At 39.8% G+C, this 144,179-nt stretch overlaps 7 protein-coding genes and 1 pseudogene across 10 annotated transcripts in view; 6 read left to right on the top strand and 2 right to left on the bottom strand.

Annotated features, from left to right (window-relative positions):
* Positions 1-11,997: 11,997 nt before the first annotated feature.
* On the bottom strand, positions 11,998-16,196 carry LOC144295358 (olfactory receptor 52H1-like). The gene is made up of 2 exons (XM_077867745.1): positions 16,185-16,196; positions 11,998-12,951 (listed from the first exon to the last, which is right to left on the bottom strand). The coding sequence occupies exons 1-2, from the start codon at positions 16,194-16,196 to the stop codon at positions 11,998-12,000; spliced, it is 966 nt and encodes a 321-aa protein (XP_077723871.1).
* Positions 16,197-33,378: 17,182 nt separating this feature from the next.
* Positions 33,379-34,329, bottom strand: LOC144295357 (olfactory receptor 52H1-like). Its single transcript, XM_077867744.1, has one exon. It carries the CDS (start codon positions 34,327-34,329, stop codon positions 33,379-33,381), a length of 951 nt encoding a protein of 316 aa, XP_077723870.1.
* Positions 34,330-35,871: 1,542 nt separating this feature from the next.
* On the top strand, positions 35,872-44,106 carry LOC144295146 (olfactory receptor 52B6-like). Its single transcript, XM_077867610.1, has 2 exons — positions 35,872-35,893; positions 43,154-44,106. The coding sequence occupies exons 1-2, from the start codon at positions 35,872-35,874 to the stop codon at positions 44,104-44,106; spliced, it is 975 nt and encodes a 324-aa protein (XP_077723736.1).
* An 11,465-nt stretch (positions 44,107-55,571) lies between these two features.
* Positions 55,572-71,329, top strand: TRIM6 (tripartite motif containing 6). 3 transcript variants are annotated; one of them, XM_077866744.1, is made up of 9 exons: positions 55,604-55,680; positions 56,423-56,578; positions 63,475-63,964; positions 64,682-64,777; positions 65,435-65,665; positions 68,161-68,183; positions 69,561-69,661; positions 69,949-69,975; positions 70,198-71,329. In XM_077866744.1, exons 3-9 carry the CDS (start codon positions 63,542-63,544, stop codon positions 70,758-70,760), a joined length of 1,464 nt encoding a protein of 487 aa, XP_077722870.1. In that variant the 5' UTR covers positions 55,604-55,680; positions 56,423-56,578; positions 63,475-63,541; the 3' UTR covers positions 70,761-71,329. The 3 variants fall into 3 exon arrangements, with proteins under 3 accessions (XP_077722871.1, XP_077722869.1, XP_077722870.1); XM_077866745.1 differs by lacking the exon at positions 56,423-56,578 and having other exon boundaries at positions 55,572-55,680; positions 69,564-69,661; XM_077866743.1 differs by lacking the exon at positions 56,423-56,578 and having other exon boundaries at positions 55,572-55,680.
* Positions 71,330-81,683: 10,354 nt separating this feature from the next.
* Positions 81,684-82,646, top strand: LOC144295145 (olfactory receptor 52B4-like). The gene has a single exon (XM_077867609.1). The coding sequence runs from the start codon at positions 81,684-81,686 to the stop codon at positions 82,644-82,646; it is 963 nt and encodes a 320-aa protein (XP_077723735.1).
* Positions 82,647-94,733: 12,087 nt separating this feature from the next.
* TRIM34 (tripartite motif containing 34) lies at positions 94,734-115,011 on the top strand. Of its 2 annotated transcripts, XM_077866741.1 has the most exons (8): positions 94,735-95,026; positions 100,582-101,069; positions 101,932-102,027; positions 102,796-103,026; positions 109,574-109,596; positions 110,848-110,948; positions 111,254-111,280; positions 111,649-115,011. In XM_077866741.1, exons 2-8 carry the CDS (start codon positions 100,650-100,652, stop codon positions 112,212-112,214), a joined length of 1,464 nt encoding a protein of 487 aa, XP_077722867.1. In that variant the 5' UTR covers positions 94,735-95,026; positions 100,582-100,649; the 3' UTR covers positions 112,215-115,011. The 2 variants fall into 2 exon arrangements, with proteins under 2 accessions (XP_077722868.1, XP_077722867.1); XM_077866742.1 differs by lacking the exon at positions 111,254-111,280 and having other exon boundaries at positions 94,734-95,026.
* A 5,335-nt stretch (positions 115,012-120,346) lies between these two features.
* LOC144295144 (tripartite motif-containing protein 5-like) lies at positions 120,347-126,381 on the top strand (annotated as a pseudogene).
* Positions 126,382-140,578: 14,197 nt separating this feature from the next.
* The window catches only part of TRIM22 (tripartite motif containing 22), a 13,502-nt gene continuing 9,901 nt past the window's right edge, over positions 140,579-144,179 (top strand). Inside the window, exon 1 of the mRNA XM_077866737.1 lies at positions 140,579-140,781. The gene's annotated coding sequence lies outside the window, so the exon portion shown is untranslated. The remainder of the gene's footprint in view (positions 140,782-144,179) is intronic.

Genomic DNA, 144,179 nt, shown 5'->3' with positions numbered 1-144,179 from the left:
TGCCAACCAGGTGATTGCTCAGGTGACACACTCTTAGATGCCAGGCGCTGAGAAGAGGCCTGAGATGTAGGGAAGTCAGTGGTGGGAAACCTAACACTTAAACTGCAGTGTGTCCAGCACACTAAACCTACAACGATTGAAATTACTCTACTAGGAGAGTACACTCTACCACCTGGGATTTGCAGACCAGAATGTTCTCTGAGACTGATATTTGGTGCCTCACCATGGAGAATGATATGGAAATGGATATACAGTTCAGCCTCCAGCCCCCTCTCAGCACTGAAAGGGGAATCTTTTAAAATGTGCTCTTGATAGCAGCCCGGTGGCTAAGTGGTTTAGCAGTTTCTTCAGCCCAGGGTGTGGTCCTGGAGACCTGGGATCAAGTTCCAGTGTCAGGCTCCCTGCACGGAGTCCTGTGTCCTCCTTGTATGGGGCCTGCTTCTCCCTCTGCCTGTGTCTCTGCCTCTCTCTCTCTCTCTCTCTCTCTCTCTCTCTCTCTCTCATGAATAAATAAAATAAATCTTAAAAAAAAAAAAAAGTGCCCTTGGTAAATATAGAGGGCACCTCTAGTGGAAGAAATGTACAATTGATACATTTAAATCCCAGGTCAAGATAAAAGCAAACAAGGAAATTCCATAACATAAAAAATAATATTTTGCGAAACGTTCACAGTACTATACTAGTTAAAACTCTTTACATAAAATCACTTCTATAATCCTCTTAAAAACTCTATGAGATAGGTAATAATGTTGCCTACATTTTGAGGATGCAGAAACAGAGCACAGAGAAGGTAAGTAATTGCCAAAGACCACAAGATAAGCAAATGTTAGAGCTACGGATAAAACCCAGGACGTCTTTTCATAGACTCTTATGTAATAAAGGAAATTCTCTACAGAGTGTATAGCAAATGGCATACACATGACAGCTGTATAGCAGAAGATAAAAAAATTAAGTCACATAAAGAATACACAAATACTTCATGAATCTACAGACAAGTGCTGTATATGCAATCTAATACAACAACATGAAAGCTTGTAGCTCATGGAAGCAGAGAACAGACTAGTGATTGACAGAGGTGGAGGTGGGGGTTATGAAATGAGTAAGGTAGTCAAATGTACAACCTTCCAGTTATAAAATAAATGAATCCTCCGGGTGGAATGTATAGCACAGTGACTCCAGTCTATAGTCTGAAATTCTATATTTAAAACTCGCTAAGAGCATAGATCTTCATGGTCCCTATCACAGGAAAATAATTCACCACGTGGTGATGGATGTTAACTTGACATATTGTGGTGATCATTTTGCAGCAAGTTTAACATCCTTGTCACTCACCTACTCCAAACTTTTCCCTCAAAGCATGATAATCTCATCTTGAATATCTTCATTTGTTCCTAAAAGGTCAGGCACCCAATTCTAGGACTCTTTCTTGAAGAATTGTAGCTTTGAATTGTCCAGCCTCATTAATCACACACATGCTAACTTTGTATCTGCTCAGCTATGCGGTTCAGTGATTACCAATTTGTTCTTCAACAACCTTGAGCTCCCCCCCCTCCCCGATCATTGTCCTTTTCACTACTTTTCATTCACTATCCTGGTGTCTTTGCATTCGTCTTTTCTGGTTTGAATTCTGATTCATCATGTCAACCACTCTCTTACACATATAAGGTCCACTGACCTCCTATCACGTATGTATGCAAAACTCAAATCCTAAAACTCACCAACCTTATGAGTCCTTTAGATCAAGATGGAAAGGCACTTAATCAGGTTTAATTGTTTTCCCATAATTTCATGATCATCAACCTTAAGCTTCACCACAGCACTGCCAGATGACCTAAAAACATAATCTTGTTCAGCTCAATCTCCTTGGATGACTTTTTTCCTACTTTTCTCCAAGCACATACAACAACTCCAACTCCCTCTTTCTCAGCAGATAATCTTTCATTTTACTTCACATAGAAATTAGAAAACATTGGATATGAAATCAAGTAAGACAGCACATCTACATATATATGCATATACACATACACACACGCATATACTTTTTTTCTTGTCATAATTGAAAAAATATCCCTTTTTTTCTCTACTTTTTTCTGTCATAATTGAAAAAATATCTATTTTTTTCTCTACTTTTTTTGTCATAATTGGAAAAAATATCCCTTTTTTTCTCTACTATTTTTTCTGTCATAATTGGAAAAAATATCCCTTTCATATCTTGGCCCAAAAACAAACCGAAACTCCCTCTCTCAAATCTTTCCAATTTTCATTATTATTCATTTCCTTTCTTGTCTTTGCCTTCAGCCTAGGCTTTTAAAATTTCTACTCTTTTAACATTTAAACAATTAAAATGTGCTCAAGTATTTTCTAGTCTAAATTACACAGAAACAATTATATTCTCTCATCATAGACATGTAGTTATCTACACCACATACATGTTTCTCATGTCCTATTCACCCTTTAATTCATCCTAATCTCATTTCTGTCCTCCGTTTTCTACCAAAGCAACTTTTGCTAACACCACCGGTGAAGTCCATGTCCCACCCTGAGTCCTTGCTGAACTTCACAGCAGCATCTAACACTATTCAATATCCTCTCCATCTTGAAACATCCTCTGAATACTTTATCACAACACTGAGTTTTTCTTCAATTTCGCTGGCATCCCATCTCATCCTTTGCCTGTTCTTCCTATTCCTTGTATCTTAAGTCCTAGAGTTCCTGAAGGCTCTGCTTGAAGCCCTCTTTTCTTTTCTTCATACTTTTCCTGATCTAGATCATCAACTCTTAAGATCTCAATTAATAGCTGTGTATGACATCTCCCAATTTTTTACATGACACATATATTCAACTCCTTTCTGGATCTCCTCTTATGGATATCTCATAGGCACTCAAATATAGCTTTTCAACAAGTAAAATCAAATTCCCTCATATATCATCACAAATCTGATGACCCATACTGTATCCAATAAGTCATAGGATATCAATATTATAGACTCAATAGAGGTGCACAGCTAGAGCTTCTCATCTTCCCCTGCCTGCTCTGCTCTCTGCCGGGTCTCTCACCTCATCTCCAGGCCTCCACACCTCAGTGTCCTCTCAGAGTCAGGGGTTCACAAGGGACATGCTGATGGAAGTGGCAGTGGGATTGACATTCCCCCTGACTCCTGGGCAAGAGACTGTCTCTGAGCCACAGCCTGGAGCCCTGGAGCTGCTCCTACCTGCCGATGCACGCAGCCATCACTGTCCATGCTCCTTTCTGTGATCAGGAAACCAATGCACAGTGAGGCCCGGGTCACACACAGCTGGGACGAGGAATAAGGTCTCCTGGATCCTAGTCCAGGACCCTTTCCTGCCTGGGAAGTCTTTGCCTTGTTCCCAGCAGACAGCACTTTTCCTCATGGCAGGAGAAGCTACTCTGCCACTCACACAGATTCAGCAGCTCATCTGACCTGGGATCCCCCCACTCTGAGGGGGTCCTTGTTCTGACTCCATTCACACAGGCATGCTTTCTTGCCAGCATGAGTCACTGGGGGCACTGGGACACACACACCTGCATGAACCAGCCAGAGACTCAGACTCACCTCGATCCATCCATGGTCTCGCCCCCATGGGTTCCAAGCCAGAGCCTGTGTCCTACCTCTTCCTGCGCTGATGATCCTTCTCACGCTGCCTGCTTCTCCTCAGAGTGGCTCACAGACTGTGTCCTGCCTAAGGGGCTGGGGGCACAAGTGTTCCGTCCAGGGAGGAGCAGAACAAGGAATGTATTAAATGCAGCTGGAAGCAGTCACACAGAAAGAAGGCAGAGGGGAAGAGTTCAGGAACTGAACTCTGGCAGCAGGTGTTCAGTCCCAGCTTTGTCATATGATTTGGAGTGAACAGATTAAGCACTTTGGCCGTTGGTTTAATCAGAATTCCTGATCCTCATGCTCTCTGTGGAGGTAGGAGTGAGAGGGAAGCCAGTCACAATGATCCACTTGTTGCCATGTACTCCCCCTTTAGCATAGTGGTTAAGATTTGGAGTGAGCTCCATGGCCACAGTATATGGTTCAGACCCTAGTCTGCCACCTACCAGCTGTGGGACTTTGCACAAGATATTCAACTTCTCTACGCCTTTATTTATTTTACTTAAACTGGGGATAAGACAACTTTTAAGGATAAATAAAATTCAAAAAATCATGTAAGAATCAAAAAACAATATATGTAAAGTGATTCTGGGACCTCTGGACAAGATAGTGGAGTATGATTCTGAGCTCACATTGTACTCCATAGCCCTAGATAATATCCATATCACTTAACCAACCCAGAAAATGACCCAAAGCCAGGTGGAACATGCTCTCCACAGTAATCATAAAGAAGAGGCCTCATCAAAAGTAGTTTTTGATTTAAGCATAATGGCTTAAATTATGAAATGGCTTTTTCATAAAAAAACAATAAAAAGTGAATAACGAATAAATCAGTTTTGCCTGACACACAGCCAATACCAAAAACATGTTAAATAGAATAATTGTAATTATTGTACTTTCAGCATTTGTATTATTCCTGAATCTAATCCTGTTGAGAATTTTTCCACTTCATTCCTAGTCTTCATTTCATAATCTGATCAACCATCCATCCTTTAACATATCTTAGAACACAAAAAAAGGAAAGATAGAGACTAAACTAATGATATTTGAAAGAAGAATGGTCCTGAGTTTGGAAAAATCAAATTGCTAAAAGTCAGGCTGAAAGATTCAAAATAGACCTAGTTAGACCAAACTAGCAACCTTTTTTTTTGCCATCGGAGCCCAAGAAAAGCAGGTTGAATATAAGACTGTTTCCAATAAAATAGAGAATGTGGTGGTATTGTCTTTTAATCCCTGTTCCTAGTCCCCAATCTGTACCTTCCATATTTTTTTGATCCAGGAACTATGACAAGGGAGTCTCACTGGAGTGATACTCACTCCAGTTCTCAAACTTAACAGTCTCACTGGACCTCCAACACAGGGTCTCCTTGGCAAATCAAAGTTGTTCTCTGAAAAAGAATCTGAGGTAGTCTGTTTCTATCAGGACAAACAGGCTCTCTGAAACAACTACAGGAAGATTGGCACTTCACCAGGATCTTCAGTGCTTGGATCACCATGGGATAAATCCAGGTAGAGCATAGGGAGAGGAAGAGGTTTTCAGGAACCCTCAGATCCTGTGACTGAGCCTGGCTGAGGAAGTCCTGTTGCCCATCAGTCAGGAGCTCTCACCTCTCTGCTGGGGAGGTGGGATTAAAGATGAGGAAGGGACATCCATCCTCCATCTATCCAGTGCTGCTCCAGTCCCTGCTGCCCCACCCTGTCCATTCAGTAGTCAGGGCATCAGTGATCTGGGGATTCTGAAGGTACTCTAGGACAAGCCTGGGGGAGAGCAGGTGTGGGCAGGAAGAATTTATGGGTCTCTTTTCAGGGCATCAGGGGGGCATGGACCCTGCATTCCTGGTGGGATTGAGAACCTGTGAGTCTCAGCTGTGCACTGTTAATGAGGGATCGGCAACAGTCTGCAGTCATCTCTGCTGACTCTCCTAGTCCCCCCAGGTTTCTATGCCTCATGCACTCAGAGCCCTGGAAAGGAAGAGACCAACCAGGGAGGTCTCTGCAGAGCCCCTGGGTGGGGCACAGCAGACTCAGATGGAGACATGCTTCCTGCTGCACAAATAACAACCCCAGCTGCCACCTAGACGTGGACAGTCCTCATTACTTAGTATTTGTTTCTGCCCCCTAGCCCGATATACAGACAAAGCAGTGTGGGGGAAGAGCCTGGGCTGTTGAATCAGGCGGACATGGGATTGAATAGATTCCACTATTAAACAGACTGGAGCAAGTGTCTTCTTCTTTGAGCTATTTTTTTTTTCTTTTATACAATGACGATTCATGGACCTTCCCCAAGAGGTGGTGTGAAGAATAGAGCAGCAAACCGGAGCACCAGCAGGGTATTTGAGCTTGGGAGAGCTGACACGTTACTCAGGGTTGTGTGGCTTACAGTGTCAGCTTAAGGACAAACTCTGGCTATCTGAGATGCCTGTGGGACCCACATGGGGTAGCTACTGGACCCTCATAGTAGACAGTAGCTTCACAACTCTTCTCTCTCTTACCAATGCCTTTCCTTCCATGTAGAGGCACATAAGAGGATGTGGTAATGACGTATTTCACAATATGTCCTCCACAGTTTGTCTTTGTAGACCTCGTTTGCATGAATTGTTTTGCAATTACACCGTCACAAAACAAACTTACAGTATGCCAAAAAAACAACAACAAAATCTTTATGGTATTTTCATGCTGTATTTTAATAGACTAGAACACTCTAATAACCTCTTCTGCCCAACCTTTCCCTTGTGGAGTATGTGTGGATACATTGGACTAGAGCATATGAGAGCAATTGTTGATATATGGCCCACTCTGAAAACATGACAATTTATTTCTAAGAATTCTAAGTGAGGAATCCATCTTGCACTGCTCTCTGTGGGAGTATGTACCTCAGCAGGCTGATCATTTTACACGACCACATAATATCACATGTTTAAGGAGTGGTTAGTGATACATAGAACCCATAGAACAAACAAAGCTGGCAAAGTATTATTTCACGAGATAATATAAATTCTCTATAGTACATACCACTATGCACACTTTCAAGAACCAATATGTATATTTATGCTAGTCTTCATTGGTTTCCTCTGGTTAATCCAGTAGTACTTATTATAGTATATTTTATGCCTTTGAACACAATAGATATGAGACTGTGTTCCATGGTTATTTAAAATTGTATTTTTCTAGTAATTTATTTTACTCTACAAAAGCCTTAATATATGGTTTTTGGAAATTAAAAATATCATCTTTCCTCATTGATAGTTTGATATATCCCTATGCAAGTACATCCACCTTGGCGATTCATTGGTTTTCTTCAGCAGAAGAATGAACTACAGCGATGATTAGGTGGGTCTTGTCTCACTCTTGGATGTATCCTCCCAAGTTTACACTTGGAAATAAAATAGTAGAAGGCAACGTGAAGACACACTTATATCATATTCTTGATTTTGGCACTATGGAAATAATGCTCATATTTTCATATATCAGCTTGTCTGACTCATATGCCTATCCTCAATTCCTTTCCAAGAGGAAGTAAGAAATGTGTGATGAAATTATTAACTTTCGAGTGTCAACAATAGCATCAAGGTATGAGATAGTTTACAAACCTCATCTACTGATATTCCCACCAGCTTCCTACCTCTACCGAAGACTAGTTTATGAGTCTCCCTTTTCTCACTGTCCAGCTCCCCTGCACAATGCCATTATCATTATGGACGATTCCTATACCAACTTATAGATCAGAGTTAACAGATTTTGAAACACATGGTTTCTTGCCTAGGCTCAGTATTCCCTCTGGCTGGCAGATCCTGTTCCCCTTATTCATGAGGCTCAACTGCTTTGTGTTCTTCTAGACAATCACGGAAATGTACTTTGCCATAAATCTTTCCTGGCCTCTGAGGAATGGTTGAGTATGCTTCCTTTGTGTTTCCCTAACATCCTATGCCACTCATTGCAACATATAAGATTAGCTAAGCAAAGTCTTTGTAAATGTGATGTACTCCTTTTGCTAACATAGAAGCTTTCTGATTGTAAGCAGCGTGGGTAGTACTTACTATATATCAGTATTGCCAATTTCTATGCATTTTGCTTCCTATAACATGCACTTTGTGAATGTTACTCAACTGAAATTATGACACATAAATCATTGTCCATTTATTTTAAAACATAGGTTCAAAATGACAGGTGCAAGGCATAAAACCAACTGCCTTCTCTCTTCAAAGAGAGACATTGTAAATCTATTCCATTACTCATTTTTATAAGGCCTACATTATTCTTCTGAACACAAGAAATATATCCAGTTGCCATTGGCTTTTAAAATAAAACACGTACACAATCAGGTCTAGGTATACAATGCAAATGTCTGGCTAAATGGGAGTAAACAGGATGATGGAATGAGTAGCACTGAAATCTAAGAGACAGCAAATGTAATCACAAACACCTAAAGAATGGTGACATGGAGAATTTCTGGAAGAGAGGTTTTAGAGACACATTCTTGTATCTCTACTATTTGTAGGATACAGCTCTAAATTCTGAGGATGGAAAGGTAAAACCCTTCATTCCCCTAATGGTTTGGTTTTAATATCTCATATCTAATATAAGGGATGAGGAATTTGCAAAAAGAAAAATATATAGGATAAGACAATTTATGTTTGACACTATTCTCTTTTAAATCCAACCAGAACATGTAATGTCATTCATGGTCTGACACTGGAACAGAATATTTGCAGCCAGTCTCGCCACAAAGAGCCGTTAGCAACTGAGGCAGTAGATTTGACCTTGAGGAAGAGAAACACCAGGCTTAACCTGTTTTCTCCTTCCATAAACATCAAAGTGGAGTGGGAATTTATTTTATTTTAATTTACCTATTAATTATTTATTTAAAATCAATTTTGTTAACATATACTGTATTATTAGTTTAGGGAGAGAATTTAGTGATTCATTATTTGAATATAACACCCATGCTCATTACATCAAGTGCCCTCCTTAATGCCCATCACCCAGTTATACCATCTCCCCATCCACCTCCCCTCCAGCAACCCTCAGTCTATTTCCTATAGTTCCTCCTTTTTTAGGGTTTACTTCCCTCTCTATTGTCATCTTATTTTATTTTTTCTTGCCTTCCTCTATGTTTAACTTTTTGTTTCTTAAATTCCACATGAGTAAAATCATATGTATTTGTCTTTCTCTGACATTTCATTTAGCATAATACCTTCCAGTGGAGGAGGGATTTTATTTTTATTTTTTTTATTTTTATTTTTTTATTTTTATTTATTTATGACAGTCACAGAGAGAGAGAGAGAGGCAGAGACACAGGCAGAGGGAGAAGCAGGCTCCATGCACCGAGAGCCCGATGTGGGATTCGATCCCGGGTCTCCAGGATCGCGCCCTGGGCCAAAGGCAGGCGCCAAACCGGTGCGCCACCCAGGGATCCCGAGGAGGGATTTTAAATGACAATGATAAGCTCAGAGTTAAACATGCTGAGATTCTCCTTCCAGAAAAGAATGACAGTGGTAAGAAGTGGAATACTAACCTAACAGCTAACATAGATTAATATTTTACAATCTGCAAAGCACATGATCCACATTACTTGTTTCATCCTAACACTGGCCCCCTTAGGTAAAAAAGCAGACACTAAGATTTATTAGGAAGATCATATATGGACACTAGGGTATAGAGTTACCAGCACAGGGACTATAAGTCACAGAAATAAATGAACCCCTTTATAGAGTGATGGTAGAAATATAATAACAGGGCAGCCCCAGTGGCTCAGTGGTTTAGCGCTGCCTTCAGCCCGGGGCGTGACCCTGGAGACCCCGGATCAAGTCCCATGTCAGGCTCCCTGCAGGGAGGCTGCTTCTCCCTCTGCCTGTGTCTCTGCCTCTCTCTCTCTCTCTCTCTCTCTCTCTCTCATTAATAAATGAATGAAATCTTAAAAAAAAAGAAATATAATAACAGATAACTGGGCCAAAGATAGAGAGTGGGAGAAGGTAAGGACACAATGCAGAACAAAATCTCTTGCTGTATTGCTTTTTCTAGGGCATTAAGCTTTCATGGGAGCCATTCCTGTGTGTTGGTGAACAACCATGGCTTTGAGTTCCTAACAGGATGAAACGAGAATGTACTCTTTGTGTGTGTGTGTGTGAGAACGTACTTTTTTTTTTTAACTTTTTTTTTTTTTTAACGAGAACGTACTTTTAAATTAGCTCAGAATCTATTTATTTAGGTTTCCACAGTAAGCTTTTAAAAATATCAGCTCTTATCTAACTCATGTTCTCAGAAGGGCGGAAATAATTAGAAGAAAATAAGAGGTCATTTCTTCTGATATTTGTGAGCAGATTTACCAAGCTGGTACATAGAGCAGAATCCTCAATTAGTAGGATGGGGCTTAATTTAAGACAATTAGACTTCACCAAAATTAGAAAAACGGGCTCTGATATCTCTACTTATGTTTTCTTCCCTCTGACGTTATCTCAGGAGTGAGGTTATGTGGAGTGGGAAAATCTCTGAACGAGGGGTTTGGCAGATGCTATTCAAGCTCTGCATTTATAAGTGCCTTGCCATGCACCTTAGAGAAGTCATGTTCACTCTCCAGGCTTCAGTTTCCTCGTCCTAGAATGAAGTTTGGATGATTCCAGTTCCACAGGACCTGACCAGGCTCCTCCTCCTCCTTCCTCTGGTCCCCCCACCTCAGTGTGCTCAAGCCACATGTGCCTCTGCTTTGTCCACAGTCATGTCACACTGTTTCCAGCCCCAGGACCTTTGTGTGTGCTGTCCTCTCTGCTACTGATCCTCTTTGCCCACTTGTAGTGCATCACTGCATTCATTTCATTTCTCTCTCAGTTACATTACTCTTTGAAGGTAGAGAATTTATTTGTTTTCATGTTTCTTATGAATCTCTGTCCTGAGAATATGAGCTCCACAGAGCAGGGCAGAGTCTCTTTGTATTATTAACCCGAATACTTAGAAGCATTATATCCCGAATGCTTAGAAGCTCATTGCAATACAGTGAGTACTCAATAGATAGCCCTAAATCAGTGGATAATTTTCAAAAAATGAAAGGTTTATCATAGGAACTCTAGATCATTCTTCGAATATGACACATGGTGTTGTGTGCCATGTGATCCTTGTGCAATTAGATGCACCTTCTCATGCATGTGCTACTTCCCTGTAGACTTCCTCCTGTACCGCACTTATGCGTCTGATAGTTGATTCTTTACCACTGTCCAGGAAACACACTCCGTAGGTAAGGGCCTCACAGGCTCCAGGCCAGTGGGGTTAAATGTCTACTTTAGTGTCCCAGTGAACTGGCATGAGATCTCCTGACCCAATCTCTGCAGCTCCCTTCCTCAATGTGTCTTGGAGCCTGGAAGTTACTGTCTTCCACTGGGGTGAACAACTTTAGTGTTAAAAAGTATATGTTATCTCTTCCTCATTACAGCCCTGCTAGTAGACCACCCAGTTCATAGCACTTGTATTGAAAGACTTCATGTGTTGGGGCACCACTGAAAGGGAACTGTGAATGTACATCATGAATAATAATGAGCATTGAATATTATTGTAAATATTCTCAATCCACTTACAGATCCCCTCAATAATGGATTATTCATTGGTATTTTTACTTTTAGTCTCTCTGCTTAAGTGTTTCTCCCTTACATTTTTCACTACATAGTTGCAAAGTTGCAATTTTCAAATTTGTATTGTTTTGTCCATTTAAAGTAAGTCAGCTCTCTGTTTCCACCTCCTTTTCTTATTATATTCTATATAACTTCATATTCCACAAACAAATAGGCCATCAGGAATTTTTCATACATAGAACCATCTCCTACATTAGATTATGTCATTTTCCTGGTATGCAAAAGTACCTGCAGGCAGATCTTACTTTATATTTAAAAAGAAATTAGGGGATCCCTGGGTGGTTCAGCAGTTTAGCGCCTGCCTTTGGCCGAGTGTGTGATCCTGGAGTCCCGGGATCGAGTCCCAGGATTGAGTCCCACATTGGGCTGCTTCTTGCATGGAGCCTGCATCTCCCTCTACCTGTGTCTCTGCTTCTCTCTCTCTCTCTCTCTCTATCTGTGTGTGTGTGTGTCTCATGAATAAATAAATAAAATCTTAAAAAAAGAAATTAGCTTTTTTTAGGGGTGCCTGGGTGGCTCAGTTGGTTAAGTGCCTGACTCTTGATTTTGGCTCAAGCCATGATCTCAGGGTAATAAAATTGAGCTCTGTGTTTGGCTCTGTGCTAAACATGGAGCCTGCTTAATGTTCTCTCTCTCCCTCTGCCTCCTCCTCTCACTCCCTGCTCATGCTGTCTTTAAATAAATAAATTAGATTTTTTTCTCATATTGCTACATTAATACCCCTATACAGTGATGTTAGTTTTCCCATAGCATATTAAACATCATTCTGAACCCTTGGTAGAAAACAAAAGGATGACCTTATCTCTGATCTGCTTGGTCTTCACTCCATAGACAATGGGGTTGAGTGCAGGTGGAATAACAATGTAGAGGTTGGCAAACATGATGTGGAAAGTGCGGGAGACATTGTGTCCAAAACGATGAGCAAGGATGGAGAAAAAGGCAGGTGTATAAAACATGAGGATGACACAGACATGGGAACCACATGTGCCAAGGGCCTTCTGGCGGGCATCTCGGGAGGGCAAGCGGAAGACCGCACAGAGAATGAGGGTGTAAGAAACGGCAATGAGAATCACATCTGAGATGACTGTCATGATGGGAACACAAAAGCCATACCAGATGTTGATGGAGATGTCAGCACAGGCGAGCCGGGCCACACCTATGTGCTCACAGTATGTGTGTGGTATGATGCGTGTCCTGCAGAAAGGCAAGCGTGTAAGCAAGAATATAACTGGCAGGATGATGCAGAAGCTTCGACAGGAGATGCCCACTGCAATCTTGGTGATGGTCCTGGGGGTCAGAATAGTGGTGTATCTCAGAGGGGAGCAGATGGCCACATAGCGATCAAATGCCATGGCCAGGAGTATAGCTGAGTCCAGGACAAAGCTACTGTGCAGAAAGAATAACTGGGTGAGGCAACCAGGAAAACTGATTTTCTGGGGACCAAGCCAGAAGACGGTAAGGGTTTTGGGGACACATGTGGTAGACAAGATCACATCTGTAATGGCTAGCATGGAAAGGAAAAAGAACATGGGTGTGTGAAGACTCCGCTCCATGGCAATGAGGTAGAGAAGGATACTGTTGCCCACAATGGCCATGAGATAGATAAAGCAGAAGGGGATGCTGATCCAGACGTGGTACTGCTCAAGGCCAGGGATGCCCAAGAGGGTGAAGTCACCTGTGTTGTAGCTACTCAGGTTGTACATGGCCAGGGTGGTCTCATGAATAGATTTTGAGTCTGAAAAACAAAATGTGTATAATTAACCTGAGAATATTGTATGGTAATTCTTCCTCCACTCTCTCCTTTAGGTTAGTTCTCTTTCCTATCTGCCAAGAAAGACCCTTCTAGTGCTAGTAAGAACAACAATATTCATGTCTTGAAGAAAGATTCCCATAAAAAAAAAAAGAAGAGAAAGAAAAGAAAAATTTCTCAGATGTGACACTCCTAGTACTAATTACTCAGTTACTCTGGAATCTTCAATCTCCCTAATTTTTTTTCCATGTAATGATTGAGTGTTCACTGAATCAATGTAATTAGTTTCTATGTAGACTTGAGTCCAGAAAAAAAAAAAAAACAATCTAACCACATGCAGAGAAAGAAACTAAGAAATGGAGCACAATTGGAAAAATAAGTAGATAATTAATAATTACAACTCCTATTATTCCCAGCTTTACAAAGTATTGTCCAATTTAGAACAGTCTTCTGAAATATATATTTTCTTTCCAATAAAAGCAGCTCAACTTTATTAAAGGGAAGCTAGGGAGGAGCAGGCAAATGAAGGTCTCTGCAGACACTACCATCACTGATAGGACTGCCAGGCCCATGTCTGTTGGAAAACAGGAAAGGGTCAGTGTCCTGCCCCCTTTGGTCCATTTTGGGACCAGGGGTCCAGGCCCTCATTACTTGGGGCCCAAGTACAAATCAGCCTTCTATTTTCCTCAGGGTCTCCAGCAGAACATTGGTGCTTTGCTCAGAGTTGATGCAAACCTTCTTGTTGGGCAGGCCAATATCAAACTCAACTCTTCCCAGGTTGTTGAGAACCCTTACTGATGGCTTTAGAGCAGGCTTCTCAGGTCATGTCCACAGAGAACTCCTACTTTAGCATGACTGTGGATATGGTCTGAGACATATGTTTTTATCCCTCCATTTTTTAAATAGAATCTAATACTCTGAGAGAAAATTTTACCTAAGATCTCATCTTGGGGAACTGGCAGAGCCAAGATCTATACAATCCACACATTTATGCTATGGTGCCAACCACATAATTGCTCAGGCGATACATACTAGATGTCAGGCACTGAGAAGAGGCCTAGGATGTAGGGAAGTCAGTGTGGAAAACCTAACACTCAAACTGCAGTGTGTCCAGCACACTAACCCTATGCCAATTGCAATTACTCTCTTGATTTCCCTTACATTCTAGCACCTGGGATTTGCAGACCAGAATGTTCTCTGAGACTGATGTTTGGTGCCTCACCATGGAGAATGATGTGGAAATGGACATACAGTTCAGTGTCCAGCTCCCTCTTAGCACTGAATGAAGAAACTGCATCAAGTGTCTTTTAAAAAAAATAAGTATTGGTGTGGGCGACCACAAACTAACTGGAGTAACTGAACCAAACCAGGGCCGGACTTGGGTCCCTCATTCACTCAAAAGGCTTGGGAGCCTAAAGGGTGAATAGTTGGTTGATGCTTGAGAAAGGGCTTGAGCAATGGTTCTCAGGGCTCGCTTGTACGTGATCGCCCACATAACATAATAGATAGAACTTATTCTGGCGTGGTCATAAATGTAAGTAAGGGTCTGTCTGTCCTTGCTGGTCTGTTTACCATACGTAATATTCCTTTGAAGTATGCACATCTGGAGCAATAAGCTTATCTATTTACCAAGGTCTTCTGACACCCGTGAGTCTGTCTTACATGCTGAGAAAGGGGAACTTTGGAGGGTTTCACAAGCATGCTAAAAATAGACATCTTCTTAGCTTTGTTTTGCTCATGCTATAAAATGTTGTAAAACCTTGAATAAAGCTGACACTGCTTGGACATCATCCACTGTGTCCCTCCTGTCCCCATCTCTTTACTTTTCTTTTATTTTCCTCATCCCCTTATCCTCGGGACCCTAATCGTGTTGCCACAGCACGTGCAACATATTGAGATGCCTGGGTGGCTCAGCTATTGAGCATCTGCCTTCAGCCCAGGGTGTGATCCTGGAGACCTGGGATCAAGTCCCACATTGGGCTCCCTGCATGGAGCCTGCTTCTCCCTCTGCCTGTGTCTCTGCCTCTCTCTCTGTGTGTGTCTCTCATGAATAAATAAATATTTTTTTAAAAAGTATTGATATTATTACATTTTAAAATAGTATCTTAAAATTTTTTTAAATAAAATAGTATCTTAAGAGGGTTAACTTGCAAGCATACAAGTGACATACAGTGACATTTCTTGTCACTGTAGCCCATTTATCATCATTGTTTCCTAGCATAAGAAAAAGAATCTTTATAATATTTTGAATGAAAACAAACTATCCCCAATAGCACTAGGGTATAAATAGTATTATTATACCTCTCTCAAAGAGACTAACATAGATGGAAAGTTGAGTAAGACCCAAATCCAGGCACTTCTGACTCCAAATGGTGTGTCTTAAACTTCTATGATACCCCCTCCCCAAACCATAAACATGTGGTTAAAAACAGAAAAAGAAAAAGGAAAAAAAAAACTATTAAAGACATGTATTCAAAGAGAGTAACTGAGGGACCTCTAATGGAAGAAATACAGAATTAATACATTTTAAATCTCAAGTCAAGATAAAAGCAAAAAAGCAACTTCTGTAAACAAAAGTAATATTTTGGGAAACCTTCACATACTACACAAGTCTAAAGCTCTTTACATGAAATCACTTCTATAATCCTCTTAACTCTATGAGATAGGTAATGATGTGACCTACATTTCAAAGATACAGAAACGGAGCACAGAGAAGTTAAGTAAGCTGCTAAAGCCTACACATAAGCAAATGCTTAGAGCTGCAAATAACACATAAGAAGTCTTTATATAAACTATCATGTAATAAACACAATTCTCTATAGAGCATAGGGCAAGTGGCACATACATGATATCTGTATAACAGAAGATATAAAATTAAGTCACAAAAAGAAAACAAACAAGAGGTGCCTGGGTGGCTCAGGAAGTTAGGCATCTACCTTCAGCTCAGATCATGATCCCAGGGTCCTGGAATCAAACCCTGCATCAGGCTCCCTGCTTAGTAGGGAGCCTACTCCTTCCCGCTTGTGCTCTCTCTTGCTATCTCTCTCTCTCAAATAAATAAAACGTTAAAAAAAAGAATACAGAGACAAATATCATATGACATCACAGACAAATGTTGTGTGTGCAATCTCTAACCATAAACACAACAACAACATGAAAGCGTGGAATTCAGACACTGAGAACAGATTGGCGATTGACAGAGGTGGGCATGGGGCATTAGTGAAATGGATAAAGGGAATCAAATATACAAATTTCAAGTTATAAAATAAATGAGTCCTGGGATGGAATGTACAGCCTGGTGACTCAGGTTAATAATAACATATCGTATACTTGAAACTTTCTAAGAGAGTAGATCTTCAAAATTTTCATCACACAAAGAAATTTGCAACTCTGCGTGGCGATATGTATAACTAGACAGATTGTGGTGATCATTTTACAGCATGTTAACATCCTTGTCACTCACTTACTCCAAACTTTTCCCTCAAGGTGGCACAACATCACCTCAGACAGCTTCATTTTATTACCAAAAAGAAAGGTACCTAATTTCATTATTGTATCTTCAAGTACAGTAACTTAGAATTGACTGGCCTCATTAATCACACATTTGCACATGCTAACTTTCTATCTATGTGGTTTAGTGATTACCAATTTGTTCTTCAACAACCCTGAGCCCTCCAGAGCACTGATTTTTCACTATTTTTCATTCACTACCCTGGTGTCTTTGCATTCCTCTTTTCTAGGTTAAATTATGATTCATCATGTCACGTACTCTCATACATATTTCGCCCACCCTTGCGTGACCTCCCATCTCTCATGCATGCAAAACTGAACTCCTAGATTCACCAGCCTAGTAAGTCTTAGGCACAGTAAGGCACTTAACTAGACATGTTAATGTTCCCATAATTTCATTATCATCAGCCCTAAAGTTCATCTTCAACCTCGCCGATGACCCAACATGATCTTCTTTCAGCTTAATCTACTTGGATGACTTTTTTCCCCTGTTTTTCTCCAAGCACATCCACCAATTCCAACTCTCTCTTTCTCAGCAGATAATTTTTCATTTTACTTCACAGAGAAATTCAAAGGCACTGTATGTGAAATCATGTGAGAAAGCTATCACATCTGTGTGTATGTGTGTGTATGTATATATTTATATTAGATTTTAAGTGTCTTTTTTATATGCATTGGAAAAAATATTCCTTTTGTATCTGGGTCCAAAAACAAACCCATCCCTCTCTCTCACATCTTTACATCGTGTCAGGTATCTTTTATTATCATTTATTCTCTTTCTTACCTTTGTCTTCAACCTAGGCTTTTTAAAAGTTTACTCCTTCAACATTTAAACAATTAAAACGTGCTCAAGTATTTTCTAGTGTAAATTACACAGAAACAATTATATTCTCTCATCATAGTTAGACATGTAGTTGTCTACATCACATACGTGCTTCTTATGTCCTATTCACCCTTTAATTCGTGCTAGTCTCATTTCTGGCCTCACCTTTCCACCAAAGCAACTTTTGCTAACACCACCGGCGAAGTCCATGTCCCACCCTGAGTCCTTGCTGGACTTCAAGCAGCATCTGACACTATTCACTATCCCATCCATCTTGACACATCCTCTGGATGCTTTATCACAACACTTTGAGTGTTTCTTTAATCTCGCTAGCATCTCATCTCATCCTTTGCCTGTTCTTCCTGTTCCTTGTATCTTAAGTTCTGGGGTTCCTCAAGTCTCCGCTCAAAGCCCGCTTTTCTTCTCTTTATACTTTTCCTAACTAGATCATCAACTCTTAAGATCCCAGTTAATAGCTGTACATGACATCTCCCAATTCCTTACCTCTTCCTTACATCTTACAAGACACATATATTCAACTCCTTTCTAGATATCTTCTTTTGGATATCTCACAGGACTCAGATTTAATTTTCAAAAATTAAAATTAAGACCCATCGTATTTCTTCAGAAACCCAAAGCCCCCTACTGTGTCTATTATTTCACAGAATACAATATAATCCACTAAATAAGCCAAAGCAAAAACCTGACTTGCACTATTTATACCTTTCTCTCTTTAAACCCCCATGTACAATTGATTATGCTGATCCAATCCTTTTGGATCAAAATGAAAAATCTTTAACATAGCTAACAAGATATCCATAATCTGGTCTTGTTACCTCTTTTGTTTTCCTGTTACATCTTTGGAATGTTTACCAGAAAAAGAAGTCCTGCTTTTTCTAAAGATGTGTATATTAAAAGCAACTTCCATATAAGATGTGTGGTAAATTCCTCTACCACTTTATTTCAGGGGTTCCAACTACAGTGTTTAATTATTTCCTCAATTTTGACTTAAGTATCTGCTGAGACTCACACTTCTCTGCAGTTGAACAGAAATGAGGCCAGAGATATGGGAAAGCTATGTGATAAAGAGAAACAAGACCACCATGACTCCCTACAGGTGAGCTATCACACTGCAAGGTGCAGTATATTCAAAGCGATATCTGTTCAGTGAGTGGCCCACCCTGATGATGAACTTCTCTGAACAACCATCATTGTAGATAAATAAAAGTCTAAACAGACAATGTGTGTTATTCTAAATACAGATAGGCTACCACATGTTCCCTCAGTGCCAAAGTCTCCTGACTATGAGACTATGTACATATTTCCCCCTGGACTTTAGAACAAGCATCGCCATCCCTTTTCTTATCTCCAAGCAATGCTAGGTTCTACTTATCATTCAAATTTCAACTAAGCTCCACTTCATTCAACTGAAATATCGCTTCCCTGGGAGCAGTCTTCCTGATCTCTGTTAGAGTATTCTATTTCCAAATTATATTTCTTCTTTTCTTAAATTCATCATACTTGCGAACACCTGTTTACTATTTATTTTCTCTGCTAAGCTGCGTTCTCTACAAAGGCAAAGATCATGTAAATTTTGTTCTTTCTGCTTTTGTTGTTGTCGCTATTGTTGTTTCAAAAGTGCTTTCAATATCTGCCCAATAGTGGAGCTTAAAAAGTGCTCAGTGACTATTTCTGGAACTGAATGTTGCTATTGAGTCAAGACACAAAGAATATTCCCATCTTCTCATGAGCATTTAAATTTTGTTGAATAGATGAATAATGATTAAATTCCTGTTATGAATAATGTTAAATTTCCACACAAGTCCTTTTTGATAGTGATCTTTGCTCTTTTTCTGCCACATATCTCTACCCCACCTCCATTTTCTCTTCTATTTACTCTATATTCCCTTAGAGTTTAATAAGTGGCTAAAATAATAAATGAATGAGTGAAATAAAACACACACATGGAATTCCTAGGCAAAGTTTATACGAAGTCATATTATTGCTACTTCTTAAGAACTTGCATTTTAGAATCCAGTATTAGATTTGCATTTGATCAGTGCCTGTTTTTTCATTATACCAAACAAGTTATATGGTCTCTCTAAAATGCCTGTTTCCTTATGCCTGGGTGGTTCAGTGGTTGAGCATCTGCCTTCAGCTCAGGTCATGATCCCGGGGTCCTGGGATCAAGTCCTACATTGGCTCCCCGCAGGGATACTGCTTCTCCTTCTGCCTGTGTCTCTACCTCTCTCTGTGCGTTTTTCATGAATAAATAAATAATTTTTTAAAAAAGATGCCTGTTTCCTCATAGAATTTTTGTGGCCATTACATGAGGAAAGTCCCCAGCTCAATGTTAAGCTCTCAATAAAGAGTGACTATTATGTAATGTCATTATTATCACAAACACTTGCAAATAGACATGGATGCCAGAAACCCACACAGTAACAGAAAATTTCAAATCACATACAGAAAACACAAAGTTTGACCTGCTCCTTCCAATCCAGGCTCTCAGACCATATGGTTTCCGCTGTTGAACTGTGTCCTGAAGAAAAGGACCAGTCCTATTTGTTCCCTTTGCCCCATTTGTCCATCCTTTTGCCAACCCCTAGGAACTATTTAAAATCTGGCCCCCAGTCTTGTGGGCTCTATTTCACGGGGAAAGCTGGATTGAGCCCACTGATCTTTTCTCAGCATCTCTTTGCCCTCCTCTTGGTTCTTCTGTAAATCCTTCAATTAGCTGTCCTAGGATCCAAACCTGAGCTCTGCCCCTGGCTTCCCCAACACTCACCAAACCCAGGCCTTTGGTGAACACCGAGAATACATAGAAATGGCACCCTCAATCAATTAATCCTCTTATTTCTCTTTCTGGTCTTCAGAGAGGGCACTCAAAACTTGTGGGCTCCTGAGAGACCATAGCCACAAACCTAATTATCAAGCTGTGGCCTGCAGAGGAAACATTTCCCAGGGGTCTAGTTCCTGAAGTTCTGAGGTCCCAAGAGAGACCCTGCAGCCTCTTTTCTTCAGCCAGTATCCTGAGTGGGCACAGTCCACTGGGGCTTGCAAAATGGCAAGTGGACTCTCTACCACATTAAAGCCATCAACAGTGCGACCTGTGTGTGTGTGTGTGTGTGTGTGTGTGTTAGAGAGAGAGAGAGAGAGAAAAAAAAGAATTATCTTGTTTCTGCGGGTTATTGTATTTATGTCATAAATATCCAATCATTTGTGTAAGTACACATAATGGTAATTTTAGTATGAAAGTGCAAATAGACCTATGGAAGGAGGGGTACAGATTATTCTTTCTGATTCAAGCCTCAAAAAGGAATACCTTCGCTATCATGAATCAGTCCTATTGATCAAAGACTTGAACTATCATGTAAAACTCCTTACACACATGCTTGCCAACCCAGCCATTGAGACTTTAAGATACTGTTAGAACACATTTCTCCTTTGTCACCATTCTTCAGTCCCTTGTCACCTCTGCTATTGGATACTCATTGATCTGAAGATCTCAGTTCCACCCCATGAATCCCTCCCCTTCTCTCAAACCATAATAATCCTTATAAAATAGAAATATAATCATCATTTCTACAGAATTTATAAAGCCTTTAATATAAAATAGATCCCTATTAGCATCACATACAATATCTAGCAATTTCAGTCCCTTGACATCCTTTGGAGTGTCACCTCTTCCCATTTGTCCCCCAAACACCCTAAATTTCAGACTAATCTATTTGGAGTTCCAAATACACATTATAATTTTGCAGTCATCATCCCTGTGCATATATGTTTTTTTTTTCTAGAATATCCTTCCTATCTTTTTCTGTCTGACTCAGCTTAAAATCTTAGCATTACCCATTTGGAAAGTCACCCCTTAGTCTCCCTTGACTTTATCCTTGCCCTGGCACTAATCACATCATGTTGTAATTATCTGTTTAGCTGTTTCTGCTTCTAGAAGGCAAGTTTCTGAATGGAAAGGATCCTACTCCTGATGTTCACTATTAGATTTGGTGCTAGAATGGGGAAGATGCACTTAGAATGAAGCTTTAGCAACAGTGAAATTAATTTGAGAACTTTCACTGTAGTCCAGCCAGAGATGATGAGGAGCTAGGCAGGCTGGGAGGACATAATAATGAACTAAATAATGCTCCTTCCAGAGCTGGGACTAGGATGTGGCTAGGAAAATCCCCAGGATGCAAAATTTAAGAAGACACTTTCCTTCATGGTCTTGGGCGCTCCCAAAATTGGAGGTGCCTCCTTAAATTTTTGCATGTCCCTATAGGGTTTAGTACAGGGACAAAGAGTTATTGCTATTTCAGCAGGAAAGGAGGTCAGTATGTTCTTGAGTCATTTGTCCCTGCCTGCAGTTTAGGGGAAGCAGGAAAGGCACAAAGTCCCAGAGGTTACTCCCTTGGGATATTCTAGGAGCAATACACAATCCTGGGCTCATTCTGCCTTCTGTGTAGTGGGAATCTCCCTTCTGGGAATAGATGGAGGTGACTGAGCTAGGTTGTGCAGATATGAGGTTGACCATTTCCAACACGTAGCAGTTACTGTAATTACCCACACTTCAAGAAGCCATTTCTGTCTGTGAATTGGCCATGTGAGCAGGAGTTTAAAAAGTAACTTTTTTTTAGACTGTACTTTTTTTTGACCACCCTTCCGCATATTAATTCTCTGGATCGGCATTTCCCCTCTGCTCTCCCTGCAGTAATTTCTCTTTACCTCTAGGCTCAGTTTTCTTGTGCTTTTCCAAAAGTAATTAACACTCCTGTACCCTGCTCTCTGAGCCTCCCATAGTAATATTTTAAAGCTGCAATGACCTCATTCTAGTTTGCTACTCATAGGAGAGCTCATGATGAGAACACCAGCAGTCCTCCACTGAATGAGACAGGCTTTTTTAAAAATTTAAATTCAATTAATTAACATATAGTGTATTATTAGTTTCAGAGGTAGAGTTCAGTGATTCATCAATTGCATATAACACCCAGTGCTCATCACATCACATGCCCTTCTTAATGCCCATCACCCATTTATCTCATCCCCCCTCCCCCCCAGCAACCCTTAGTTTGTTTCCTATGATTAAGTGTCTCTTATGGTTTGTCTCCCTCTATGATTTTGTCTTATTTTTTCTTCCCTTCCCCTATGATCCTGTTTTGTTTCTTAAATTCCACTTATGAGTGAGATCATATGATAATTGTCTTTCTCTGACTGACTTACTTGGCTTAGCATAATACCTTCTAGTTTCATTCACATCATTGCAAATGGCAAGGTTACATTTTTTATGACTGAGTAGTATTCCATTGTATATCTATACCGCATCTTCTTTATCCATTCATCTGCAAATGGACATCTGGGCTCTTTCCATAGTTTGGCTATTGTGGACATTGCTGCTATAAACACTGGGGGACAGGTACCCCTTCAAATCATTATTTTTGTATCCTTCAGATAAATACCTAGTCGTACAATTGTTAGGTCATAGGGTAACTCTAGTTATAGCTTTTTGAGGAAACTTCATGTTGTTTTCCAGAGTGGCTACAGCAGCTTACATTCCCACCAACAGTGTAAAAGGGTTCCCCTTTCTCCTTATCATTGCCAACATTTGTCATTTCTTGACTTGTTAGTTTTAGCCATTCTGACCTGTGTGAGGTGGTATCTCATCATGGTTTTGGTATGTATTTTCCTGATGCTGAGTGATGTTGAACATTTTTTCATGTGTCTGTTGGCCATCTGTATGTCTTCTTTGGAGAAATGTCTGTTCTGAGATAGGCTCTTAGTACAGTCTATTTCGAGAGAGTATTCTGATCTTTTAACCCAAGGTGGGACTCCAGATCTGAGCTGTGCCTGAAGGGTGATCTGGGGAAAGGAAGCTCTTGATGGATCAGGGTAATCATAGAATCTATGAGTCCTTCTCAAATTTTATCCTCTGTGGATGATGAAACCCTGACTTTGACTTCTTGGTTGCCTGTCTATGAAGTCTGGGCTTATGCACACAGTTTCTTACACTTTAAAAGCATGAGATACCACATCAAATATGTTATTTTGTCCAGCAAGTTAATTTTTGTACGGAGAATGCTCTGGTTTTAAACACTAAATATTAGGAAGATATATTTTTTAAGATTTATTTATTTATTCCTGAGAGATACAAAAAGAGAGGGAGAGACATAGGCAGGAGAAGCAGGCTTCTTGCAGGGATCCCGATGCAGGACTCGGTCCCAGATCCCGAGATCATGACCTGAGCCAGAGGCACGCGCCCAACCGCTGAGCCACCCAGGTGTCCCAGGAAGATATCATAATATGAAGTAAAGAACAAATGTATTGTGTATTGTTTTACACACACCTTTTTTTCTTGTAAATGTAATTCCCTATTCTTTGCCATGCAAATTTATGGCATCAATGAATATTTTAGTTGATGCTAATCAATACTAGACTTCCCAGTTTATCTTAAACAGCTAAAGGGCAACTATAGATGGGTCATTGGCCTGAAACTGGTCCAACAGAGTTAGATTACTATAGACTAGAAGGGATATTGCGTCAATTCCTCCAAAGGTAGGAGATATAAATCAAATAACTTCTAATAAAAGCTTGCATTTTCAGCTCTCCCTTTAATTACAACAAAACAACTTCATCTAATTATTGTCATATATATTTGACAATAGTAAAATAATGTTATATTTTTCCATATAATAGAAAAATAGAAACTATCAAGACAAAACAAAAATAAAGTAAAATCTATTGGTTTACTATGCAGATATAACTAATTATTTCCACATTTTTACCCATCAGAAAGCCTATCTATACAAATATATATTTATGTACCATTGATATTGTTCAACAATGACACCAAGCACAAGTATTTTGTAACCTTCTAAAAAGTTTAATAAAAACTGAAATCTATTAAATGTCATTTATTTTTAAAATAAAATGTATTAAGCTTTGTATATAAGTTAATCTTTTATGATACAGAATAGCAAGATTTTTCTTTGTTAATAAGGAAATTAACTTTCTTTTTAATGAAAGTTTAATTTTCTTTTTAATGAAGATTTTAGTCTATTTAAAATGATGGCAGGATAGGGCCCCTGGGTGACTGTCAGTTGCTTAAGCCTCTGACTCTTGATTTTGGCTCAGATCATGATATCAGGGTCCTGAGATTGAGCCCCGTGTTGGCTCCACAGTGGGCATGGAGTCTGCTTGAGATTCTCTCTCTCCCTCTGCCTCTGCCCCTACCCCAGCCCCTCTCAAACAAACAAAAATCTTAAAATGATGTAAGGGTAGGAGACTTTATTTTTATTTTCTTTAAGGGGTATAGTGTCCATTATATGTCATTTTTTCTGTGATGAAACTCATTTAGCACCAGGTGGAGGGTTTCACAGAAATCTCTGGGAGGGAGAATTTGAGGAAAGTCAACTGTATTATGTTTCCTGAAGGATATAATTTTCTTGCTTACTAATTTTATTCAAACTCAGTGCTTGCACAAACACAAAATAAAACTTGAAGGAATTAGAAACCAACAAAGAAAGAAATTATCAAATCTATTTTTAAAGAAGTTTAAATATGAAGTGGTTGGTAGCAGTATCCAATTACATCTATGATTTATATTTTTGGCTTCTTCATTACTTATTTCTGATGATGCTTTTTTAAGGTAACAAAGTTGAAAAAAAAGTAATGAAGTTGGAATGTATTAATAATGAAACTTTGACATAGAGAAACAATATTTTTTGAATAATCTAGGTAAACTTTAGTATAGTGTCTCATCCTCAGTGAGTTGTGCTATAACGATCTCCACCCATTCTCAAGAGCAGTATCCCCACCTGCGATGATGGCTATTCATAATTTAATAAAATTTTTCACCATTGAAACTTCAAAACAAAGGGTATCTATAATCAGTGGATAACAATTAATTAAATAGAAAACATCTCTGTTGGGACAATGGTTCTATAAACTATACCCTGACATGTGAGATTTCTATTCTATAGGCTTTGAACTCCTTTTCCCTTTTATGCACATGAGGATATCTCTGTACACATTGTAGGTGATTAATAGATGTTTAGTTGATCAATAGATTAATAGTTACTTAGGTAATATGTGCACTGGATTACAGAATTGTTGTTTAATTAGTTCAACCAAAAAAAAAAAAGCTTTTTGTTTTTATTTGGTTTTGAATATGTTTTACAAAAATTTGTAATTTTCTTCCCTGTCTTAAAATATTTAGTCAGAGAATACAATTTATTATTATAGATTTTAAAATTTCCTATGACTATCATTTTAAGTTTATGACAGTTGTGTGAAAAAACATTATCAGCCTCAGGAATTTCCTCAGAAGCATCTTTATGAAATTCTTTTATCCCACACATTTAGGTACATACTTAATACCTTTGAGTAGGAGGGGACTTACTAACTGAAATTTTACATAGCAGATCATGCTAGTCGATTGTGACAGGCAAGCTCTCAAACTTTCTTTATTCTTATAGGTAAGTGATGAAAATTCCCAAGCATAATTCAGGCATGGTTCATCCTAACAATTTCACTGTCATTTATGATATGTTTATGTTCAATGGCATTCTTGGCCTAAAGAGCTGCACATGTGGATCTCCATCCCTTTCTGTCTGATGTACCCAGTGGCTGTGTCAGGAAATGTTATCCTAATCAGCATCGTGGCAGTGGAACACAGTCTTCATGAACCCATGTACCTCTTCCTCTCCATGTTGGCTTTTTGGGATCTGATGCTATCCACATTCATAGTACCCAAAGCCCTGAGCATCTTCTGGTTTGATGATATGGACATCTCTTTTGGGGTTGTGTAACCCAACTCTTTTTTTTTTTTTAATGAATTTTGCCTTTTTAGTGAAGTCAGGCATTCTCTTAGCCTCTGCTTTTGATTGCTATGAACCCTTCTGCTCTGCATAGCAGTGGTCATCTGCTACCCACTGAGATATACCACCATTCTCTGCCATGGTGTCATTGGTAAAATGGGGGTGCTGTAGTGCTGAGGAATTTTGCAACTGTTTTCCCCATTATCTTCCTAGTGGGGAAAGATAATAGAGGTGTCTGCCCCTCTTTTTACAAACATCATTGCCCACACATTCTGTGAACACATGAGGCTGGTAAAGTTGGCTTGTGCTGTTATCATCATCAACATCTGGCATGGAATCTCTGTGTCATTACTCACTATTATGCTAGATATGGTGACAATAGTCATCTCCTATGAGCTCATTCTTGAGGCAGTCTTCAGACTGCCATTCCATGATGGACAAATTAAAGCCCTCAGCATGTGTGGTTCTCACGTCTGTGTCATCCTCATGTTCTGCCTTCCAGGGGTTTTCACTGTTATTGCTCAGCGCTTCAGCTGAAAAATCCCCAACCATGGCCACATCCTGTTGGTCAATCTCTATGATGTCCCCATAACAATCCCAATTATCTATGGAGTAAAGACCAAACATATTCATGACTGAGTGGCCTTGCTATTTCCCTCAAAAAGAAGTTGCTGAGGATAACTGGCTCTCATGGTTTTTTAGAATGAGGAAGAAGGATCCTATTAAAACAGAAGACAGATAAGTTGTCATTTAGGATAGACTTTACTTGCTATGAAATTAGTCTTTTTTCATTCAATAGAGATGACCCAAATTGTAGGCATCCGTATTTCAAAGATAAATATGTATTATAGGCATAAACCTATTTTATTTATTTTTTTAAGATTTTATTTATTTATTAATGAGAGACAGAGAGAGAGAGAGAGGCAGAGGTATAGGCAGAGGGAGAAGCAGGCTCAATGCAGGGAGCCTGACGTGGGATTTGATCCCAGGCCTCCAGGACCACATTAGGCTGAAGGCAGGCTCTAAAACTCTGAGCCATCCAGGGATCCCCTAAAGCTACTATTTTAAGTGCCTAAAGAGGGCAGTTTGGGTGGCTCAGCAGTTTTAGCGCCGCCTTCAGCCCAGGGCGTGATCCTGAAGACTGGGGATCAAGTCCCACACCGGGCTCCCTGCATAGAGCCTGCTTCTTCCTCTGCTTATGTCTCTGCCTCTTTCTCTCTTTGTGTGTGTCTCTCATGAATAAATAAAATCTTTAAAAAAAATAAAAATAAATAAATGTCTATAAGCTTCTTCAGTGTTCAATAACAATATATTTCTATTTCTACCAAACAAAAACAAGATATATATAACACTTCTCCATCTACTATTTAAATTTTTAGATCTCTATGCATACTCCCCAACAACTATATTGAATACAAATTAGAGTTCAAATCAAAACTGTATAAGTAAGGGAAATGTAAAGGTTCTCCCTTCTATCTCAGTTTATTTATGGAAGAACTGCTTCACAATCTTGTAACACAAATCGGAAAATTTGATGATAGTAGATAGTACGATCTGCATAAATGAAATATTTATGGCTATAAGTATGTAATTTGGAAGAAAAAAACAGGACAAGACAATTAGATGTTTGGAAACACAAACGCCCTTGAATGCTGGGTGTCCCTGTTACCCTCCTTTTTTAATTTTTTTTTTCCTGTTACCCTCCTAATTTGCACTTGAGCAAGCCTCTTTTAGACTCCTTTAACATCTATCTCACAGAGTTGTGACATGAAGATCCAAAGAAAATTGGATGCTAGAGCACTTTGGAAATTATAAAATGTTATACAATGCTATACACATATGTTGTGTCATTGTTGTTAATGTCATTATGTTTCCTGGTATAAGCTTTCACCCTCCTTATGGTCAAAGGATAAGAACAAAACAAAGCAAAAACCCCATCCTTTGTCCACAGCAAAGTCCTTCTATCTCCTGTCTTCTTTCTTTTCCCATCAGGGTTTATTTAACTGCAGGGAAGTGTCCTCCTACAGTTTTTTCCTATCAGGCATACGCCTCCCACTTTGGATGGGGGATGATATAGATACTCTTCAGGTGCTCAGTCTGCAACGCCCCTATTCTAGGCAGTGTGGGCCGGTTTTGCATTTCCTTCAGAATCCCCTACAGGACTTCGCAAGGAAATTATACCTTGCTCCTTAACCATGGAGCTTACTTTTCAGCTGTCTGCTCAGACTTCTGGCATATTTGGTTTATAAAGAAAATATTTCTGTGTTTTCCCTGAGTGAGGTGAATAACTTTTGCCAAATCTTGGCAACCTGGCCTAAGAGCAAATCTTGGGAAGTTAATTTATAATGATAGTGAGATATATAAAGATATTAAGAAAACCCGAGAGAGATTCACCTATTTCCAGAAGCACAAGGACGTGGCTGGGTTTAGAGCTGAAGACAAGTGTTTCATCTTTTCCCTGGAGAGTCTTCTACTTCCATAACGTTCAACCCTGTAAGTCTTGGGTGGCTGCATTCTGGTCTCTCCTTTCCACTCTATTCCTTGTAGCCACATAAATCCATATACCTAAAAGAGCCTACCTCAATCACAACAAAATAATGTGTTACACCCCCATCCCCAACTCCCAACAATACTAAATACTAACAAGCTTAGGAATGTGAAGTATGGCCAAAGGAACATAAACAGCCCAAAAATGTCTGAAAGTCAAGTGTAGCCCTATAAGGTCTGAAGTCATGGCCTCAGCCACATTCAGGACTCTGAACCAGGCTTTAAGAGGATTACAGCCAATGATGTGCTAGTGAATGTTTAGCAACTATCTTTTGAAAATTTGGTCTGTACATTTACTGATTCCCAAGGTGTAGATATTCCCACTATTGCTGATTTCAAGCAGCCAATATGATGTTGACCTGTTTGCAAAATTCCTGAAAATTTAACACTTAGCTCTCATAAGCCAGTATGAGCAGTCTTCATTCACCACACCACCAATTGCAGGCCTGACACACTGAGATTAGAATGAGCTTGAAAATTGCAGCTTTGCTTTAACTCAGAAAGGATACAAAAAGTGAGGTCTCCGTGCTAGAGAAATCCTGCCTCACTGGGAGCTATGACATTGAGTAAGTAAGAGCAAATACTTTGAAATCAGAGGACTTATTACCTTTATGCTCATCATATATTGTTTATATTATGCTGAGCATATTTAACTTTTTATTAAGGTAAGATTCACATTACATGACATTCACCATCTTAACCATTTATAGTGTGCAATTTAATGGCTTTTAGTACATTTGCAATGTTGTGTAATCATCCCCACTATCTAATTGCGGCACATTTCATCACCCCACAAGGAACCCACATCCTCAATTAACAGCCACTCTTTATTTCCCCTCCCCTTCAGTCATCTAGTCACTACTAATTGACTTTCTGTCTCTATGGATTTGGCTATTCTGGACTTTTGACATAAATGGAATAGTACAATATGTCAGGCTTCTGTGTCTGGCTTCCTTCACTTAGCATAGTGTTTTTAAAGTTCATTCATGTGATATTATATATAAGAACTTCATTCCTTCTTATGGCTGAAAAAGACTCCATTGTTTAGATTGGACATATTTGTTTTACCCATTCATTGGTTGATATGCATTTGATATGAGTTGTTTCTATTTTGGGGGCTATTATAAACAATGCTACTTTAACATTTATTTACAAACTTTGGTGTAAACAACTGTTTTCAATTCTTTTTGTTATATATCTACAAAGAGGACTGGATCATTTGATAATTCTATGTTTAACCATTTGAGGAACTGCCAATCCATATTCTACAGAGGCTGCACTATTTTACATTCCCTCTAGCAGTACATCAGGGTTCAGTTTCTTCATATCCTCACCAACACTCATTATTTCCCATTTAAAAAAATTACAGTTATCCTAGTGGGTGTGAAATAGAACAATAAAAAGGGATTAAACAATTATTTCCTTTCACTCCTTTTCTTACCCAAGTGTAAGCTAAGCTTCTGACTCTAAAGGAAATAGTATGCATGAAACTCCAGAAGGAAAGAGAACATAGTTTGAAAAAAGCATAAGATGTATGGGGTGATTAGAGCATAATGCGCATGTGAATGAAAGGGAGAGCTGGTTAGTGGACACCAAGCAACAGTTGGTTAGCACCAACCCTGCTGTGAAGGCTTTGAAGATATGTTGGGGAAAAGTGGGTAACTAGAATGATTTTTAGGTAGAGGATTGACATGATTAATTAGGATTTAGTAAGACCACTCTAGTTTGTGATTTAAAAAAAATGGATGCAGATGGTCCGCACTGCACTCGGGCTCTCAGCCGCCGCCCCGCCCCGCAATCTCTGGCTTCTCTTCCTCCTTTTCTTTTTTTTTTTTCTTTTTTTTTTAATAAATTAATTTTTTATTGGTGTTCAGTTTACCAACATACAGAATAACACCCAGTGCCCGCGGGGCAGCCCAACCTGAGGAAGCGAGCCCGTTCCCTGGCCCGCTGCCGCCCCGGCGCCCGGCCAACCCTCGTTCAGAAGAGAGGTTTTAAGATCAAAGATGGGAAAATCGGGAGAAGATATTTGCAAATGACATATCAGATAAAGGGCTAGTTTCCAAGATCTATAAAGAACTTATTAAACTCAACACCAAAGAAACAAACAATCCAATCATGAAATGGGCAAAAGACATGAACAGAAATCTCACAGAAGAAGACATAGACATGGCCAACATGCACATGAGAAAATGCTCTGCATCACTTGCCATCAGGGAAATACAAATCAAAACCACAATGAGATACCACCTCACACCAGTGAGAATGGGAAAAATTAACAAGGCAGGAAACAACAAATGTTGGAGAGGATGTGGAGAAAAGGGAACCCTCTTACACTGTTGGTGGGAATGTGAACTGGTGCAGCCACTGTGGAAAACTGTGTGGAGGTTCCTCAAACAGTTAAAAATATACCTGCCCTACGACCCAGCAATTGCACTGTTGGGGATTTACCCCAAAGATACAAATGCAATGAAACGCTGGGACACCTGCACCCCGATGTTTCTAGCAGCAATGGCCACGATAGCCAAACTGTGGAAGGAGCCTCGGTGTCCAACGAAAGATGAATGGATAAAGAAGATGTGGTTTATGTATACAATGGAATATTACTCAGCTATTAGAAATGACAAATACCCACCATTTGCTTCAACGTGGATGGAACTGGAGGGTATTATGCTGAGTGAAGTAAGTCAGTCGGAGAAGGACAAACATTATATGTTCTCATGCATTTGGGGAATATAAATAATAGTGAAAGGGAAAATAAGGGAAGGGAGAGAAATGTGTGGGAAATATCAGAAAGGGAGACAGAACATAAAGACTGCTAACTCTGGGAAACGAACTAGGGGTGGTGGAAGGGGAGGAGGGCGGGGGGTGGGAGTGAATGGGTGACGGGCACTGGGTGTTATTCTGTATGTTGGTAAATTGAACACCAATAAAAAAAAAATATTGGAAAAAAAAAAAAAAAAAGAAAAGAAAAAAAAAAAAAAAAAAAAACAAAGATGGGAAAATCGGAGAAAATTGCCATTCGCCACGGCCAGCTTGTTCATGGTATACACTTGTGTGAACAACCAAAGATAGACAGAAAAGCAAATATAACTTACCACTAACCGAGATCACCTCTGCAAAAAGAAATGGAAATAACTTTTGGCAGGATTCTGTTTCATCTGCTTTAATTCAGAAGCAGGAAAAAAAAAAAGCCTTTTAAAAACACTGAGAATATTAAAAATATGCATTTGAAGAAATCAGCATTTCTAACTGAAGTGAGCCAAAAGGAAAAGTGTGCTGGGGCAAAGTTTAGTGATCCACCTTCTCCCAGTGTTCTTCCAAAGCCTCCTAGTCACTGGATGGGAAGCACTATTGAAAATTCCAACCAAAATAGGGAGTTGATGGCGGTATACTTAAAAACTCTCCTAAAAGTTCAAACTTAGATCTCAGATTGCAATGTCTGTCAGTTTCCAAAATCTCTGGACTCTTGAAAAGAGAATTGGTACAGAAATGAAAATTTGCCTTGTAACTTACAAGTGCAAAAGATGAGTTGAAAAAATTACAACCAACAACTTGTATTATATATTTTGTAAATACTGTATACCATGTATTATGTGTATATTGTTCATACTTGAGACGTACATTATAGTTTTGTTATGAAAGTATGTATTCGCTCTGCCAAACGGTAGGTGTTTTGTATATATACGATGGAGAAATTTTAAGTGTCCTAAGGCACATGGAAGACCGATTTATTTGCACAAGGTACTGAGATTTTTTTTAAAGGAACAGCTATCTAATCTCAAGGTGAAGATCTAAATGTGAACAGTTTACTAATGCTCTACTGGAGTGTAAATCTGTGGCACAGTCATTGTAAACATGGGGTTTGTCATGTTTCTCTAAATTGATTTCTGCCTTCTAATCTGTAATTACTGGAAAACTATTCCCATTTTTACCAAACTTAATTTCTGGTTTTTGGTTTATCCATTCAAATTTAAGATACCTCTAATTTTAATGACAACAAAATTGGTTGTACTCAAATTTTTAAATAATAATATAATTTGGCCCCCCCTTTTAAAAAAAATGGATGCAAATTCCAAATGAGGCTGCTGAATAGATCCAGGACACAGAAAGAGTGGTGATCATATTTTAGTGTGAAACATATGATGAATTTAAAGGAAATTCAGAAGATGTAATTGATAATACGACTTTTAGTTCATGTTGATTGTGAAGTTTCAGTAGGAGAGCCAGGAGGCATTACTAAATACAAAGTTGTCTATGTGGGACTGAAAGAATTGTGAGTAGAGCTTTTGATGTGGAAATTTTCAGCATGCAGATGGTTATTGAATTTATGAGCTTACCGGATACTAAACAAGCCTATAAATAAGGTACTATTTTTTTCTTTTCTTTACTTCTTAAAATTTATTTGAGGAAGACATTGAAACAAGATAAAAGAAACAAAGAGTAAACAGTTTTTGCATTTAAGTTTTTGATTGTAGAAAATTAGGATTCTTCCATCTGATGTCTGTCATTTTCTAGGGACTTGAAAAATCCTTACCTCTCTTCCTCTAGTTCTACCAATGATTTTCTCTTACATAATTAAGGCCTTGAAATTCATAGGAATTGAGTCCATTGTTGAAGGTCTTCCTGCTACTGATTTACTTAAAAAATTCTATTAAATCAGACTTCCCACAATTTTTCTCTCCATGTGCTCAGCCCAGGGTCACTGCATCCCTTTAGGAAAGAATAGAAGGATGATCTTGTCCCTGATCTGCTTGGTTTTTACACCGTAAATGATAGGATTGAGTGCAGGAGGTATTGCCACATAGAGGTTGGCAAACATGATGTGAAAAGTGAGAGAGATATTGTGGCCAAAGCGATGAGTAAGGACAGAGAACATGGCTGGTGTGTAGAATATGAGAATGACACTGACATGAGAACCACAGGTGCTGAGGGCTTTCTGCCGGGCATCTCTGGATGGAAGGTGGAAAACAGCATGAAGGATGAGAGAATAGGAAATACCAATGAGGATCAGGTCTGAGATAATAGTCATTACAGGCACAGCAAAGCCATACCAGATGTTGATGGAGATGTCCGCGCAGGCGAGCCGAGCCACACCTATATGTTCACAGTATGTGTGAGGAATGATTCGCGTCCTGCAGAAGGGCAAACGCTTCACCAGGAAAACAACAGGCAGAATGACACTAAAGCTCCGACCCACAATGCCCACCATGATCTTGACTATTGTCCTAGGTGTCAAAACACTTCTGTATCTCAAAGGAGAGCAAATGGCCATGTAACGATCAAACGCCATGCCCAACAAAATGGCTGAATCCAGAAAAAAGCTGAAGTGAAGAAAGAACAACTGGGTAAGGCAGCCAGGAAAAGTGATTTTCTGAGATTTCAACCAGAATATGCCAAGTGTTTTGGGCATACACGTGGTGCATAATATGAGGTCTGCAGAGGCCAACATGGAGAGAAAGAAGAACATGGGTTCATGGAGGTTGTGGTCCATAGTGATGAGGTAAAGAAGGATGCCATTACCTACAAGGGCCACCAGGTAGATAATGAAGAAAGGAATTCCAATCCAGATGTGGAATTGCTCCAGTCCTGGGATCCCCACCAACATGAAGACACTTGGATTGACACTTGTTAAATTCAATGTGGACATCATGGTAATTGTAATTCCTTGAGGATAAAATATACTACTTTATTCCTGGAACTGGCTGGCAGTGAATTCCCTTTAAGTCTTTTCCAGAACTAAGATCCATTTATTCCCATCACATAACAAACACTAGGGCAAACACAACCTACCTTTTGTCACAATTTCCACAGCATTTGATACCTTGATACCAAAGGCTGCCAAGAGGTATCAATTAAACGAATAACTCCCTGTCTACAGATATTACCATAACAGTATTGTTACCATATTGGGACCGTGTACCATCAGATCCATGATCTAGGATCATTACTGGCCCTGTGTTGTCAACTAAATTTCCAAGATTATCTTGCCTCCACCAAGTAATTCACTCTGAGATTTCTCAAAGATGTAAGTATTGAATATCCTACCTGGCATGAGTCTCAGTAATATCTTCACTGAGGTATCCATTCAAAGAAATAATAGGGACCAGGTCAAATTAGCAAATCTGCATTCTTCATTGCCAGCTCATCATTAGGACTCTGGCAAGCCAATCTACTGCTGTCTATTTGCTCCACTTCCTTGATATCTGGAAGAAAATTTCCACCCAAATATTCTTCTGTCAACCCATCAACAACTCATAATTCCTTCCATCTGCCAACTTCCTGACCAGCTACCTCACTTTGTCATCACAAATCTCTCCCATCACTGGAGCATGGTGATCTGAGGGGTGACTAAGGCTCTTTTTCCTCCTTCAGTCCCCATATCTCATCTTTGAGTTCTTCTGATCCTTTTTGAAACTCCTGCTTGATCTGACTACTCCATTTTTCCACTTCCTCACCTACCCAAGTCATTAATCACTAATTAGAGCCATACAATAAGAATCCCAGTTATTCCAATATCTTTGTTTTTATCTCATGTTGCCAGATTGCTCTCTTAAAAATATGAAATTACCTTGCTTACAACCTTGTTTAAAAGCTTGTAGTTCCCCCTCCATTACACCTACAGAAAATATTTTATCCCCTGCCTGGCAGTCAATAGTTTTATTTTTTTTAATAAATTTATTTTTTATTGGTGTTCAATTTGCCAACATACAGAATAACACCCAGTGCTCATCCCGTCAAGTGCCCCCCTCAGTGCCCGTCACCCATTCACCCCAACCCCCGCCCTCCTCCCCTTCCACCACCCCTAGTTCATTTCCCAGAGTTAGGAGTCTTTATGTTCTGTCTCCCTTTCTGATATTTCCTACCCATTTCTTCTCCCTTTCCTTCTATTCCCTTTCACTATTATTTATATTCCCCAAATGAATGAGAACATATAATGTTTGTCCTTCTCCAATTGACTTACTTCACTCAGCATAATACCCTCCAGTTCCATCCACGTTGAAGCAAATGGTGGGTATTTGTCATTTCTAATGGCTGAGTAATATTCCATTGTATACATAAACCATATAATTTAGTTCTACCTATGTGAATGTGTCTCACATTCCTCTCTACGAGGTGTCCATATAGACCTTCATAGATTTCTCCCCCTTTCCTACATCTCATTGCTTGGATTGTTGCCTTTTCCATCAGTGGAATGTTGTCTTCTCTCAACATGTGTAAATTCGGGATCCCTGGGTGGCGCAGCGGTTTGGTGCCTGCCTTTGGCCCGGGGCGCGATCCTGGAGACCCGGGATCGACTGCATGGAGCCTGCTTCTCCCTCTGCCTGTGTCTCTGCCTCTTTGTCTGTCTCTGTGTGACTATCATGAATAAATAAATAAAATCTTTAAAAAAAAAATCTGTAAATTCTATTTATTGCTCTTCATTCTACCAACACTGATGTCTCCAGGACATGTTCTTCAGTAATCCTGAAACATGCAGTCCATTCCCCTGCTTATAAAATCACAGCTCTAAATCATTTTACCAAACAAAGAATCAGATGACTATATTGAGTTTTACATTATTTTCCTGCTTATTCTTTTGGATTATCTTTTATAGATATGTGAGCATCTTCTGTTAATGATTGGGAACTCTCCTGGAGGACAAACTTTCTGTCCTTCTATGCCTCGTCCAGAGTAAAAGGAAGCAAGATTTCACATAGAATAACCATTCATACAGTCTCAGGAGTAAAACTGAAATTTCAAGTTGTCATTCTTCACTTATTTTTTTTTTCATTGTGTCCTATTTGGGCCAGAAAATATTGAATATATACTTTGAATACACACATAAGTGTGTGCGCGCACACACACACACACACACACATTTCCTTGGCTTATTGTCTCTTCCTCTATCTTCAAAGACAATAGAAGGGATTGAATCTTTCTCAAGTCTCATTATTCTAACCTCTATAGTCACATATCTCTCTCTGATTCTGAACTTTTCTATCTCCCTCTTCCTTTAAAGACTACTGCAATTACTTCAGAATCACCCAGATAACCCATTATATTTTAGTCAAGTGATTAGCAGCCATAAATCTCCTTTGACATATAATTTATGCATAGATTCCAGAGATTAAGATATGCATATCTTGGACGGCCTGGGTGGCTCTGCTTAGCACCGCCTTCAGGCTAGGGCCTGATCCTGGAGACCTGGAGTCAAGTCCCAAGTCAGGCTCCCTGCACGGAGCCTGCTTCTCCCTCTGCCTGTGTCTCTGCCCTCTGCCTTTCTCTCTCTCAATCTCTCTCTCTCTCTCTCTCTCTCTCTCTGTGTGTTTCTCATTAATAATAAATAAAATCTTAAAAAAAAAAAAAAGAAAGGTAGCTGGATGACTTAAAAAAAAAAAGAGAGAGATATGCATATCTTTGAGGGGTCATTCAGTATTCCAGCAACCCTAATCATTCCCTGGATCCTTCCCAGGATCTTCCCCAGTCTGCCTCCCCAAGACTCCTATCATTATTACTACATGCAGATTACACTCACAGGTACCTTACTCTGATGCTAGGAAACCAATAAAGGGCTTGAAGAGGATAGTTCCAAGCTGAGAACAGAAAAAAACAGGAGGTAACACAACACAATTGGGGAGCACATGTAAAAAGAAAGAGAAGGGTACTCAGACAAGAGATGAAGCACAGGAACAAAGAAATTTAATTCAAACAGAAGAGACAAACACACCTGGACAGCATAGCCTTTTATTTCTCATTGTTTTTCTCAGGGGATGGAAAGACTGAAAATTGAGGGCTCTAAAATCCAGAGGGACTCCAGGGAAGCTCCAGTCACCAGTCAATACTATTAGTATTAGTATACAAATGTTTACATTAATGTTTTTCTAGTCTAGAAATGGCATCATACACAAACATGGTATGATTCAGGATTTGGGACAGAGGAGAAATTAGGGAGTGCTGGGATTCTCCAGGGTATGGCCTGTGTAGGCTAGTCATTTATAGACACTCAAAAACTAATTTTTGAAAGAAAAACAAATTAAAGTTAACTAGGTTCCAGGTACTGACTTTGAAGAATGGTATGATAATAACCCTTTAAACTCTAGATCCCAACGGCCCCTGGGTGTCTCAGTTAGTTAAGCATCTGGTTCTTGATTTCAGCTCAGATCTTGATCTCATGGTCATGAGTTCAAGCCCCATGATGGGCTCCACATTGGGGATGGAGCCTACTAAAAAACCCCTCTAGATCCCAGATATTTATGTGAGTGTTTGGAGAAAGACAGTTGATTAATTATGGATGTGGGTGAGTTCCAAATGATATGGTTGTAGGACAGATATTAATATTACCTATTTCACTGAATGAGGCTAGATATAAGTCTCTACTTATCTATACTGAGGTACATCTTTGAAGAATCTTTGACTTCTAAGCAAGATGAGTTAATCTTTTATATAAACCAATAATCCTTATGTATCCTTTCCTTCAGGACATATAATGCAATAGATTTTTAGGGGCAATGAAGGGGTGAAGAGAGAGCATTAAGGTAAAAAAAGAAGCAGAAGTTTGAAGACAGACACTAGGCAGATGATGAAGCCCTAGAGGAAAAACTTTAGACAAGAAAAAGGATGAGAGGAAAAGAGAAGAGAGAGTGGGATTGAAGGCATGGAAGAGAGCTTATATTAGGGCAGGAGATGCAAAAACTAGTTCAATGGAAACTCTCAGGCTAAGGAGGAGCCTCTGAGTTGGTCCTCACCACCACTGTCCCACCACCCCCCGTTAGTGTCTATCAATAGATTTCTTCTCTCTGGCTCTATGCCAGAGCATTTCCTTATGTGCCTTAAATCCTTGTGTTGAATGGAAGTATATGGGCCCAAATGGCAGGGCAGAGATTTGAAACTAAGGGAGGAAAGAACATACAAGGGAGGAGAATCCATAGTCCCAAAGGAGAAGAGGAAACAAAGACCTATGAAGCAAGGCTCAAGACTCAATACTATATATTGAGGAAGGCTGAGCTGTGTACGAAATGCAGAATTGAAAACTGTGGATCTGAGAAGGTGGCCTCAGGGAAGTAAGTCTGAGATCAAATATTTTCAGGATGGAGAGGAGGTTATTAATATTGGGGAATGGGTACAAGGTGAATGGACACCTCTGTAGCAACATTCAAGGAGAGATGAAGGATGAAGGGGAAGAAAGGACTAGGTCGCCAGGGTGAATCGTGTTCTTCTTGTGGAGTGAGATGGGGGAAGAGCAGTTGGAAGGGTCACCTTACAGATGAGGATGAGATATTGATGAGCAACTGATCCTTGGCTTGTAAGGAAGATGCCACAATCATAAATGGCACATGGGTTTTATCCTCAGACATAATAAACAAAGAGGGAAAATGTTATTCTACTGCAGTTGGGGGTCATTTATAAAGGATAAAGTTCTTGGATGGAACAATCAGGTAAAGGACTCAAAAACAGGTGAAAAGAGGAATTCATTGGGATAGAAGGAACAGTTTTTCAGGTAATTTCCCCAAAGCTGAGAGAAGCAAGAACTAGAGGACAAGACAATTGGGCATACAAGGAGTGGGAGTTCTGATAACAGGGGCTGCGGGAGAGAAAACTGCAAGTGGAGCTCTTAGGGATGCTCCCTAGTTTGGGGGCATAGCAACATCAAGGGTGCCTGAACTGGAGTGAAACCACAAGTCCCAGGGATTAGCAATAGGGAAGTACTGTGAACAAAGGCTGCCTTGGAGGTTGATTATGTAGAACTGAAGTCAGAGAAGAATAGTTTACTCAGGGCCCCCCCCCCCCCCCCCCCCCGATGCAATCCAGGAAGTTGGGAGCATGTGTGGTGAATGCACATGATGAGTGATGCTGGAGGAAGGATGGGTGCAACAAGTGGCACAGGCCTCAGACTAGAAGAGGGTGTGAGAACAGAGGGTCTGTGACTGTGAACCCATGATTTTAATGACACAAGTGTGTGTCCCTGATGGTGGGAATTTATGTGGCTGTGTGAGTGGAAACTTACCTATTCTTTCATTTTTGTTAACATCCACTACATGTCAACTCTATCCCAGACACCAGTAAATAAGACACAGCGACGACCCTTAAGGAGCTCACAATATATTGGGCCTGAAAAGATTTCAGTGTGATAAGTGCTAGAGAGATACTGGTATTTGCAGGGGAACATAGGTGCATGAAAGGAGCACACGACTCAGCCTCAGGAAAGTCTTCCTGAATGAGAACTATAAATGGGGTAGATAAAAGTGAGGATGGAGTTAGAAGAAGCAGAACATATAAAAGACCACAGAGAAAGAAGAACAGGCACAGAGACAAGCATTTGATCCAGTATTAGCAGAGAAAGCAGGGCACATACTTGTGTGAATCTTTCAGGCAGTGGGAAATTATTATCTGCAATCAAGTAAATACTGTGCTCAAAAGTGTCTTTAGGAAACATGACTTCTATATGGAGGCTGCTTTCTAGACTGGGAGGACTGCAGACTAGTTACAGGGAGTGGGGCAAGTGTTTGGATAAGTGGATCTGAAGTCAGCCTGGAAACAATGTAGATGACAAATATAGATTTGGGAGGGACTAGCACATGCCCACTAAGTGAAGCCCAGGCAGTGTACCAGATTAGTTAGGCTGAGTGGGTGGTGAGGAGGCCCATAGGAAACACCAACAGTAAGCCATCCTGCTGGGACAGAGTAACGCTTGATGAGACTGGAAAGGAAGGCCAGAAAACAAGAGAAGAACCAGTGGAAGGTAGAGAAATGAAACCTAAAGAAGTATTTATGGAAGGACTGACTTTGAAGGAAAGAAGAAAGAACAGTAAGTGGTGGGACAGGTTAGTAGAATAAGATATTTTTATGAGAGCTGAGGAGGTAGGAGAGAAAGGGGATTCAGAAAATAGATGGGGAAATTATTCTTTTAGACATATGTACATACATACATACTTAAACACATATGCATATATATACATATGCACATATGCAAAGATATGTGTCTCTGTGTGTTTATCCAGCTGGTTTTAAAAATAATTTAAGATCACACACACACAAAAGTAACTATGTGAGATGATGGATGTTAATTAACTTGATTGTGGCAATAATTTCACAGATGTATGCATATTCTAAATCACCACATTGTATATTTTAAATATATACAATTTTGTATTTGCCAATTATTCAAAAAATTGCATTTAAAAAACAAACTGGAGATTTATTTTGAGAAAATTGATGTTTTAACAATCATTTGGTCCTCTGACTTGTGTACATGGTGTACATCTTCATCTATTTATGTTCTAAAAAATCTCTGCCACATTTTGTAGTCCTCAGTGTAGAGGCTTTGCAAATTTCAATTACATTTATTTTTTAAGTATGTGATTTTAACATATATTTTGTATGCTTTTATGTTTGTATTAAAATGGAACTTCTAAAATGTAATTTTCCAGTTTGCTGCCAGTATAGAAAATTATAACTGATTTATATTATCTCTAAATAAATAAATAAAATAACTTGAAGGAGCTTTTTTATGGCTAGGTAATGTAAAATATATTCTGGTTCTGATAAATGAACCACTGAAACACAGGAGAAACATTCATACCACTTTGTCTAAAACTGGAGGAAATGAGAGAAGAATGGGTGCAGAGATAAGATAAAGGTATGAGAGTGGAATAATAATATGAGGAGTTGGCTTCTGACAAAATTGAAGTCTGGGTAATATAGGAGGAAAGTTCTGTTGAGAGAGGAATAGGAATTTGGGCAGTGGTAAAAGTTATATGTTTATTGTGAGGATAATTGGATGGGACTAAGGTGTCAAGTGGCCTAATTTGTAGTAAAGACTATTTGTATGGTCGGTATTTTCTCCACATCCTGACCATGTGAGCTGAGGATAACAGTGGTTAGATTTAGTGGAAGTCTGAGCATTTCCGGAGAGAATGCTGCAGAAACCAGTTGGAACTGAGAAGCTATTGATCCTAGCAGAAGGGATGGGCATTTAGACTACATAGGAAAGAAAGGTAAAAAGTTCTTGTCTCAGTGGCTCACAAACCTTAGCATGACTCAGAGTCAGCTGGTAGCCTTGCTAAAAAGTATATTGCTGCCTCCAAATCCAGTTAGTGATTCATTGGATTTGTGGTAGGGTTCAAGAATCTGCAGGTTCCCTGATGATGCTGATGACACTGGTCTGAGGACCTCACCTTCTGAAGCATTATTCCATACCTTTCTTCTTCTTCCCGATGATAGCACCATGTTTCAGAGACAGATGGGTGACTCAGGGAGCACCACACAACTTAATAAGGCTCCCAAAGACAAAATTTAATGTAATATACCAGTGGGACAACAATTACGCTCATTTTAAAGATAAGAAAAATGTTACTTAGAAAACTGACAGTGGAGTTGTCCAAAATCACTCAGTCTAGTTGATACAGCAGACCCAGGTTGGTGTTTTGTTTTGTTTTGTTTCACATAATATCTAGTGTTCTTTCTATTTTTTTAAAAGATTTTATTTATTTATTCAGGAGAGTCAGAGAGAAAGAGAGAGAGAGAGAGGGAGGGAGGGAGGGAGAGACACAGGAAGAGGGAGAGGCAGGCTCCATGCAGGGAGCCTGATGTGGGACTCGATTCCGGGACTCCAGGATCATGCCCTGGGCTGAAGGCAGGCGCTAAACCACCGAGCCACCCAGGGATCCCCTCCAGTATTCTTTCTAAATGTCGTGGCTGCCTTGACTGCCTCCATCTTTGTCAGAGCATCTGTGATAGGGGGGAAAGAGATGTAATATCTGCAGTGGATTGCATTGTCCCCAATCCTACGCTTCCACGAGATGTGCTATGCAGAGGCAGTTGCTCTGTGGTGTGGCCCTTCTGTGCAGAGCCTGGGCCTCTTGCAGAGCTCATCACTGTTCACATACCTATAGAGGGCAGCCCGGGTGGCTCAGCGGTTTAGCACCGCCTTCAGCCCAGGGCATGAACCTGGAGTTGCAGGATCAAGTCCCACGTCAGGCTCCCTGCATGGAGCCTGCTTCTCCCTCTGCCTGTGTCTCTGCCTCTTTCTCTCCTCTCTGTGTATTCTCATAAATAAATAAATAAAATCTTTAAAAAATAAATAAATAAACTTAAAAAAAAAACACCCATACCTATAGAGATTATAGAGATTGTTTTTGGTGTTATAGCTATTCCTGTTCTTTTCAGAACCTGTGGTACTCTACTGAGTCTGGCAATGTCTTTAAACCCTATGAAAGTCCTAGAACCATATTAAAAGCCTCTGAATAAGAGCACAGAGTCTTTCTGTGGGCAGGGTCTATAACTGTGCACATTGTGCAGAGCCTCTGTATAAGTATCCAAAGAGAATATACCTGTGCAAAGCCCATAGGGGTTGTAGGATCTGTGAGTGTGTGCAGACCATGTGGCTGCTTGCAAGCCTTTATGTGCACTCTGCTGGTATATACAAAGTCTGAAGCTAGGTTGCCTCTCTGCACAGGTGAAGAAAATCATGGCCCTTTCATCTGCCACCAGCCCAGCTGCTGTGAATGACTCTGACACTCGAGTGGCCGGTTGCCTCCTCATTGGCATCCCTGGGCTGGAGCATCTGCACATCTGGCTCTCTATCCCCTTCTGTACTATGTATGCAGCTGCCCTGGCAGGCAATGGCATTTTAATTTGTGTCATCCTCTCCCAGCCAAGCCTGCATGAGCCCATGTACATATTCCTGTCCATGTTGGCCAGTGCGGATATCTTGCTCTCCACTTCCACCATGCCCAAAGCACTGGCCAACTTCTGGCTGGGTTCAAGCCATATTTCCTTCGATGGCTGCCTCACCCAGATGTTCTTCATCCATTTCCTCTTCGTGGCTGACTCTGCGGTCCTGCTGGCCATGGCCTTTGACCGCTTTGTGGCTATCTGCTACCCTCTGCGATATTCCACAATCCTGACGAAGATGGTCATTGGGAAGATCGTTGCTGCCACCCTGACCCGCAGCTTCATCATCATGTTTCCATCAGTCTTTCTTCTCAAGCGCCTGCACTATTGCCGGATAAACATCATTGCACACACTTTTTGTGAGCACATGGGCATCGCCCGTCTGTCCTGTTCTGATATCTCCATCAATATCTGGTATGGGTTGGCAGCTGCTCTACTCTCCACAGGCCTGGACATCATCCTTATCACTGTTTCCTACATTCACATCCTCCAAGCTGTCTTCCACCTCCCTTCTCAAAATGCCCGGTCCAAGGCCCTGAGCACGTGTGGCTCCCATGTCTGTGTCATCCTACTCTTCTATATCCCTGCCCTCTTCTCTGTCTTTGCCTACAGATTTGGTAGGAAACGCATCCCACGCTATGTCCATATCCTCTTGGCTAACCTCTATGTGGTCATCCCACCTATGCTCAATCCCATTATTTATGGAGTGAGGACCAAGCAGATTTGGGAAGGGGTTAAACAGATGTTTTCACATCTTGTCCAGGAATCTAAATAAATGTTCCTAACTTGACCTCAACTTAATCCCTTTTTTTATCTATCAGTCGTTCCTATATTCACACTATCCTCATATCCACATCTTCCAAGTATTGCCGTGTTATTATCATCTATGTCCTAATTTATTTAAGTACACGCTCTACTCAAATCTCCCTTTGCTTTCTTTTTTTAGAAATCTACAGTAATACCCACCCCACTTACTTCCACCTATGACTCAATACCTTCTGATAACCCACCGTCTCAAAAAAAAAAAAAAAAAAAAAAACTGATTAGGGGAATTGTGATAATTTGTTTAAATCTACCATTCAAATAAGACCTTTGTAAGCATCCACTTGCATTTTCTCCTTAACGTGTGTATAAGAATATGTACTATAGAATATATACAACACATACAATATATATACAAATATATATCACATAGCATATATATACAGTGCTTACTATATAATAAATGCTTTGCAAATATAGTTTTACTTGTATTGTTTTAAGTATTATTAATTATTAATTAATAGCTTATTACCTCATAAATAATAAAAGTTGTACTGAGACAAACCATAAGAGACTCAATCATAGGAAACAAACTGAAAGTTGCTGGAGGGGAGGTCGTTGAGGGGTTGGGGTTACTGAGTGATGGGCTATAACGAAGGCATGTGATGTAATGAGCACTGGGTGTTATATAAGACTGATGAATCACTAAACTCTACCTCTGCACCTAATAATACACTATATATTAACTAATTGAATTTTAAAAAGTTGTCCTGAGACCCAAGAGGATTACATAACCATACATGAATTTTATTTCTACATAGAGGAATAGGAAAGAGAACAAGTTTTAAAAAAGAATTAATTTAATATTTATAATAACTGAATTCATCCAAATACAATTTTAAAATATAAAAATTAAATGCACTTAGAAATTATTGTAGACATTGATTTAAGTACACCTACTAAAAAAACACATAGACTTCATTGATGTTTTGCAGATGTACCAAGTTCATCTCCTCCTCAGGTCTTGGTAACTGTCAGTCTGTTGCCTGAAACACCCTCTTCCTATATCTTTACATGACTCACTCCCTCCTTTCATTCAGTTTTCTGTTTATATGTCTCTTCCACAGAGATACCCCTATGATCTTCCCATAATAAATGCCTCCCTTTTTTTTTCTTGGCAAAAAAAAAATCCCCCAAATCAAAACCAAAACCAAGAAAAAGAAAACACAACATAAGCAAAATCAAAATTCAGTGTAAAACTGTGAAGAAATATTTTCAAATTTTATTACAGATGAATGATTAATTTTTCCTAGTATATAAGGAGCCCTAAAATGTAGGGAAGAAATGATCAAGAGTCTGATGAAAGAAGACAAAGTCAATTGGAATATGCCTAACCATTAACAAGAGAAAATGAAATAGGACTACACCAAAATTCAATTTCTCACCTGTCAGATTGACTTAAATTAAAAAGATTAACACTGTGTTGGCAAAGAATTAAGAAAACAAGCTCTCTCATACACTGCTCATGAATATAAAATATGACAGAATTTTTGTGTAATTTGGAAATCTCTTGAAAATTCTTATGTATTTGTCCTTTGATCTAGCAACCACAAGGGAAATTGCCTTTTAAACCTATCTTCACAGGTACAAAACAACATATGCACAAAGTCAGTAATTATGGTAAAATTTTTAAAATACTAAAGTATTTGAAAACTTAAATGGAGCCTGAATCCCTGGGCCCCAGTGCTTACTAGGAGTGCTATCTTCCCCAAGTTCCACAAAGGCTTTAAAGCCACACAGAGTTGACTTAGAGGAAGTCACTCTATTCAGTACATACTAGCTATTTGTCTCTAGGCAATATATTGAACCTCTTTAAACTTCTTTCCTTTCCTATAAAATGTAGTAACACCCACTTCAGAGATGCTTTGATTATTAAAGAGATTAGCCTGACATAACAAAATAAATGGTGTTTCAATGGATATTTTGTTGCTATCAAACTTGACACCGTTCAGGTGCATGGGTGGCTCAGTCAAGTGTCCAACTCCTGATTTTGGCTCAGGTCATGATCTCAGTGTCCTGGGATAAAGCACCCAGCTCTATATCAGACCCTGTGCTCATCAGGGTGTCTGCTTGAGATTATCTCTCCCTCTCCTTCTGCTCCTTCCCCTCACCCTGCTCTCTCTCAAATAAATAAGTAAATATTTTTAAAAATCTATCACTGTTATAAAATAGCTGGAGTTTGTGTATATTTATGTGCATCTTGGGAGTCCTGTATTTCTGTAAGTTAAATACCTAAAAGTGGAATAGCTACATGATACATTATGCATTTTTAAAATTTTAATAAATTATGCTTTTATTGAGAAGGTTTTTAAAAAATCTTTATTATCAAAAAGCTTTTTATAAAAGCTTTATTATTATTTTGCATATTATTGTTCATATCAATTATGATTTGAAATAAATAACACTAGGATATCTGTTCCATGTTTAGCAAATTTTTGGTAACTGCTTTGGTAACTTTTGGTAATGTATTCTTTTTTTTACTCCTTCACCCCTCAGTCTGAATAACCTTGAAGAAATTGAGAGCTTTGAAGGCTCTGAAGGAAACAGAATCTCACCAATCTGAATTAGGAAACAGTTGCTAATTAAGAACAAGGAAGGAGGTCTGTGTCATCATCCTGGACCTCCTACAGTACGCTTGAGCACCAACTATGCCCCCAGCATTCAGAGAGGCTGCATCCTTGGAATCTGGGAGCGGTAAGAGTCAACCAAGGAAAAAACAAACCTATATTACTGTATACCATGTACTGGATCAATACCTAGAACACTCTATCCCTTTTTCCATCTGGCCATCTGGGCTGAACTTCAGGTTACTGAAGCTAAGTCCTAGACAGGAACTTCACAATAGTCAGGAAATATTGTCAACGATTTGGAAATGGGAGAAAAAGATGACTGGTATTCTTGGAGTGGAATTTTGGACGTTGTCAAACAGACTCTCTGGGAATTACCTGATTCTATAAGGATGTACTACCGTGATCATCTTTGATTAACTGGGGTCTAGGCTATTTTGCAACCCTACAAATTGTAGAAAATGTTAACAAAGCAAATGTTTTCTTCCTGGAATTACAAATGATTCTTGTTCATGGCATATAAAATTAATTGTGTATGCTAGAGTATACAAATTTCTTGTCAACTGCTGGCTCTCTCCAGAGTAATCCATAAATAACCTGTTGATAAAATAAGGCAAAGTTTTATCTTAATACAATGAGGAAGAGTCTTCAGAGGGAGAATGGTAAAGTTAAGATGTTTATGAAAATTTGGAGTTCTTTTCAAGATGAGTCTTGCAGTTCAGAGACTTAATTAAGATTGGGTATGGATGGGCAGCTTGGGTGGCTCAGTGGTTTAGTGTTGCCTTCAACCCAGGGTGTGATCCTGGAGACCTGGGATCGAGTCCACATCGGGCTCCCTGCATGGAGCCTGCTCTTTCCTCTGCCTGTGTCTCTGCCCTTCTCTCTCTGTATGTCCCTGATGAATAAATAAATAAAATCTTAAAAAAAAAAAAAAAAGATTGGGTATGGATAACAGCTTAAGATTGATGGAAACAGTAAGGTAAGAAGAATTTTGAGGTAAGGAGGCTTGAAAAGTCTTGAGGAGTAAATTCTTCTATTGAAGTATTGAGCAAATGGATCACATATAAATGTATTTCCAGGTTGAATAATAAACTTATTTGAAATTTTTACTTTGCTAGGCAAGAGCCTCCTAAAATAGTAAAATCATGTTGGAATAGTAAGGTTTTGCTAATGTAGAGAGTAAACTATATAAGATATAGAATGTTGCAGTTCTCATTCCTGAAGTCATATTTTATTTGAACTGATTTTACTACTTTACTGGTTCCTTCCTTAATTAATGAAGTAAGTAAATCTCTGACATGTATTTTTTTCAGAATTGTATAAATGTGGATTTTCTGTTTTAAATCCTTTAATGAGAAAGGAGATGAGAGCCTGGGAGAATGGGGGAGAGAATAGATTACAGAGCATTAAAGACTCACATAAAAAAAAAAAAAACTCACATAAATTTAAAGTGAAGTGTGTGGGGTGGGGGAGGGAAGGGGTTGTTTCTCCAATCATGGTCAGCTAACTGGATAAAGAGGAGCAGCAAAGAGTCAAGTAAAAATAGGGTTGGCATTTTGCTAAGAACCTACAAAGAAGGCGGGGAATAATAACAAAGTCTTTGAATGAACACATCAAAGAGTGATTAGAATAGAGGAATTTAAACTGAGAAAATTGGAGAGTAGTGCAGACATGGAGGGGGTGCTGTGCACAGAGAATCAATGGTAGGAACCAGTTTGATTATGGTGGGATCAAAGGAAATTATAGTGATGGCACCTAGAGGAAGAGTGAAATAATTGAAACTAAGGTCACAGAAAGGTTTTGTATTTATTGGTGACAATGGGATGTGTAGGATGACCACGGAGGGAGAGGCTGAGGAAAGATGAAAGACAAGCTTATTTTAGGAAAGGTAGTGAAGAGGACTGAAGGTCAGCATAAGCAAGGATCCTCTATGAATTGAAATATCAAGAATCATGACAAAAGAATTAAGGAGAGCGAAAGAGAGACAGAGACAGAGATAAAGAACCAGGAGTGAGACCAAGAAAGTAAAGAGAATATTCCAAGAAATTGACAATACAGGGAATTTTACTGAATGACGACTGAATCCCAGATTGTCTAATGAAGGATTTCAAAAACTGGAGAGGGGTGGAATATCGAATCAAAACTAGGGATATAGGGCAGCCCAGGTGGCTCAGCGGTTTGGTGCCGCCTTTAGTCCAGGGCATGATCCAGGGCAGGATCGAACCCCACGTCAGACTCCCTGCATAGAGCCTGCTTCTCCCTCTGCCTGTGTCTCCGCCTCTCTCTCTGTGTCTCTCATAAATAAATAAAATCTTAAAAAAAAAAAAAAGAACTAGGGATATATAGGACTTTATGGAGATGAGAGTCTGAGCAATAACTTTGAATCATGAGTTTCTTGCATGAGACATAACAGGGAAAAAAATGCTTACTGACATTATTCCTAATGGTCTCAAAGCAGTAAGTGGTGGTGAGTATCCTGAGTGGGGAGATGTGATGGGTCAGTCCAGGGGAACTCATTGTTGTCTGCTCCAGCCTCTGGAGTTGTGGAGGCTGGGGAAGGGCTGGTCTTCTCTGAAGCAAGGGATCACTCTCTTGATTCTTGGGGCATCACTCCAACATTTCATTCCCTTTTATTTTTTTTAAATATATAGATTTTATTGATTTACTTGACAGAATGAGAGCACAAGCATGGGGAACAGCAGAGGGAGATGGAGAGGCAGACTACCCCCGACTGAGCAGGGAGACCTATGTGGGGTTCCACCCCAGGACCCTGAGATCATGACCTGAGCCAAAGGCAGACACTTAACATATTGAGCTACCCAGGCACACCCATTTAATTCCCTCTGCCTTAAATGCACAACGTTAGACTCCAGGACCTCTTAGGTGCTTACAAAATATTTGAATCCGGGATCCCTGGGTGGCGCAGCGGTTTAGCGCCTGCCTTTGGCCCAGGGCGTGATCCTAGAGACCCGGGATCGAATTCCACGTCGGGCTCCTGGTGCATGGAGCCCGCTTCTCCCTCTGCCTGTGTCTCTGCCTCTCTCTCTCTCTCTCTCTGTGACTATCATAAATAAATAAAAATTAAAAAAAAATATTTGAATCCTAAAAACAATATTCCCCATAATATAGGGGAAAGATAAGTTATAAAACCCAAGTTAATCAATACTTAACTGCTTCAATTCAACTCTCCTAGTTAATTATTTTGAACATATGGGATGTGGGCATGTTTTTCTTTGTTTTAAATCATAGAGGAAAAATAAACATCCCTGAGGCCAAGACCTCGGTATCACCCTCTACTGGCCTCTGATAATTTCTAAGCCCTTGGTATTTGCTGTTCTTCAAGATCCTGTCACAGTTCTTCTTTGCTTGAGAAAGGCATTTCTTCCTCTCAATTTTCTGATTTGGTGTTGCAGCATTCCTGACAAAACCAGAGATTGAGAATGACTGGATGTACTTTGAATACCTCCCTATAGCAGGCTTTTCTGTCTCCTCCTGTCCCTTTGAGACTCTGCCCCATTCCATTCTTTCCTCTTTTACCCTTCCTCCACTCCTAGAAGTTTTCCTTGCTCTCTATTCCAATTGACATAAGCAGGTATAGATGAGTGAAGCCAGGTGTCCTTCACCCTCCCTTCTGAGAGTTTCACCTCCCCTATTAGACTTCTGCAGTGTACTCTTGTTGAGTGGAAAAATGTAGGGGAGTTTATAAGTTTAAAGTGTGACCCAAGCTTGGGGGAGAGAGCACAGGAAAGCTGATCTTGGGGCCATAAAGTAACTGTATAAAGGCTATTGTTCAGCAGACTGATACAGAAAGCTAAATGGCCAGCAGCCCACATTTCTCTTTCTGACCCAGGAGATAGACTTAGTTTCTTTCCTCCTCCCGTCCCTTCTATCTTTCCTTCCTTCCTTCCTTCCTTCCTTCCTTCCTTCCTTCCTTCCTTCCTTCCTTCCTTCCTTCCTCCCTTCCCTTCCCTTCCCTTCCCTTCCCTTCCTCTTTTCTTTCTTTCAATTTCAATAAGAGCTTTATTGAGATAAAATTCACATGGCACACAATTCATTTATTTTGGGTGCATGAGTATTTCTTATTATGTTCATAAAGCTGTTGTCACTATCACCACAACCAATTTTAGAACATCTGCATTACTCACCTCCCTCAACAAAACCAGTATCCCTTTTTCTTCCATCCCACCTCCCAGCCCCAGGCAACCACTAAACTACTTTCTTTTTATGGATTTTTCAATTCTGGAAATTTCATATTAATGAAATCATACAATGTGATCTTTTCTGACTGGTTTCTTTCTCTTAGTATGCTATTTTCAAGATTCATCCATGTTGTTGTATGTATCAGTCTTCATTCCTTTAGATGGCTGCATAATGTGCTGCTGTATGAATATACCCCCCCCTTTTTTTTTATCAATTTATACATTAATGGATGTTAATGCAAGGACACAGGAATTACTAATCCTGAGACTCCTTTTACTATATATCCCCCACTGACTTGGAGACCTTGCCAAGTTCTCCATGTCCATTCCTGTTGATCATGACTCCTTAAAACCCAGATCAGTGTTATCTGCTAACTGCTCAATATCCCATCTTCTTTGTCCTATGATTCTCACAAGGGCTCATATCACACTTCACAAAATGAAGTGATTAACAGTCTCCACTCCAACCCCATCCACTTTCTCCCTCCTATGAGAGGAAAAAGAAAGACAGATCAAGTTCAGAAATCACAGACACATCCCCTCTTAGAAAGGCTTTACTGAGGTCAGAAAAGCAGGACACAGACTGAACTAGAAAAACAAGAGGGGACATAAAAGATACAAAAATCATTCTCACCATCCTCCAAATAGCTTAATGCAAAATCTGTCTTAGATTCACCTTCTTCCTCCCTTCAATTCGCTGCTGTCACAGAGTCTGATCTTGCCACCTCAGCGACTTGCTTCATGGTTACTTCATATTCTCACTCTGTTGCCTTTATCTAGTTTCATCTGGACTGTTTTAATCATCTATGAGTTGGTTTCCCTGGTTTCAGCATTGTGTACTTTCTAGCTACCACCTACCCGGACACCCAAAAGGTCTACCCAAAATACAAATAATTGCAGTTTCTACTGCCTATAAGATAATAAAATCAAACCCCATAGAAGATATCTATTGAATGGAAAGTAAATTAGCAGACACATTACAGGGCAAGACTTATTTAGTACCTGGCATGCCAGTTAATTTTAGGCAAACAATTGTAAGTTGAATTTCTCAGGGTTTCTTTGTAAAGCGGATTTCCTTCTTTCATTATCTTTTCTGTGATAAGCTGAATTTCAGGGGTAAAAACTGAATCTTTAAAGGCCTATGAAGTGTAAGGGTGGGTGGATTGGCTTGCATGAAGCAGGGGTTCTACACTGAGGGGGAAATAAGAGAAAGTAAGAGAAAAACTTAAGAGAACTCAGACTCATTTGAAAGATAAAAAGGCATTTTAAAAAAAGCAAAGAAGTGTGGCCTTTGACCTGCAATTTCGGAGTAGCTAGTCTCTTGAGAGAAAAACAAGTGGGAAAAGAAATGCAAGTTGTATTGAATGGAATCAATTATTCACTGTTTGATTTATTCATCCTCATGTTGAAAAAAGCTTTTGATGAAATGATTTTTGAGCTTATTCTTGTGCTACATACCATCTTTCCTTTACATCTTTTCTGGTCCCAGACCTCAGACTTCTCCTTTAAAAAAAATATTATTCAAGTATAGCTGATATACCATGTCCTGTTAGTTTGAGATGTACAACACAGTGATTCAACAATTCTATATATTACTCAGTGCTCACTATGATAAGCATAGTCACCATCTGCCACCAAAGTTAATATATGTTATTGACTATATTCCCTATACTGCACTTTTTCAACTCTGTGACATTTATTTTGTAATTGGAAGTATGTAATTCTTAATTCCCTTTACCCATTTTGTACCCCTCAATACAAGCCCCAGAACTTCTTTAATATCAGCGCTCCCTTGAGCTTTCTTTCTTTTTTTTTTTTTTTTTTTTAAGATTTTATTTATTTACTCATGAGAGACAGAGAGAGGCAGAGACATAGGCAGACCCCTGGATCACGACCTGAGCCAATGGTAGACACTCAACCACTGAGCCACCCAGGCATCCCTCTCTTGAGCGTTCTCCTTGATCCTTGGCTCTGTGTCTTCAAGGTGTTTTCCCTGGAAAGATGCTCCTTCAGTGTGCTCCTTTGAGCATCACTTCATATTTCTCTTCTTCCTACTTGTATTCTTGATCTCTCAAGTCATCTCTCCTTCATGTCCTTCATTAAGATATGAGAGCAAGAAATCTGGATGTACATCTAGAGTTATTTATCCTTAATCCCCACCTACACATTATCACCAATTTGCATGGAGAGAAAACCAGTGATTTCACAGATCCATTCTTTTAATTTAATTTAATTTTTTATTTAAATTCAATTTGCCAACATATAGTATAACACCTCTTTTAACTAAACTCAAGAGCATCTAGTTAAGCATGTTTTCCTCTGTACTAAAGCAATAGCTAGACATTTATTCTCCCTGGATTTAGGCATTTAGTGATTTCCAGACCTCTTTACCTGCTTACTGCTGCCACGTGATCTTTTCTTACATGACATTTACAAATTTAGAACATATTACTTCCCACCTACCCCGTACCATCACACACACCCCTTATTAAAGGTTTTTAGTGGACTGCCAACAACATTAAGATAATTCAGAGGGGAAAGAATATGGTCCTGGGACAACTGGATATCCACATGCAAAAGAATAAAATTGGACCTCTGTCTCGCACAATAAAAATTAACTCAAAATAGATCATAAACCTGGGGATCCCTGGGTGGCTCAGCAGTTTGGCGTCTGCCTTTGGCCCAGGGCGTGATCCTGGAGTCCCGGGATTGAGTCCTGCGTCGGGCTCCCGGCATGGAGCCTGCTTCTCCCTCCTCCTGTGTCTCTGCCTCTCTCTCTCTCTATGTCTATCATAAATAAATAAATAAATCTTAAAAAAATGCAAAAAAAAAAGATCATAAACTTAAATATAAGAGTTAAATCATACTACTTTAAAATATATATAGGAGCAAAAGAACGACTTTCATCAAAATTCAAAACTTGTTCTTCTAAAGGATGCAATCAAGAAAATGAAGAGACAATCCCTAGTGTGGAAAAAAAATATTTACAAATCATAGAATTCATAAAGGATTGCATCTAGAATATGTATAGAACTCTTAATACCAGGGACACCTGGGTGGCTCAGCAGTTGAGTGTCTGCCTTTGGCCCAGGGTATGATCTCAGGATCCAGGATCGAGTCCCACATTGGGTTCCTTGCAGGGAGCCCGCTTCTCCTGCCTCTCTCTCTCTCTCTCTCTCTCTCACTGTGTCTCTCATGAATAAATAAAAATCTTAAAAAAAAAAAAAAGAACTCAATACTAAAATGACAATCTATTAAAAAAAAAAAAACAGGCAAAGGCTCTGAATAGACATTTCTCCAAAGAAGATATGCAAATGGCAGTAACGTGTATGAAAAGATGCTGAACACCATTAGTTCTCTGGGAAATGCAAATTAAAATACCACTGAAATACCACTTCACACCCACTAAGATGATTATAAAAGACACGGAATAACAAATACTGGCAAGGAAATGGAGAAATTAGAGCCCTCCTACACTGCTGGTGGGAATGTAGAATGGTGCAGTCAGTTCGGAAAAGAGTCTGGAAGACTCTCCAAAGAGTAAATACATGATCCGGCAATTCTATCCTTAGGTATATTCCCAAGAAAAACAAAAAGCCTATGTTTAATAATAATAAAAAAATGTACAAGAAAACTCAGTCATATTATTCATAAAAGCCAAAAAAGTAGAAACAATTCAGAATATCTAAAAACTGATGAATGGATGAACAAATCGTGGAAAATCCATACCATGGAATATGATTCAGCCATCAAAGGAATAAAGTACTCGTAGGTGATACAACAATAATAAACCTTAGAAATAGTATGCTAAATGAAAAAAATCTATGTTGCCTAACCCTCTGTCCTGACTTTTATCTGACACCTTCCTCCCTGTGAGCCCTCCTCCCCCAACCCAACTTCCGGGACCAGGTTAGGTTCATCTCCTCCGTTCCCTTAGGGCAAAAAGTTTGACCTTCCTTTTTCTTTTCAAGAGTTGCTGTGCCATTGAAACCCGCTCTCACACTTCATAAGCTTTGCGTGTATTCACAAGGACCTGAAAACTCATATACACGGTCTCTCACAGAGTACATAGGTCACATAGGTTAAAATCACAGATACAATTAAAAAAAAAAGACTTTTATTTTATTTGACACAGAGAGAGTGTGTGTGCGAGCACAAGCAGGAGGAGCTGCAGAGGGGGAGGGAGGAGCAGGCTTCCCAGTGCGCAGGGAGCCTGATGCGAGGCCTCCATCCCAAGACACTGGGATCATGACCTGAGCCAAAGGCTCTTTACCGCCTGAGCCACCCAGGCTCCACTCTTAAAAAAAAAAAAAAAAATCACAGATGGAATTTTTAACTCAATAAATTTTAATGATGTTCTTGCAAAACATACCATTATGGTGCGAAGTGGTTTTCTTTACCTACTCCTCTAAGTTTGGATATTTTTATTCAGACATTTTAATTAACAGGCGTATTATCAGCGTCCCTCAACACTGACCGGAGGTCGGAAAACTCAAGTGGAGGCAGTTTGCAAGCGCCGTGCCTGGCGCTCAGGTGCTCTCCAAGGCCGCAGAGCTGCGGCGCACAGGTAAGCGCAACAGCGCCCCCGCGGGCAGGTGGGGCCCCGGCGACCACACCCCCGGGGCGCGGGGCCCGCGCGGCCAGGTCGGCCCTATCAGCAGCCCTGGCTGTCGGCGCCCCGCCCCTGGGCGCGGAGTCTCGGCTTGGGTGCGGGCGGCCGCGGCTGCGGGACCTCGGCTCGGCTCCAGGCCCCAGGTGCAGGTGAGTGAGCCTGTCCGCCTCCTGGCCCGCCGCGCCGTCCCCGCCGGCGCCGAGTTCGAGCCGCCCTGCAGGCTGGGTCGCGGGGATCGCGGGCGGGCAAGGGTGACGGAGACCTCTGGTTTTGAGCGGCCTCGAGTTTGGCCGGGGAGCTCGGAAGGCCCGGCCACGCGCCGGTCGGCAGCCCTGGGCGGTCTGTGCGCAGCGCGGGGACCCGGGGCCGCGGGAGGTGAGGGAGGCCGGGCTGCAAGTTTTGAGGTCGCCAAGGAGCGCAAACCGTGGGACCGGCCGGGGCGCCCAGGTCAGCACCCCTCCCCCGTCGCTGCGCTCGGCCCCAGGAAGTGACACCGCTTACCCTCCACCCGGGAGGGCCTGAGCTCTCCAGGGAGCTGGGGGTGGTGAGCCTTCCGGCTCGCCGGGGCCGCGGGCCTGTGCAAGGCCTGGCCCTGCAGCGCGGCCCTCCTGGGAAGGGAGCAGGCCCGCGCGCCCCTGGGCCTCCCCATCTACTCAAAACTGCTGGGGGCGGGGGGGGGGGTCTTGACCGCCCGGGGCCGCTCACCTCTGGGCCCCCTGGGGCATCTCATGCTGGCGCTGTGCGGGTCACGCCTGCCCGTCCGTGACGGGCCACTTACTGTCACTCCTGGCGGAGGGGAGACGGCAGTAGACCAAGATAGGAGGCCCCTTCCCTTCCTGAGCTCACGATATAGATAATTTTTATTTCTTTTTCATCCTCATTGCGAATGAGCTCCGCGAGATTAGGGACAAAATCAGTCAATGGAGGCAGAAACGGTGGCTGAAGAACCGCCTGTGGCCAAATTCTGCCTCGGACACGGACGTCTTTGAGCTTCCGTTTCTCCCATCTGCAAAATGGACCGAGTGATACTTACACCCTGGAGTTTTGGTGAGCATTAAGCGAGGGAGAGGTTGAAACACACAGGCGACTTCCTGACAAATAGTAAATTAGCAAATCAGGTCATTATTCTTGACCAAGTCAACGCCGACCTTTTAGAAAATTGCAGTCAGAACAATTTTTGCAAGAAGAGAGTGGGCAATAAAATATGTTAAAATGCGCTATGATGAAGAAGAATATGACTAACCTCTAAGCAAGTGAAAATATAACGAGTTTTAAAAATTGGAAATTACAAGTGGAATATCACAAATGCAGGGAGAAATAAGAACTTTGGGAACAATTCTTTTAAAAAAAACCCTCAGTTAATGGATTATCTAAGACTCAGGGAGAAGATGACAACTTGTGCGGGACAGTAGTTTAAGAATTTGCAAAGTAATTATAAATTTCCGAAATGCTTGGGATAGAGATTCTTTTGAGGTACTTTTAAAAAAGAATTTGAAGCTGGTTGTGTTCCAATTCCAATATTTATCAAGTGCCACCTTTCAGATTATCCATTCCAGATAATAGGTTAAAGTAGAATTGAACCCTACACAAAGGTAAATAAATAAATAAATAAATATATATATATATATATATATATATATATATATATAATTATTCCCTAAGTACGAGAAACCAAACTTACTTATGAATGCAGTTTCCACCTGTTCAGGTTTTTACTGCATTTTCAGTAGAGTTCCGAGCTGGGGGGTTAGTCTTGCCCATCTTATTTCTAACTCATTCTGAGCCCACAGCCTGGGCTAGTCTCTAGTGTTCCCTCCCGAGTCGCTGACTTTAATTCTGAAGTCCTTTTGATACTGACTTGTGAGCTTCTATTGGATGCTTCAGATCTAACCATTGGCCCGTCCTCTGACTCTTCCTCTCCCCCTGCCCCTTTCCAGCTATTTTGCCCCTAAATCGCATCTGCCTGGAAAGGAAGCGCCGTTCTGTAAAACCAGGCTTCTGAAACCTTGATGTGCATAGGCGTCACCTGGAGATCTTTATTGACTTGCAGAAACTGAATTGGCCCAGATGAGGCTGAGATTCTGCATAAAGAGCTCCACTGGACGCCAATGCTGGTAGTTCCGCCATCACCTGACATTGTTTTTCAGGCATCTGCTTCTGATTTAATAGTTCCACTCGGTCTTGAATTTGGGCTCTTTCATTTGCAAATGTGATCCACAGGGCTCTGGCATTTTGGGCTCTGGGAACTGCTCCTCTCACAGCCAGGCTGTCATCTCCTGGTCGAACCACACTGCTCTTGAGACAGGCCTCCGTGGAAGGCTGAGCTGACCTGCCTTTTCTCCTCTGGGCTCGCTCTGTTGATACAGGCAGTCAAAGGCCTTCTGGGATGTGGGCAAGGGTTAGTCAAACATGCTAACTGTATGTTCCCCTCCTTCAAATTTCTTTCTCCAGCCTCAACTTTAAACCCTTTGACAAGAGACGTTAACTCTTACAGCATCTTTTCTGCTCAAAATTCTTTCTCTGTCTTGAATATCTATAGTACTGCATTAGATGGAAAGAAATAATAGAAATATCATGGGGCCACATTTATAATTTTAAATTCCTGGTGGCCTAAAAAAAGAAGAAACAGGTGAAATTGATTTGAATATATTTTATTTAACTCAATACATCAATAATATAAAATATTAGGATGTATAATCAATACAAAAGCTGTTAATGATATGTTTTAGGTGATTTGTTTTTCTAACAAGTTCTTTGAAATCTGGTGTATAGTTGATGCATAATATATCTCATTTTTGACTAGCCACATTTTGGATGCTCATTTCAAGTGGCTACCATATTTGACAGCTCAGTTCTAATTTATGCGTAGAAGATCAGAAAACCAAGCCTTCAACTTTTCTAAATATGTTTCTTCTTTGTTCTGTTTTCTTCAGCCCTAATGAGTTATAATTTACATCTATTAAATCAACTTTAAGCATACAATTCTGTGAGTTTTATTATGTATACAGTTGTGCATTCACAAACACAGTCATATATATAGGACATTTCCATCACCCCCAAAAGTTCCTTGTGTTGGAGTTAATCCCCTTCCCACAGCCTTGGGCTTGGCATCCACTAGTCTGTTTTTGAAATAGGATAGTTTTGTTTTTTCTAGAGTTTCGTATAAATGGAATCCTATAATAATTTACCTTTGGAATCTAGTTTCTTTCCCTTTGTATCATGCTTTTGAGATTTACTTGTTTTTAAGTATCAGTTCGATTTTATGTTTGGTAAAATGCCATTGTATGGATATACCACAGTCTGTTCATTTACCAGTTATTGGTTTTATGAATTATTTTTATTTATTTATTTATGAGATTTTATTTTATTCATTCATGAGAGACACAGGCAGAGTGAGATGCAGGCTCCCTGTAGGGAGCATGATGTGGGACTTGGTACCAGGACCCTGAGGTATACCCCACCACCTGAGCCAACGGCAGGCGCTCAACCACTGAGCCACCCAGGTGCCCCTATGAATTATTTCCAGCTTTTGGTATTATTGCATTGCACTTATGATGCAGAAATGCCCCATGGCCTATTCTGTACATAAAGGTCTCAACTGGGATCCTAGGGGTAGCTAGCATGCCTTCAACTAGGCAGTGTATTTGTGAGTTTGTTCTTTATTATTTTTTTTTTCAAAAGGGCCAGATACTCCTTTTCTTTCTTTTCTTTTCTTTTCTTTTCTTTTCTTTTCTTTTCTTTTCTTTTCTTTTCTTTTCTTTTCTTTTCTTTTCTTTCTTTTCTCTTTTCTTTCTTTCTTTTTTCTTTTCTTTCTTTTCTTTTTCTTTTCTTTTTTCTTTTCATTTTATTTATTCATGAGAGACAGAGAGAGGCAGAGACACAGGCAGAGGGAGAAGCAGGCTCCATGCAGGGAGCCCAATGCGGGACTTGAGCCCAGAACTGGGATGTGGGATCACGCCCAGGGCCCAAGGCAGGCGTTCAACCGCTGAGCCACCCAGGCGTCCCTGTGAGTTGGTTCTTTAATGTCCCAGACAAGACTCCAGCTAGGCAAGCAGAACAAATGGCTTTCAAGGAAAGTGATCAAATGGGGGAAACGCACACTCACTCACTCTATACATATATACATAGGAAGATGTCTTTAAAAAATTCTCATTGTGATTTAAGACAATGGTAATATAACTTAACAACTGAAAGCTTCTAATAATGAGAAATAGTGTTTTTCTTTCTTTTTTTTTTTTTTTTTTAAGATTTTATTTATTTATTCATGAGAGAGACACAGAGAGAGAGGGGCACAGACACAGGCAGAGGGAGAAGCAGGCTCCATGCCCGGAGCCTGATGTGGGACGTGGGACTGGATCCTGGGTCTCCAGGATCACATCCTGGGCTGAAGGTGGAGCTAAACTGCTGAGCCACCTGGGCTGCCTGAAATGGTGTTTTCCAATGAGAACATCTATTTTAATTCACAAACAATAAAGTTAGAGAAAGTTATAGCATCTCTAGTTGTGTAGTTAGAGAAGATTCTAGCTTTCTTAACTGACCTTGTCCCAAGCACACACAGACTAACTGGCACAGGTCAGGCTTTCTCACATTATCCTTAAATGCCATCGAGTTAAATCTTGTTATGAATTGAAATAGTGGATTTTTCTCCTAAGTCCAAAAGAAGTAAGAAGAAATGAAAAGGGATAAGAAAGTGAATGATGAATTCTTGTAACAGATACTTATATAGAGCTATCTGTCTACCAGACTTGGCTCTGTCCCCAGTAAAAATATTAAGAAGCCCTTTTCCTCATGGTGACAGGTTAAGAGCATTGAAGGATCAGAGAGCAGTGCCAGCATAAGTGTAGCCATAATTAGTTTTTATTGAGACTATTCTATGCATTGGCTCAGATAATTTTCACAATTATACTCCTAAGGGAGGAATTGATTTCGGCAATGCACAAAGGATGAAGCCACAGCTCAGATCAGGAAACATTTCAGTGTTCTAAAGCTAGATACCGATTAATTCAGGATTTAGACCTAGGTCTATGTTACTCTAGCACCAGTGCCTTCTTTTCTGCCCTAAACTGCCAGGGAAAAGGAAGCAGCCTAGGTCTATGGGATGTGCTGCCAAGAATAAAGCCAAGTTGGGCTGGGGAGGGAGCTTGCAGATAACTTAAGAAGAGGTATCGGATGCTTTTAAGTGTTAAGAGAAATGGAACATGGTATCATGAATCAGCACAGCCTAAAAATGAGAAAAGCATCAGTCACATCATGATCTGAGCGCCCGTGCATGTGGCATGGGTAGCATGAAGAAAGCATTCTCTCCCTTTAAGGACCAGACAGGTCACTAGTTAATAACCTGAGATTTGGAGCTGCATAAAACTGGATTGTAGTTTTTACTTTGTCACTTACTCATTCTGAGACATTTGGCAGTTAAATACTTCCTTAAGAATTTCACTTTTCACTTTCATAAAATAGGTGTTATTAAACCTCACTGATAGAATTACTGTGGGATTTGCTCGTTCAAGGTCTGTAAAGCGTTCAGCCATTGCCTAGCACAGAAGAACTGATCAGAAAATGGTATTGATGATGATTTTCTACCTTCCTATTACTATTCTTGAAATGAATACCTTCATACATCATTATCTCTCCACACCAACTGCAGAACCATGCTTGACTTCAGTCCTCTCCCATGGCATGCTTTGTGTACAAGCTCAGGGCTTAGGAGAGCACTGAACCGGAGGTCATGGTAGTCTTCCCCTATTCTTTTTCCCTCTCATACAATTTGTTAATTGAGATACCATTCTTGTGCCATAAAATTCACCCTTTTTTAAAATTTTTATTTATTTATGATAGTAACACAGAGAGAGAAGCAGAGACACAGGCAGAGGGAGAAGGAGGCTCCATGCACCGGGAGCCCGACTTGGGACCCGATCCCGGGTCTCCTGGATCGCACCCTGGGCCAAAGGCAGGCGCCAAACCGCTGCGCCACCCAGGGATCCCATAAAATTCACCCTTTAAAGGTATACAGTATTTGGGGGATATAATTACAAATACATCTAACGAGCACCACTATCTAATTCCACATTATTTTCACCACCCCCCAAAAGAAACCTCAAACCTATGAGCAGTCATCCTCATTCTTTCTCCCATCAGCCCTCCACAAATAACATCTAAGGTTTGCTATTCTGGACATTTTATGTAAATGGAATTCTATAACATGTGATCTTTTGTGTCTGGCTTCATTTACTTGGCCTAGTGTTGTCAAGTTTCATTCATGTGTATCATGAGCCAATATTTCATTTCTCCCTTCCTTCCATGTTTACACTTCTATCCCATTAGTGATTCCAAACTACTTCCCTGAAATGCTGTAAAACCTCTTTGTGCCAGCCATCCCACCTGCACACATCTCCCTCAGGTCTTTCTCTGGACTGCCCTACACTGGAATGCATGTGGCCCCCATCACCTCATCTTTCCCCTCTCCCCCCAAAACATGGGTCCTCTGAGACTCCTGTCAAAGATTATGACAGGCCCTGGTGAAATTTCTTCATCAAACAGGCCCTTTCTCATTTCCACACACCTTATGCATAAGGGTCCGTGTTCGACTTTTACCACCTTTCCCACCAAATGTCTGGTTAAAGCTCTGAGGTTGCAGACAGAGCCTTGAACTAAGACTGTAGACACATTAGGTCTGCCAGCTGCCAACTCTGACTTACAGACTGTTTGGTTTTATAATGTCACTCAATGTCTCCATTGCTTTATCAAAAGGCCAAAAATACTCTCATTTTCAGAGCTTTTCTATGAGGGATAAGGAAGGCAGGGGAATGTGATTTTCAAATCACAAATAGTTATGAAAATCAAAATATTACCTCACAGTTATTGTGGTCATTGTTTTGACCTGTTAGAAGGTGTTAGAGCTGTTAGAAGGTGCAAGTGTCTTCATGCTAAATGATTCTCATGGGAAGGCTCATCACAAAGGAAGTTCTGGATTTTCATTCATCAAAAGTTGAGGACCTTATACACCTGAAACTAATATAGCACTGTATGTTGAGTCTACTTGAATTAAAATAAAAAAAAAAAAATTTTGAGGACCTGTGTGTAGACACTGATATTTCTTTTCTTTTTTTTTTAATTTTTATTTATTTATGATAGTCACACACACACAGAGAGAGAGAAAAGCAGAGACACAGGCAGAGGGAGAAGCAGGCTTCATGCACCAGGAGCCCGACGTGGGATTCGACCCCGGGTCTCCGGGGATCGCGCCCTGGGCCAAAGGCAGGCGCCAAACCGCTGCACCACCCAGGGATCCCTGACACTGATATTTCTGAGGATATAGTAATGAACAGGGGAAAAAAAAACAAAAACAAAAACAGTCTCTGATTTCTAGAACTTATATTCTAGCAGGAGGATTCAGGCAATTAAAAATATGCATTAGGTGGTGGTGAAAAGAAAAAGCAAGCAGGTTAGTATATGGAGAGTGATTGTATGGATGGCCATGCTTTAGTTAGGCTAGACAGAGTCAGCTCTTCTGATAAGGGAGCGTGTAAGGAGAGTGTGGAATGAAGTCACCCAGTCAGGCGGATATTAGGGTGCAGGGCCTTCAAGCAGTAACAGCAAGTGCAAACATGCTGAGGCAGCCGTGTGTTTTGATGCTTTTAACACTAAGGGTGTGTTTTGGTGGATGGGAAAAGATCAAACAGATGGTGGCTCACGCAGGGCTACTCCTCTCACGGGCTTCAGTTGGTCCCTCCATCCAGTAGGAGTCAAGGAAAATCTTTAATTTAACAAGGAGTAATTCTTGTTCTAACGAGAGTACAAATTGATGTCTAATATGAGCTGGAGTGAATAACAGGTTTGAATACCGTGTTACCCGGGTATCTGGCCAAGTTGTCCAGGATACTCAGCATCCCTTTATTTGCACTCTTTTCTTACCTTGACCCTTTTTTGTTTGCCCATCTACCCAGGATTCTGGAAGCAAGAAGTGCCTTAGAAATCCCAGCTGGGCAGGCAAGAGCCAGGGGAGAAGCTACAATGACTTCAGCGGTCCTGGTGGACATACGAGATGAAGTGACCTGCCCCATCTGCCTGGAGCTCCTGACAGAACCCGTGAGCATAGACTGTGGCCACAGCTTCTGCCAAGCTTGCATCATGGGAAATAGCACGGAGTTGGTGATGGGCCAAGACGGGGAAAGCAGCTGTCCTGTATGTCAGACCAGCTACCAGCCCGGGGACCTGCGGCCTAATCGGCACCTGGCCAACATAGCGGAGAGGCTCAGAGAGGTGGTACTAGGCCCTGGGATGCAGCTGAAAGTGACTCTCTGTGCACACCATGGGGAAAAGCTCCAGCTCTTCTGTAAGGAGGATGGGAAGCTTATATGCTGGCTTTGTGAGCGGTCTCAGGAGCACCGTGGTCACCACACGGTCCTTATGGAGGAGGTTGCCCACGAGTATCAGGTAGGATTCCAAACAGAGAAGGCAGGGAAGAGCAGGGCCCTTGGCAGGAGATGACTTTTCTTTATCCTGTAATATTTTTTTTTTAAGATTTTATTTATTCATGAGAATAAATAAATAAATGAGAGAATTCATTCTCTCATTCTCAGAGAGAGCGGGCGAGAGAGAGAAAGGCAGAGACACAGGCAGAGGGAGAAGCAGGCTCCATGCAGGAAGCCTGACGCGGGACTCAATCCTGGGTCTCCAGGATCACACCCTGAGCTGAAGGTGGCATTAAACCACTGAGCCACCCAGGCTGCCCATTTATCCTGTAATCTAATTTCTTTGTAGTTTTTCCATTTACCTAGAGGATGAACCTAGAAAATGCCCCCTGCCCAAGGGTAGAGACTTTATCTCTTCATTGCTGCTCAAGACCTGCTCCGCAAGAGTAGAGGATGCTGCAGGGTATAACTTGGTATGATCAAGTGTGGGGGATGTGGTGGTGGTAAGAGAAAAGTCCTTCATAAACAGGTTCTATCCCTGGGAGGAAAGAGAAATGAGTCTATGCCCTTTGGCTCTTTATGCACACTCCCTGTGCATAAAAGATCCTTAGGCCTTCTCGGTTCTTCAGCTGTGGTAGGAGAGACTTCTGAGGTCAGCATAATCTCTTCCCTATTCACTCCATTCTGGACACAGAGACAAGTTAGTGCTTGACCGTGCTTGCCCTGATGTTTCTTTAAGGAGAAGTTCCAGGAGTCTCTGGGGAAGCTGAGGCAAGAGCAACAGGAAGCTGAGAGACTAACAGCTGTTATCATAGGGAAGAGGACATCATGGAAGGTGAGAGAGATTCTTCTTGAAGGTGTCCTGGGACAAGAATCAGGGCAGGGCATGGGAGCCCAGGGTCTGTCTGTTCCCTGATTTGACTGGAAGAGCTTCCCTTTGCCTAATTCTTTTCTGAAGCCCTTCCAAACAAGGGCATTGTTCTCGGTGAGGATGGGGAAGGGGGTGTTAGAGAATGAACATATCAAACAGGAATTCAGGTTCTTAAAGATGGTTACATAGGAGAGGAACCATGACCATTGGCAGCCCCCAATTCCTGATTCCAGACCTTGTTCTACAGTTTCAAGCTCTGGAAGCTCCTGGAAAGACAGGTCACACAATCATTCCCACCTGGGTATTCAAAATTGGAAGGGGAGGCCAATGCAGAGACCTGGGAGGCCAGGGAGGTGCCTTGGAATCTAGACCTCCCCCAGGATCCACAGTCTATGTCCTGGAGGCCTAGATAAGGTAGCCTGGGGCTGATGGTCTGGGAAGAGCTGAAGACAAAGCAGAAGGAAAGAACAGGTTCTGTGGGACTCCCTTCCCATTTTTACTCTTTTCCTGGTGAGACCTAGCCAGAAGAGTGGTGCTGAGCCTGAATCTCCACCCCCACCCAAGAGTAGGGACTCTAAGCTCAACAGATGAGCAGCCTTTATCTCTTACATGTTCCTGAAGAATCAGATGGAACCTGAGAGACACAGGATCCAGACAGAATTTAATAAGTTGAGAAGCATCCTGGACAAAGAGGAGCAGCGACAATTGAAAAAGCTGGAGGAGGAAGAGAGGAAGGGCCTGAGTATTTTAGAAGAGGCTGAGAATGAGCTGGTCCAGCAGAGCGAAACACTGAGGGAGCTCATTTCTGATCTGGAGCTTCGGTGTCAGGGGTCAGCAATGGAGCTGCTGCAGGTAAGACTCGGGGAAGAGCCCTTAGTCTGAGAGTCAAGGCAAAGGGAGACTGACTTTCACTCCCTTCTTATGCAGGACTAATGACCTGGTAGGAGAAAGAAAAAGATTTGCTTGGCCCTGTTGTGCCTCTTGCCTATTAAACTATGCAGAGGTCACGGGTAAAACATAGGATAATTAAGGTATAAATGCTAGGGGATTCTCATTTTCATTTATTATATATAAAGGGTAGTCCAGAAGTTTATTTGATACTATGGAGAAGATCTGTTATATCCACTGATGTTTTAGAGCAACATTTCTCAATCTCGGCACTGTTTATATTTTGAACTGGAAATTCCTTGCCATGAGGGACTGCCCTGTACCTTGTAGGATGTTTAGTAACATCCCTGGCCTCTACCCACTGGATGTCGGTAGCATCTCTCTTCAGCTGTAACAATCAAAATCCTCTAGATATTGCCAAATGTCCCTGGGGGAATCATAATCCCTCTTCCTCCTGTTGAGATTCACTGGCCATTTGGCATCTGTCAACTCTGAGGCTGTGTTGGGATTTGTCAGGTACTTTTCAGCCAGCTTAGTTACAGGCAAACACCCAAGCTCAAGTACTTAGAGATTCTGTGTCATCACCAGTCCTTCTTTGCTTTCACTATCTTTAGGGCAAAATCATTTAACATGTAAAAGAAGTTTGAATGGGTCTTTTTAAGACACAAAGAAGACTGAGCTCTGGGACGTGTGTACTGGGGTGTGTGTATGCATGTGTGTGTGCCTGGAGAGTACAAGGTGTCAGTTTGGAGATATTTGATACAGAAGCTTGAACCAAAGTTGAAATCTGAGCGGGTGATTTCTGCATAGAATGACTAGTATGACTGGAGACTGGATGTAGTTTCAACATTCTGGAACATTCAGGCTATTCCTTATTTTCTGTTTGCTTTCTTGCTTTCCTCTTGCTCTCCATTTATTGGTAGAATAATTAGTCCTAGTTACTTATCCTTGGGTCCTAGTATTAGGGTCATGGAGTAGCTACATTCTACCTATTGGACCTTTTCCCACGCACTGCTTCATTTTATTTTTCTTGTCCTTTTTCTTCAGCCTGGATATTGGGTTGCCCTGATGCTTCTCCCTGCCCCCACTTGAGCCCCTCCACAGACTCTTCAAGCTGTAAAAATTGCTCCATAAGTGCAAAGGGCTCATCCATTTATATCATTCGACAGGACCTGTCTAGACTCTCACATCTGTTTGTATGACTGCCTTATGGGTGTTTTAACCTGAGTGCTGTTTCACAGTCAGGTTTTCTAGAGCTCGCTCAGCACAAATACTTTCTTCCTCCCCTTTTTTGTATCGATGTGACATTGTTGCATGTTAGATTTGATAGCCCATGCCAGCCTGTGGCTTTCAAGTATCAGAATGTTACCCTTGAGAATAAAGCTAACGGAAGAGAAGGAGACATGAAGTGGCACCTAGATTTGGCCATTGAGTTCCTCAGTAAGCCATGCCTTAAGGCTGATCCAATCCTAGGTATTTGGTGTAAATTGACACATCCACCCCCTCTATTGCTTTCCATATTCAAACCAGTTTGAGTTGTGTTTCTGTCAAATGCCACCCAAAATAGGCCCAACACAGAAAATAGTTATTGCCACGTTACATAGATCAAGCCATTGTCCGTCCTTTCAGTCAATGTGGTGCATAGAGCAGAAGCTATGAGGACCAAGCGGGAGGCTCTGCTCCAGAAAGGCCATGGTGGCAGTGATGACAGTGAAGAGCAGGTGGCTAAAAGAAGTTATGAGTGTGAAACGGACTGGCTTGATCTGAGATGGGACATCAAAGTGAATATGACGTAGTTTTTAGAATCATACTTTGTCTAAATTGGGTGATTAAATGGATCCTGGCAACACTGAGGAAGATTGAAGATAAGAGACTTCACCATTGCAGGAAAAGTAAGGTTTTTTTTTTTTTTTTTAAGCGTTTTGAGTTTGTGGTGCCGATAGCTCTCTTGCTGGCATATATGAGAGACATCTGAGTGGAAGTACAGATTTAGAAACCATGAATATGAGTGTGTGTCAAAATCAAGAAAACTAGATGAGGTCAGAAAGGATAGCATTGAGGGTGAGAGGAGGTAAAGTTTGAGAAATAACCACATTTAAGGCTCTTGTATCCTTAGCAATCAGAATGTAAGCATCTCAAGGACAGAAATGATGACTTAATCATGTGGGATTCTCTAGTTCTAATAGATAGTGTGCATATTTAACATTACGCACACACCCTATCATCAAAATAAAGGTACTAATGAATGAGTTGAATCATTTCCTGACATCCCTACATTAAAGTCTCAGGGACAGTCTGCTCTGAGTTCTTAATCTACTTTGTGACCTCCAGTTTGGGTCCTTTTTTATTCCCATCATATCATGGGGTGTTGGGAATGGGATAAGGAATATGGATGAGGCTATTAACGGGTGAGGCCTATTCTATTACTCTTTAACTTAACATTTCTCTTTCCTTCCTAGGATGTGAGTGATGTCATGAAAAGGTATGTGTAGGAGAGAACACAGAATGGTCCCCTTGGATTGACAAGGATTTCTGCACCCATAGAGTTATCTTGTGGGCAGTGGAAAAGGAAAAAAGAAAAATCACAAGGCAGGGAAGATATAGGACTGTGATGCCTTGAGTTGCTCATCATAAGAATTTTTGGGTTCCCCAAAATAAAGGGAATGACTTGGTTTCTATGGTAAGAGAATTTGGATGAAGGGGGGGTTGGTCACAAATTGGGGACAGTAGTGTTCTTAAGAATAAAAATTGCAGTATCATTAACTCCCCTAGTATCCCATGACCAGACTCCATTGCCACAAAACTTTGGATGTTTCCAACCCAGATTCTAGTAGCTTATAGTTACCTCAAACTACACAGCTTTTCTTTGTCCATCTATATTATCAGAAGGAAATTTCCCATCTGTGTTTTCCAAGGTCCAAAATACAACACCTGGGGCATTTCGCTTCAATTTCCCTTTCTCTTTTGGCTTTTGAAAAGTCCATGCCTTACTACCTTTTTCTCCTCAGACTTCCTTTTTTTTTTTTTCAATTCCAGGAAAAACATAGACAAGGTCTTGAGAAGATTGGTTTTGGCCTTGAAACAAAACATGTTCTCTTCTTTCTCCCATACTCTAGAATCTCATCCATCAAGATGACATCTAAGGTTGCCCACACACCTGTACCTTTCAGCTCCTCATAGACACATGAAACACAGAGTCCATTGTCCCTTCTGAAATATTCACTCTTGGCTTGGAGATAAAGATGTCTTCTTTCTCCAACTGGCATGATATTCCCAGAGACAGAGATATTCCCTCCTAAAACACTGTTCTGCAGGCCTTTCTCCCTAAGCCTTTAGGAGAGCCTAAGGCCTAACTCACTCTTCACAATGAAGCCCTTTACTCGATACTCTCAGAGCCCCAGCAGCAGTTTCCTGGTGTTCTCCCTGTCAACACACACATCTCCAGTCCGTTATACTAGACCTTTAAGATGACATTGACATTGTAAACATTTTGTATCTTTTTTAGAGGTAGAAAAATATTTCCCAGCCCATTATTTTATATAGTCCTAGGATGTAGAGAGAGAAGGGAAAATTATTGTGTTTTATAAAAAACAAAAAACAAAAACAAAAAAAACAAAACAAGCAAACCAAAATGAGTCTTTGAAAGGTTAGATCTTATCCAAGTTTGCACAGATGGTGAGAAGCTAGTTTCTAGTCCAGGTCTTCCAGTTCTAGTGCCAGAGCTCTTTGCAGAACGTTGCTCATTTTCTTTAGGAGAGAATGCTGAAGTTCTCCCAGGGGCCTGGTTGATGGGGAAGATGGGTGTTGGAGGAACCCAAGGCCAGCAGTGTAGGAGATTCATAAGGTCTATTCTCTCTAGAAGTGAGTTCTGGACCCTAAAGAAGCCAGAAGCTCTCCCTACCAAGCTGAAGAGTATGTTTCGAGTTCCAGATCTCAAAAAGATGCTGCGAGTGTTTAGAGGTGAGGAGATTCAGGGGACAGCTTTTGGATGTGAAATTATTGTAGCCTCAGCAATACATAGAATGGAGTGTAGAGTTGGTATTTGGTAATAGTGGTACAGAGAGAGATCAGAGAGAGAGGGACATAACCATGCTGAAGAAGATGCAGTTCATATATAAGGCAGAATGAGATGGCCAGCTTGCATCATTATAGAATTTCCTGCCTCACCCCTCAGTCAATAAGGGGGAGACAGCCGACCTGAAACTGTCAATTCTGTATAACATAATTGACTCTGTTTATCATTACAGAACTGACGGATGTCCAGAGCTACTGGGGTAAGTAACAACCATGGCCTCTCTGAGCTGAAATGTCCTTGGCCTTTCTCACCTGCTCCTCCCACTCAGACATACCCACACACACTCTCAACTACAAGGTGTTAGTACCATCTCTCCAACCCCCCACATAGTTCCATTCCTCCACTTCTGTGTTCCCTCTTCCCTGTGTCTTATGACCCATGTACCCATCCTTATCTGCTGATGTTGTACCTTTTCCCACAGTGGACGTGACTCTGAATCCACACACGGCTAACTTAAATCTTGTCATGTCTAAAAACCGAAGACAGGTGAGATTTGTGGGTGCCAAGCTATCTGCGTCTTACCTTGAAGAGCATTATGACTGTGGTATCCTGGGCTCTCAGCACTTCTCCTCTGGGAAACATTACTGGGAGGTAGATGTGGCCAAGAAGACTGACTGGATCCTGGGGGTGTGCAGTAATTCAGTGGGACCAACGTACTGTTTCAGCCAGTTTACGAACAATCGAAATGTCTACTCCAGATATCAACCTCAGAGTGGATACTGGGTGATTGGGCTCCATCATAAACATGAATATAGAGCCTATGAGGAATCTTCTACTTCCCTGCTCCTCTCCATGATGGTACCCCCTCGCCGTGTTGGGGTTTTCTTAGACTACGAGGCCGGCACTGTTTCCTTTTATAATGTCACAAACCATGGCTTTCCCATCTATACTTTCTCTAAATATTACTTTCCTACCACCCTTTCTCCATATTTCAATCCTTGCAACTGTGTAGTCCCAATGACCCTGCGTCGCCCAAGCTCTTGAACATTCTGCTATCTCCACCCATATCTGAGCAGGACCCTCTAATAAGATTCATCTGTATCTCAGTCTTTCTGCACTTCTGTTTTCCTGCGTTCTCACACCCTTCCCTTCAAACATTTATCCAGTGCCAAAATATACCCAGAGGTGATTGTGAACATCCCTGAATGATTAATTACCAATATTGAGATGGGTGAGGGTAGCTTTCAACATTTTACCATTACCGTTGATTCATGGGATCAAATTTAGGAAGTTCTTTTCTATTAATTTGCTATCATCTTCTGCACTGAATGGAAAATTGAATTTCAATAGATACTGTCCATAATTATTGATATAATCCTGTGCCCTGTTTATTCTGTCATTGGAATACATTGATTTGTTTCCATTTTTAAATGCAACACAAAGTCCTGAAATAAATCATTATTCCTCATATGCAATAATGGATTTGTTTTTGCTAGTATATTTTGTGGGTTTCATTACCATCCCCATTGATGAAAAAAAGCGACCTATAATGTTACAGTGTTGTAACACCGATGTCAGGTTTTGTAAAATGCAATAAATGAGCAAAAAAAGTACTATACTTTTGTGTAAGTATAGGTTTTTTTTTCATTTTTTATTTATTTATGATAGTCACACACACACAGAGAGAGAGAGAGAGAGGCAGAGACATAGGCAGAGGGAGAAGCAGGCTCCATGCACTGGGAGCCTGATGGGGGATTCGATCCTGGATCTCCAGGATCACGCCCTGGGCCAAAGGCAGACGCTAAACCGCTGTGCTACCCAGGGATCCCTTGTGTAAGTATATATAGGATTGAGTGCTAAAAACCATTATAATGTTAATTTTGGTGGCTTTAAATCAAATTTTAACTTCAGTTTTCACTGCAGCCTTTATGGATTTAAAAATTTAAGATTAGTAATTGAAAATTTAAAGCAAATTTCCCAAATTCATTGAAGTAGAAAAAAGGGAAAAGAAAATGATGATCGAATATAGATTTTTCTCTCAGAATGGGAGGAAAACATACAAAGAAAATAATATAAAGCACTTTTAGGAAGAGAATGACTTTTTCCAGTGTCACCCCCTTTCTTTATGCTCAAATGTGAGCAGCCTGTGAATGAGCTGCAATGGCTTTGCTAGAGGTGCTATATGCTTTTGAGCCAACTGTAAAAGAAATTAGGAGGTGGCTGTGAGAGTGGAAACAAATACCAAGGAGCTGACTAGAGCTACTGTCCAATATGGTAGCCAAGAGCTACCTGTGGCTATTGAGTTCTTTTTTTTTTTTTAATATTTTATTTATTTATTCATGAGAGACACAGGGAAAGAGAGAGGCAAAGACACAGGCAGAGGGAGAAGCAGGCTCCATGCAGGGAGCCCAACGTGGGACTCAATCCCGGGTCTCCAGGATCAGGCTCTGGGCTGAAGGTGGCGCCAAACCACTGAGCCACCCAGGCTGCCCTGTTGAGTTCTTTATATGTGACTAGTCTGAACTGAAGTGTGCTCTATATATAATATGCACACCTGATTTTGAAGACTTAGTTTAAAAAAATAATGTAAAGTATAACTTTTCTGTTGTAGATAGCAATGATAATATTTTGCATACACTGGATTAAATAAATATATATTAACTTCACCAGTTTTATTTTACTTTTTAGACGTAGATACTAGAAAATTTAAAATTACGTGTGTGGCTTATATTGCCTTTCTATTGGACAGCTCTTTCTGAAATGCAATTTCTATCTCTCCAGGGGCCCTTGTGTAGGGAAGGTATGTTCATCTCTGCACAGACCTCCTCCCTTTGGGGCATTTTTGTAGAAGGTAATGGCAGAAGGAGATCTCAACATATTTAGAAATTTACAATGTGGAAGATCATAGAAAGGGATCATGGCCAGAAAAAAAATCATTCTACCTGGTCTGGTCCCTGTCTTTAGCCCCCAGTCTTTTGAGCACTTAGTCTGAAGAAATACAAAGTAGCTCATCCTCAGGCTCAGCTCTGGTATCTGTGGGGGAGATGAAGTACAGTTTATAGTAAAAACCCAATATTGGTTTGCTCTAAGGCAGAATTTTATTTGGGAGATGAAATTTGTGGGAGACCAGAGGCCAAATGCATACGCTTCATCCTGATTTGCATTTCAATCAGGAAATATAAAAGGAGATAAAGCTGGCAAATGGTTGCTCGTAGAGGTGGTGGGGGTTTGAGAATGAGAGATGATAAAGAGAAAATCTGCCTGAGTAATTAATCCCTTCTACTTATTTTCCCATGTAATAATTTCCAGGTTAAAAGGAGTTAGCCCAGCTGTCCTCTACCAGTGGAGGTGTTCAGTGAATGACCTTACACAATAAGGAAAGACAAAGTACTTCCTGGGATTTTGTTGGTGAAATCTGGAGAAGGTTGTCCAGTTTGAGATTTGGAGGAATGAATTTGCAGCCCTGACTCTCCTGGGGGTTCTGGGGAGAAGTGGCCTTGATGTTTTGGGCATAATGTGGTATAGACTAACCTGCTATGATTAAATATGATCAAATACTAAAGAATTTCATTTCTTATAAAAATCAAACAGGAGTGTAGTTAGTGCCATGTAGCACTGTTCCATATGGGTTTCATGCTCCAAGCTTTCTTCATCTGAATCTCTGCATCCCCAAAGATAGTATTGTCCTAAGCATCAAGCCAGTAGAATAGTTTAAAAAAAAGACCCAGGGAGGCAATTTGCTTCTTAAATTCTTCACTTATATATGAGATTCCTAATTTCTGCTCACTTTCTATTGCTGAGAATAGCTATGGGGCCACATCTAACTATAAAGAAAAGTTGTAAACTTGTCTAACCATTTGCAATTTTTTTTAAAGATTTTATTTATTTTATTTATTCATAGAGACACAGAGAGAGAGGCAGAGACACAGGCAGAGGGAGAAGCAGGCTCCATGCAGAGAGCCCGATGTCGATCCAGGGTCTCCAGGATCACACCCTGGGCTGCAGGCGGCACTAAACCGCTGTGCCACTGGGGCTGCCCACCATTTGCAATTATGTACAATCAAATTTCAAGGGAAGGAAAATGCAGATTTTTGTGGAGACCTAGTAGTCTGTTACATGGGACACAATGAGTGCCTGGAATCTTAGGCAATTCCTCTTTCTCATTACAGAAGATCCAGGACCTGCTAAGGAACTATGTTTATTCCATCCTGTAGCCTACAATTCATAGAGAAAAGGGGAAGAGATGAGATGTTTTCCTGTCATACACATGGACATGGGCTAAGTAACAACCATCTTTTTAAAATTAAAAGGCCAAGCTAAGATCAAATGGTAATAAGTTAAAGAAACAGAACAAGAGGAATGGAACTGGTGGATAGTATATAAAGATTTTCAGGAGGTTGAGGGACAGCCAAATCTGGAATGTATGCTCTGATGTGAATGGACTCCTGAACAGATAGTAAATGGGTTCTGTCTCTTACCTTGTCACTTCCAGGAAAGACCTCTGTGGAGACTGAAGTACTGAGGGGTGAGCAGAGGGGATTGGGCCTCTGGACATATAAAAAGATATGAAATATTCAAAAGAAACTAGAGGAAGAAGCATGGATGGACAAAATTCTTAAACAAGAAATAGATATTCATTTAATTACTGAATAATGGAGTTAAAGGGGAAAGAAATAGAGTTAAATAGACAAGGATTTGAATATCAATAAACAAAGTGTTTACTGAAAGAAAATAAAGAGGTCAAACTTCCTCTAAAGTTATTGGTGCGATAATTCCATATCATAAAAAGTAAAGCCTTTACTCACCAATAATGATAAAATAGTTGATAAGAGGAGGACAAACTTAACATTAGTTATACTACTGTTATAGAAGATAATACCAAGAGATGTTCTTGAGATGAAAATGTAATAGCCTGAAGATCTCAGGGCCAGCTATTACTGCAAGAAACCCAGAAGTAGAGCTGCCTTTTTAACATCTCTCCCTCCAACCCACATACAGAGGCCACATATTTATGACTTTTCAAACCTGCACATGCCCTACTCCACAATACCGTCCCTAAATGTGTTATTTCCAATAAATGAATTGTTAGCATTAGTGCACCAAATAATCTTGTTTGCATTTGAATAGGAATTAGCAAATATTAATCCCATTTTAAATCGGGACTAATTTGAACATCCACATATGTTTATAAAGACCATGTATGAAAGACTCACAGCTAATATTATCCTCAATGAGGAAAAACTGCTTTTCCACTAAGGTCAGGAACACAACAGGGGTATCCCTCTCACCACTATTATTCAAAGTAAAAGTATGAGTTCCAGGTGGGAAATATATATATATTTTTAAGGCAAATATGTATTGGATAGAATATGTATAACATAGAAAATATTTAGCAATATTTTCTGATGTGATAAGAATATCTCTGCACTGAAAAATTATTTTTATAAACATTTTATTTGACTCTATTGTCATATTATTCCACATTTACCTGCTTTACTAAAAAATATACTTCTTAAAAAGAGGAATGTCCTCTTCCCTTTGTGACCATTGCTGAAGCACCAGTGGCCAAAATGGAGTTCAATCCCTTTGGGACTTCTGACCAGAGCAAGAACTGTAAATATGGCAGCCTGGGTGGCTCAGCAGTTTAGCGCTGCCTTCAGCCCAGGGTGTGGTCCTGGGGACCTTGGATTGAGTCCCACATCAGGCTCCCTCCATGGAATGGAGCCTGCTTCTCCCTCTGCCTGTGTCTGTGCCTCTCTCTCTCTCTCTGTGACTATCATAAATAAATAAAAATTAAAAAAAAAAAAAGATTTGGCTGTACATTAAAGGGTATTTTGCAGTCTTTGCACCGAGAGCCCGATGTGGGATTCGATCCCGGGTCTCCAGGATCGCGCCCTGGGCCAAAGGCAGGCGCCAAACCGCTGCACCACCCAGGGATCCCTGTAAAGCCAAATCTTAATAGGAAAGGAAAAGAACAAATATAAGGAAGAAACAATTGAAAAGATGCATAACTAATCTTATATGCAACTTTGAATAAAAACTGTTAAAATGAAAAAAAAAGAATACAAACATGTTTTCTCATCAAGACATTATTATTTTAAAATGCTTAGTTGGGAAGATGATTTATAACATGCTCTATGAAAGGTAAGATTTCAAATGATTGGGATCTGAGTACAGGCTCACCAACCAGCCAAAGAAAGAGGATATTCCTGGCAGAAAAAAATAAATGAGGATAAGGACACAGAAATAATAGAAGCACCTGGCATGACTAAAGAGTGGTGAAGGATGAGTTTGCACTGTGTCTGAGAAACAGTTATGAAAGATGAAATGGGAAATATTGCTGGAAAGATAGCCTGCAGTGAAATGCCTAACTACCTGAGGTGGGAATTCTTGAAAAACGCTATGAATTGGGTAGTGAGAGTTTCCCAAATCCCATTCCCTGGCATCATCCAATGCCAATCAAACATTCTAAAACTCTACCAAACTGTCCCCGACTAGGGGATCACCAGGCTTCAGGGTATCCAAGCACCTTAAAAGTTCTATCCAGCAACTGAAGTCATATATTCTATCATTCAAAAAAAGGTTATTCATTCAATCATGTTTCATTCAATAAATATTGTGTCCCTATAGTATGCCAAGAACAGTTCAGGTTTATGCTATGAAGAAGCAACTCAAGAAAAATCCTCGCCTTTATGTCCACTGGTATGCTTCTGTTGTCTTTGGTGTGATCTCTCTCCACCTGGTCTCTTATTAGTTTGTCTAGCCTGAGCTTTTTAAATGACTGCTGGCTTCCCCAAGGGGGCAAAATAGAAGTTGCAAGGTCCAAATGCCTGGAAATTCACAGATCATTGCAATCCTATTTTATTGGTCACAGCAAGTTATAAGGCCATCCCAGATTCAAGGGGCTGGAGAACAGACTGCACCTCATGATGGGTGAAATTGGCTTGTGTGTGCAGTAGAGGAAAGAATTATCGGCAGCCGTTTTTGTGGAGTGGCCAGCCACACTTGATAAACTAGCAGAGTGACGAATAGTCAAAAGCTTGATAACAAACTCTTCTGACAAGATTTTGAGAAAAAAAGACACTCTCATACATTGTTAGTGGCATTGGGGAAAGGTACAACCACATTTCTCCTTTAATATCTAACAAACATACAACCACATTTCTCCTTTGACCACCGTAGTTAGATTTCTTCTTCTTTTTAAGATTTATTTATTTATTTGGCAGAGAAAGAGAGAGCACAAGCAGTGGGAGGTACAGAGGTAAAGGGAAAAGCACTGAGCAGGGAGCCTGATGTGGGGCTCGAACCCAGGGCTCTGCAATCATGACCCGAGCTGAAGGCAGACTTTTAACTGACTGAGCCACCTAGGCACCCCTGATAGTCATATTTCTAATAATGATCCATAAGATTTATCAAAAGTACTTTCTAAGATGTGAGAGGAAAAGAAAAAAAATGAAGAGACCCTCAGTTATTGGTGGAACAATGTCAGAAGATCTAAAGTGTGTAGTTGAGATCCCAAAATGACATGAGAGACTGGAGATAGGAAATAAGTTTAGAAGTAATAATTACTGGCATTTTCCAAATTAGGTGAAAGTCATAAATTCACAGATTTAAAAAGCTCAGTGAAGTTTATAAAGAGGATGCAAATAAAGCTACGTCTGGGTACATCACAATCACACTAAAGAGGTAAAGGGTCACCTGGGTGGCTCATTGGTTGAGTGTCTGCCTTGGCTCAGGGCATGATCCTGGGGTTCTGGAATCCAGTCCCGCATTGGGAGCCTGCTTGTCCCTCTGCCTATGTCTCTGCCTCTCTGAGTCTCTCATTAAGAGAGAAGAAAAGAAAGAAAGGAAGATGAAAAAAAAAAAAAAGTAGGAAGCAGAGAAATGAAATATAAAAGCCTAAGGTAGCTGCAGGCCTCGGCCTGGAGTGCCGGCGCCCCCGCCACCCGCCTCCGGAGAGCCACTCGTACTCGCAGGACTCCTGGCCTCTCCTGTATCCACGTCTTGGAGTTGGGGAAAGCCGGCCCTGTGCGTGGAAATCAGCACAACACTGCAGGAAATCCCCGAGTTACAACAATTGGATGCCTGCGGTGACTGGAGGAAGGCTTCCTAGAACTTGCAGCCCCTGCACTCCTCAGAAATACCCGTTCCCACTGTGAATCACTGCACAGCTGAGAGGGGCTGGAGCATTAAAATAGCCCGTTTCAAGGTCTCAGGAACACAAGGAAGCTCTTCATCCTGCTTGGATTCTGCCTTTAACCCTTGGGAGTGTCCTCTAACACGTCCGCACCACCATCCAGACCCAAGAAACCAAGGCCAGAACCCAGGTCAAGATGGGGTTTATTTTCTCAAAATCTATGAATGAAAACATGAAAAACCAACAGGAGTTTATGCTTATGAATGCTCGACTCCAGGTGGTGATGCTGTATAGGCAATGGCCTCTCTGGAGATTGGCTGTGATTTTGTCTTTTTCTCCGTGGGATTCTATATTGTTTCTAATAGACCACCTGGAAGAGGTCAGGGAATCCCTGAAGGAGTGTCCTCTCATCACTATGAGTATTTACAATTTAAGCAAGTGAAAGCTGTACTAACATCTTGAAATAAGAAGTAACAGAACTACTGTTCTGAGGCAAGCAAGAGAGTACAGTGTCTGCTTTGTAGAGAGTCCTGTGGCAACAAGGAACCCCAAATGTAAAGCAGGTAGTGAAGAGGAGAGGAAAGCCGCCAACTCCTTCTGTATGTAGAAGGATGAGCAAGTGGGAGTTGGCTCCAGAACCAGAAATGACCAGGAAATGCCTTGACTAAGGCAGCATGTCAACCTGAGCTCATCAACAGTGGGAAGATCTTGGATTTACCACGGCTTCAACTTAACCCACTGAAACTCATTTCTGCTCGGTCCCCATCCCTGCTACTTCTCTTAGCCTCCCTCTGTCCCTCCCTCATAATCATTCTTCTGAAGTTTTATTGTGGTAAGACACAAATAAAAATTCATCATTTTAAAATGTATAATTCAGTGACATTTACAATGTGTGCAACCATCGCTACTATTTAATTTTTTCATCAAAAGGAAACCCTATGCCCATGACACAGTCACTCCCATCACCCCCAATCCCTGGAAACCACTAACCTGCTTTCTGGACTTGCCTGTTCTGAACATTTCATATAAATGGAATCATACAATAAAAAAAAATGTCTAAGGTAATCAAGACTCACACCTCTTCCACTAACTGTTAAGTGTGTTGAGAGTATATGAATGCTTATATACTCTTAGGCAATAGTTCAACATCATTATTCATGATTCTAAAATTTACGACTTATTAAAATCCAGAGGATAAGTATACCTAATTCTTTTTATGAGGAACAGAACTATAAATAGAAATCATTAGTACATATTATTTATAAGTTTTTATATTCCCTTTGTTTTGTTTTGTCTTAAGGATTTTATTTAGTCATGGGAGACACACAGAGAAAGGCAGAGACATAGGCAGAGGGAGAAGCAGGCTCCCTGTGGCGAGCCCAATATGAGACTTGATCCTAGGTCCCTGGGATCACCACCTGAGCCAAAGGGAGATGCTCAACCACTGAGCCACCTAGCTGTCCCTATGTTCCCTCTGAAAATGAGTTAAATATTCATTAAATAGGCCTCTAGCAAGGCTAGATTAGGTGGAAAAAGCTTTCCTATCAGAGAATCTTGAGAAAAGCAAGCGAGAAGAGGGTCAGAGGAAGAGAGGGAGATAGTAAATGGTTTTAGAGACCCAACCCTTTTGGGAATAAAGTGAGGCTGGTGGAGACTGGCTCTGTCCCTGGAGCCCCAGTGTAAGTAAGTGTTCCCTCCAGGGTTCCACAAAAGAGTATAAACAGCTCAACTCCTGACCTACAAGCTGAATTTTATTAAGGATCTCATGTCATCTGCTCCTGAATGTTCAGTGTAAGGCTGGTGAGTGAATTAGATATCTAGGAGTGGCGAAGTTTCCAGGTTGAGGTAAGGACTGGACTGGTGTTCTGTCCCTGACAGGCCAGAGGTGACAGGACCCTTAGGGGCTATTGATACATGTGGACAAGGAGTGGTAAAGACCAGTGGCACAAATCTGTTTGGTTCTAGCAGATGTGGAAAGTGAGGTCTGGGAGGGGAGCTGAGGATGCATGGGCCAGATGGAAGTTCCTGAGGGGTAACAAATCAGGAAAAGCAATCCTATCAAATGGTAGATGCCCTAAATAATTAGACTGGAGATGAGAAAAACAGAAAATGCAGTTACTTAGACTATGGAAATGCATTTACATACCCCTCCTGAAAGATCAGGAAAGGAGCTCTGAGAAAGGCAGCAAACTAGTCAACTCCCCCAAGCCAGATATTGGAGGGGACTTTGGGGAAGGACCCAGGGCATCTCTGCAGGTGTGAGAACTCGAAGCCAATTTTCCTCCACAGAAAGAAAAATCAAGGCACCAAAAGAGGGAGCTGGAGTGGAAGAAATAATGTTATCTAGTATAAGATTTATCTTGGCCCCTGAGCTAGATATTTTAAGATGCCTCTTCATTTAATATCTTCAGAAACCCTGGGAAGAGGATATTTTATTATTGGCTTCATTTCTTCTTCATTCTGGTGAAAATGGAACTAGACATAGCTGTCTTCTCAGGGGGTACCCTGTGAGCCCATTACACCTGGAAAATTTTACTGAACCCATCTGCTTCCATACCGACCACTTTCTCAGTCCATAAGCCCAGTTAGGACAGATGCCTGAAAAATAGCCTGTGCTCCAAATAAGCTTGCTGAATAATTAAGCTAATGAATGAAGGAAAGTTAGTGAATGCTAGGAAGCAAATGGTAAAATTACGTGTTAACTTCTATCAGGAGAGTCTTCTAAATATCAAGTGCTCCACACCCGCCCCTAGAGATAATGTTTTTCTTTTTCAACTTTCAGTCATTTATTTTTTAAAATTCTTTTAAAAAAATTTTTAAGTCATTTTTTAGGCGTGAAATGGAGGCCATATCTACTTCCTAGAGTGGATGTCTGCTCCCTACAGGGAGAGTATACAAAACACCACATGCAATGTGCATACTGCAATCCCTGACCTAAAACGATGATTAGGAAATACTAGTTTAATTCTTCTGTGACCATATTACATTCAGATCTATCCTATTCCTAGGACACAACTTACCTCTTGGTATCCAATTTCTTGGCAATTACTATTCCAATAAATCTTCAAGGCATATAATGGCTGCCACACAGGTGAGGTCTAAGTATGAAGTTGTGATCAAGGCCCTTCACTGACTGTGCACCCCTTCTGGCCTCTTAAGCACTCCCTATGCACCTGTCACCCAAGGTTAGAAATGTTTCATAAACATACTGTGCATGTCTATGCAGTATATTCACCTTTTCTTATGCTGATTCTCTTCTGATAAATTAGTCAATTTCAAGTATCTTTTGCATTCTTCCTAGTAATGATAATGAGTTTTTCTACTTATGTATAATCCTCTATTTGAAAGTGAGATACATAGAATAATATCTCTGATTTTGGTTTGTTAGAGGTGAGTATAGTTGGTTGTCACTCATTGAGGCACACACCATATCCTTCATCTTTGCATATTTTCTTTTTTTTGCATATTTTCTATTTGCATGTTTAAGAAGATGAAGAGTATGAGATATGCCAAAAGTTCTAATATTCACAAAGGATATTAGAATAATTCCCCTTAAGAATATATTAAAAATAATATGCATTTTCCAGGTGCCTGAGTGGCTCAGTTGGTTGAGTATCTGCCTTAGGCTCAGTTCATGATCTCAGGGTCCTGGAATTGAGCTGCATGTCGGCTTTCTGCTCAGCAGGATTTGCTTTTCCTTCTCCATTTGCTTTCCTCTGCTCATGGTCTTTCTCTCTCTCTCTCAAGTAAATAAAATCTTTTTTAAAAAAAGTATGCATTTTCATATCTTTATAAACAGAAAGTGAGATCCCAGATCATCTGCTCCAGGCATGACTGCCTTAAACCACACTGCTGTTAGTCACACAGTTTTCCAGTTGTTGGGTATCCCTGGGCTAGAAGACCAGCACATGTGGATTTCCATCCCCTTCTTCATTTCCTACGTCATTGCCCTGCTTGGGAACAGCCTGCTCATCTGCATTATCCTCACAAAGCGCAGCCTCCATGAACCCATGTACCTCTTCCTCTGCATGCTGGCCGGAGCAGACGTTGTCCTCTCCACGTGCACAGTACCCCAGGCCTTGGCCATCTTCTGGTTCCGTGCTGGGGAGATCTCCTTGGATCGCTGCATCACTCAGTTCTTCATCATACATTGCACTTTCATGTCTGAGTCAGGGATATTGCTGGTGATGGCCTTTGACCGCTACATTGCCATATGCTACCCACTGAGATACACCACTATTCTTACACAAGCACTGATTGGGAAAATCGGTGTGACTGTCTTTCTGAGAAGTTTTTGTACACTTTTCCCCATAATATTTCTTTTGAAAAGATTGACTTTCTGCCAAAATAATACCATTCCACACACCTTTTGTGAACACATTGGCTTGGCCAAATATGCTTGTAATGACATTCAAGTGAACATCTGGTATGGATTTTCCATCCTAATGTTAACAGTGGTTTTAGATGTTGTGCTAATTTTTGTTTCCTATGTGCTGATTCTCCATGCTGTCTTCCACATCCCTTCTCAAGATGCTCGCCACAAAGCCCTCAACACCTGTGGTTCCCACATCTGTGTCATCATCCTTTTTTATGGGCCTGGAATCTTCACAATCCTTACTCAACGGTTTGGACGCCACATTCCACCTCATACCCACATCTTGTTGGCTAATGTTTGCATGCTTGCCCCACCTATGCTCAATCCCATCATTTATGGGATCAAGACCAAGCAAATCCGGGTGCAGGTGGTTCATGTGTTGTTCACAAAGCAGAAATCACTTTGGTTTAAAACTTGAGTTTTTGGAATCTCTACCCATCTGTGAAGTGGCCTCTGGAGTGGTCAATTGGAGAGATAGCTCAGTGAGTTCTGTCCCAGGAGCAAGTTCACCAGGGAGGTTTCAGGATTACTCCTTCATTGTCAAAACAACCTGAGCATAGCGCCTTGTTGAACTGAGCAAGCCTGCTCCCACAAAGACCCTGGGAAAGGATGCACTGATTTTCAGAGATCATAGATCTTTAATGACTCTAACATGATCTTTAGAAATAGATGAAGTGAGAGCAGTCCTCTGGCCTGGGATTTTTGTTCCACCATTCCTCAGTGAGTTTCTCAAGCTCTGAGATGTCTTGTGTTGTCTCCTTAATGCCTTTCATTCTGGCTAACAACGTTCTTAGAATCAGTGATTCCTATGTTTTGTAGTTATTAGTCCTATTACATTATAATTTTTTAAAATATTTTATTTATTTATTCATGAGAGACACAGAGAGAGAGAGAGGCAGAGACATAGGCAGAGGGAAAATCAGGCTCTATGCAGGGAGGCCAATGTGGCACTCGATCCTTGGACTCTGGAATCATGCCCTGAGCAGAAGGCAGGTGTTCAACCACTGAGCCACCCAGGTATCCCTACATTATAATTTATATCTTGTCAACATGCATGTCTGTAATAAGAGAATGTAAATGAACCATGTATTTTTTACTTAGCAGAACAGCCCCTGAGGAGACTGAGGGGATTGAAATTGGTCCCTCCTGTGTTGGGGGGATGGTGAGGAAGGTGCTCTTCCAATCTCAATGTCAGACCATGTTCTTCAGTGATCTCCTCCTCAGTGGGGCATTCAAGGCCTTTAATGACCTGACTCTTGACCTCCTTCACTGCAACACTGCCCATGTCACCTCTAAGCGACCTGAGGATCAGACTCACCAGGATATTTAATGCCTCACCTTTTCCAGATCATGCCACGCTCTCCGTGTCCTTGTTCTGCCTCGGGATACATCCCCCATGGATTTGTGAAAAACTCCTATTCCTCTTTCCATATCCACTTCTCATCTTATCTGCTCTGCCACTTTCTCCAACCACAGCTCTTTCCCAATGTGCTGTTTAGTTGATGCTTCCTCTCTGAGGAAGATAGCATTAGTCCATGTTTCTTTTTAAATATGTATTTTATTAAAAAGCTATGTTTCCTGTAGAAAATATTAGAAATTATGAAAAAAGACAAACATGAAATGGAACTCATAAGCTCATAAACTTACAGCTCCCAAGCAATTTTATTGTTAAAGTTTTGTCTCCTGTAGTTATACATCTATATCTATATACTTATATATCTACATCTGCATCTGTATCTATATCTGTGTCTGTATTTTTTCTCCATCTCTATCTATAGTTTGATCTACTCCTTTATCTACCTGGAAAATATTATCATATGATACACATACATTTTTGATGGTACTATGTATATGGTCTGTAACTACTTTTCCTTTCCGGCAGTACTTGTTGACATTGTTTCTAATACATATACATTTATATAATCAATTACTGTGCCTACATAGTATTTTACTGCAGCGTTTTACTATATTAAACAAAACAGTATTTTTTAAGCCCTTTTTGCATGGCATTATGACTGTATATCTACAAATTTAAGACTCAATTCTATTTGCCTCTTAAGTACACAGTCCAGATATGGTTAGATAAATTATTTGTAAATATTGCCTTTTAATATAAGATGCAAATACTCAACATAAGATAAATGGAAAAGAAAAAAGTATAAAGAAAATCCCTAGTTAGGAGAAAACCACTGGTAACATTTTAGTATTTTGCCTTATATTCATTGTTCTTTGCATATATTTTTTCATACATTTTAAATATTACTGGATATTTGGAGTTTTCTGTTTTTAACTATATACACAAGGATTCTCTGCATAAATCTTACTCTGGTGTTTCAGTTTTTATTTTGAGGATGGAAACCTACAAATACTATTGCAGATTTTATATATGTTTTTTGATGAGTCCTATAAAAAATGTACTCAGAAAGGATGCATAATGTATCTCTCTAACAATGGAGTTGAATATTTTTCTTTAATTTTTTTGCCATTTAAAAGGACAAAAATATTATACTGCAGTTTTTACTTATATTTTTGTTTTGAGGTTAAATATATATTAGATAACTAATATATCATCTTATGAGTAATAATAACTACCATTTACATGTTAAAATTTTTATGTACGTTACCTCATACCCCTTTCACTTGCACTTCGTAAAATAGTTCTTACAGATGAGGAAATGGAAACTCTACCAAGGAAAATGTCAGAGGCAAAAACAAATCTGTTTCTTTTTTATTTGTTAGGTTTGTTATCTTGACTACTAAATCCCCCAGATGATTTTAACTGTCTTTCCTTTTGCCAATTTAACTCTTAAAAACTTTATGTTGTCCTTAGCACTTTTCATGATTTAAAAAAAAAGTATCACAATGATATATTTTCAATCTCATATTTAAGTATTTATTCAGTATATTTGTCTTTTATTTTTCCCATTTTATAATCTGATTTAGATATTTAATGTGTTTATATTAATAGCTATGTGTATGTCGCTTATATCTTTTACCCTTGCTTAATCAGAAAATTCACCTTAAGCTAGGATTTGAGTATTTTTCACATAATTTCTCTATTTTTACTTTCTCATCTCTAAATTAGGATTATTATATAAACATTACATAATTCTTATAAGGATTAAATAGCTTATTATATGTAATGTGCTTAGAATGGCACTAAGGATATAGTGTTATATATATTTGCTATTATAATTATTACTTTTTATTTTAATTTTTCTTAAGATATCTTTTCTCACATTTAACACTTGTGAGACATCTTTTAATTTTGAAATAACTAAACACTCACAGGAAGGTTCAAAATAAGTACATACTGGAAGGTCATGTTTATCTTTCCACTAGTTTTCCCCTGTGGTAACATCCTGTGTAACTAAAATACAATTATCAAAATTGTAAGGTTGACATTGGTACAAAACCATAGAACTTACTAGGTTCCACCCATTTTACATGCACTACTTGTATGTGTCCTTGTGTGTGTGTGTGTGTGATTCTTTGTGTTTGTGTATAATTCTAAGTAATTGACTTCATAGATTCACAGAACCTCCACCACAATTAAGATGCAGAATTGTTCAATCACTACATATGGTATCATTGTATAGCTTTACTCACACCCTTCTCTCTCCATATCTAGCCCCTGGCAACCATTAATTGGTTCTCTATCTATAATTTTGTTACTTCATGAATGTTATGTAAATAGAATCACACAGCATATAACCTTTAGAGACTTTTTATTATTATTATTTTTGAAGTTCAATTTGTCAACATATAGTATAACACCCGGGGCTCATCCCCTCCAAGTGCCCTCCTCAGTGCCCATCACCCAGGTACCCCAACCCCCTGCCCAGCTCCCCTTCCTCAACTTGTTCATTTCCCATAGTTAGGAGTCTCTCATGGTTTGTCTCCCTCTCTAATTTTTCCCACTCATTTCCCCTCCTTTCCCTTATAATCCCTTTCACTATTTCTTATATTCCCTGTATGAGTGAAACCATATGATATCTGTAAATGACATATCACATAAAGGGCTAGTATCCAAGATCTATAAAGAACTTATTAAATTCAACACCCAAGAAACAAAAAATCCAATCATGAAATGGACAGAAAACATGAACAGAAATTTCACCAAAATAGAGACTGTGTTTGTTTCGCTCAACATAATTCACTTTGGATTCATCCAAATAGTTGTGTATATCAGTAATTTTATCGTTGTGTGGAATTCCATAGTATTCTACAATGGGATGTACAAAGGATGTACCATAGTGTTTTTAAACTTTCATATGTTAAATGGCATTTGGCTTGACATTGTTAATAAATTAGGTTTTAATCCTAAAAGTAATGGACACTCAATGAAATGTTTTACTTTCAATAATGGCATGATCATATTTTCATTGTAAAAGATAATTTTCGTTATTCTGGGAAGAATGTATGTTGGGTAGAATGTGTTAACCAGGAGAATAATTAGGAAGCCATAGGGCAGAAAAGGAGTGATGCTGGTATAGAAAATGATGTTGGAATTTGAGAGAGAAAAAATAGATGGAGTTTTAGATATATATAATGGAGGGAATCTAGCTTCTGATGGCATCTGGAGGGTGTGTGGCCCTGTGTATTTGCATGGGTTTGTGTAAGGGGCAAGTGGAGAGAGAGCAGGGCACAGGTTCTACTGCCTGAGGTGTCTTCCCTCTCCAGCCTGCCCACAGAGCCCATATTCATTTTTAATCTTATGTCTTCTTGAATCTCTGAATTGACCCCATATCTTGGCTTCCAGTAAGGTCGTTCCTGGCTATGTAGTTTGTGTGAGGTCTAACTGTCATATGGATCTGAATAAAGGCACATTTCAGAGTGAAACATAGCTTATACCTGGTGACCTACTTACCTAAATCTATAACTACTGTCCATTGATTTTATCCTGGTCTCCATTCTTTATGATTTGAATGAATCAGTTTTAGAATGTAGTTTAGTTTACTTGAAACATTGTTACCTTAGTTTTATTTCAAGAAATAGAATAAGTTGATTTTAAAATCACAGATAATTTTAAAATTTCATCTGATTGTAAAAGAATTCTTCATTGTAAAAAAAATCTTTATTCTAAAACTAAAACTTTATTCTTAACCTTATTCTTTGCTGCCTTTTTTAAGCAAACTGAACATAATAGTTAAATGATTTGATATTATTTTTTCTAGATGAGAATTTAAAAAAAGTATTGACTTGTTTTGTGTTCTCTGAGCTTCTTAGATCTCTATTTGATGTTTATTGTTATTTTTTGGAACATTTTTGGCCATTTTTGCTTCAAATATTTCTTGTGATCCTGCTCCACTCTCTCTCTTTCTTCTGCTAGTATTCCAATCATACATATATTACATAAAAAGAAATTGTCACACAATTCTTAAATACTTTTTTTTCCATATTCATTCCTTTTTGTCTTGGATTTCATTTTGTTATGGGGAAGTCGTTGGACATATTTTATGATGGTTCTTTTACCCTCCCTCTGCCAGAGAAAAGATAGGATTTTTTTTTCCCCTTGGCTCTTCACTAGCAGATCTGATTTGGTTTTCTTGGAAATAAATTCCAGGGCTGTGTGGTGGTCCCCTAGGGCAGTTTATGTCAGGAATTTCTCACTCTCAAACTATCCATACCCGGCCTCCAGCAATTCAGTAGAATTACCATTTTAATGCACCTATTAGTTTATGATTCTTTTAACTTCTTCAGGTAAGCAGATGGAGGCTGTTATTCTCTGCGCTTACCTGTCATCTGTCTCTAGATACCAGGGTAGTGGTTTATCCTGTGGCCTCAAGTGTCTGTTGTTGCATCCAAGATAAGTCATAGATGTTCAGTTTGTTCAGCTTTTTCTTTCATTATTTTTTTGAGTATAATTGATACACAACATTACATTAATTTCGGGTGTACAACACAGTGGTTGCAAAAGTGTATACATTCTGCTGCACTCACCACAAGGGTAGCCACCACAAATGTCACTGTGCAACTATTACAATATCGTTGACTGTATATTCTTATGCTGTGCCTTTTATTCCCATGATTTATTCATTCCATAACTGGAGGGCTGTATCTCCCACTCCCATTCACCCATTTTGCCAACCTCCCATCCCCCCACCTTACTATCTGGTAACCATCAGTTGTTCTCTATAAAAGTCTGATTCTGCTTTTTGTTTGTTTACTTGTTTTGTTTTAGATTCCACATGTGAATGACATCATGGTATTTGTTTTCCCTAATCTGACTTATCTTACTTAGCATAATACCCTCTAAGTCCATCCATTTTGTCACATGGCATTTTCTTATGAGGTCCTCATCTGTTTACCTATTGATGAATACTTAGGTTTGCTTTGATATCTTGGCTATTGTATAATGCTGCAGTAAACATAAGGGTGCATATATCCTTTTGAATTAGTATTTTCATTTTCTTTGGGTAAATACCCAGTAGTGGAATTATTAGGTCTTATGGTAATTTTATTTTTAATTTTTTAAGGAACTTCCATACTGTTTTCCACAATGGCTGCAACAGTTTGCATTCTCACCAACTGTGCATGAGGGTTCCTTTTTCTTCACATCCTCTCCAACATTCGTTTCTTTTCTTCTTGATTCTAATCATTCAGTTCAGCTTTTTTCTTACTGTGAAATTGGAAGTATTGACTTTCAAGTTCTTTTTACATGTTGGAACTAGAACTGCAAGTCTCTGATATTCTTTTCTAATACTCAGTAATTCTTTGGCTAGAAACTTTTCTTTGTCCAGCTAAGTGTCCGTTTTTCAGTTTGCTTGTTCACATTATGACTGAAAGTGACAGAGGAAGGCTCCAGAGTTCTGGGCTGGGCCCCCTCAACAGTGGTATATGTGGGTCAGAGTTGCTTTTCTCCATTCCTTTCCCACCAGGAATGAGGTAAGGCCTTTCTGCACCTCCAGCGAGAGGTCCAATGGTGTCTTACTTGGTAAGATCCCCAGGTTTTTCGGCATTTCCACTGCCCACCATCTCTTCCGAAATTCTGCACTGAGACAAGTGTGGAGGCCAGGAAAAATTAAGGCATCCCACCTCAAGTTTAGCATTAGCACAAGTACAGCCATCTTAGGCCCCTGTGAATAAGAGCTGAACTTTACGGGAAAAACTGCAGGGAATCCCATATCAGAAAGACAACAGAGCCCATGCCCGTTGTAGAAAGTCCCATATTAGAATGAGAACAGAGCTCAATGCCCTGAAGCCCCATATCAGAATGTAAACAGAACTTGAGAAATTCCTCCACCCCTTCTGAAAATCCCCTAGACCAGCCTATAAAAAACCCAGCTGTAACCCACTTCGGGTCCAAGTCCCTGCTCCGCTGTGTGGGGTATACTTGGACCCAAGCTTGAGCTCGTAAATAAACCCTCGTGTTTGCATTGGTGTCGGCTCCTCGGTGGTTTCTCAGATTCGTAATCTTGGGCACAACAACAAGTAGAATTAATGAGCTGCTTGGCCAAGTAGTTTCTGCTCTTGTCCCTTCTTTGCCAGGAATTTTTCAAGTCTCCCAGCTCCTGGTGACTTTGAGGGAGGGGATGTAAAGTCAGACACATCCAGTCTCTCTGTGTGTACACACACACCTTTAACTACAGCACTCATCCATGGAAACCAACAGAAATCAGCTTCTATCTGTTTAGTCCCCTGCTTACCAGTCAGTTTATTACTACTCTGTGGCTCTGGCTTTTGAATTATTGAGTGTAGTTGAGCATAATACTCAGTTAGCAAGTATTATCGAGTATCCCTGAGATAACTCTTGGGATATTCAGATCTTTCATTCTCTGAAATTCCCAATTCCTCAGCTCAAGATGAGACAGTTATAGAAAAAAAAAAAAAAAAAAAAGACTTGAAATAGCAACCCAAACAAAACCATCTGCTAGCTAAGGAAGACACTTTTCAACAGAGCCCTTGGCACTGAAAAATGGCACCCTCTGCTGACAAGACCATAAAGCCTGCAATCAGCTTCCAATTTTTCCACTTTCAGGAAAAGAACAGAGAAAGGATCTGAATTCAAAATAAAAAATCCAGTGGGCACAAAGTGTGGATTCTCACCACCCAGGAATCAGTTCTAGGACTTTCTCCTTCCCATCATCTCCAAAAGTGTATGTGACATAATGCCATCTTATATTTCTGGGGCCTTAGGACTACACTGGGTCATAATTAGAGAGAAAGAGTTCACCATGAAAGTTTGGGGATTGGTTGGGAGGGTGGTTCAGGAGCATAAGGAGCCTTCAATCTGCAGGACTGTGCATGGACAATGAATGAGCAGCAGTAACTACAGCCATCGCCAAATGGCAATCAGAAGTTTCTCAACCCTGGGAACCTGAGATCCTCAATGGAATAGACACAGGATCTGCACTCCTTTGTGTGTGATTCTAATGATCTTCCCTTTTGTCTGAGGATGATGCTGGGCAATCTCTCAATCCCGACTTCACCCTAGATCTGTTTTGTTTTGATGATCTCAGGACCCTCAACCTTTTCCTTCTGCAGTGCCCCTCCCAGGCTGTGCACCTTCCCAGGGCAGGTCTCATCTGGTAACCCTAGGGTGGGAAGAGAGGAATTGTTTTTTTGCTCAGTGTTCCTATGCCACTGAGACCCTATGGGGAAGGTACTAAAGTACTCCTAAGTGCTTTAAGTTATTCTTGAGAATATTGGAGACTTAAAAACAAAGGTCACTATTGTCTTCAAGTTATTTGGTTTGGGGAGGGGGGACACCTCATAATCCAAAAGTAAGTGTTAATTATCTTTCTTCCAGACATGCTATTATGCCAAGTAGTCATCTTTAACACACTCATACAATTTTAGAATATTTATATTTAATGTGGGACATTCTTATTGTGTCATAGGAAAGCTAAAGCAAACAGATCGTGCTTTGTGGTGGTGCAGGTGGTGTCTGTGGCCCTACATGTTTTCAGGTGTGTGTGCACCTACATTGTGCAGGTGGTGTCTGTGGCCCTACATGTTTTCAGAGGCCTCAGATTTTCCTCTTCATTTAGGGAACATGCCACTCAGTACTGATGAGTACAAAAGATTTGAACTGTCTCCTCCCCTGGCTGATGGGCCGGAGCTGTATCCATGGAGTGTGGAGTCTGAGAGTCTGTGAGTCTGCATTGTGCTGTGTTAGTCCACCCTACAGCAGTGTCCTTCCTCCTGCTCCTTCCCTTCTGAGTCATTTACTCTCAAAGGATCACTGGCAGGTATCACAAGTGGAGGTAGGCTACAGCAGCACATGGTCTTCTATAAAGCTGGGCCAAGGATTTCAGTTTTAGAATGCTATCCCAGCCTCCTTCTGTCCCCAAACTGCCATCTTCCCTCATACAGGGAATTTGCTTGTTGAAAGAATATACTAGTGTATAAAATATATACACTAAATTTCAGTAGGAAGAATTAGATGATCATTTTACACAAATGAACAAGGCAAATGAAATTGTGAATGAAAGTAGTTCATTACAGATAATTAAAAATGGTAAAAAGAATTACACAATTCTATGCTAGTAAGCTTTAGAATTCTGCAAAAAAATTGAAAATGCCCAATATTCAAAAAACAAACAGAAAAGCTCCATAATGAAATAAAAATTAAAAGATGTACACAATTATCTCCATGTGCAGAGGGCCTTATGCATACTGATATTTGCGGAGACCCAGGCTTCCAAGTTACTTCTGCAAGTGAAAATTTGCAAAGCAGAGAGTCCTGCTGGGCCCTGCCATGGGAGAGTGTGGATACCTTGGTGATGGGATTATGAGGTGTCCCCCCTCCCCCAACCAAATAACTTGAAGACAATATCTGGGAAAGTTAACACTTTACTTCTGCACTGGTATCTGTGTAGTAATGGTCATTCTTTTCCAAATAACTCCCAGCTCCCTCTCTGCCTGTGTAAATGAGTCTTAATGATGCAATGCTTGTTCACCTTTTGTGGTCTCTCTTTACCTAGAGCTCCAAGTACAGTGCCATGGAGCTCTTTGCAGGTTCCTGAATATTCCAAACTTGCTTATCCTTCCATCTAGGCCATTCATGTCTCCTGGAAAAACAGCTCAGCTGACAGTGACGTGCCAGAGAAATTCTTGATGCCCTAAGATGAGTTTCCAAAAAATGTCACATTTTTCTACCTTTAATATATTACAAGTTGTAGATGGTTGTTAAGAAAATAATAAAATGATAGCAAAGTCAAAGCATGGTTGCAAGCCCATTGAACTCATAGACAAGTCAGGAAAATAGAGGAAAAAACCCCAAGTGAATAAAATTATTGATGAAAATTGGATGTTTCCCACACAGAACTGATAGTGTTGAGGTAATTTACATACCTAAACTAATGATTCAGACACCTAAAATAACAAATCTGTCTAATGACTAATTATCTGAATGATGTAAATTATCAGTATTGAACTAAGGATAAGCAAGCCTAAATAGGTAATTTATTGACTCCTTAAAAGTGGTCAAAGCATATGTCTAAATGTAATAGATACAGCTATTTTAATGGGAAAGTTGTTAAAATTTCAAACAATTATTTGTCTTTCTGCTTGGGGGTGGTCTTTGGGCACCAGGTGTGAGTCAGATGATGAGAGAGGGCTGAAAGAACAATTATACCTTGGAAAGCAGTTCCAGGATTTTCTTGAGAAATACAACACAGAAAATTAATCCATCAATTTATTCTTCTCATGTTATCTTCATGGAGGCACAATATGTGCTGAGATCATCCTGAGCCCAGAAAAGGTGGTAACTCCTGACAGGAACACCCTTGTTCAAGATGACTTCCTATCAGAAATGGTGTCAAGGTTGTCTCATTTTCAAATCAGTCCTTTCTGACCAAGGCCCCCAAAGGCCCAATTCACCACTGAAGGTGGTGGTTCTCAACCTGAGACTCACGTAAGAATCACCTGGAGAGACTACATCAAAATAAAAAGCTTTTGCACACACACACACACACACAAAGCTTTTGCACAGTGAAGGAAACAATTTACAAAACTAAAAGGCAACCTAGGGAGGGAAACTTGCAAATGCCATATTTGATAATAAAAAGCTGGTATCCAGAATATATAAAGAACTTACAAAACCCTATACCCCCTCAAAACAAATAATCCAACTAAACATTGGGCTGAAGACATCAGTGGACATTTCCCCAAAGAAGAACAGTCTCTCAACCTCAGCACTTGGGACATTTTTGTTTTGTTTTGTTTTTATTTTATTTATTTTATTTTATTTAATTTTTTAAATAATAAATTTATTTTTTTATTGGTGTTCAATTTGCCAACATACAGAATAACACCCAGTGCTCATCCTGTCAAGTGCCCCCCTCAGTGCCCGTCACCCACTCACCCCCACCCCCCGCCCTCCTCCCCTTCCACCACCCCTAGTTCGTTTCCCAGAGTTGGGAGTCTCTCATGTTCTGTCTCCCTTTCTGATATTTCCTACCCATTTCTTCTCCCTTCCCCTCTATTCCCTCTCACTATTATTTATATTCCCCAAATGAATGAGACCATATAATGCTTGTCCTTCTCCGACTGACTTACTTCACTCAGCATAATACCCTCCAGTTCCATCCATGTCGAAGCAAATGGTGGGTATTTGTCATTTCTAATGGCTGAGTAATATTCCATTGTATACATAAACCACATCTTCTTTATCCATTCATCTTTCGATGGACACCGAGGCTCCTTCCACAGTTTAGCTATTGTGGACATTGCTGCTAGAAACATTGGGGTGCAGGTATCCTGGCGTTTCATTGCATCTGTATCTTTGGGGGTAAATCCCCAGCAGTGCAATTGCTGGGTCGTAGGGCAGATCTGTTTTTAACCCTTTGAGGAACCTCCACACAGTTTTCCCGAGTTGCTGCACCAGTTCACATTCCCACCAACAGTGCAAGAGGGTTCCCTTTGCACTGGCAAGTGATGCAGAGCATTTTCTCATGTGCATGTTGGCCATGTCTATGTCTTCCTCTGTGAGATTTCTCTTCATGTCTTTTGCCCATTTCATGATTGGATTGTTTGTTTCTTTGGTGTTGAGTTTAATAAATTCTTCATAGATCTTGGAAACTAGCCCTTTATCTGATACGTCATTTGCAAATATCTTCTCCCATTCTGTAGGTTGTCTTCTAGTTTTGTTGACTGTATCCTTTGCTGTGCAAAAGCTTCTAATCTTGATGAAGTCCCAATAGTTCATTTTTGCTTTTGTTTCTTTTGCCTTCATGGATGTATCTTGCAAGAAGTTACTGTGGCTGAGTTCAAAAAGGGTGTTGCCTGTGTTCTTCTCTAGGATTTTGATGGAATCTTGTCTCACATTTAGATCTTTCATCCATTTTGAGTTTATCTTTGTGTATGGTGCAAGAGAGTGGTCTAGTTTCATTCTTCTGCATGTGGATGTCCAATTTTCCCAGCACCATTTACATTTTGGACTGGAGAATTCCTTGCTGTGGGAGCCGTCCTGTGCACTGTAGAACAGTTAGCCGTACCCCTAGCTTCTACCCACTAGATGGCAGTAGCACCCCCCAGGTATGACCACCAAATTTGTCCTCAGACTTTGCCAAACATCCCTTGGGACAAGCCCTGGCCTCCCCCACTTGAGAACCACTGAGTTAAAGCATTTTTCTTCCGCTCTACAGGACTGCTGCCTGTTGGGCCCAGAAGCTCCTTCCCCTGTCATCTTCCTTTCGGCTCTGAGGATTTCACTTTCGTTTCCAAGCCAGCAGCTCAGAAGGAGCTACGCAGACCCAGCACTTGTTTGGTGAGGAAATGCTGAGGACGCCTGCCCTGGCTGTTCTTCACCACTTAAATCGGGAGTCAAGACTTCTCTGCTGGGGCCTACAGGTGAGTTGGGGAAGTTAATGAGGGTCTGTGTGTGGAGAGGGAGAGGGTAGGAGAAGCTAGAAAGAAGGTACTATACCAAGTTATGTGAGTTTTTTGTGTGGCCCAGACTTGCTCTGACGGGAATCGAAGTCAGCTTGCCAACTTCCTGCTCTGAATGCAGACAGATGGTGGCCTTGACTCTGGAGAGGATGGCCTAGAGAGAAAGGAACGCCCAAGAGATGGAGGGCGTTGTTTCTTTCCTGGAGGGGCCCTTCTTTCTCCAGCCTGTGTCCATCCTCATCCCCTTTCTATTCTCTAGTTTGAATTATCTAACTGGCTGAAGAGAATTGGGTCCGTTTCCTCTCTTGCTCTCTATCTCTCTTTCTCAAAGATGAACAGAAAGTATTTTCTCTTCTGCCCACGTCTACCTGCTTGAAAAAAAGCTGGCAAAAGAGGTCCTTGTGTTCCAAATGTTTGAAAGCCCAAGCTCCTAGAGTGGAGCATGAGACAGAATGGAGTTTGGGGGGCATGACTGGGGTAATATTGAAGCTGATTCTCTCATTCTTCTCTGGCAAACCAACCAAGGGGCTGTCTATGGCCTTGCTGACATCTCCTTAGCTGCTGGTCTGTGGAGTGATGTGCCTGCCACCTGTCTCTGTGGCCCCCTGTCACCCTGTGTTCTTGGGAGTGCCAATCTCAGGAGTATCCTTGCAACTTTCCAGAATAGGCCCAAGTACTCTTGCTTCCAGTAGCCCACTGACCCATCCTTACCTGCCTTAGGGCTCTTTCTTCATCATTCTTCCTCTGTAGACACACTTTTGCATGGTTACCTCAATTCTTTACTATTTTTCTTCATTCAGAACTAATTAACAGGGGTTGATTATTGCTCAAAAGGGGCCATACACAGTGATGGATTTATTCTGACACATGCCCATTCCATCCTGTTCTCCGGTCTCCCCGGGAGTCTATGGTTTACTCCTGGATAGGGTACCTTTCTGCTCAGACACTAATTGTGCCCCATGGTCCAAAACAAAGCCCAGCACATTGGAAAAAACAGATTTATTATTTCTTTCTTTATTTAAACAATTGATTCATAGGACCTAAAGCTGCTGGTTTAAAAAAAGTGCAATGAATATGCATTCGACATGCACTAAATGTTAAATACATAATAAGATCTTATGGTCTAAAAAAAAATAAAAAAAAAAAGATCTTATGGTCTACTTGGGGAGAGATTGTACACAAACAAATAATGGATATGTACACAAGAAGGTGACTAATATTATGGGGTAACAGTTTGTAAGTGTCAAATGCAGTGACCTGATAAAGGCCTCGTAACTGTAAGTAGTTTTCATAAAGGCCTCATTATGAGGAAATATTTGAGTAGAATCTTAAGAATGTGAGGGATTTAAAGGCTTTAGTATGGGTTTCCTACCAAGAGTGAAAGGAGGTCCGTGTGGGCTGGGGCAGAATAAGCAGGGAGAAGAGAAGGGGGTGGCCTCAGGTGTTAGAGGCAGGAGGAGGCGGTATATAATGTGGCCCTGACTAGACGGTGGGGATGATGACTGTCTCATGCTGGATGACATGTATTTGAGCCAAGTAAGGGTGACAGGACTGGTACTTGCTTTGAGGAACATTCTACTCAATGATGTAAGAACAGAGATGGTAGCAAACTGAGGAAGGGCAGTGATAGTTTCAGGGAGAATAGTTTCCCAGAATCCATGCAGGAAGACATATGGCTCCTGACAGGATAATGGTAGTGGAAATGATTGGAACTAGTTTGAAGAAAACATTCTTAGCATCCTCTGATGAACTAATGAGACCAGGAACAATGTAATAAAAGTGGTCCTGTTACAGAATGACTTTTTTTAATTGACTTGCTAAAAATATTACTTTTTAAAAATATATTTGCCAGACAGCTTGAGCTCTTGGAGAGAGGGTCATGTATGGGGGGTTGAGAGGGGGAATGCAAATTTAGTCCTGAATTCTAAGGAGTTTCTGAAGCAGGAACTCCCAATATAGAGTTATGGGGAGGGGAACCACAATATTTCTGAGCTCCCCAGGTCTCTTCATGTCAAAAATAGGTCCTACTTCCCCCACTGGAAGTTTCTGGCCCATGAAACCAAGAAAAGTGGCGAGGATGCTGTTTGAAAATTCAGAGAACATCCTTTCCTGCACACCACTTCCTGGAGATGCTTATTTTACTATGTGACCTGCAGAGAGGCATAAAGTTGCATTATCATGAGTCCAGATGTTAGGAGAAGACTCAAGTATAGGATATAATCATCTGACACTTGTGACAGCCAGCTGACCGGGGACTTCCATCAGGCAGATACTACTTGTATTCCCTTCCTATCTTCCTGACCACTGCTGGACTCTCAGGTCACTCTTGGACTTTGGTGGGGTCACTACCTATGTGTGGGGGACTGGCTCCTTTATACCATCTTCCTTCTGTGGCCAGTGTGGTGGCAGCTAATTTGACATCAATTTCTTGTAGCCCCACTGTGAACCTGAGGTTTATAACCCCATGGTAGAGTTCATGGTCCACTCCCCTATAGACTTTAGTTGTTTCTCAGCATTGGTTGGATTCTGAATAGAATGAAGGATAACAGAGAACCCCATCCCTATGGTTGGCTTATAGCTTCAGTTGTAAGCAGAGGTGGATATTATCATGTGTAAACCCCTGGTCTTGCCAGTCATTAAAGCCTGATCTGACCAAAGTCATTGTAACTAGGAGCTAATAACATATGGCCTTTGGACAATTTTCAGTATCTGTACCATTGGCTAGATAACATTGGCCAGCCCACATTCAGCTTTATTTTTCACCAGGTTCACTTCATGGGTGATTGGAGAAGTGACATATTTCTGGACCTAACTTTATCTTAATACAGCTTCCATCATGCCCCTATTTTTCTCTTTTTAGGGGAAAGGGAAGATTATAGTTTGTTACACAGCTGAGTTCTTTTATTTCAACTGTGTTAGCTTCCTAAGGTTTTATAATAAATTATGGGTTAAAACAGGAATTTATTCTTCCACAGTTCAGGAAACAAGTCCAAAGTCAAGATGTTGGCAGAGTCGGTTTCTTCTCTAGGTAATAAGGGAGAATCTTGTTTCATGTTTCTCTCCTAGCTTCTGGTTAGTGGTTTCGTGAAATCCTTGGTGTCCCTTGCCTTGCTGTTGCATTGCTCCAGTGTTGGCCACCATTGTCACATGGCCTTTCTTCCCTGTATGCCATGTTCCCTTTCTTCTTCTTAAAGGACACTTGTCACTGGATTTAGAGCCCATCCTATTCCAGTATTACCTCATCTTAACTTGATTACATTGGCAAAGACTTTATTTCCAAAAAATATCACATTCACACAAGTGATATCGATATGGGGGATAGAATTCAATTATTTAAAACAGGTATCATAACATTAATATCTACTGAGATCTTCCCTTTTTTTTGCCTCACAGTTTCTTGTCCATAATGAACCCAGGTTCTGAGAATCAGCAGTGTCACCATGTTACCACTCTGTGATGCCTTCTGACTGACTACCACCAATAGTTTTAGGTTTGGGTTGCCATTCCCATTCATGTGATTTAGCAGGTTGTAAACCAGTCAGGTTCAGGTAGCTTATCTGGGGCATACAGGACAGGAGATACAGCATAGCATCATGACCTTCTCATGTCAGTCATGAGGGTCCACACAGTGATATGGAAGGTACTTTATCCCCTTCAAGAGGTTACTTGTTAGAAAACAAGACCAGGTGGTATGTATGAAACTAACATGGCTTAGGTAAGTCTTGGGGCAATAGATTGATTACCTGGTAAGAGTCATGAGAGGAGCTTCCAAGACCCTACCAGCAAATATTTCATTACAAGAGTAACAACCCACTTGTGGAAGCAGAGGTCTGTACCTTTGAAAAATAATAAAAATAAGTCAAAGTACTAGAAGAAGGTAATGCCAGTATCCTTTTTTGTGGGAGAAAGGATGTAAGCCTGATGATGACTTTTTTTTTTGTTATATATCCAACCCAACTCCCAATCTTGTCTCTTTTATCTTACCTTCTCTCTCAGCTTCATCTGCTTCTCTGTATTCCCTCCAGCAGCCTGTCCTACAATTCCTATCACTGATCCCTGCTTTTTGGAGAGAGACTGTCTCTTTTACATCATTTAGAAAGTGTGACTCTTTTGGTCTCTACAGGCGCATTAATGCCAAAAGCTTAGCAAATCTCGGCACACCAGGCATATGGGCATTTTAAAACCTATACGTGTTGTATTTTCCATCAGCAGGGCATTCATACATGTGAATTCTTTTCTCTAGAATGTGTTTTTCCTCTTTCTCATTCCATATCCCTTCTCACACCTTTTAGTTAAACCCTTACTTATGCAAGGGGGATATCTTTGACATTCTCCTATTTGGCAAATTATTAGTTCTTCCAAAACATGGACCTCTGGGTGGTAGTGTTTATCACACCTACCAGATGTCTGAATGAGGATCCTGAAGACATTGTATTTACCCTAATTCAACTTAGAGAATGAAATAATCTTTATAAGCTACTTCATTCAATTTAAACAGTTCAATAAAGTACTCATTTCTCAAGGACTTTCATATAAAGAATAAATAGGTTCGATAATTCTTAGTGATAAAATTCTTTCCCTATTGTGGCCTTTGCTATTTCTGTGAGTGTCTCTGGGAGTGAATATGAAAAAATGGAAGGGTTCTATATGGGACAGGCATATTTAGAGGTAAGTATTTCTTATGTTGAAATTATATCTGTGGTCCCAATGTTTATCTATTAGAAAACAGATAATTAATGGAACAAAAGGATGAAAGGATGATTAAAAGAAAGAATTTCATTACCTAAGGAGAAATGAGGAGGTTCTTTATAAATTAATCAAAGGTTGTGTTCCTGTGCATTCTAGGTACTAGAGATACAGCAGTGAATAAAAACAAAGTGCCTGATCTATGTAGGGATTAGATTTTACGGGGAGGATATTTAAGGAAAAGATGTCATATATCATATAATATAATAAGAAAAAATGGCAAATGTACAACAAATGGTATATTAGTAATTGTGCTATAGATAAAGTAATCATATTAGGTCCTTCTGATGAAAAAAATATTTAAGGAAAGGGTTGAATGAAGTGTAAGAGGAAGTCATGCAAATATCAAGGGGAGGATCATTCCAGGGTGAAAGAAGAACAATTGCAGAAGAAGCCTGAGGCATTAGCAGCTTTACCAGGCCACTGAATTTCATTGCCGTTTCTTCTTTTTTTTCCCTCTTTCTTTTTGTCCTTCCAACATTTCAGTCTTGGCCAATCCTTAATATCTGCACAATTATGATTCTTTTTTTTTTTTTAAGATTTTATTTATTTATGATAGTCACAGAGAGAGAGAGAGGGGCAGAGACGCAGGCAGAGGGAGAAGCAGGCTCCATGCACCGGGAGCCCGACGTGGGATTCGATCCCGGGACTCCAGGATCGCGCCCTGGGCCAAAGGCAGGCGCCAAACCGCTGCGCCACCCAGGGATCCCACAATTATGATTCTTTTACATTTCTGCCAATCTTACCTTATCCTTTTTCAATCTGTCCAGCCATCCAGGAACTTTTAAGCAAGAAGAGCCTCAGGAGCAAATATAGGAAGAGCCAAGGAAGACGTACTATGGCTTTAAAAATCTTGAACATACAGGATGAGGTATCCTGTCCCATCTGCCTGGAGCTTTCGACAGAATCCCAGAGTCTAGACTGTGGTCACAGCTTCCGTCAAGGCTGCATCGCTGTGAATAATAAAGAGGCAGAGATCAGCCCCAGAGGGGAAAGCACCTGTCCTCTGTGTGGTGTCAGATACTCACTCAGTAACCTATGGCATAATCAGCATCTGGTCAACATAGTGGAGAGAATCAGAATGTTTAAGTTGAACCCAGAAGAGTTGCTGAAGAGAGACCTCTGTGTGCACCATGGAAAGAAGCTCCTGCTCTTCTGTAAGGAGGATAGAAAGGTCATTTGTTGGCTTTGTGAGCGGTCTCAGGAGCACCGGGGACACCAAACATTCCTCGTGGAGGAAGTAGTCAAGGAGTATCAGGTAAGGCCCAGGATGGAGGGAGACAGGAGGGAAGATGGTACTTGGTGGGAAATCTCACCTTTCCATCCTTCTTTACTCACCTTGGCACCATGAGACTGAGCCCTGTAATATTCCAGGTATGTCTCTATGCTAAGCTTCCAATGCCTGAAGGACAATTCTGCGTATTCCTTACACTTACATAAACGGTGAGCCTTGGGGGGCTTGGATGGCTCAATTAGTTAAGTCTCCGATTCTTGGTTTCAGCTCATTTGTGATCTCAGAGTCATGAGATTTAGCCCCACATGGAGCTCTGCTCTCAGCAAGGAGTCTCTTCCCCTTTCTCTCTCCCTCTGCCCCTCCCCCACCCCCACTCTAACAAACACACACATATTCTGTCTCTAACATAAATCAATAAATCTTAAAAAAAATAAAGAATGAGCATAGAATCTAGAGCCTAGACTCTTGGCCAAGAGTGAGAAGTTTTCCTTTTTTCTCTTTTGTTATATGAGTCAGGGATTCCTTTCACAAACTTGGCTCTCATAGTTCCCCTCAGCAGGATGATTGCTGTTCCAACCTTGTGGATTGGATGTGGAAAGAGTGTCAGTAAGAGTATGGGATTTTTCTTGCTACAGCAGGATCAATCTTCTATGAAAAGAGAGAATTAGGCTACTCTTGGTGAGGGATGGTGACTTCCACCACCCAGGTACAAATGATGTATTCTCCTTAGCTTTTCTCTCATATCATAGATTCTAATCACTGTTTCTGTTAACTGGTCTCTTCTGAGATCAGCATGATTTCTTCTCCATTCATTCTTTGCTGAGAAAGCTCATAGGTTGATGATGTCTCCTAATGTGAGTCGTCTGATGTGACTTTTCTCTCACAGGAGAATCTCCAGGCAGCTGTGGAGAGGCTGAGGAAAGAGCAGCAGAAAGCTGAGAAGTTGGAAACTGATATCAGAGGAGAGAGGACTTCCTGGAAGGTAGGAAGAGATGCTTTCTGATGGGTTTTTGACACAGGAATCTTGGCAGGACCTTCAGTCCAAATCACAAGGAAGCCCCTTCTTTGTTCCCTGACACTGAATGCATCCAGAAGCTATTTGATTCTTTGTCCTGTCTCAGTTACAATTGAGGGTTGGAGAGTGGACATGTTACAAGTACACACAGGGATTTGGAACTGAGCATAAAGACAGATTCTTTGGTGAGGAAGGATAGAGAATTCTGTCTTCCATTCCTCTTTTCCAATGAAGCTCTGATACCTTTGGTGAAGGACTCTGGACAAAGGACCAAGATTTTCCCTAAGGTTTAAACTTGGAAATGTGGTAATGCAGGGAGATGTCAATGTCCAATACAGCCACATACAACTTAAAACCTCATTTAGGTATTACATTTCATCCCAGGGTTGGCCTGGATAAGACAGTCTGAGGCTTGCTTTGTTTGGGTGACTGGGTGACTGGCACTGAGGGGGGCACTTGACGGGATGAGCACTGGGTGAAATGCTATATGTTGGCAAATTGAACTCCAATAAAAAAAATAATTAAAAGACAGTCTGAGGCTTGCTTTTTGGTATATACTAAAGGGAAAACAGTAGGAAAAATACCCAGCTTTCCCAAAAATTGACCCCATGCCTCCATTTCCCTCTTGATTAGAACTCAGTGAAAAAATATTTCTTTTCCTGGCTCGTAATCCCTTACACAGTAGGCTTTCAGGCAGATAGATTCTTTATCTCTTTTGTTTGTTTAATCTTGCAGTACCAGATACAGACTGAGAGACAAAGAATTAGAACAGAATTCAATCAGCTTAGAAGCATTTTGGACAGTGAAGAGCAGAGAGTTCTGCAAAAATTAGAAGAAGAGGAAAAGAGGATACTGGATAACTTGGCTGAGGGTGAGGCTGAGTTGGCTCAGCAGAACCAGTTGGTGAAAGAGCTCATCTCAGATCTGGAGCATCGCAGTAAATGGTCAACAGTGGACCTGCTGCAGGTAAGAAGAATCCCCCAATTTGGAATTCTTGAAACAGAATTTATGTTACTTTCATTTCTGTGTCTTTGGGCTCTGATCTCAGTGTTGACACTACAAGGTTCCTTTGGCTTTGTGAAGCCCCTCTTTGCCATCCATTCAAAATATCATGGACCGTTTAATATAAGCATTGCAGGGGAGTGTCCTACTTTATTATTTTATGAAGTAAGGAAATACACTTGAAGATCCATGGTATCCAGAGATATTCTCTATACCCCTATTATCTGTGATCCAGTGTTGGACATTTGTCAAACTTTTTTCATTTATTTTAGCTACAGGAAAATACATGCATTTTCAGGTTTAAGAAATGAATCCTTTTTTTTTAAATTAAAAAATCTGTATTTATTATTATAAATTTCTCCTCTTAGATTTTTTTTTTAAGTATAAAGAGAAAGAACATTGAGCCTTTTCTTAGGAGGATGGGAAATATATGGATAGGATGTGTCATACTTGAGTGGTAAGATTCTGTGTGCAAGTGTGTATATGAGTGTATGTGTATGTCAGAAAGGTTGCTGGTGTCAGGAAATTATGTTGGTGCAAACCTATAGAGACTTGAGAGAACAATTTGAACTAACATTAAAATTTATATAATATTTTTGAAGCATTATTAGTGTGACTATGATCCTGAGTCATGATGTATGATGGTCATTAAGGGAATTCCAGAATTTTCATATTTTTTGCTTGATTTCCTGTCTATTTCTTCCCTTTCTTTGCTGTATTTCCAAAATACTTTTTAAAATTCTTGTTATCAAGCAGAAGGATAATTGATTTTCACATTTTGGCTTGTTTCCTTTCTCTCTGATACTTGCATTTTAGTCCTTTCTTTTTTCTTTATTCTTTTTTTAGTTCCCTTTTTTCTTCTTTTTTTGCTTTCAGATTAGTTTGTGATAGAGGTTAATAACTCTTCTTCTTCTTTTTTATTCTTCTGTCAGAATCACCTGGAGTGCTATTTTAACTTTAGGTCCTCAGATCCATTGTAGTAAAATAGCTTTTGTGCCCGAGTTCAAAAAGGGTGTTGCCTGTGTTCTTCTCTAGGATTTTGATGGAATCTTGTCTCACATTTAGATCTTTCATCCATTTTGAGTTTATCTTTGTGTATGGTGAAAGAGAGTGGTCTAGTTTCATTCTTCTGCATGTGGATGTCCAATTTTCCCAGCACCATTTATTGAAGAGACTGTCTTTCTTCCAATGGATAGTCTTTCCTCCTTTATCGAATATTAGTTGCCCATAAAGTTCAGGGTCCACTTCTGGATTCTCTATTCTGTTCCACTGATCTATGTGTCTGTTTTTGTGCCAGTACCACACTGTCTTGATGACCACAGCTTTGTAGTACAACCTGAAATCTGGCATTGTGATGCCCCCAGATATGGTTTTCTTTTTTAAAATTCCCCTGGCTATTCGGGGTCTTTTCTGATTCCACACAAATCTTAAAATAATTTGTTCTAACTCTCTGAAGAAAGTCCATGGTATTTTGATAGGGATTGCATTAAACGTGTATATTGCCCTGGGTAGCATTGACATTTTCACAATATTAATTCTGCCAATCCATGAGCATGGAATATTTTTCCATCTCTTTGTGTCTTCCTCAATTTCTTTCAGAAGTGTTCTATAGTTTTGAGGGTATAGATCCTTTACATCTTTGGTTAGGTTTATTCCTAGGTATCTTATGCTTTGGGTGCAATTGTAAATGGGATTGACTCCTTAATTTCTCTTTCTTCAGTCTCATTCTTAGTGTATAGAAATGCCACTGACTTCTGGGCATTGATTTTGTATCCTGCCACGCTACCGAATTGCTGTATGAGTTCTAGCAATCTTGGGGTGGAGACTTTTGGGTTTTCTATGTAGAGTATCATGTCATCGGCGAAGAGGGAGAGTTTGACTTCTTCTTTGCCAATTTGAATGCCTTTAATGTCTTTTTGTTGTCTGATTGCTGAGGCTAGGACTTCCAGTACTATGTTGAACAGCAGTGGTGAGAGTGGACATCCCTGTCTTGTTCCTGATGTTAGGGGAAAGGCTCCCAGTGCTTCCCCATTGAGAATGATATTTGCTGTGGGCTTTTCATAGATGGCTTTTAAGATGTCGAGGAATGTTCCCTCTATCCCTACACTCTGAAGAGTTTTGATCAGGAATGGATGCTGTATTTTGTCAAATGCTTTCTCTGCATCTAATGAGAGGATCATATGGTTCTTGGTTTTTCTCTTGCTGATATGATGAATCACATTGATTGTTTTACGGGTGTTGAACCAGCCTTGTGTCCCAGGGATAAATCCTACTTGGTCATGGTGAATAATTTTCTTAATGTACTGTTGGATCCTATTGGCCAGTATCTTGTTGAGAATTTTTGCATCCATGTTCATCAGGGATATTGGTCTGTAATTCTCCTTTTTGGTGGGGTCTTTGTCTGGTTTTGGAATTAAGGTGATGCTGGCTTCATAGAACGAATTTGGAAGTACTCCATCTCTTTCTATCTTTCCAAACAGCTTTAGGAGAATAGGTATGGTTTCTTCTTTAAACGTTTGATAAAATTCTCCTGGGAAGCCATCTGGCCCTGGACTCTTGTGTCTTGGGAGGTTTTTGATGACTGCTTCAATTTCCTCCCTGGTTATTGGCCTGTTCAGGTTTTCTATTTCTTCCTGTTCCAGTTTTGGTAGTTTGTGGCTTTCCAGGAATGCATCCATTTCTCCTAGATTGCCTAATTTATTGGCGTATAGCTGTTCATAATATGTTTTTAAAATCGTTTGTATTTCCTTGGTGTTGGTAGTGATCTCTCCTTTCTCATTCATGATTTTATTAATTTGAGTCTTCTCTCTCTTCTTTTTAATAAGGCTGGCTAATGGTTTATCTATCTTGTTAATTCTTTCAAAGAACCAACTCCTGGTTTTGTTGATCTGTTCCACAGTTCTTCTGGTCTTGATTTCGTTGAGTTCTGCTCGAATCTTTATTAACTCCCTTCTTCTCTTGGGTGTAGGATCTATTTGCTGTTTTTTCTCTAGCTCCTTTATGTGTAAGGTTAGCTTTTGTATTTGAGTTCTTTCCAGTTTTTGAATGGATGCTTGTATTGCGATGTATTTCCCCCTTAGGACTGCTTTGGCTGCATCCCAAAGATTTTGAACGGTTGTATCTTCATTCTCATTAGTTTCCATGAATCTTTTTAATTCTTCCTTAATTTCCTGGTTGACCCTTTCATCTTTTAGCAGGATGGTCCTTAACCTCCACGTGTTTGAGGTCCTTCCAAACTTCTTGTTGTGATTTAGTTCTAATTTCAAGGCATTATGGTCTGAGAATATGCAGGGGATGATCCCAATCTTTTGGTATCGGTTCAGACCCGATTTATGACCCAGTATGTGGTCCATTCTGGAGAAAGTTCCATGTGCACTTGAGAAGAATGTGTATTCAGTTGAGTTTGGATGTAAAGTTCTGTAGATATCTGTGAAATCCATCAGGTCCAGTGTATCATTTAAAGCTCTCATTTCTTTGGAGATGTTGTGCTTAGAAAACCTATCAAGGGTAGAAAGAGCTAGATTGAAGTCATCAAGTATAAGTGTATTATTATCTAAGTATTTCTTCACTTTGGTTATTAATTGGTTTAAATATTTGGCAGCTCCCACATTCGGGGCATATATATTCAGGATTGTTAAGTCCTCTTGTTGGATAGATCCTTTAAGTATGTTGCTCTCTCTGTCTTAAATAAATAAATCTTTTTTTAGAAAAAGAGTACTTGAATAGATATTTCTCCAGAAAAGATATATAAATAGCCAATAAGCTCATGAAAACATGATTGATATTATTAGCCATCAGGGAAATGTAAAATCAAAACCACAATGATAATTCCACCAAAAAATGGACAATACGAAGAATTGACAAAGAGGTGTAGAAGTTGGAACTTTCATATACTGCTAGTGAAGTTGTAAAGTCTTGAAGCTATTTTGGAAAACTGCTTGGCAGTTCCTCCAAAAGTTAAAGTTACCATATGGCTCAGCAGTTCCATTCCTGGGAATTAAAACAGGTCCACACCTAAGCTTGTATACAGAAGTTCATTGTAGCATTGTTCATAAGAACTCAAAAGTGGAAAGATTAACTGAAGAATGAATAGATAAAATGTGTCATACCCAAACAATGTAATATTGTTTGGCTCTAAAAAGAAATTAACACTAATAGGTGCTATAATGTGAATGAACCTTGAAAACATAAGTGAAAGAAGGCAGACACAAAAGGCCCTTATTGTATGATTCCACTTATATGAAGGTTGTAATTGATAAATCCATAAACACAGATTAGATTAGTAGTTTCCAGAGTCTCTGGAGAGGAGGCAATAGGAAATGATTGCTATTAACAGTAAGGTTTCTTTTTGCAATAATGAAAATATTCTGGAATTTAATAGTGGTGATGATAAATATATATATATATATTTAAAGATTTTATTTATTTATTTATTCATGAGACACACACACACACACACACACACACACAAAGGCAGAAACACAGCAGAGAGAGAAACAGGCACTGTGCAAGGAGCCCGATGTAGGACTTGATCCCCGATCCCAGGATCACCCCCTGAGCCGAAGGCAGACGCTTAACCACTGAGCCACCCAGGCGTCCCATAAATAAACTAAATCCTACTAAATTGTGAACTATAGAAGGTGAATTTTTTGGCATTTTAATTATATATGAGTAAAAACAAAAATCTTGCAGATTTATTCCTTTTCTCTTGTTTATAGTTCATTCACAAGTTCTTCACAGCTCTTTCAACTGCCTTCATGAAAACTCGTGTTTATGTCACTTTTCCAGACATCTGTTCCACTTATACCAGCTTCAGTTGGTATCTGGTTACTTGTAATAAAAACAGTGCTCAGTAGATAAATATAAATTTGGGGGGTTAACTTCCCACATTTAGATAACAGCTTCAAAGAATGACAAACAGGCCAACCAAGGAACTTACTCTTACACTAGATTAGGGAGTTTGAGTGTTCCTTTCCAACATGTTAAGATATATACTATTGATTGTGATGCTGTCCCTTCATAACCTTGTCCCTTGAAAGTTCTTATAACAACTTTCCTATTATCTGGATCTTCACTGTAGTGATAGGGATGGATCATTTTATCATATGCCTATTGTTTGCTAGAGGTATTATTGTTGTTTGCATGCTGTTGTTACCTTCAACACTGACTCAGAAGTCTGAGCTAACAAAGAAATTCCATACTTAAAAATGGATGAAATATTAGATGAGATTTTAGGTTAGTTACCTTGGGAATAAGAGGTACTTCTGTTCTTAATGTTCTTATAATAGTATTTTTACATTGGGCCATTTTTAGCAAAACTGGAACAGGAAGAAATAGAAAACCTGAACAGGCCAATAACCAGGGAGGAAATTGAAGCAGTCATCAAAAACCTCCCAAGACACAAGAGTCCAGGGCAGATGGCTTCCCAGGGGAATTCTATCAAACGTTTAAAGAAGAAACCATACTTATTCTACTAAAGCTGTTTGGAAAGATACAAAGAGATGGAGTACTTCCAAATTCGTTCTATGAGGCCAGCATCACCTTAATTCCAAAACCAAAGACCCCACCAAAAAGGAGAATTACAGACCAATATCCCTGATGAACACGGATGCAAAAACTCTCAACAAGATACTAGCCAATAGGATCCAACAGCACATTAAGAAAATTATTCACCATGACCAAGTAGGATTTATCCCTGGGACACAATTTTGTCAAAAATTTTCCCCTGTGTTTATTAAAATCATCATGTTGTTTTTACTTTTATTCTATTAATCCAGTGAATTATGTGAATTGCTTTTCTTATGTTAAACCAAACTTGCATTTCTGGGATATATCCCACTTGACCATGGTGTATATATCATCTTTCCTATTTTGCTGGATTCAGTTTTTTAGTATATTGTTGAAGAAGTTTACATCTATATTCATAAGAAATACTGGCCTGTAGTTCACTTTTCTTGTGATGTCTTTGTCTTGTTTTTGCATCAGGGTAGTATTGGCTTCATAGAATGAGTTGGGAACTATAACCTCCTTTTCTATTTTTTGGAAGAATTTGTGAAGTATTTCTATTATTTCCACTTTAAATCTTTAGCAAAATTCACCAGTGAAGCCATCTGGGCCTGCCTTCTTCACAGGAAATTCTTTATTTCCAGTCTAATAGCTACATCTTTTAGGAGTATTCAGATTTTCTATTTCTTCTTAAATTAGCACTGATAGTTTGTCTTTCTAGGAATTTGTCCATTTCACGTGGATTATTTAATTTGTTGGCATACAATTGTTCATAGTTTTATATTTCTATTAGTTTTTGTAAAAGTCAGTAGTAATGTGTTCCCTTTCATTCCCAATTTTAATAATTTGTCTTCTCTGTTCTTCATGGTATGTCAGTTTTGTTGATATTGTCAAATAGTTCACATTTGATTTCTCTGATTTTCTCTAGTGTTCTTCTATTCTATCTTTCATTAATCCTGCTCTAATATTTATATACCTTGACACTTGTTTTCTCTCTTTCTTCTAGGACATGAGTGGAATCATGAAATGGTATGTATGGTGACCATGGGGTGTTGCTTTTGTGTTATGAAGAAAGGATTGTAGCCATATGAGTGTTCTGATGGTCAATCAGAATAAAAAGTCTTCCAAATCAGGGAAATTTGGATGTAGTATTATTTTAAATTGTTGGTCATAGACAAGGATTTAAGTGCTCCATATGTATGGGGAATAGATCACATTCTATGGTGGTGAATTTAGTGGTCAGAGTTCACAGAATTAGGGAAAGTAAGGGTAATAAGGATCAGGGATTTTACTATCAGGCTTCTATGACTTTACTTTGTCCTTGTCTCATTCCTGTATTCCATCCATGCCTATCTTATCACATGGAGGGCTTCAACAAGCCCTAAAGTAGGTTGTAGGAGCAGCTCCTTTATATTTACTTTGCTTGCATGAGAATATAAAAGACCAGGTCATTCTGCAGGTTCTCTTTAGATTAAAAACAACAACAACAACAACCACAACAACAACAACAACAACAAAAACCCTGAGCCTCAGGCTTGACCGTGGTGCCATAATTAATCTCTTCCTATTCACACTTGTTAGAAGCTTATATAGGAAAGTAGTTCTTGTGGGTTAAGTTGGCAACCTACCTGGCAACATTAAATTCCTCACAAACACATGAAATACTAACAGTTTGTAGTTTGGTGGTCATAATTTTTCCTTTACCAAGTGTTTTTAACTTTTATTCCAGAGCACCTGAAATCTCAAATGTTATCTGTGGGGTCACACCACTGGGATTCAGGCTTTGGATGAGGGCACAAGCTCACAGGCTCTCAAAAAGAGACCTGTGGATTTCACATCATAGCTAGCATCTGCAGCCTCACTACTGATCTCTTTGCCTGGGAAGACTCATCTATGGCCTCCTTGAAAGACCCACCGTGATAACTTTCCCACAGACTGCATACATTTTTTAGAGGTAGCAAAGGCTTTTCCTACATGTTATTTCATCAAATTTTCTATTATGTCTATGAGGTATCAAGAAAAAGATTAACTATTCCATTTTTAGAAGAAGAAACTGTTTGAGATGAATACCTTCCCAAGGTTATACAGATAGTAGATGAGAAGGTAGACATGAGCACATTTCTTCTGGCTTCAGCATTAGGACTCTCCCTTCTCCCCAACTCAAGCTTCTCAGGGAGGAGGGTTCAAGTGCATCAGTGGCATGGAAAGAGAGAGGAAGGCAGTCATATTGGAAGGATACACGGTAAGAGAAGTAGGATCAACATTTTTTGTCATGCCTAGGAGTGAGATCTGGACACTGAAGAAGCCAAAAACTGTTTCCAAAAGACTGAAGAGTATATTCCATGCTCCAGATCTGAGCACAATGCTGCGCATGTGTAGAGGTGAGGAGAGCCAGGACAAGATGGGTGAATGTGGGACTCCTGTGGTGTCAGTGACTAAAGTGGGGGGCTGGTATAGTTTCAAAGAGAGAATAGAAAGGAGGAGGGTATTCACAGAAGATGGATATTGCTGAGAGAGATGTGGTTAAATCTAAGGGGGAATGGCTAGATGCCTAGTCCATCCTCTCATTCACCAGTCCATAGCCTCACAGGGCTCCCCTCTGCTGGCCCTACTCTGGAGAAGAGATAGGCATTGGTGCTTAGTCATTTGCTTCTAGTCAGCATCACTGACTCTCTTATCATTTCAGAGCTAACACAAGTCCAGTGCTACTGGGGTAAGAAGAAGTTACCGGTTCTTCAAATCTCTGTGCTCTAATCCCCTTTCAGAAACTTGCGATTTCAGTGAGATCTCATAATCTTAGCTCCATGTGTTAATATATATAATATTCTCTCTCTCTCTCTCTCTCTCTCTATATATATATATATATATATATATATATCTTTTTTAGCATATATATGTGTGTGTGTGTGTGTGTATGAAATACAAAATACAATTCTCCAGTGTCTTACTCCTTTCCCCAATCCATCAATACAAGTTCTACCAAATCATTTCCCAAGTTCCCTCTTTATAATGTCAGAAGATAAACCAACCCCATACTTGTCACCTGATCTTACTTTTCTTTCTTTCTTTTTTTTTCTGCAGTGGACATCACACTGAACCCAAGCAACTTAAATCTAAGCCTTGTCCTTTCAGAAGACCAGAGACAAGTGATGTCTGTGCCAATTTGGCCTGTTAAGTTTAGTAATTATGGTATCTTGGGCTCCCAATATTTCTCCTCAGGGAAACACTACTGGGAAATAGAGGTGTCCAAGAAGACTGCCTGGATCTTGGGGGTATACTCTAGAAAACGTTTTCATAATATAAATCTTGGTGTTAGACAAGGCACAGATAATCAAAATGTTTACTCTAGATACAGACCTCAGTGTGGCTACTGGGTCATTGGGTTACAGAATAAATTTGAGTATAAGGCCTTTGAGGAGTCATCTACATCTCTTCCCATGGTCTTGACTATTTCCATGGCTGTTCCTCCCCATCGTATTGGGGTTTTCCTAGACTATGAAGCAGGGATTGTATCATTTCTTAATGTCACAAACCACGGGTCACTCATCTACAAATTTTCTAAATGTTGCTTTTCTCACACTGTGTATCCATACTTCAATCCTTGGAACTGCCCCGGGCCTATCACCCTGTGCCCACCACGCTCCTGAACCTTCTTGACTCCTCATCCACCCCTTGTCTTGGGGCTCATCTGCACCTGAGTTTATGTTCACCATTCTGAACACCTCTTCCTTCCTTTCTCCTTCTTTTATGTTAGAATGTCATAGAATTGTGCAATGCTTTTCTCCATATACTGAACATACAACTTTTACCCTTTTGTTCCTCATTTGATTCAGCTATCTTTATAGTTTTGTTATCATTGTATTTTATTGATTATTCTGTGGGGTTAAGCCTATGTTAAGCCTTGATTTTTTTTTTCATAGATTATTGAGGCTCTGTTCATTATTTTCCTATTGGATAATTTGCATTAATCTACTTTTAAGTTCACTCAGTCTTTCTTTTGTGATTCTAAATTTCTCTTAAGCCAGTCCAGGATTACTTTTTTGAGTGATTAAAGCTTTTAGTTTTACTATTTCAATTAATAAAACTATTTCTATTTGTCTTTTGGAATTTCCTATTTGATGATTATTATAAGCAAGTTTTCTTTAATAGGCTTTACCCTAGTTATGATAGTTACGGTGAAGTTCTTATCTTCCTTGTTGTAAGTCCTGTTTTAAATGCAGTATCTGCATTATCTTGAAGTTGTTCTCCATTGATCACCTTGTTGTTGAGTATGGACTATTTTAGTTTCTCTGTAGGTTAAACCATTTTAACATGTACCTTAAATTCCCCAAGGGGAATTGTGAATGAGATGTAAAGACTCTGGATTCTGTTTATTTTTCTGAAGGATATTTATTTTTCAGGCAATTAATTTGGTTGATCTCAAATTCGAAAATCTCCCCTGCATTTTGCAGCAACTGAAATTTTGATCAGTTCTTTTAGGTCTATTTGGACTCCTCTGTATTCACTTCAAACATATGTTGTTCAAAGAATTGCTCGATTTGTATGTAAAATAAGAGATTTCCTCCTCTGGATCTCTCTTTTACAGGCATTCTCCTACTGGCTGTTATAATAGCCCCAAATCATTCCTCTTGCTTTTCAAGCTAATAAGTCTCTATGCTGCTGAGTTTTAACTGTCCTGCTCACTACCAATTGAGCAAATAAAAAGCCATAAAACCAGGAAAGTCCTTCAATAGTATAGTCCCTTCTTTTAATTGTTTATTACACTGTAGATTCTAAGTGTTTTGTCAGTCTCTAGTGCCTTCATGTTTTTGTTTGTTTTGTTTAATTTTTACAAATGTTCAAAGTTAATAGTGTTGACCTGTAGGGTATGAGTACTCTTTTGTTAGAATAAATACCTCCATTATTTATGGAGGAAACAGAATCTCAGTTTTGCTTCTCTGGATATTCTAAGCTGAAAGTTCAATTTCTGAATTTTAGTGTGTGTTTTTTTTTGTTTTGTTTTGTTTTACAAACTGCCAGATTTTGTTCAAAGTGGTTATACCATTTCTGCAAGTCTGCATATTTCAGGAAGGGAACAGTGATGGTGTGGAATAGGTGGTTAATGCAAAGATATTAAGCATAGGTGTATTTTTCAGTGTATTTGGTTGAAATTGTAGAGGATTGGAGAGCTCAGAGTCCAACTGTGTGACAGGCACAGTACAATGATATTGATTGTAGTGCTCAGAAGAAAAGAACTTTCTTACCCAAAAACTTCTTTTCTGTCTGGTACTTCCTTTCCCAATCCCTCCACAGATCCAAAAATCCATTGTTTCACCTCTCTTCCTCTGAATCTCTTAACTGACCCTACATCCATGGTCAATATCTTGGGACTCTCTTATGAAGCATTAGATTTGCAGCCAAGAAGAATCAGTGGGGAAAGCAGCTCTTGTCAAGATACCTAGAAACTTAGGCAAGCACAATACCTGAATTTACACTTCTCTTACCATAAATACTTTCTCACCAGAGCTGAGTATATTGGTATGTTGCATATTCCAGCTCATTGCATTCTGAGTTACAGGGAAAAAGAAATCTTTCTCAGAGCTCTGTATTTCCCTGCCTTCATTATATCTTCTGCTTGGAAAGGAATCTAATGAAATATCTCTCTATTTGGCCCATGGATTTTTAATACTTTCCCATTTGAGAAAACCTTAGGGTAAAGCAAGAGTTGACACAGTTGAAGTGTATTGATGGGGACAGATAAAAAAATTAATCCAAGAAAGCCATAGGAATAAGACAGAAGTGAAAGATTGATTAGTATTTGTCAAAAAGTGGAAACAACCTAAGAGTCTATCAATGGAATAATGGATAAAGATGTAGTATATATATATATATATATATATATATATATATATATATATATACACACACACACACACAATGGAATAATACTCAGCCATAAAAAGAATGAAATCTTGCCATTCAACAACTTAGATGGACCTTGAAGGTGTAATGCTAAGTGAAATAAATGAGAGAAATACAAACACCATATCATTTCACTCAGACATGTAAACTAACAAATAAAACAAGCAAACAACACAAAACTCATAGATAAAGAGATCAGATTGATGGTTGTTAGAGGCAGGAGTTTGGGGGTAGGCAAAATGTGTGAAGGGGGTCAAGAAGTAAAGCCTTCCAGTTATAAAATAAGTCACAGGGATATAATGTATAGCATGGTGACTTCATGTAAAAAGTATTGTGTTACAAATTTGAAGTTGCTCCAAAAGTAAATCTTGAAAGTTCTCATGGGGGGGGGGGGGTTCTTGACTTTGTATGGTGATAGATAGTAATTTGATTTACTATAATGAACATTTCACAATGTATACAAATGTTAAATCATTATATTGTACATCTAAACCAATATGATGTATGCTAATTATACTTCAATAAAAATTTATCAAAGGGGAATCATATATATGTTATTGATACCAGAAGAATAACTGAATTATATGATGTGACAGCAACTGTGTTCACAGGAAGAATGGTAGGTTAGAAGCATGATTTATCATCAAGATGTTCCATTCAGAATATTACTCAGCCATTAGAAATGACAAATACCCACCATTTGCTTCAACGTGGATGGAACTGGAGGGTATTATGCTGTGTGAAATAAGTCAATCGGAGAAGGACAAACATTGTATGTTCTCATTCATTTGGGGAATATAAATAATAGTGAAAGGGAATAGAAGGAAAGGGAGAAGAAGTGGGTAGGAAATATCAGAAAGGGAGACAGAACATGAAGACTCCTAACTCTGGGAAACAAACTAGGGGTGGTGGAAGGGGAGGAGGGCGGGGGGTGGGGGTGAGTGGGTGATGGGCACTGAGGGGGGCACTTGACGGGATGAGCACTGGGTGTTATTCTGTATGTTGGCAAATTGAACACCAATAAAAAATAAATTTATTATTTAAAAAAAGAAAAAAAAGGATGTTCAATTAAAAATATTTTACAGTTATATATATGCATATCTATCACTCCTATGTACAATAACTTCTAATAGATTTGAGGCAATAAGCAACAAAATAGAGAAAGTCTCCCTGACTTCATGAAACTTATAGTTGAGGTTGCAGTGTGAGGTAAGTATGGAGATTACCACTGATAAAATCAGTAATACAACCAAGTTTCTCATTGCACTTCTCTCTCTTGCCTTTGACTCATGCATTTTCCTTTTTCAATTCAAGGAATAGTGACTGAGTCCTCACCTCTAGGAATAGCCCTAGTTTCAGCAACAGCTTCCAGAAAAATTCTAGCAAAAGGAACCCTAGACAAAGAGCTTATGGAGTACCTGTGGGCCACATCCCAGACTTCTGGACCAGTTGTGCACTGAGCGCAGCAGAGACGAGAACTAGGCCTGGCTCTGCTCAGGATTGAAAAAGATACTTTGAGGAAGATAGTAGGGGAAGTCAGAAAGTTCTTTGAAGCTTAAGAATTTAATGCCTGTCAGTATAATAATGTAGGATTTCTATATGACTCTCCACAGAAATTCCTAGCACCCTATCCTCTCTGGGTTTGGAAGCCTTAATGGTGTGATGATGGTTGCTCTGCCCTGCAGTTTCTTTGGTGTTTTCTAGTCTTACAGAATTTTCAAGTTCAAACTCAAGGATCTACTACAGTTTACACATTAAAAAAAAAAATCACTAATCTTGCTCATCCTTCTTCTTGGGCCATTTCTGCCAACCAGAGAAGCACCTAGGAAGGATTTCCATAAGGGGCATCTTGACAACTTCAAATAAAAGAAAATGGGCACCTGGGTGGCTCAGCAGGTTGAGCATTCGACTCTTGATTTCAACTCAAATCTTGATCTCAGGGTTTAAACAACAACAACAACAAGGACATGATGACAACAACAACAAAATGAGATGCTTGCTTGGTGTTAATAACATGAAAAGACATCAGAAGATGTAGCATGATAACAAGATGCTAAGACCCATGAGAAAAGGGAATTGTAGGGGAATTTCTTTGTTTAACTACCTTTTTTCCTGTGAAAGACAGCCACACTCCAGATTGACTCACTCAGATGGTAGATACCACTCAAAACTCTTTTTTCTTTTCTTTTTTCTTCGTCTTCTTTTTTTTTTAACCATGACTTCCTTTTATCTGACTAGATTGTATGGGATTATAGCTGACTTTTAAAACACTATCACCTCAACAACATCCTCCTGTGCCCTTCAGTGTCCTGTGTCACTATTTGGCATGTACCCTTTGAAACTGTATAATTCACATGTTTCATTATCACTGTCATTATCACAGTTCACTTGTGCCACTTGATGCAGAACTTGAGAATTGTTAGTCAGGGTTCTCTAGAGAAATATACCTACATGAAGGAGATTTATTATAAGGAATTGACTCACATGATTATGGGGGCTGAGAAGTTTCAGGACCTGGCATCTGCAAAGAGGAGACACAAGAAAGCTGGTGTTGTCATTCAGTCCAAGACCAAAGGCTGGAGAACTGGGGTAGGTGGTGTTGTAAATTCTAATTCCAAGGACAGGAGAGGACCTATATATCCCAGCTCAAGCAGGCAGGCAGGAAGGAAAAGGGATGAATTCCTCTTTCCTTTCAGGCCTTCAACAAATCAGATGATGCCCAACAATGCTGGGGAAGACAATCCAGAGTCCACAGATTCAAATGCCATTGTCATCTAGAAACAACCACCTCACAGACCTAGAAATGTTTAATCTGGGCATCTTGTGGCCTGTCAAGTTGACACACAAAAGTAACCTTCACAATTATTTTCCTGCTTCATTTTTATTATGCTAAGATAATTGAGACTATATGTTAAATAATACTAGATCACATTATCCAACAAATTACACTGCCCATGGTTTCATCTTTCTAACATCTTCAGCAAAAGTGTCATTTTGGCTATATTGAATCCAAATATTCTGAAGGTCAGCCTCATTGTGCTGCCATTCCATGATAGCACATGACTGACTGCTGAGGGTAATGTAAGATGTACATAGGCCTTCCCTCGTAAGATCTAATAGGACACACACTGGGCAGATTCACTTACCTTAGCAGGTGGACAAAGAACAGTAGAAAGTATGTCCCTAGGTCTGCCTCAGACTAGCCTTCAGTGTGGAGCCCTCTTTGTGGAAAAGGGGTAAGTTTTTTCCCTCCTCATGACAGCTCATTTGGAGGGAAAAAGGCAAGGTGCGTGTGTGTGAAATTATAGTGCTCCAGTAAGCCTACTACTCGAAAGGACTGATTACCTTGAGCAGACATGAGAGCAGCTTGTAGGAGTGGAACAGACAGGAATGAGTGCAACCACTGGCTCACATGACCCAGACACAAAGCCATGTCACTTCCTTGGGGTCCTAGGCACAGGCCTCCCAGTGGTCCACAAACTTTCTCCTCTTTTCCTGCCCATCCCAGAGAATTTAACTTTCATTTTCACTCAGCACCTCTGGATCTGGTGGAGATCAGCCCCATGTTGGTGAGAGAATCCTGACCATGTCTGCCCCTAGCCCTAGCCTGCCTCCACTCTTCTCCAAGGAGGCACAACTTCTCACCTGGTGTCTGAGGTGTGTGGTATAGTTTGCAGAGGGCAGAGGTGGGGAGAAGTACTGAATTTTGGATGTGAGTTTAACATGTGGTCAGGAAGCTGCTGTGAAGGGGGGCCAAGCCCAACTTGCAAGCTTCCTGCTGAAAGTGTGGGGGCGGGGGAGGGAGGCAGTGCCTGTAGGTCAAAGGGAGGTTTGAAGGCTTGAAACACTGTTCTTTTATGGAAGGACCATTATTTCTCCAGGTTCAATCCACCCTGGAGATTTCCTTTACATTCTATAATTTTGAATTGCGCCTTGCTGAGAACAAGCCAAAATCCTTTATTTTTCAGAGGTAGAAAGTTACTTCTTTCCACAGAAAGAGCAAAGGCAGAGATATCTTTAAATCCTAACATTTTAATGCCCATCCTGTAACACTGTAGCATTTCTGCATGATTCTAGATAAATTCTCATCATCTTGGCCTGTTTGTGCTTAGGAGCTTGATGGGCTGACAACTGGCAGGCCCTGCAGCCTCCTTCTATTCACTTAGGCCAGAAGTTCCTTGAGAATCACTAACCTTACTCATCCTTCTCCCAGGGCCATAACTACCACCCAGGAACAGGTCACCTGAGAGATCAGGAGCAAGGAGGACACTTTCCAGATGTGGTATCTTTTCTAGCTGTTAATAAACAACATCAGTTACTTAATTGGTGTTAATGATGTAAAAAGATGACAGAAGAAGTACTAAGTTAACAAAATCCTGAGACCTGAAGGGAAGGAAATTTAGAGCAGAGGGGCCTCTGTTTACTTCTCCCTTTCTATGGAAGGTACAGCTGCACCATCCTTACTCAGGTGGTCTGGAAGACACAGGTCAGATCTCTTTTCTCACCCTGACTTCCCTTCCTCTGTTGAAATCTCACTTTATCAAAGCTGACTTTGGAGATTTTACCTCTGCTACATATTCTTTGCATCCCTCTCAGCCATCCATCACTGTTTGGCACCTGTCTTCTGAACTCACAGTATACCTTTGTCATACCAATTATCATAGAGTTTTAGATTTGATTTGTTATTTTTGTGCTCCAGTTTTCACTTTGCTAGTATTATAAGGAATTTGTATTAAATAGTATCACATGATTACCTGGCAAATGAAACAACACAATTTCCTTTTCCCGTTTTCTTTTTTTTTTTTTCTTTTCCCATTTTCTTTAAGAAAAGTGACTCTTTCCCATATAGCATCAGTAATTTGTGGCTTCATCATGCTTAGAGAAACAGTTTTTCAGTCATAAAAGAAGAAAGTTTTGTGTGTATCCTCATTGTCTGGAATTTTGCCTAGTTTTGGTCTTTTTGTGTCTTTTTTTATTGTCTTTATCTGTCACCTCTGGGATATGCTGAGTTTGTATTCTTACAATCTCAGATGTTGGGAAAAGACCCAAGAATCGGACGGAGTCATCTGACATCTATGGCAGCCAGCTGACCTGGGAGTTGTATCAGACAGATAGCATTCATATTCCCATATCTATCTCCCTGATTGCTGTGGAGACCTTGGTCAGAGCTTAGGTAGCAGTGTGGTCATCCTCCATGTGTGGGGACTCCAGCTCCTCTTTGCCGATTCCTCCTCCTGTGCCTATTGTGACGGCAGATGCTTTGATATTGGCTCCTTATAGCCCCACTGTGAAAATAAATCCCATAACCCCATAGCTGAATGCATGCCCTGCTGCTCCTTCCTGTAGAAGTTTCTTGATGCTTCTCTGCATTGGTTGGATCTTGAGTGAAATGAGAAATAATTGGAGTCCTCATCCCATGTCTGTATCATAGTTTGAGTCATAAACAGGGATAGATATTATCATATAATAGGTAGAGATTATATACTATCTATCCCTGATATAATGTCTACTTCTGAGCCTGCTGTTCATCAGAGCCTTGTGTGACCCACAATCTCTGCAGCTGCGAGCTTACTTCATATGGTCTTTGAACTATTTTCAGTACCTGTACCATTAGCTGGATTACATTTGCAATGCATGTCAGCCTCATTCTTGTCAGGTTCCCTTTATTCAGGATGAATATGGCCTAAGTGGACCATTTTGGTAGATTTAAATTTATCTCCATGCTGCCTCGATAGCTTTTCCCTCCTTATGTGGAGCAAAGGCAGCCTTACTGGTTGTCTCATACTGGAGATCTTTCTTTGATCATCAAACTCTGGCAACCTTAATATATACTGAGATCTTCCCTTTATGGTTTTTGTTTTTGCTTTCACATGCCCTCATGTGCCTGGAGCTCCTAACAGAAGCCGTGAATATAGACTCTGGCCACAGGACCATACTGAGTTCAGGTGAGAGAACGAATGTCCTTGTACCAATCTGTGATACCCCTGTGATTGACCACCATCAGTAGTTTCCAGTTTGGATCACCATCTCCATCATGCAATCTGATGAGACATATACTGCCAGGTTCATGTAGCTTAGCTGGGGAATAGAGGTGAGGAGATACAGCATGCTGGTATGGCTGCTTCAGATGAGCTTTCAGTCATGGTCCATACAGGGATATACCAGGTCCATTATCCTTGGCATCTCAGCTTCTTAAGAAACCAGACTAGGTGGATGTGCATGAACCTACCATTGATAAGCCTTGTGCTATAAAGGACTGATTACCCAGTGAAATCCTGTGAATACAGCTTCCCGGGGCTAAAAGAAGACAGAGTTGCCATCCAAGTCACAGTCCCCTCATGGAAACGGAGTCTTTGCTTATGAACTTGCTTTTAAGGTCTATATCAAGTCTCCTAGTCCAAAAGCACTTTACATATCAAGCAGGTTTTACTATCAATACTGTGGCCTTGCCAGGCAGCTGACCTTCCACTTTAGTGTAACCTGGTAGATTTCCCAGAAAAACAGATAAGCAATGACCTACTGAAAGAGTAAGCCAAGAATGCGTTTATGAGAAGGGAGAGCCCAAGCCTGATGCAAGTCCTTTGTTTCCAGGTCCCAACCCTATCCTTTACCTCATCTTGTCTCTCACTCTTCTCTGGTGCCTCCAACTCCTTCATCACCGTGTCCCTTGGGCTATCATCCTCCTCCCCTGGGCAAGTGTGCATGTATCCCAACTGACCTTCCCAGTTCTGCACTTTGGATGCATGTAACATTTCACAGCCCAAGTGCAGAGCTAATTATCTCCTTGCTCTTTGATGAGAGAGCATTGGTAATTTCTCCCTGCTCCTGGAAAAGATTCCTTTAATGTTGCATAATTTGGGAAGTGTCACATTTTACGGTCACTGCAGGCTCATGTGATGCCAAAGGCCTAGCAGTTTTCTGCACACCAGCCACACTGGTATTTTAAAACTCATGCAAGGTGACATGTCTTCATGACCAGATCACTTATTTTACCTAATACATTTTGAATTCTGTCTCACCCCATCTTTCCTTCATTTTCTTCAGCTTTCAGTTTGACCTTTCGGTTTTCAAGTTAGAATTCTTGGATAACACTTTATTTGCCCCATTATTTGATTTCTCAAGAGCATGTATGCCTCCCTAGTAATGTTTTCCACATTTGCTTTTGTGGTGTGTATATCTGTGTGTGAATGTGTGTGTGTTCTATTATTTAATTTACTATTTCTTTCCAGGTGAATGTCAAGTGTAGCCATTTAAACCCTCTTTTTTTTAAAAAATTAATTCTAATATAGTTAACATATAGAATTATAGTAGTTTCAAGTGTATAATATAGTGATTCAACACTTTCAAGTGTCACTTGGTGCTTGTCGACTAGTATATTCCTTCAACCTTATCACCTATCTCACCCATTCCCTCCCCTCCCCCATAACCAGCAGCTTGTTCTCTATAGTTAGGAGTCTGTTTCTTGGTCTCTCTCTCTTTCCCCTTGCTCATTTGGGTTTAAGTCCTAAGTTTAGACTCATTTTTGTGTTTATGGATATTAGGTTGCTAGCATATAATTCATCATTAAAGGTAATTAGTTGAATAATCTTGCCTAATATTTGAGATTTTATTCTTAAGACTGACATTTCATCCATATTTCTATTTTTTCAGGTGCCTAATTTGTACAATCCTATGAGTATATACCATTCTCTGAGTTTAAATGATCCCCCTCTTTACCATGTACACATACAATTTCATGCTCTTATTAACATCCTTGGCATATTTCCTGGCCAAGGTAAAATCTCACTAAGTACAACCACAAGACTTCCCAGAACCTCTCAGTTGATCTGGATCTCTTCATTCCCACATCTCACATTGCTTGGGTGTTAGTTGGGTCCAGGAAGTTATCTCTGTTTGTCTTTGATTAACTCAGTGTCAGGAGACAGACCTCTAGAGGAGGACCTTAAATACAGTAAGTTGATCCCAACTCTGTATTGAAGATAATTGATCTTTGTAAGTCACTTACTATCTCTATTCACACATATGGTGAAGGGTTTTCTTTTACCATGTACACAAACATTGTCATATATTATGTCATGGTAATAGGATAAATTATTGCAAACTTATAGCAAATGATGACAATGGTCACATTTATAAGTAAGTTAGAGCAAGAGTTTTTGATAAGAAAACAAGTAAGATGAGAGTTTACTGAAGTATAGGAGTGAGTCACACCGATGTCAGGGGTAGTATTTCACGTTGAGTGAAGAACAGATATAAAGGCCCAAATGAGTGTTTGGTGCTTTTTGCAGCGAGGGTGTGTTTTTGGGATGGCAAAGAAAAAGCAGGATAGATGGTAGGTCACACAAGGATCTTGGTAAAAACGGCCTCAGGTCATCTTTTTGTTTAGTAAAAGGAAAGGAAAATGACATTCATTGCGGACAGAGATGGAATTTGTCATGTCATGTGAACCAGGAGGAATTTGTTTGAAATGAGTAAGAAAAGTCCTTTTTACCAGGTCCCCAAGCTCCATTCCTTATTTCTCTACCTTTTTTTTTTTGTCCTTCAATATTATAATTTGGGTTTGTCCTTGATTTCTACACAATTAGTATAATTTTATTCTTACCTTTCCAACTCTGCCCCCTTTTAACCTTCCCGATTGTGTAGGGATTTGTGAGCAAGGGGAACCACAGATGTCAGGAAAGATAGGAGCAAGGGAGTAACTTCTATGGCTTTTAAATTCCTAACATAGAGGGGGTGGTGATCTGCTCCATCTGCCTGGTCCTCCTGAGATAACCACCGAGCCTGGAATGTGGCCACAGCTTCTGTAAAGCCTGCTTTACTGCAGACAACAAGGAGTCCATGCCAAGCCAAGGAGGGAAGAACAGAAATTTCCCTGTATGCTGCATCAGTTACTGTGCTGCGGACCTGCGGCCTAACTGGCATGTGGTCGACATAGTAGAGTGGCTCAGAGAGCCCAAGGTGAGCCATGAGGAGGGCCAGAAGAGAAATCTCTGTGAGCACCACAAAGAGAAACTCTTGTTCTTCTGTAAGGAGGATGGGAAAGTCATTTGCTGGCTTTGTGAGTGGTCTCAGGAGCACCATGGTCTCCACATGGTCCCAATGGAGAAAGTTGCCCAGGAGTACCAGGTAAGAGACCAGGATGGAGCGAATATAGGGCAGAAAATGGTATTTGAGGAGATATCTCCACTTTGCATCCAACTTTAATTACCTTGTCATCATAGACTCGAGGCCTGTGATATCTTTTCCTTCTATCCTCGCCTTCCAAGGCCTGAAGAACATTTTTCTTGGCCTGAAGAAACTTTTTGCACATTCCATTAAATTACAAAAGGATAAAGATTTAGCCAAAAGTAGATAGTTTTGTACCTTATGCTAGACCGGTGAAGACTTAGTGTCCAAGTAACGCCCTCATTACCCTGTTGAACAGGAGGGTATATTGAGATGTAAGTTCCTTCTTTGCTGCAGGATTTGGTTTGTTCTAATAGTACAAAGAGAATCAGTTCTCTTTTAATGAGGGGATGATGACATCTATTGCCCAAGTCTTAACACATTCACCATGTTAAGTTTTCCTCCAAGTCGTGGATTCTAACTGCTGTTCTCACTGATTCTGTAAACTTTAGTCTCTTTGGAGATTGGCCTGATATCTTCCCCATTTATTCTCTGTGCTGTTGCTGAAAAATCTCACAGCTTGACTCTGGTGTAACTCTTCTCTCATAAGAGAAACTCCAAGCGGCTCTGCAGAAACTGAGGAAGAAGTAGCAGGAAGCTGAGATGTTGGAAGCTGTCATCAGAGAAGAGAATACTTTCTGCAAGGTAGGAGGAGATACCTCCTGAGGGAGTTAGATAAAAACATAGACGGGACCTTGAGTGTTAGTCACAGGAGCTCCCTTCCTTTTTGTTCCCTGAGAGTCGATATGTCCAGAGGTCATTTGGTTAGTCCTCTTCTTTTATCCTTTCCCCAATAAAGGTGAAGGCTGAAAAGTGAACATGTTATAAATGAACAGATGTTGAGAGGGAGATATTCGCATAGAGGGTGGCTAGTAAATTTTATGTTACATTCCTGATGTGATTTTGAGTCTTTTCTCTTCTGAGGGAAAGACAATTAGCAATGACTCATGGTTCTGTCTGCATTGCTCAACTTTCAGCTGAGGGTGAGGGGATAGGGGTCAGGAATAAAGCAAGGAGACTTGGTTGTCCTGGAAAGCTGTGTGAAAGCTGAGCCACATACACCCAAGGATCCTATCTGGGTCAGGGTTGGCCTCAATAATGCAAACTTGAAGCCATTATTTTGAAATGCGATGGAGAAAAAAAAAAAAAAAAAAAAAGGAAGAGTTAGCTTCCCCACAAGTTGCTCCCTTGCTTCTCTCTCATTTCCCTTTGAGAACTTTTCAAGGAAAATAGTTCTCTTTCTAGCTCTCAGTCTCTGCCTGATAGCCTGAGTATCTCTCTCTCTTTCTCATTCCAAAGAATCAAATGCAAAATGAGAAAAGGCTTGTCTAGGCACAGTTTAAAAAACTAAAGACTATCCTGGAGCATGAGGAACTGAGGATGGTGCAGAAGCTGCAGTGCCAGGAGAATGCTGTTCTCAATACCCAGGGTACATCATGCATTGGTGATGAGCTGGTCCAGCAAAGCCAGATGTAAGAGACCTGATCTCGGTTCTGGAGCATCAGCTTCAGGGGTCAACAGTAAACATGCAGCATGTAAGACTCCAGAAAAAGCCCCAACATCTAGGATTTGAGAAAAATGAAGACCAAGTTTCCTTCTCTCCTCTCCCATGGTGCTTTGCTCTTCCTGGTGATGACACTAAGTTTCCCTTGGCCTTGCGGTGCCTCTTTCCTGTATCTATGTCAGAGGTTATAAGGATAAATAACAAGGGACAATCTCATATTTTTTTTTCATCAAGTGCAGTACAGAGATCTGATTGTGGCGAGAATTTGCATTGTATCCAGGGAGAGTCTAGAGGCCTCTATGAACAGTGACCTAGTGCTAAAGACTACCAGGTTCCTCTTCATGATTCAGCTTGGTCACAGATAGATGAACTTCACATTCTAAGACTTTTTTTTTTCCCTCATAGGATAAACTAAGGTTTTTTTTCTTCCTCTTTTTCCATTTTCTGAAAAACAAACAAACAAAAAACAAATTGTGAAGGACTAGTATTACTTATTCTTTAAATATTCAATAGAATTTGCCAGTAGAACTATCTCATTCTAGGCTTTTCTTTTTCAAAAGGTTTAAAATACTTTTTAAAAATATGTATTAGGTTTATTTACATTTTTTACCATTCTTAAGTCAGGTGCGGTTTTTTGTTGTTGTTTGTTTTTTGTTTGTTTGTTTGTTTTGTTTTTTGCTTTTTAAAGATTTTGAGAGATTGAGCACAAATGGGGAGGTGAGGGAGAAGCAGGCTCCCCTCGAACAGGGACCCCAATGCAGGGCTTGATCCCAGGATCCCTGGCCCATGACCCAAGCCAAAGGTAGACTTAACTGACTGAGCCACTGAGGTACCCCTTAAGTCAGGTTTTGATAATAAATGTCTTTGTAGGGATTTGTCCACTCCAAGTTGTCTCATTTGTAGATATAAGGTAGTCACAATAATCCTTTATAATCCCTCTGATTTCTACAGCACACACAGTAATGTCCACTCTTTTATACCTGGTTTTGGTGATGTGCTTTTTCTCTCTCTTTTTTTTTTTTTCTTGGACAGTTCAGTTGTCTTTGGTCAATTTTATTGATTTTCTTCAAGAACAAACTTTATTATTTCATCAACTTTTTAAATCTTTCTATATCATTTGTGTCTGCTCTCATCTTCATTGTTTCCTTTGTATAAGTGTGACTGCACACATGAACATGAATTTGTGCATGGATGAACATGAATGTGTGTGCATGCATGAACACAAGTATGTGTATGTATGCATATATGAATATGAGTGTGTGTGTATGTGTGTGTGTGTGTGTATTGGGTTTAATTTGCTATTCTTTGTCTAGTTTCTTAAAGTGAAAACTTTATTTATTTGAGGTGATCTTTTCTGATATAGTATTTAATGATATAAATGCAATGATTTAGGTATATTCCATATATTTTGATTGATTAGTTGTTATTTTCATTTAGTTCTACTTATTTTCTAATTTCTTTTGTGATTCTTTTTTTTTTTTTTTTTTGGTTAACCCTTGGGAATATTTGAAAGTGTGCTTTTTATCTATTTTATAAAAATGTTTTTATTTAAATTCCGGTTAATTAACATACAGTGTCATATTAGTTTCAGGTGTACAATATAGTGATTCAAAACTTCCATACAACATCTAGTGCTCATCACACTCCTTAATCCCCATCACCTATTTATTCTATCCCCCATTCACCTCCTCTCTGATAACCACTAGTTTGTTCTCTATAATTAAGAGTCTGTTTCTTGATTTGCCTCTTTTATTCCCCTTTGCTCATTTTTTTCTTAAATTCTACATGAGTGAAATCATGATATTTGCCTTTCTTTGACTGACTTATTTCACTTAGCATAATACTCTCTAGCTCTATTCTTTTTTTATGACTAATATTCCATGGTGTGTGTGTGTGTGTGTGTGTGTGTGAGTGAGATATATACTACATCTTCTTTATCATTCATCAGTTGAAGGACACTTGTGCTGTTTCTTAACTTGGCCATTGCAGATAATGCTACTGGAAACATTGGGGTGCATGTATCCCTTTGAATTAGTATTTTTGTATTCTTTGGGTAAATACTTAGAAAGCGTGCAGCTTAATTTAACAACACTTGATTTCTTATATTTTCTTCTGTGGATTTCTTTTTTTTTTTTTTTAAAGATTCTATTTATTTGTTCATGAGAGACACAGAGAGAGAGGCAGAGACATAGGCAGAGGGAGAAGTGGGCTCCCTGCAGGGATCCGATGCAGTACTCAATCCCAGACTCCAGGATCATGCCCTGAGCTGAAGGCAGACACTCAACCACTGAGCCACCCAGGCTTCTCTGCTGTGGATTTAAAATTTAATTTCTTTGTAATCAGAAAACACATATTTTATTATTTCACTATTTAAATGTATTGATAATTGTTTTATGGACTATAATATTGTATGTCCAGAAAATTTTTCTATGCAAATTTGAGAAGAATGTGTATTCTTCATTTATTAGATAAAATGGTTTATTAGTTAGATTATTATTAGTTATTATTATTAGTTAGATTATTATTATTAGATCAAATTGGTTAATAATATCATCTATGTCTTCTGTATCTTTGAAGATGTTCATACAAGCTATTTTATCAATTATTGAGAGTGAGCTACTAAATTGTCTATTTTTCTTTTTATTCCTTTCAATTTTGCTTTGTGTATTTTGAAACTCTGCTGTTGAGTAAATTTACATTTATAATTGTTATATCCCTTCTTGATCTACTGAACCTTTTATCATTCTGAAATTTCCCTCTCATTCTCTCATAATATTTATTGTCATAAAGTCTATTTTGTCTAATATTAATGTAGACACAAGCTTTTTTATGATTACTGCTTGCACGGTGTATATTTTTCTATCTTTTTCCTTTCCTGTATTTGTGTCTCTGGATCCAAAATATGTCTCTTGTAGATAGCAACAGTTGAATCTTGCCTTTTATCTAGTCCAATGATCATTGCTTTTTAATAGGGGTAATAAGACAGTAACATGTAGCATAATTGTTGATGTGGCTGTATTTACATTTATCATATTTATCATATTGCTTTTTTTTCCATATGTTGCCTGCAGTTTTCATTGTCTTTTCTCCTTAACTTGCCTTGTTTGAGTTAAACAAATATTTCTTTTCTTTTTAAAAGGGGGGGCCAAATTACTTTATTATTTAAAAATTTGAGTACAACCAATTTTATTGGTATTAAAATTAGAGGTATCTTAAATTTGAATGAATAAACCAAAAACCAGAAATTAAGTTTGGTAAAAATGGGAATAGTTTTCCAGTAATTACAGATTAGAAGGCAGAAATCAATTTAGAGAAATATAGACAAACCCCATGTTTACAATGATTGTGCCACAGATTTAAACTTCAGTAGTGCATTAGTAAACTGTTCACATTTAGATCTTCACCTTGAGATAGCTGTTCCTTTAAAAAAAATCTCAGTACCTTGTGCAAATAAATCGGTCTTTCATATGCCTTAGCACACTTAAAATTTCTCCATCGTATGTATACAAAACACCTACCGTTCGGCAGGGCAAAATACATACTTTCATAACAAAACTATAATGTACGTCTCAAGTATGAACAATATACACATAATACATGGTATACAGTATTTACAAAATATATAATACAAGTTGTTGGTTGTAATTTTTTCAACTCATCTTTTGCACTTGTAAGTTACAAGGCAAATTTTCATTTCTGTACCAATTCTCTTTTCAAGAGTCCAGAGATTTTGGAAACTGACAGACATTGCAATCTGAGATCTAAGTTTGAACTTTTAGGAGAGTTTTTAAGTATACCGCCATCAACTCCCTATTTTGGTTGGAATTTTCAATAGTGCTTCCCATCCAGTGACTAGGAGGCTTTGGAAGAACACTGGGAGAAGGTGGATCACTAAACTTTGCCCCAGCACACTTTTCCTTTTGGCTCACTTCAGTTAGAAATGCTGATTTCTTCAAATGCATATTTTTAATATTCTCAGTGTTTTTAAAAGGCTTTTTTTTTTTTTTCCTGCTTCTGAATTAAAGCGGATGAAACAGAATCCTGCCAAAAGTTATTTCCATTTCTTTTTGCAGAGGTGATCTCGGCTAATGGTAAGTTATATTTGCTTTTCTGTCTGTTTATCTTTGGTTGTTCACACAAGTGTATACCATGAACAAGCTGGCCGTGGCGGATGGCAATTTTCTCCGATTTTCCCATCTTTGATCTTAAAACCTCTCTTCTGAACGAGGGTTGGCCGGGCGCCGGGGCGGCAGCGGGCCAGGGAACGGGCTCGCTTCCTCAGGTTGGGCTGCCCCGCGGGCACTGGGTGTTATTCTGTATGTTGGTAAATTGAACACCAATAAAAAATTAATTTATTAAAAAAAAACATAAAAAAAAAAAAAAAGAAAAGGAGGAAGAGAAGCCAGCGATTGCGGGGCGGGGCGGCGGCTGAGAGCCCAAGTGCAGCGTGGACCATGGTTCGGGCGGTGGCGGCGCAGCAACCTAAACAAATATTTCTAATATAAAGTGTTAAGTTTTCCTATTTCTGTGTGTTTTCTTTCTTTCTTTCTTCTTTCTTTCTTTCTTTCTTTCTTTCTTTCTTTCTTTCTTTCTTTCTTTCTTTCTTTCTTTCTTTCTTTCTTTCTTTCTTTCTTTCTTTCTTTCTTTCTTTCTTTCTTTCTTTCTTTCTTTCTTTCTTTCTTTCTTTCTTTCTTTTTCTTTCTCTTTCTTTCTTTCTGTCTTTCTTTTTTTGTTTGTTTTGCTTTTTTTTAGTTTTTTTTTCCCCCCTAAGGGTTGTTTGAGTGATGACCCTATGCATCTTACCCTATTAGGTTCTATTTAGATTAATACCAAGTTAACTAGAGTAAGATAGAGAAACTTTCTTCCAACATTGCTTCATTTCCTTCCAGCTACAATGCAGCGATACTTTAATATGGGCACCTGATCCAATGCATAGCAATGCCATGCAGGCATAAGAGTGCTTTGGTTTTTGTTTTCTGTTTTGTTTTGTTTTAACTGGGAAGAGAAATTCTCTTTTCTTCTGGAGTTTATATCAAGAGACTCATGTTTCCTTCATGAACTGAGAATAAAGTGAATATAGTGGAAATAAATGAAATTTGGAGAAGGACATAGACCAGATCCTGATGACAGTGTTTGAGGTTCAAAAATAACCTTTGATTAAAATTATAACTGTCCCTAAACGCTTTTTTCTACTTAATCTAGTTTTGGTTTTTGTCATATACAACATAAAAGCTCTAATACAGACAGCAAGACCTTGTGAGGTTTTGTTTTGTTTTGTTTTGTTTTGTTTGTTTGTTTGTTGCCCTTATAGATCCACCTCCCGGCCTAGTTTTTGGTGACATGAAAGAAGTAAGTCTGATGTAAAGGAAATCAAATGTATTGGTAGATATTTGTTCAAATAACAAAATAATACCTGTGATGATAAAGAAAATCAGATGGTTAAGAACTATTAAGAATGTGTACTAAACTGTACTAATATTATACTGTATGTTAACTAACTAGAATTTTAAATAACAACTTAAAAAAATAAAAATAACAAAAAATGAATTGGACTAAATTGCTTGGTAGAGACTAAAGTGCAGGTAAAAAATATAGTTTTGGGATAGTGACTGAGTGGGTATTGCTAACATTATGAACAATGGAGTATAAGAAAGAAAATGACTTGATTGGTAAGTGATAAGTTACATATTAGACATCCTGACTTACTAGGTCCTATGGCTTCTTTACTACTGAATGTATTAACCTGCATTTAAGAGACAAAACTGAGTTAAAATGAGGAGTTGGAAATCAAATGCACATATGTGTCTGTTGAATTTAAGGGAGTGAACTAGATCATTTGCAGATAGTGTGCAAAATGAGGAGAGACTTGAAAAAACCCTACTTTAATATATTTTCTTGAATCCTCAGCAAAGCCATGTAAATTTCTTGAGGGATATTATGATTATCTACTCATCTTTGATTCTCCAAATCCTCTCCTGATGTTTGGCAGATAATAGTATATCACTTTGTTTCTATTGAATAAATGAAAGAACTTTTGCATTATTCAAACCATCTCATTCATTTAGGAAAAAATGATGATACTCGTTTTCCTCATAAATATGCCTCATCTCCAGATAGTAGGAGCTTCATGCTTTTACTTCTACAAGGCTCAAAGCAGTTTCTACCTTTCAGGAAATCTGATAACCTCACATGAGTTTTCGGGATGGTTAGCCTGGCCTTATTTGTACTTACTTGCTCTCACATTGGGACCATCTTTACTCCTACCACGACGGTTGGTGGGGATGCGATGAAGCTTTGTAAGTGAGGAGAGTCATAGCCTCTTTCTTTTTTTTTTAAGATTTATTTATTCATGATAGACAGAGAGAGAGAGAGAGAGAGAGAGAGAGAGAGAGAGGCAGAGACACAAGAGGAGGCTCCATGCCGGGAGCCGGACGCGGGACTTGAGCCGAGAACTCCAGGATCGCGCCCTGGGCCAAAGGCAGGCGCCAAACCGCTGAGCCACCCAGGGATACCCGAGTCTATAGCCTCTTGACTCATGTCTTCCCTTTTCTTCCTAGGATGTGAACCACATCACAGAAAGGTACGTGTGGGGCATCAGAGATGATCCTTTTGTGCAGTGAAAAGAAGTTTAAAGTCATTAGAGTTCTATGGTGATCAATTGGAATAAAACATCTCAGGGCAGGACAATTTGGGAATAGTTTTATGCTAAACTTCTGCTCACAAATCATGGTTTGAGTATTCTGAAACTATTGGGAATGGACCAAGTTCTGTGGGACAGAATGTAGATGGTGGAAAGTCACACAGTTTGGGTCAGTAGCAGTACTCTGGGGTTAAGGGGTGGCAGACACCTGTGACATCATAAATTTTATTCACCCTCCATGCCTGTGTCTAACTCAGGCTCTCATATTCCATAGGTGTTGGCTTTTTGTGGGAAGGTCATGTCTTCTAAACCTGTCAAGCACAGGTTTAGGAATTGGAGACAGCTCCTTTATATTTAAGAGATATATAGGGACCTTCTATATGGCTCTGTTTAGATTTCCAAACACAGACTCATATCTCATGGAATATTTTGGCCCTAGGACACACAGTGATCCATCTTGGTCACACACTTTAGAAGCCAGAATGGAAAGATAGCATCTAAATTTGCACACCTACCTGACAGTATCAAGCTTTTTCCTAACACATGAAATTCTGGTCATCTTTATTTTGATGTTCATGTCTTCTGTTCTAAGTGTCTGCAAATGTTTCCAGAGAACCTGAAAGCTCAGATGTTATTCTGAGGGATTTCCTGCTAGGGAGCAGAGTTTAAAGATCTTGGTCCTTCCCAGACAATATTCCCACACTTGATATGTTTCAAACACCCAGGAGTCAGGTTCTGCAACCTCACTTTCTGATCATCTGCCCTGGGAACCGACATCCATGCAGTGACTTTTTCACCCATTAAGTTTTTTCAAGGTACTATAGTTTTGTTTTGTTATATCCATTATTTCATATAATTTCTAGGAGATAGAGAGGGAGATGTTCATGATTTAATTTTGGAAGAAAGAAATGTGTCTCTGAAAGGTTAAGACATTTATTTATTTATTTATTTATTATTATTATTATTTTTATTTATTTATTTTTTTTTTTAGGTTAAGACATTTCTAAGGTCACACAGAGGCTAACTGGGAAGGTGGACATGAACACTTTTCTCCCGGATTCAGGGTCAGGAGTCTGCTCTTTTTTTTTCTCGGGATCTCCAGGGAGAAGGATTCAAGCTCTTCAATGGGGTGAATAGGAAGTCAGTCATTTTGGAAGAACAAAGAGTCAAAAGTGTAAGGTTCATTTTTTGTCATGCTTAGGAGTGAGAACTTGAGCTGAAGAAACCAAAACTTTTCTCAAGGAATGAAAGAAAGTGTTCTGAGTTTCTAATCTGAAAGGGATAATACAAGCGATTAGAGGTGAAGAGCCCTGGAGCAAGTGGGTGACTGTGAGTGTTGTTTTTTTTAATTTTATTTATTTATTTTTTATTTTTTATTTGAGAGCTGACACATGTAGCACTACTGAGGGAAGGAGAAATCAGTATAATTAAGCTAAACTGTTCTAATCACCTTTCAGAATTTTTCATTCTTAGTAGTCTCCTGTTCCCACACTTGTGTTTTCTCTTCCAACACATACATACATATTTTGCTTCTGCAGTGTTACACCTCTCCCCAGGAACAGAATATAATTATTCCCAGTTCCCACTCCAATTATTCCTAATATCCCTTTTACAGTGTCACGAATAAAGCTATGTCACATGTCTCACCCAGCCCTAATTTTTCTGCAGCTCATATGACTCCAGATAATGCCAAAAATAACAACATATGCTATTTCTACAGATCAAAGACAAATGAGATATGTGTTTCATTGGAAACTAGATAATGCATATAATAGCAGTTATGGTGTCCTTGGCTCCCTGGTCATTGGATTGGGGAAACATTACTGGGAGGTAGATCCCGGAGGTATAAGATGGAAAATGCCCAGAATACATTATGAAATTTCATGTTAGACATGATTAAAATTATCAACATAGTTACTCTAGGTTTCAACCAAATATGACCACTGCATTAAACGGTGATGAATCAACTTTATAATGCTTTTGAGGAGTCATCCTTCTCTGATCTCCTCATCTTAATCCTGACCCTGCCTGTCATTCTCCATAGGTTTTCCTAGACTATGAGGCTGGCATTGTCTTATTTTTCAATGTCACAAACCATGGGTTTCTCATCTATACGTTCTTTTCATTTTCCTCTTCTCAGGAAGCTTTTCCATATTTCAGCCCCATGAAATGGAATGACCCCATCATGACTCTGCTCGCCAAGCTCTTGAACCTTCTTAGATCCCTACTCATTTCTTTGTAGTGCCTCTTGCCTTGGGTGCAGCTGATGCGCTGAGCTTATCTGCACCATTCTCACCATCTTTTCTTTGCTGCCTTCCTTCTCTCCATTTGAACACCCTTCGTTCAGGAGAATATATCAAAAATAGTAATTAAGAGTTTTGTGTCTAGAGTGTCTGGACAATGTAAAGTAACCTTGAATAATGTACATAAATGCTGTGTTTATTTTCTTAAAATCATCTTGATGTAAAAACTGCACCATATTTAGGATTATTGTGAGAAAATAAATTCATTAAATATTAACATATAAGTGTTTCAATTTTTTTTTTTCATTTTTTAAAAAAAAGATCTATTTATTTGAGAGAAAGAGAGAAAGAGTTTGAGCAGGGATAGAGGCAGAGGGAAAGGGAGAGAGAAATTCCCAAGTAGACTTCCCACGGAGTACCAAGACCAACATGGGGCTCAATTTCACAATCACTTTACGATCTTAAAGCCACAGGGATCTAGGAGGGCTGATCCATTTGCTTCTTGTACTTGTAAATATATAGTGTTTCTGATCCTCTGGTGAAATTACCAGTGCTCTCTTCACTATATAAAGGAGGGTTGAAACTGGGCTGCTTGCCCACTTCTACAACCTGAGTTCATGACCTGAGTTAAAATCAAGAGTCAGGTTATTAACTAACTGAGCAACCAGGTGCCCCTGAGTCTCTATTTATTCATAAATATTTGCTCCTAAAAAATATAAGCTGTGTCAGTGTCTCATGAAATTCTATGGGATTAAGTTTTCTCATTTGAAAAAAAGAGAAAAGAAGAAGAAAGAAGAAAAGAAAGAAAGAAAGAAAGAAAGAAAGAAAGAAAGAAAGAAAGAAAAAAGAAAAGAAATATACCTGATGTAGAATTGTGAAAATTAACCAACAGAATGTTTTCTAGCACATAAGCAGGGATCCAGTAGGTAGGTATCTATTCATTTTTTGGCTCCCTCTCAGTGTGACTAAAATAAATGATTTTAAGAATACACATTAGCTTACTTTCAACATTAGTATCCTTATTTTGTGTTAAGAAATAAAATAACTTGATTAAACAATTATAATTTTCTTTAAATTTTAGCTAATAAATGTTTTGTATAACTGCCTAGTCTTACCTTTTTTTTTCATTTTTCTGCAGTATGGTATTTAATTGAAGTTGAATTTCAACTTGGGCTGTTTGCTCAGCTTTAAAAAGTTATTATTCACAGTAATACAGTAAGAGAAGTACAATCGTGGGATTTCTTAACAATGCTGTAGTTAAGGGTTTTGCTTGCCTGGTCACCTTTCCTTTTGCAGTGACTTGAAAGTTCTCAGGAAGGAAGAGGAAAATCCTTCTCTCCTCCTTTAGTGAGATTGGAGCGGAATTATCTCTGCAATGTATCTTCATTTCGGGCTTGATGGGATCCCATGTTTATCTTCAGAGCTAGGGAAAAAAAGTGGGCTATCTGGTTAAACAGTATCTGCTCTCATTCCTGGCTGTCTCCAGAATCCCCACCTGCCTCATCTTTGGATGACCTTTGATGACACAAGGGATTCCAAGGTGAATGTGCCTATATCTCATCACTCATCCATGGAAACTGGAGGAAATTGATCTTCTAAAATTTCTCTTTGACCTCTGCCTTCCTGTCACACCATTGCTACAATGAATAATTTGAGGAATGTAAAAATGTCTTCTAGAAGTAGCAGAAAACTTGGTAGGATCATGATAATGAAGGTTTGTAAAATTATGAAATTATAAGTGTCCAAAGTATATGAGGCAACGCTCCTTTCGACAGCCCAGCTTCTGGGTCACTTCTGTAATCAGCGGCAGCAGATGATATCTCTGTCTGCCCTGCTTCAGGAGAGAAAGGGAAACGAGGAGATGCCATGATCTTAAAGCCAGGCAGATCTTGGGAAGCTGATCCATTTGATTCTTCTTGAAAATAATAGTTTTTGTGATCCCCAGAGAAATTCCTAGTGCTTTCTTTATCAATGTAAAGGAGACTTGATGAGGGGGCCCCTGCCCAGTTCTGCAACCTCTCATCTCTTCACTTGTCTCTCTTGAGCCCTGCAACTCGTCCTCTGGAAAAACCAACAGGTTTCTGAATATTCATGCTTCTGCCTGGGCCATCTGCCACCTGGAAGCAAAGCTCAGCTGAGGATACAAAACTAAAAGTAAACTTGTACCTCAGAGAAGAATTTCTCAAAGCATCAACTACTTTTAAAAATAAAAGATAACTGTAGCTACACTTATATTTGTAAGAGATAATACAGACATGCTTATACACTTTCATCAATTTCCCCCATTTTTCAGATCCTTGCCACCACCAACAAGACTATTCAGTTCTGCTTTTGATAAACACACACCCCCCACACACACATCTCATAGGCAAATTTGCTTTCAGTTTCTTATCAGCCTTGAGATATCATTGTCATGTAAAAATTGTAAATATTTAAGATGTACTACTTAATGGTTGAGTACATGTGCCTTGTGAAATGATCACCACAATCAAGCTAATAAACATATGCATCACTTCTCCATGGTTACGTTGTGTGTGTATGTGTGTGTGTGTATCCCCATTTCCTCCTCCCTCCAGCCTCTGACAACCACCATCTTAATTTCTACTTCCTGTAGCTGTTGTAGATCCCGCATAGCAGTAATAACATGCAAGATTTTTTTTTTCTGTATCACAGGTGGACTTTTATTATAATTCTGTTATGCCGTATGCTGGCCCTTAACAAATAAACCAAATTTTATGAGATGCACTTTCTCATTTATTAAAAAAAGTAATGAAAATTACTTGATGAGTTATGATGAAAATTAAATAACAGAATATTTTAAATAACTGCTACTATTTCTTAACACATAAGCAGTGATTTAGAATATCTGTTATTTTTCTGATTCCCTTTACTTTGAAATAAATTATTTAAAAAATTAGTTTACTTTCAAAATTGTTGCCTTTGCATTGTTTTAATTAATTGAATTACTCGCTTAAATATTTAGATTTTTAAATTATTTTATCTGATTGTAAAATAAACATTTTAGCATTATAAGATTTTTTTCTTATCGCCTTCAGAGTTGCTCAGTCTTATTTTATCATTATATAGCCTCTTTAACTGAATATACTAATAAAAAGTTAATATCCTCCAGTAATTCTATTTCATTGGAAATCTCTATTTTCCTGGCTTTATTCAATTATTATTCATGGTAATACGGAAGAGTCCAGAGTACTTTGTGGGATTTCTCAACAATGTCCTAGGCCAAACTTGGTTTCTCCTGGTTTGTCTCATTCTTGCCAGTGAACTGAGGACCCGGGCAGTCCTCAGGAATGAAGAAAAGCTGGTTCTCCCAGAATTGTTTCTTCAGTGATTGCTCATGCAGGGCTTGATGAGATCTCCCTGTCCACGCTTCAAAAATCCAACTGATCATCCCTTTTGTGAGTGAATACTGTAAACTGACTTATGGTTTTTAGAGTTAATGCATATTTTATGTCATAACAACTGCCAGATGCTTTTCCAAGTGGTTGTCCCATTTTTCATTATCACGCGTCAGAAAGGAGAATAGGGATGGTATGGAGTGTGGTGATAAAGGCAGAGATGTACAGTAGATGTGACTTTGGGATAGTCTATTTTTTTGCTCTGTAAATATTGTTGACAATTAGAGGGGAGTGCAGGGCTTGGGCTGTGTGTGTGCATTTATGGGGCTTAAATAGGGGCAGGGTAAGTGAATTGATAGGACCAAAGGAGATGAATTCCTTTCTTTTTTTTATAAATTTATTTTTTATTGGTGTTCAGTTTGTCAACATACAGAATATCACCCAGTGCTCATCCCTTCAAGTGCCCCCCTCAGTGCCCGCCACCCAGTCACCCCACCCCCTGCCCACCTCCTCTTCCACCACCCCTAGTTCATTTCCCAGTTAGGAGTCTTTCATGTTCTGTAGGAGATGAATTTCTAATACTTCTTCCCTTCTCATGCCTCCCACAAATCCCATATTCATCCTTTCACTCCTTTTGAATCTCTCATCTGACCTGACATCCTGGGCCCCAGACACCTAAAGGTTCTCTCCAGACTTTCTGTGAGAAGTTTGTATGAGGCAAGAGTTTTTGGAATGTAAAGAGAGAGATGTTTGGAAGTACAGGGTGTAAAAGCTGACTTTTTAATCAGGATCCCTTCTCTTTAGTCCTCAAGAACTCCCTTTCTTCCAAAACTCAAATCCCAGGACCCCTCATGCATTTCTGAGTTAGTTGAGATAGGGCAGCTTTAGACTGTAAAACCTTGGATCAATCTATAATTTGAAAATTACAGTTACATAGATGACCTGATGTTTTTGAGCTTGTCTAGGAAAAGATAACAAAAAATTCATCTGGAAAATGTGGGAGGGAATCAGAGACCTAAGAGAGTGTAAGAAGGTGGGAAGGTAGGGGGATGGCACTGATGTCCTGGGAACTGCCTCTGAAACATCAGCTTTAAGGTGGGAGAAATCAGTGAAGAAATCAGAGCTTGTCAGTTACCAGGAAACATGGGCTGGTAGGAAATCTGAATGAACCATGCTCTTTCTCCTACCTCCCAAAGTCTACCTTTGGAGCTAACCATATTGCGGTGATCCAAATGCCAGTATACTATGCTCCGAAAGACCAGGGAATAAAAAAATCCTCCTTAGGGCTTTGTGTCTCCCTCCATTTCCTACATCTCCTATTGAGGAGGAATCTACATGAAATATCTCCCACTTTGGGTGAATTTTTTTTTTTCCTTTGGGTGAATTTTAACTGTTTTCAGTCTGAGAAAACCACAAGCCACAGGAAGTAAGGTGGTTAGAATGTGCTGGTATAGAACGATTAAAAAACAGGCACTGAGAGAATTATCTGAGTAAACTTTAGGAGCAAAACAGAGGAGACATGAAAAAATTGTTGGGTAACATTCTTCAAAGTCGTTGATATAAATGTTTATGCCAGAATTCACACACACCACAGCACTTATGTTGACTGCAAAAGCAACAGTAGAACCAAACCATGATTATCATCAGTTTGTTCAATGCAATTTAAGTGGTATCTATAGCCATATAAATGTGTGTCTATTTAAATATCATTCCCTGTATGCAACACTTTGCAATATATTTGAAACAAGAAGGAACAACATAGAAAATTTCCCTTTTGGCCTTCATAAAGCTTACTGTTGTTTGGTGCAGGGCTGCAAGGGGAGGAGTAGTTGATGATAGTATTATATGATAGCAAAGGTGATAAAAAATGCTAGCTCTCAGAATGCAATTTGTTTTTTTTTTTTTAATTTTATTTATTTATTCACGAGAGAGAGAGATAAAGAGACAGAGACAGAGACACAGGCAGAGGGAGAAGCAGGCTCCATGCAGGGAGCCCGACATGGGACTCAATCCCGGGTCTCCAGGATCAGGCCCTGGGCCAAAGGCGGCGCTAAACCGCTGAGCCACCCCGGCTGCCCTTTCAGAATGCAATTTATACAAAATGGAGATGATTATAATTGCACGTGAAAAGCATCACAACTTTCTTCATTGTTAGGAAAAACTTACTTCAGTATACTCCTATATGATTTTCCAGTTCCTGCCTCATAGATATAAGAGATTCGAGAAGTTTATAAGCCACAATTACCTTACATGTCTGTGGGTTACAAACAATACCAGAATATCTGTGCTTTACTTCACCAAACATCGACTTCTCAGTTGCCCTGCAGATCTCACATCAGTTCATGTGTGAAGTTTGCCATGCTCTGCAATTCCCTCAGTCAGAGATCTCTGGTAGAGCTGCCACCACCATGAAGTTGCCCGGTCTACAATATGTAATCAGAGCAAGGACAAGATAGATAACACAACACTAAAGTGTGTGCAGGAAATGGAAGATGTTTCACTCCTGCTTTTGATTGATAGTAAAAGAAGGACAAATTTTTCCCAAAGGAAGTGGGGGAAGGTGGAAAAATTATGGAGGTGTGTTACTCAGTAAAAGATTGTGCTTGAATACTATCATGTATTAACTTACATGTTCTCACCTGCCTCCTGGTTGTTGGGTAACAAGGCACTGATTTGGTTCTACTATGATTAATTTCTAGAAGCCTTCCTTTTCTGACCTGCCTGCATAAGAAACAGAAACTGGTAATTCACCGGTATACTACTAAGATTCAATGACATTTTGGAAAAATTTTTCTCCCTAGGCTCACACTGAAGAAACTTTTAAATTTTATTTTTACTATTTACAATAATGGCTGCTGACAGTCATTATGTCTGCTCATATTTACAGAGATTTATAACTGATTATCTTTCCCATCACTGTCTGCATTGCAAGAATTCAGATCCAATCTTTCCGGATCATTATTTTATCCTTCATGACTTGCTTAGGGCTTGAATATAGGATAAGCTCTACAAATAATTATAGGATTAAATTGAAATGCTGAGTATTCAGGCTATATCATTGTGCTTCACTTTTTTTTTTTTTTTTTTTTCTTGCTCAAATATTCTTGCTGGAGTAAGCCAGGGTAGGAATAAGAATGCAGTGATTGGGTGCCTAGCTGGTGCAGGTTCTAGAACATATCCTTCCCTGGCATCCTACTTGGTGCCCTCCCACAGTTATTGTTTTGTAAGTTTCTTCTCTGCTTCTTTTCTTTCATTTCCCCTTCTCAGATTTTAAGTTTCATTTCTCACTCAGTTCCTGTAGGGAAACTCTCTTGTGGAGAGCAGTTTTCTGGCTTGGTGAGTGAATCTTGCCTATACCTGCATCTGATCTCCGCTGAATCAAGACTTCTCTACTTCAACCTAAAGGTGTGTGTGGGGCAGTTTGGGAGGGCAAAGGACAGGACGTTTGGAAGGAACATATTGAATGTGTTTGGATGAGTTTAATTTGTGGTTCTGAAGCTGCTTTAAATTCACCAAAGAGCCAGCTGGTAGGTTTTCTGCAAAAGAGAGGTACATTGAGTCTGGGGGCACCATGACTGATAAAGAAGGGAGGTTTAACAACATCAAAAGCCTTATTTGTTTCTTGGAGGGATCATTATTTCTCCCAGTTGAATTACTCTCATTTTCTTTCTTCCTTAGTTTTGAATTTTCTACCTTGCCAAGGTGAGCCAGAATAACTTTCCCCCCCCAGAAACAGAAAATCTCTTCCTCTTTTCCTCCAGCAAAGCCCATGGAATGGAGCCCTGTTTTCCCTCTTCATAAAAGCCCAAGCTCCTGCAGAAAGCCAGCACAGACAAGAGTCCTTATCTGGACTTGTGAGAGGGAAAGGGAACTTAAGGGCTGTGCCTGGGAGAAGAAGCTCTTGAAATTCATCCTTTTAATCTTCTTGTCCTGATAACTTCTGGGAAGCTGTCTAGGACCTTTCTGATAAATTACCAGACTTTTGGCCAGCCTGATGAGAGAGGCTGGATGATTAGGCGGCTGTCCATCTTTGCAGCTCCTCCATGGTCACTTGTCTCTCTGGAGCTCCAACCACATGTTTTTTTTTTTTTTTTTTTTTTTTTTTCTGAGTGTGCATGGCTTACTGCCATCTCAGCAGCACCTGCACAATGCTCTGGTGTTCACTCCTGCTTTACGAGAAGGACAATCATTGTATGGTTTCACTCATACAGGGAATGTAAAAAATAGTGAAAAGGATTATAGGGGAAAGGAGAGAAAATGAGTGGGGAAAAACAGAGAAGTTGACAAAACATGAGAGACTCCTAACTCTGGGAAATGAACAAGGGGTAGTGGAAGGGGAGGTGGGCGAGGGGATGCGGTGACTAGGTGTCAGGCACTGAGGGGGGCACTTGATGGGATGAGCACTGGGTGTTATACTATATGTTGGCAAATCAAGTTCTGATAAAAAAAAATATATACATTAAAAAAATGAACTTGTCCTCTATCATCTTAGACACACCTTCCCATTGCTTTCTAGCTCAACCCTTTACTCCATTTTCCCTGCACAGAGCTAAGGAAGGGAGTTGGTAATTTCTCAGAAGGAACTCCATCTTAATCTCTCTGAACACCTTGTAATTTGATCTCCATATTATGTAATATTTTGATGTGTAATTTCCTTTTACTTTTTAGAAGTCATTGGTCTGTGTCTTATATCTAGACAAGGTTTATATATAGTGAATATTAATTGTTTGCTCGGGGGCTAGTACAGGGCCCAATGGATGGGAGAAAGTGAATTAAAAATTTTTTTAAACATTTTAGATTAAATTCACAAGAGCAAAAGTATATAGCTCTGATGAAAAAAATTGTATTAACACTGAACATTCAATAAATACTAAGCATCTGTAAAAGATTATATTCTGGGTGAGTGGAGAGAAAGTAAATAAACAGCAAAAGGATAATTCAATATGAGAAAACATGAAAACAAAGAAACAATAGCACGAATAGACAAAAAGGCCTGCCAAAGGGCCTGGTGTCTATGGTGTGCCCTCCTAAAGGGCTTTAACAATTTAAAATAGATTTCATGGTAGGTATCAGTGTGAGAAGGTGATTTTGAGCTGAGTTTTCATGGAATTGATGGCTTTAAGATGGATTTTTGCCCAGAGTGATCAAGGAACAAATAAGGTAGCCAGTCTAAATCGGGGAGGAGTAGGAGCTGGGCTAAGGGGATGAGGCAATAGGAGGGGATGTATAATGTGAACCTAACTCAACCACCATAAAGACTGACTCAAGTTGAATGATATGTATTTGAGCAGAGAAATGGCAAGATTGATTGATTCTAAAAAAAAAAAAAAGAGAGAGAATCGTTCTTGCTGGTGGGGTGAACAGTGATGAGAACAGATTGTATGAGATGAATGACAGTATCAGGGAGACTGGTGGGGAACCTATTCCTGGAATCCAGGTAAGAGATTCAGTTGGATGGGATCTAATTTGAAGAGACAGACAAGGATTAACCTCCTGTCACTTACGGACATGGACTTGTGTGACAAAATGACTGCTTTGAAACAACTGGACCTCAGAGCTTGAGCTCTTGGGGGCAGGGTCATTTATGTGGGGGAAGATTAAACCCTGTACTCTAAAGGGTGGTAGAAGGGGGAGCTCTGGATGTAGAGAAATGCAGAGGAATTATAACACGTCTGAGTTCCCAGGTCTCTGGATGCCAAGAACAAGCCTTACTTTCCAACTGACAATTCCTAATCCAGGGAATAGGGAAAGTATTATAGATATTGTCGAACCCCCTCATCGGACTTTCTCTCCTTATTGTGAAGACACTTTCATTTTTCTTGTCTAAACTGTGCAGACACAGAAAGCCTCTGTGCAGACAATCAGGATATACTGAGAAAAGGAAACTTAGGATCTAGTAGGCCCTTACCCTACCATAGAAAGTCCTACATTTGTACCATCTCCAAAGTGAGCCTACATTTTGTCTCTGTGTCTGTCTGTCTGGTTTAGGTGGAGGGAGTTTCAATGGTGAAACACTTCTTCAATGATAGAATAAAGAATAAATGAATAGAGGAAACAGATGCACTTATATTAGTTTTCTGGGACTGCCATAAAAACACAAATCACAAATCGTTGGCTTAAATAAAATTTATTTTCTCGCAATTCTGGAGCCTAAGAGTACAAGATCAAAGATGTTGGTAGGGTTGGTCTTTCTGCAGGTGGTGATGGAGGATCTGTTCTGGGTTTCTGCTAGTTTCTGGTAGCTTGCTGGCTATCTTTGGTGTTCCCTGGTTTGTAGATGCATCACCCTGATCTCAGCTTTTGTCTTCACATGGCCTTCTCCATGTGTGCATGTCCATCTGTGTCTCCAAATTGCCTCATTTTATGAGGACATAGTCATATTGAATTAAAGCCCATCATAATGACTTCATTTTAACTTGATCATCTGCAAAGATACCATTTCCAAGCGAAGTTACATTTACACATATTAGAGGTTAGGACTTTGACATATTTTTTGTGGAACATAATTCAACCTGCAATAGCACCCAATGTGTTTGAAACAGGACAGACTTTATCTCTCTATCAATGGTCTTTGTTCTATATTGAGTCTTCTCTCCCACAACTGACAGAGAACTCAATGGAATTTATGTTTCTTGAGATCTGTCATGTGTGTGATCCTGAGTATATGAATCTGTTATTTTCCTCCCTAAAAATATAAATGCCCATCTAGTTCTTACAACCTTTACCTCCGTTTGTCTTTGTTAATATCTTTGCAAAGTGCAAAGATAACTCTGAAAGAGGATCCTGTGGATTGTATGTCCACC

The sequence above is a fragment of the Canis aureus genome, chromosome 23 (assembly GCF_053574225.1).
Source record: "Canis aureus isolate CA01 chromosome 23, VMU_Caureus_v.1.0, whole genome shotgun sequence".
Taxonomy (NCBI): Eukaryota; Metazoa; Chordata; class Mammalia; order Carnivora; family Canidae; genus Canis; species Canis aureus.
The sequence above is the reverse complement of the archived record's forward strand: the minus strand, read 5'-3'. Positions and strand labels throughout refer to the sequence as shown.

Bases quoted from the DNA above. Each gene is read 5' to 3' on its own strand.
- LOC144295357 (XM_077867744.1), bottom strand. From the start codon at position 34,329: ATGATGTCCACATTGAATTTAACAAGTGTCAATCCAAGTGTCTTCATG.
- LOC144295146 (XM_077867610.1), top strand. From the start codon at position 35,872: ATGTTGTCTTCTCTCAACATGT. The intron at 35,894-43,153 runs GTAAATTCGGGA...CCACCAGCCCAG, and splicing joins GTTGTCTTCTCTCAACATGT to CTGCTGTGAATGACTCTGAC.
- TRIM6 (XM_077866743.1), top strand. From the start codon at position 63,542: ATGACTTCAGCGGTCCTGGTGGACATACGAGATGAAGTGACCTGCCCC. The intron at 65,666-68,160 runs GTAAGACTCGGG...TTTCCTTCCTAG, and splicing joins CAGCAATGGAGCTGCTGCAG to GATGTGAGTGATGTCATGAA. The intron at 69,976-70,197 runs GTAAGTAACAAC...CTTTTCCCACAG, and splicing joins GGATGTCCAGAGCTACTGGG to TGGACGTGACTCTGAATCCA.
- LOC144295145 (XM_077867609.1), top strand. From the start codon at position 81,684: ATGACTGCCTTAAACCACACTGCTGTTAGTCACACAGTTTTCCAGTTG.
- TRIM34 (XM_077866741.1), top strand. From the start codon at position 100,650: ATGGCTTTAAAAATCTTGAACATACAGGATGAGGTATCCTGTCCCATC. The intron at 101,070-101,931 runs GTAAGGCCCAGG...TTTCTCTCACAG, and splicing joins AAGTAGTCAAGGAGTATCAG to GAGAATCTCCAGGCAGCTGT. The intron at 103,027-109,573 runs GTAAGAAGAATC...TCTTTCTTCTAG, and splicing joins CAACAGTGGACCTGCTGCAG to GACATGAGTGGAATCATGAA.